Source organism: Cheilinus undulatus, linkage group 17 (assembly GCF_018320785.1).
Source record: "Cheilinus undulatus linkage group 17, ASM1832078v1, whole genome shotgun sequence".
Lineage (NCBI taxonomy): Eukaryota > Metazoa > Chordata > Actinopteri > Labriformes > Labridae > Cheilinus > Cheilinus undulatus.
Window position 1 is genome coordinate 11,015,322 of NC_054881.1, and position 118,743 is coordinate 11,134,064.

Here is a 118,743-nt window from a genome sequence, read left to right on the forward strand (position 1 = left end):
ACCTCATGTTCAGACACTTTCTGCAGAGTGTTTCTGAGATATGCAACATTCACATGACAGCATACACTATTTTTAGTGACTTATTTAGCTCTAAAGAGCTTTTTGTAAGCTTGTGACATCCATATGTATGAAACAAATACAGCTACAGCCAGGTGGTTATATCCTTTAAGTGTTATAGTGCAATGCAGACCACGAGGTCCAGTGACCTTTACCATAGACCTCCAAAACCTAATCAGCTCATCCTTGAGTCAGTGCATATTTCTGAAAAGTCTGAAGAAAATCCCTCAAAGCATTCTTGAGATATCACTATCACAAGAATGTCCCGTTGGTACGGCTGGATGGACAGTCTGAAAGCATAATGCCTTCTTCTTTAGCTATCACTGGAGCACACATAAAAACCTTTAATCTACAACAAAAAAGGAAATGTCTTAAGTACATGCAATGCACGTATGCTTATTTTTTGATGAAGTGTAATAAAGAAGCAATAATAAAGTAAAGGCAGTCTTGCTGTTGTAAAAGAATAAATAGCAATAGCCTGAGCTGCAGGTATAATGCTTTCAGGTTGATCATCCATTGTTGTTGAAATATTTCAAATGCTTTTAGGAATTTTTTTCAAACTTTGCACAAATGTCCCTTTTGAGTCAAGGATTACCTGAATACGCTTCAGAGGTTGTAGTTCATGGTCCCTGGGCCTCATGTTCATCCCTTACTTGTAAACTTGATATCTGAAGAACACTTAGATATGTTCTTCAAACTTTGCAGAAATATCCACTCTGGCTCAAGGATTTTGAGGTTGTAGAACAAAGACAACTTTGAGGTTTTCTTTTAACTTGGCACAAATGTGCACCTGGACTCAAGGATGGACTCTCATACTTTATTTGTGAACACAGTATCTCAAGAACACCATGGATTTACTTCAAACTTTCCACAAATGTCCACTCTGACTCAAGCAATGCATCTAGACTTCCAGAATACTCTCATCCTGGAAGTTGAAGGTCAAAGGTCACGGTCATTGGGCCTATTGTTGATCCCTTGTTTGTAAACATGATACATCAAGAAACCTTTAAGGGATTTACTTAAAAATTAATACAATTGCCCATGCTGACTCAAGGATAAACTTGGTACATTCTGAAGATTTAAGGTCCTTCTTCTTGACCCACCACTGTTCTTTCACTGCCCATTACTTGTGTACTTCACAGAAGCATATAACTGCCAGCAGTAGTTTTAGTCTTTTGAGAAAAGAGTATAAAAAGCACCATAGATTAAAAACAATGCACAGGCACAGGTGACCTAGTGGTTTAAGGGGCACCCGCAGACGTTCAAGGTTCGAGTGTGGCACCATGTCCTGAATGTCTCTCCCTAACTCTCTCTTCCCTGTTTCCAATTCTATCCACTGTCATCAATAAATAAATATCACTAAAGGTTTAAAAAGCTCAAAAATATATCTCTAAAACAAACTGAACAATACAGTAGTGCAGGCATGAGGAAGATTTAGTGCAAATATCTAACTGAAAAACTCAAACACATTGTGCTTTATAAACAGTAAATACTGAAGTACATTCTTCTTGTCTTTTAGTCAAAAAAGGCAGTATCATATTTTTGATGGATGTTTTTTTAAATGAAGCAGTTTTTTTGGGACGCAAAAACATTTTCAAGGTTCTTCACGGAGGGATAAAAGCAGTTAAAGCCATTTCACACTATCTGAACCACAGAAAAGCAGGAATTGAATGGTCAAAGCTGACAAAGTCAAGGGAAAGCTTCTGTTCTACTGACTGATACAGACAACACAACAGGTTGAAATTGCAGCAGAATCTCTATTTGAGTTAAAAGCCTCGGGGCAAAACAGACCCCAGACTTAACCCCCACCCAAACTCCCCCCCTGTGTAGCTTTTCTGCTTCATGTCTCCCCTTCAAAACCACTGGCTGCTCCCTTGTCATAGGTGGAACTATGTTGCTATGGTGTTCTGACCAATGGAGTGGCATTTCCAGGAACGCAGCCGGTCTCTGTCTCCCTCTCTCTTTCACACATACATACACACACAGACAGAGGCTCGGCGAGTAAAGCAGCCTGTTGAGCAGGAATCCAAATAACCCCCCCTGGTAACAACAGCAAGGCTTCGGTCTTTGTTTGTCCAGTGAACACCGGTCGGTCAGGAGGCTGCATACTTTATCCGAGCAAATATGCATCCCAGCACTACAGCTTCAGAGCACGACCTGAGGAGAGAAAAACAAAGACAACAAACTGAACCTCCTGCAGCTGGAGCATAAAAATGGCTACAACTACCCACTGTGAGGGACATCATTTTAGATTAAAGTTAGCAGACAGTGAAAGAAAAGATACAGTTAGAAAAAACAACTTTGCAGCTGGATGTCCAGACCATTTGGTTTGATTTTTGCTCTTTTTACAAAAAGGCAAGGGCAAACATGAAACAAATATTCTTAGATACAAAGATAAACTTAACATAAACATAAATATATTTATATCTATGCTGGACGAAAGACTATATAAAACATGGATGTAGTCAGAGTTACATCATCGGTTGGTTTCCAAGTTTTGAAGCCAGACAATGGTGAACACCATCTTGGAAATGTCTCAAACTATCTTCAATAGTAACACGAAAAAAGGTGAAGCTGAAATGGGCATTTAGCCTCCTTGTAAACTTCTAACATGTGCTTGCATGTGAGTCAACTCAACCGGCCTAATAAATTATCACCTCTAAACACAAATACAATCAAAATGGGTGACTTATTAAGAATTAAATACATCCCTAGCACAATGTGTGCCAGTCAAAAAAAAAATAGCTATTAATACTTTTTTGCACCATTTTCTCTCTGCTGTGAGCGTGGCATTTTAATATGGGTGTTAATGGGACATGCTTGATTTTCGGAGCAAGCCTCAAGTGGTCGCTCAAGGAACTGCACTTTTTTGCACTTTTGGACCAGCCTTTTTTCCCCAACACCAGAAGTTGTTGGTTGAGATGGACCAGGGTGACGTTTGTTAGCTTGATGTTGATACATAATGGCAATTGCCTTTCACAGGTTAATAAAATTAGCATTGTACTTTTGGTCATTATAACTAAAACAGTCTATTTCACTTGAAGCATCTTTACAGCCTACAGTGCTTCATTTGTGATTCAATTGCCTGTTGGCTGAATAAGTATAGTCCTACTGATACTGTACTTCTCACTCAGTAACAATTCTAAAGTGAGCAGAAGAGTGCCTTGGCTGTATATATATTTATGTATTTGCTAAGTGGTAAATGGATTAGAGCTTGCATAACATTTTCTAGTCATCTGACACCTCAGAGGGCTTTTTATACCATAGATCACACTTACTCATTCACTCCACATTCACATACTGATGCAAAAGGCTGATATGCAGAGAAACCATCACTATTAACTAATCCCATTCATACACATTAACATGCTGCCGGCGCAGCAGTAGGAGCAACATGGTGACTCGCCTGAGGACGCATCAGCATGTGACAGTAGGAACTGTGGATCGGACCCCTGGTAAAGAGACTGCTGACTATACCTCCTCAGCCACAGTCAACTCCAAAATTATGCCCATTCACAGATCTAGCATGTTTTTCGAGTGACTAATAGGTTCTGTTTCTACACTTGGTTCCACACAAGTGATCCCTGCTGGGATTCTTTAGGTCATATTTCTGTTAGATTATTGTTTTTTAAGGTTAGACACTTTTGCACCATGAGTGACGTTATCCACTGAGTTAATGAGCTAATGTCCACTGTTGGCTGTTTGAGGAGAGCTGTCGCGGAATTTTCCAAAAACATACAGAATCACATGGCAGCCAGGTCAGCGGCTGATTTAGCCCAGAGAACCCAAACAGAGATGTAGGTCAGCTGCTGAGGCGTCCCCCTGTCTGTGTCCTCGCTGTTTGATCTATGTTTGACCTCAAAGCCTGAGGGATCCTGATCACCCTCGTCTCAAGCTGTTAGTTCACTCAGGTAATGCTCAGATAATACGGTTTTTTACTAATGTTACAGGTGACAATCTTGGTAGACAGCAAGGCTGTCATAGTTTGAGTACAAACTCTAATTACATAAAAGCAGGGACACTTAAAAACATGACTGAGTAGAAAGGAGCCCTCTTGAAAGGCTCAGTCATTCACAATCAATGATAACGTGGGGTTCTCCTTTTTGTGAAAGACTGTGTGGTTTAATAGTTCAAAAATGTATACATAAATATATTCTGCCAATTTTTAGTCACTTTAACCTTTTTTTTTTGCAACTTTGAACCCATTTTTACTACATCTAAAATCTTATTTTAACACCTTTACTGCCCATTTTTGTCACTTTAACCCATTTTTGCTACTTATAGCCTATTTTTGCCACTTGAAACCCATTTTCCACTTTTAAAAACCATTTTCAAAACCTTTTCTGCCCATTTTTGCAGCTTCAAGACAATTTTGTCACTATCAATTAACACTGTATATTAATATCCTATTACATCACCTTTACACTCAGTATTGCCACTTAAAGCTCATTTTTGTCACTTATAAAACCCTTTTTTGCTACATTTGAAATCTTGTTTCAACATCTTTTCTGCCCATTTTTGTCTCTTTAACCCAATTTTTGCAACTTTAAAGCCAATTTTGCCACTTGAAGCAAATTTTTGCCATTTGAAACTAATTTTGCCACTGTTAAAAACCATTTTCAACACCTTTCCCGCCCAGTTTTGCAGCTTTAAACCAATTTGTCACTATCAATTAACATATTTATATCCCATTTCATTACCTTTCCACTCAGTTTTGCATCTAAAAGCTCATTTTCCTCAATTATAACCCATTTTTGCTACATTTAAAATCTTGTTATAATACCTTTTCTGCCAATTTTGGTCTTTTTAACCCAATTTTGCCACTTGAAGCAAATTTTTGATACTTTTAAAAACCATTTTCAACACCCTTTCTGCTCATTTTTGTCACTTAATACCCATTTTGTCACTTAATATCCCCTTTTGACACCCTTTTCGCTCATTTTTTGCCACTTAATGCTCATTTTTACCACTTTAACCACTTTTTTTGCACCTTTACACCCATATTTGTTTAATTTATAATATTGTTTCAACACCTTTCCACCCATTTTTGCAGCTTTAAACAAACTTTATCACTATCAACTAATATAGTAATATTCCAAGTTATCACCTTTCCCCTCAGTTTTGCTACTTATAACAAATTTTTGCTTCATTTAAACTCTTTTTTCAACACCTTTGCTGCCCATTTTGATCACTTTAATCCAATTTTTGCAACTTTACAGCCAATTTTGCCACTTGAAGCAAATTTTTTGCCACTTGAAAACGGTTTTTCCACTTTAAAACCATTTTCAACACCTTTTCCACTCATTTTTGTCACTTTTAATACCCCCTTTTAACACCTTGGCCTCTCATTTCTTGCCACTTAAAGCTAATTTTTTGCCACTTTAAACCCTTTTTCGCAACTTTAAACCTATATTTGTTACATTTAAAATCTTGTTTCAACACCTTTTCTGTCACTTGAAACCCATTTATCCACTTTTAAAAACTACTTTCAACACCTTTTCAGCCTATATTTGCCACTTTAAACCATTTCTTTTTCTTTTTTAAGAAAAGAGATTTACATCTTCAAGGAGGCTTTTTACTAAGGTATAAATAACACATTTATTTGTTGCTTCAGTAAAAGTTATTATTCAGGTAGAAACATAAAATATGGTTATAACAGCTCAGCTTTACAGTGGACCGTGAATTTCCTGACCTTCATGGTCCCTAAATTTAACTGGGCCAAAGAAAGCATTCCCCTTTTCCTCCCTTTATGGGTGGCCTTGAATAAAGTGGTAAACATAACACTGTCCCAACTTTTTTGGAACATGCTGCAAGCATCAAATTCAGAATGTGTGTATGAACATTGCAATGCATAGTGTTTGTGCTCTAGCTCAAAAATGATTTTTAAATCACTATTCTGTCTATTTTACAATGTCCCACCTTTTTTGGAATTCAGTTTTGTCACTGCAGTCTTTTTTAGTAATTAATTTCTCGACTGTGCAGACAATCTCCTGTCCCAGCACTGGTTCCCTTCAGGTGAGCTCTCCTGCTGTATTTTGATTGCTGACGGCGACTGGGCTGAATGGCAGATGTGCCAGCGGCAGCAGAAAGCCTTATCTCACCACAGCAGAGATTTCACTGGAGGCCTTCACAGAGGTTATACAGGACACAGGACTTTGTGGTTTGCACTGTTTGAATGCTGCATGCTGTTCTTATGTGTCTCAGCAGGCATCAAGTCAGACTGCACCGTCCTGTAATCGTAGAACAGCGTCTTATATAAATCTGGTCAGAGAATATACAGGAGAGAGGATGTTGTAAGATAGTAGAAGCTGTACAAACTCTCCCCACGAGGCCTTAGAAATTCTCTTTTACTTTATCTACACCTCGTCAGCCTCCCTCCTAGTCCTTCACACTCCGCCGGCCTTCAAACCCGCGTCAATACGACCCTCCCGCTGTATTGTTGAGACCATGTTCAAGTCCTTGAGCTCCTGTGTGTTCTGTCCCACTTGCTCTTCCCTCTCACCAACGCTGCTTTTGTTATGCTGCTACAATGAGGTCCATGAATCTTTAATAAAACAGAAGGCAGCCTTACCACTGGCAAAAACAGTAATCCTCAAATCAATAACCCATGGTACGAGGAGGAGCGCTGCAGAGAGGGGAAAAGTACCGCCAATAAGAGCAGCTTAGAGCTAAGCTTCGTCAAGGTCAGAGAGAGCCAAGTGTTCGACATCTGATGGGCGAAGGTATCGTAGATTTAAAGGTGTCATTAATTTTTAAGATCAGCTTTTGGCAGGTGTTAATTTTTAAAGGTTACACACTCCACAACATTTTTAGAGAATATATACATCCACACAGCTCCCTTCACTCCATTTACTCTCAATAATGAAAACATTTCAGCATTTTTTTCAACACTTATCTTGTTTTCTTGGAAAACCAAAGCTTTTCTCATGATAATGAGCTAATTTGTAAAGATCTTGAGAAAATGAATGAAAATATTAAGTTATAATGAGACATACACATTGACATCTAGAGAAAAGAGACAGAATCTAAAGACAACAGCCTAAATTCACTGAGGAAAATTAAGTCAAATAGAATGCATGGTCCCATGTCCTTTTTGAGCTTCCATACTTTGTGACTTTCTGCATAGAGTGCTATATTTCTTTGTTAACACTATTTTTTTAAGCATGAATCCGCCATGGGTCTTTATTAGGCATACTAGTGCATCTCAAAAATTTAAAAACTTACATCTATTCTACTCACTTTAAATTAAATCACAGCAAAATACTTTTTCTTTACTTACATGGGTGCCCATCCTACAACGTGAGCCAACCTGGCACCAAATTGTATGATTCTCTACAGTTTCATAGCTTTGCACAGTAATATTAATGGCAGCACAAACTTTAAAAATATTCAATCGATCAGACTCGTTTTCCTGGTAGTACTCTGACATCTAGTGGCTATATGTTACTACTACATTACATTTTAAGGCCAGTTTTTGCTTGGTGGGTATCAACAGAAGTAACCAAAACTGTCATTTTTGACCTTTTTAACTGGTACCCAACCTGGGGTGTGGGTTGGAGATGATCAACATTAGATTTGTGTTCATATTAAATTATTTCATGAGAGCTACCTGATAGAGCATACATGGGTCTTTTTGTAAGAACATGTAGACATATTTTGTTAGGGATTTAGTCATGAAAACACAAAATTGGTGGAAATTTCTGACAGCAAGGTATGGCTTGTGATCATGTTATTTAGTCCTGGGGAGCCGAGCTTTCTTTGACACATGTAGGATGTGTTGGGACTCCATGGAAAAAGGTTAAGAACCAGTTCTACAGCATTCATTTGTTAGAGAGTGTGTTATTAATTTTAGACTATTCCCTACAGTAGCCAAAAATGCACACTGGGAAATGTCGTGACTTGCCAAACTTTATTCGTAGATCAAAACAAAGCACAGCATTAAAACATTTCAACACTGTAATGACATTCACCCACTGTCTGAAGTGTGTGAGAAAACGATGCAGTCAAGCACTTTTGGCTTAAGATCATGCTCTGAATCCACGTTAGTCAATCTAGTCTGATTGGTCATGAAAACTAATCCACCTTTTTAATGATTTTACAACGCAACCACCAAGGTTGAGTTCATCATGCCAAAGCCTAGAAGCAGAAGTGAGTGAAAAGAAAGACACAGAACATCAGAGTTTGTGATGCATTCGATCATTTGTTAGATTAGGTGGTAGAGAGAGTGTTTAAGATGACTTGTCAGTCTGCAGCTTGTGATGCGGTGGAGCACCGGGTCCTCAGGCAGGACGCAGGTGAGATCAGCCCAGGTAGAGGGAGGGATGCGGGAGAGACGAGGGGAGGATGCCGGAGGTTGGGACAGGGGTCAGGGAATGAGGGGACCTTGTGGGGGGGGGGGGGGGGCTGTTTTCGAGGCTTTGTGTTCATTTCTTCTTGGGTTTTGCCTCCAGCGGTAGGCCAATATCCTTCCCGCGCAGCTTCAGCCCTGTTTGAAACACATGAGGAGCATGTCGGTCAGACAACTGGCACTAAGAGTGAATAAATACTATGTTTCAATTTAAGCAAAGTATTTCTCACCAATTGCTCTCTCTATCTTGCCCATGACTTGGTTGTTGGGGATTGCCTTCCCACACTCATAGTCGGCAATGACTTGAGGCTTCTCATTGATTTTCTGCAAGAAAACATTTGTCAGATTACTTTTATGTTCCAAACCAAAAGAAAGTCCACATACAGGAGCGTGTTTTAAATCATCTCCATCTTCTCATTTATGCATGCAACTCTTCTAAACATGAAGAGATGTAGGGGTAGTTAAAGGGAAGTCTACATGCCACTGTTAATGTTTTGTACTTAAAGGTATGAAAGCAAAATGTAAGCTGGTAAAATGTCTGTTTTTCTACATAAACAAAAACAGCAGTAATGCTGAATGTCACACACGGTGCAGGGTAATAAAAGCAGCATATACTCACAGTGGCCAGGTCTTTCTGGGTCAGGCCTTTATCCTGTCTGCCCTTCTGAATAACCTTTCCCACCTCCAGAGAAACCCTGTCATGGTGCAGCTCCTCTGTCTCACGGTCCAGTTTGGCCGTGTTTTTCGTCACAAGATGCTGTTTGTTCTGCCCAGCAGACCCTGGATGACAGTGTTAGAATGAGTCATCAAACAGTGCAGTGGACAGAATAACTCACAAGCATTACTCTCAATTACAGCATGTCATGTTGAATCTGTGGCATCTATCAAAATATGGGTGTGTTGTAGGTACACCAGGCTCTCTAACCCAATCTGGATAAACTCAGTTAGGAGGCCATTAAAACTGAAACTATATGAATACCTGATTTCATACCACTGGACTAAGACATCAGTCCAAGGCACTCATGGAAATTCTTATTTCTGACTGAAAAAAATTGCAGGCACACTCCTGCACACTGTCTATACTGCACAAATACATTCTTATAAAAATAAGAATAAAAAAATGTAAAATATTAAATTTACATTTCTTGGTTGTCTCGACTTCCTCCCCACGTCTCTGAGCAGCAGTGATAGCCTAAAAAAAAAAAAAACAGACATGTACAAATCTTAGATTTCAAAACAGATATCAGCTTTATTGACAGCAGATCACAGTATGGCCGGACTCATTTCACCAGTCTGTAGTTAATAAGTAACAAATCTGCTTATCTAAGTGGGACAAACATATCAAACAAAAAGAAAACATGAACAGCTCTGCTTCAGGACCCTGTACTAGCTGACACCGTCTATGAAAGATATTACAAGGCAGTATTTCTTATGTAAAGAAATAAAGCGAGTTATGAGTAGGGCTGCAACAATGAAGTCAGCCTATGGTTCAAAACCTGCCTAGTTTAGTTTGGTTCTTATGGCTCACCCATCTGAGAGTGTTTACATTTTTTTTCTTTTATTTCATTCTGAAGTGTTTTGGGTGAATTTTACAGGACCAGAAAGGACTTGTAGAGAAAATATATTCATTTAATGTTCAGTATGTACTGAGTGTCATGGGCTGCCCCTGCACTGTGTTCTGTTAGACACAACATTAATACAGAGCATGTCTTTAGGGACTATATCTTCAGTTTTTTGGGTGCTGATTCACAAAGTCTGGATGGATAAGTCTACTAGACCAGACTGTGGGATAATGTTACTATCTTAGGCCGGCTACATACGATTTTAAAACCGTGGGAGACCACAGACATGAGGACAATTTCAAAAGATATTCATCTTTAATCCGCTGAGCGCACAGGCTAGACGACTCAGCCAGACTGTCAGATCCCTGGAGGCCGCACACCTGCCGACGACCTCAGGTGATCACATGACTTTAGGGAAAAACAAACAAACACGGATGTCTGCAATATCCTGTTGCTGTCCCTCCACAGCAGGCTGTCCTGGCATGAGTTACAGATGCAGCACAAATCTTAAAACAAGAGAAAGACTCAGGATGAAATCCTGGCTGTAATGAAGCTGAGGATTGTGACGCTACCACGTCTGCTCGCTCTCATTGGTTGTTGTGGGTACTCCGTCAGAGGCATTACACCCTACAATCGAAACTATCAGACGTGTTTGATATTTAAAATTCCGAGGTTTGGGAGACTACGACTGATTTGGAGCAGTAAAATAATCATGTTGACACCACACACAAGGATTATTCAGACAAATTATCGGTTGCAACAGGCTCCACTTGGGACACACCCACAAGATTGTCGGGGAGGCAAATCTTGCCTCAAATCAGGTTTAAAATCCTGTAGTGTGTGGCCGCCCTTAAGTTGCTGACTGTCACAATAACAAATATGGCTACATACAGAACTATTCAAATCGAATGGGGATGTTATAAGGCACTTCTAAAAACGACAAGCTTCACAGTTTCAATATGTACGTGGAAAATGGCATCAAAACAAACTAAGTTATGGGGAAAATAAGTTATATAAAAAGTTTACATTTTGCCAGACCCTAAAACATATGCACTCTACGTATTACATGGGATGTAATATGTAATGATGAATTTTAAAAATTTATAAAAGTATAAGAAATTTAAAACAATTTGACAGAAACATTTATAGCTATACTACTTCACCAGCAGATTTTATCATTGTCACTTTGAAAAAAGTAAAATAAAATAAGGGATGCGTGATATTATTGGCTCAACATCAGTACTGGCAGATATTTAACTTAAAAAGGCAATTATTGTATGGGCAGATATCAAAATTTCCACTCATATCTGCAACGATATTTGGATTGTGTACATCAGCATTTATCGAACATAATTTTTAAGTTTGTGGCGTTTTGGGTTGGACCCAAGGGCTTTGTCAGCTGATGTCTCCTGCTTTGTTCATCCTTATTCTTTAAACTTATAAATGTGCTTTAAGAACTCGAGTTTCTGTGTTCATCCTTTTTAAGAATGTTCAAAGGACCAAAGTTTTAAGTCTGAATTACATATTTAGTAGGGCTGTTGAGATTAATCGCATTAATCAGGATCAATTCCGATCTGAAATTTGTGCACTATTGTTTTTAAACCGTGATTAATCACATGCTTCTTTCACCCTTTCAACACACTCCCTACTCCACACTCTACAGCCACAGTGATGTTTTTAAGTCCATGACTGCTCCTGAATATCTTATTTCACTTTAAAAACTCACAGACAGCTCAGTGAACAGGACCAAAGTCATCTGGACATTGTTATCAACATTACATTTTTTTTACTGTCCACTCATTTCCTTTTCAATCCATAACAAGTTCCTTTTTCAGTGGTTAAATTCATGTAATAATCTTTAATTTAACTGTTAAGCAGGTCTAGTCAAACAGGAAGTCAATTATCCTTAATTTAAGACAGTGTAAAAATCCAAAATTACACAAGAGCTATTAAAAATATAAAATAAAGGATTATTAAATGCAATAATATGTGATTAACTACAAAAATCTTGAAATTAATAATGATTAAAATCTTAATACTTGGATATTAGTGTCATTATCAGCATCAGCTAAAAAAAACTAATATTGTACATTCCTGAAACAATGTTTGGATTTCAACCATTACAAGTATGAACTATATTACTTAAGTCAAATACGGATAGGCTATACTGCACCACTGCAGTCAAACAATTTCTATTTCATCATACTCATTTTTAAATTGATCCAGTTTTCGTCACTTCAAGCATAGATCGTCACATTAAAAAGATCGTGATAAAATCGTTCAATGTTGTAATTATCGTATCATGAGCTGAGTGCATTGTTACATCCCTATACTGTAGTTGTTTACTTTCCTGATTCCGTCGCTGTAAAAAGGTTTAGGCGATAAAGTCTGAAGCACAACTGTCAATGATTGCCTTGTTTTTGTCTTGATATGATGAGATATACCAGTTAACATAAATGGTTTTATGGAGGAGCATGAGTCACCTGAGGCGAGCTAAAGTTGTCAAGATATCATTTTCAGGTTAGCTGGTTAGTGCTAGCTAACTGACGGCTATCTATCTAACCTCTGACTACCACAGCTGGGTAATAGTTTCTGGTTAAATCGGAAAGTCGGTTGGAACATCATGTTTTCCTAAATCTGCCCTATCCAACCACGAATGTTTACCGTTAGGCTAACCGTTTAGCTTGCCAAGTTACTCGAGTGAGTCATTTCTTTAGAAAACAGTAGCTTTACTTCCTAGTTGTCTAGCTGGCTGGTAGCTAGGCAGCACTGTTCATAGTTTAACTAAACATCGACGCATGGTTAATGTTTGTTGGACTATTTCACCGTTACGTCACTAACAACAGTTGTTTTCCTTATCTACTACGTACATAACATTTCAGTTGGGTGTTTCCAGACATCTTTAAAATGATTGAAATTACGAATACTGAAGAAAGTGCATGAAATAACGACGAAGTGAGCTGCCCATGCTAACCTGTTTGGACTTGGCCTGGGCAGCAGTCGGGCCCTTCTTCCTCAGCACAGTCACGGTGTCCCAGTCACTCTCTGCCATGATTTTAGGGGTCTTTTCTTCGATACCCGTAAAGTTGAATGTAGATACAAAAATAAGCTCAGCGCAGTGTGTTCAAAATGATCCCTTTAAACAGGGTAGTGCTACTTCAGCGTGTCAGGAGCTTCCTTCCAGAAATATCACCCACGCGTTCTGCCAAAGCTTTATTTAAACCCGTGATTAACAGTTACAAAATAGAGAGGAGCCAACAGCGCCCTCTGGAGGTGGAGCCCACTGACCTATATCCACACAGACAGCTTTAATGGATTCAACATGTGACACGAACACACGCATGCCTGGTTACTCAGTGTGAACACTTATTGCATCAGTCAAACGATTGTACAACTAAAGTTCCTAAACAAACAAATTCTTAATTTAATATAGTAGTTTAACTTTAGCCTACCAACGAGTTATTGTGTAAGCACATTTCTGCCAATAAATAGAAATAAGGCACAGGCTTGGCCTATAATATTAAAATGAGTGAAAGCTGCAGAATATTGGATGAAAAAAAATATGAAAGATATAAAAAAGTAAAAATGATCCCAACTTTGTTGGTTTGCTTTCAATACACAACTGTACTATTACATTTTTATTGTGTTTTTTTTTTTAATCATAGAGGGACCTTGTTCTTTAAAATCTTCATGTTGGTGTTTTTATGCCTTTGTAACAATGATAATCAACTGGAGGTCCGGGGGACGCATCAGGCCCCACACATCTTCCCATTTGGCCCCCAGAGGATTATCAAATTCCTAAAACTTGAGAGGGTAAAAATATGGCATGCTATAGTTTAGCTTTTTTCTTTAAGACTAAAGAAAACCTTCAACCTAGCAGCTTATCAGACAAGAAGCTCATTAGTATTTCTGTAATTTGGCATGTAAACAAATACGTATTATTATCTTGATTAAAGTTTCAATTCTTTGTAATAATTTTCTTTGAAAGTGCAATTTTCCTCCTCTGAATATCTTTAGTGATCTGTTTCCTGTGTTTTTGGCCAATCACAATACAGCATATTAGCATCAAACTCAGTGACAGACATCAAGAGGGCTCTAGAAATATGTACCTAAAATATCTCAATGGCCCCCTGGAGGCTGGCTTTTTACAAGAATATTTTAATTAAACAAGAATACAGATTTTATTTCACTTTATTTCAATGTCCGGCCCCCACAGCATCAGTCAAGAAAAAGCCAGCCCTTATGAAAATGGAGTTGATGACCCCTGCTTTATAAGATGGGACAGTATATAGAGTCAGAGACATGGGAAATTGAAAGTGGGAAATAACATGTGACAGAGGAGCCATGGGACTCATTTAAACCCGAGCCACTTGCTTTGAGAGCCACAGCCTCTGTACACAGGGCCCAGGGACATAACCTCTATATTACTTAACAACATTCACGAGATTAAGAGCCCTATTTTACTTTTAAACAGAGAAAAATAGTTTGATATGTGGTGTAAATCAAAACTATGGGTGTACTGTCTTACAAAGACTAGCTATAGTACAGAATCTTCATCATTATAAGTTACGTTATGAGTAGAGACTTAAAGAAACTTGAATTTCTCTTGGTATTACTAGAGTATGCATCTATCTAAATAAATGGTTTAATGCAACTGTAGAGGAGGACAGGGTTTGCTGTGCAATGATGATGAGATTGGTTTAGTTTTACTGTCAAGTTATGATGACTTAAGGGATGTACTTTTTATGAAATTGTCTTTCATTAAATGAACTTTTTTTGGTTGGATGATTTGAAAAACCTGTTTTGTTTCAGAAAAGTTTTTTTTTAATTATTATGAGACAGAATATACCTACAAATGGGGCAGAACTTACCATTTAACCTCCTGAGACCTGAGCTTTTGTTTGGAATGCATTTTTAGTCCCCCACTTATTTAGGATTTGTTGGACCTGGTAAGTTTAGAAGCTCAGTTTTGTCTTTGAACAGCAATGTCTGCAAATGTTTCTTTTCAAGATCCACACAAATTCCCTCAAATTTCAATGAAATTACCTCAAATTTCTGTAAAAATCCCTACACATATTTTAACATATCCAATGAAAAAGTACCCCAAAATCTATAAAAATATTCCCCAAATGTTTCAGTGAAACTTTATCATAAAACCTAAATATTTCAATTTTTTAAAAATCATGCAAATTCCCCAAAATTTCAAAGCCGATACCCCCTTAGCATTTCTTCTCAAATTCCAAAAAATGTCAAATATATTCCCTAAGATCCCATGAAAATGATGGAAAATGCTAAATTCCCAATCAGATTCACAAATTTACAGATACATTTCCCAAATATCATTGAAAACACTGAGAAAATTCAAAGCAAATTCCCCCCAAATAATTAAAATCAAATTCCCCACAAAATGCAAATAAATTTCCTGAATTTTCAAGGAAATGCCTGAAAATTTCCAAATTCCCCTAAAAATCCAAACAAATTTACTTATATGAAAATGACCCCCCAAAAGTTCCAGTGAAACTCTGCAAAATGTACAATCATATCCCCAAAATGTCCATGAAAATAATTTAAAATTTCCAACCAAATGCTCCAAAATATACAAACTCCTTAAAATATCCATAAAAAACCCTGAAAATATCATATCAGATTATCAAAACTTTCAAGCAAATTACTTGAACTTCACTGTACATTCCAGACAATTGTTTTAAAAAATTCTAATAGCAGAAATTATTGCTATGTTGTAGAAAAGCCACGATGTAATGTCCTCATATGTGCATGCAGGGTCTTTGGAGGTTAATACTGAGCTCTAAAAGGAAAATGCAACTTTGTAATTGCTTGGAATTAATTTATTTGCTGGACCACTGCTATAGTATTCCTGGTGTCAAATAAACCCACAAGGGTTGGGCATTTTTGGGGTGGATTTGGTTAGGGTATTTTAAATAAAGTACAATCAACCAACAGTCTATCAAACTTTTTTCAGTTTATCTATTTCTGTAGTTGGCAGAGTGATTGACATGGTTTGGACATCACTCACTACAGAGTATGTATCTTTTTAAACATGTAAAACTGGAATCGAATGAGATAATTTCACACTTACACAAAAACTGTATGTGCAACATTGGGCACTGACATTTGACAGCTTGATTTTTAATAAAATCTAGCTTGTTCCAAGACATTAAAACAAAGGAATTAAAAAAGTGTTATACACTGTGTGTCAAATTTAGTACTGTAACAGATGAAAAAGTTTAAAAAATAATAAATGTGCAAAGAGTTGGGTTTTGTAAAATATTTAGCATTTGTGACCTCGGTGATGTAGAATCCACAGTCTAGCAGGTCACCAGTTACAGGACATTTCAGAGGCAGCGTCACTGTTCCGTCGTGTTCGGATGGGGGACCAGCCAAACTCTGACTGGGCGTCCTCTGCCTGATGGAAACGTCCCAAGCGGTAGCCATGTTTGGAACTCTGTTTTCCCGCCCACGCTCGAGGTTTGGGGTTCATCTGAGGCAGAGACAGATATCAGACAAAGTAAAGACCGTCTATAGACGAGAATAAACGTTAGCTATGGCAGTAACTTTTCTCACCTGAACAAAAACTGTGGTGTTCATGTGAAGGGTCTCCACTCGCTCTGACAAGTGATTCAGCCACTCCAGATGGTCGCTGATGGACTGGCTTAGATCACCGTTGCTCTGTTTCAAAGTAAAAACAGAAGAGATCAAAGAAAATGTGTTTCACTAAAATATTTTTTTATTTAAGTTTGGCTTCTTTGGGTTACCCCAGACAAGTTGTCCCTCAGTTCAACAGCAGCGAGGCGAACGTGTTCCAGTTTGTCAATCTGCTCTTTCAGCCGGTCGTCGAGCTCCTGCATCATCATCAAGCCTTCATCAGGTCTGACACCACCCTTTGTACCCATCCTGGATAACAAAAGCACATTTTGATGGAAAGGAAAGTCTGTAATATGCTAGTTTATGAAATAAGAACAAATGATTTAGCATCAACGGAGAGCATTTTTATTCTTTCTTTAGATTTTATTTGTTCTGGTCATGTTAAAGTTCCCAGTTTTTCACAAATGCAGTGATTCACAACATCCTTTTGGCACTTATGCACAACCACCAGAGGGCAACATAGCCCTCTATTTGTATTGGGTGCAGCAGAAAAAGAGCTCTGCTGCAATTTTTTTATTCACTGTATACCTGTATATCTCCCAACATTTGAGATCTCTTAATGATCATAGGTGCAAATATTGTGACACACTAACTGGCATGGTATACCTGCTCAACTGCTGTTAATACTAATATTTAATCAGCGAATCACATGGCAGCAACCAATGCTTTTAGGCATAAGGACATGGTCAAGACAAGTGCTGAAGTTCAAACTGAGCTTTAGAGTGGGAAAAAAAGGATTCATGGTTGTTGTTGCCAGATTGGCTGGGCTTACTATTTCACAAATCTACAAATCTACTAGGGTTTTCACACACAGCCATGTCTAGGTTTACAGAGAGTAGTCAGAGAAAGACAAAGTACCCAGTGAGCGGCAGTTCTCTGGGCAAACAGTCTTATTGATGGTAGAGGTCAGAGGAGACATACCTTGGCAGAGGAACATACTAGGCACCATTGCTGCCTCATTCAAATGGTAGGGTCAGAATTAAGAGTAATTAACATGCAAGTCTGCCAAGCAACCAACCATGGCATGTTTTAAATCAGAAAAACAGTCAAAAAGTCCATCAATAATCAAGACATGTAGAATAGTAATGCCTATGTTATAAGAAATATGCAGTGTGGTTTTGATCTGGATTAGAGCAGAAATACTTCTATTCAGGCTTAAGACTGATTGAGAAATACATTGCAGACTGCAGCATAACAGTATGTTGAACCAATATGAAGATACTAGAGTTTTATTGCTCTATAATCCATCTCACTGGTTCCCAACATGGGGTCCATGACCCCCTTGGGTGGGCCACAAAAGATGTTAGGGGGGCGTGAAGCTTAGTCTGCTTGGATGTTGTCAAAATTGCATATGTACAAATCAACTTGAATTGTGATGATACCTTTATCAAATATTTTTTTAAAGAATTTTGGGCCTATTTTAAACTATTGAAATATGTTAATTTTCTCACAAATATATTTTTTTCCCATGTGGGCCTTGAGGGGCACTGTGTTTTGGTACAAGTATGGAAGCTCCAAGCAAAAAAGGGTTGGGAACTCTGATCTATCTGTTCTTATAAGCATCAGATGATTACATAGGTACTAAAATCAACTTAAACTTACACTTGAGACACAAGAAAGAAATGCTGTACTATCAGTTTTAGGTTGAGCCAATAAAGCAGTTTAAAAATCATAAAAATTTTGAAGAAAAATGGGAACAAAAACAAAATATTTTTTTCAAAGCCACATGAACAACACAGCCTCATTTATCAACAAAGTAATGACTGTAAATTGCTTTTAAAATAACTTTATCAGTTGACAAGTCCATTTTTATATTTATTGAGAAAGGTATTGTTTTAAACCACTAAATTTGAGGGGTTATTAACATTAAGCTTTTTAACGAAACAAAATACAAACTTAAAAAGATATTACAAGATATACATTTTTATTTAATGTTCGTATTTCCTTTAGTTCTTGTCATCGTGACACCTTTCTTATTATTTAAAGAACTAACGAACTATGCGGACGATTTGTTTTGTTTTGATGTCTAATGTCAATAAAGTTGGTTCAAGATTTAAAAAAAAAAAGTAAAATAGTTTTATGATTTAAATAAATGATCCTAAAAGGTTAGTCGGACTCAGGCAACATCACATTACCTTTAGACTCCTTAGCGCTTTAAAGGGCCTTTTACTGAGACTTTAATACCATATTTGACTCTCTTTTCTAGGCCGCATCATCTGTCTGTAGGTAGGTGCTTCAGTCAGAGACAGTGTTACGGTTGAAAGAGTGACCGTGTTAACTGGCGACTTTTAACCTAGATGTGCTTGTGTAGTGTAGTGTGTGTGGTGGTAACAACAGATGCTAAAGATGGAATGTGCCCCGGTGATGCTTTTTTACTTTTCCATATAAGATGTGAGTATTTTTTGCCGTGATGATGGGAGAATGAACAAGGAGGATTGCTGTAGCTTCAAGCGCAGACACGTTCGGCTTAAAGTCACAAGTTAAAACGGTCACTCGTTTAACCTAAACAGGGCTAAAGTCAGGGAAGGTCTAAAAAGAGTCACCAAAATACGTCTGCGGATGTATTTAGCTTACAACACGCATTTCTCGCCTATATAATATGAACACTTTGTGTGTTTAACCTCCATATTTAAGACAATATACCGATGCTCGAGTCTGAAGATTTGTAATGTTGGACATTACTCACGCGTGCAAACATCACCAAGACGTTCGAGCGACATCTTCGCAAAAGCGACACAAAGTACCACACAAAAGTTGAATTACCTTGTTTATCCGACGTAGAGGCACTTCGACTGCTAGCAGATAAAAGTAAATGAATCTTGCGGCGGAAAAACTGATTTCCCCACTCTGCAGTCAGGACGAGGAAACTTTTCCTCGTCCAGACAGGCTTCTTTTGTCCTGCAAAAATCTCTGGAATTTGGGACCTCTGACGTCACGTAGCCTGTCTTTACCTATGGTCTTTACAGGTGCGTTGTTTCTGTGGTATTACGGTAAAGTTTTGTAATAAGTGGCATAACTATCGACAGTTCATGCAATTTAAAAAAAAAACCTAACAGTTAAAAATCACTTCATATTTATGACATTAAACGTAAGAGTAGCATGTAGGCATAGTACAGAAGCCCTAAGAGGACATGTATACAAATATTTTATTTTAATTATTTTGAAATGGTAACAAATAAATTATTGTTATTGTGTTTTCCTCAGTTGATCACTGCATTTATATATTTTTATTCTGGGATATGAACTCTTATTTCCCTATGACACAGTATTTAATGATTCCCTTGAGAAGTTAATTGGTTGTCATTGAAAAAAAAGTGTTGTTAACCAGAAATAGCAAGATAAATAAGACAAAGTCTTGGCCAAAAACTGAGATGTACTCAGTATCAAAGAAAACAGGATAGAATTAAATGCAAGGTTTGTCTGCTTATGGCCTCCATATGTATATAGTGCTGTGAAAAAGTATTTGTCACCTTCCTGATTTGTTGCATATCTGTCACACTTAAATGTTTCAGATAATCAAACAGATTTTAATATTAGACAGAGATCACTCAAGTAAAAACAAAATGTAGTTCTGACATTTTTTCATTTATTAAAGGAAAAAAGCCACACAAACCCACCTGACCCTTTGTAAAAAAAGTGCCTCAAGATCAGATGAGAAACAAATTCACTGGCATCACTCTGGAGAGGGCAACAGCCATTTCTAAGGCTTTGGGACTCCAGTGAACTATGGTGAGAGCTGTTATCCACAAATGGGGAAAACTTGGAGAGATTGCAGCCAGAAAACTGACTTTTTCTCTTTGGCACTGAGCCAGGCAGATGCGCTCTGTTAATAAGATCAAGGAGAAGGATAATGGTGTGAGAGCTTTCCTCCAATCAGTTTGTAACATTTTTTAAATTTGAGAGGCTCGTGTTTCTCATGAGTAGGCGTGCCTTCAGCTCATTCAACACACACCCACACCATCCTGACAGAATTCACAGATTTTTCATGATTTTAAAGCTTAATTGTAAAAACTTGGAGATGTTTGACTGAAATTTGAACTAGGGGTTTCTAACACAGTGACCTGTTATATAGGTCCAGATTTATTTTCACTTTACAGGGTCTTTAAGGCATGCCTCAGCCCCACATCTTTGTCTTTTTCTGACATGAAGTTAGTTTAAAGCAGCATTTTCATTACCCCTACCACTGCAAATTGGCTTATTTCCAACATGCTTCGGTATGAGATTACAACAAAAAATCAGACTCAATTAAGGCTACCATGCAACTTTTTTGACTTTGTGTAGCCAAAATGATTTACAATTAAGCCTACAATGTTGGGCGTTGGTATGAAAGGCTTGACCTTGTGCTTTGAGCTCAACAAAGGATAAAGATCAGCTGGATAAAGCACTGGCTGGCTCCCATTATTGACAAAAAGTGTCAGCTCTTAGAAGTGGCTCACCCATGAATGACATGACTCTCTTTTCACTTGTCATTTTGAATTTAGTTTTTTATTTCAAACTATACCCCACAAGTCTAATTTGCTAAGTAGAATATCACCATGTCCTGTAAAAGAATGTTTACGGCAAAATGAGTGAGAAAAGCTGTTAAAAAGGCATCGCTAGCCTCTTAGCTTATCGTCTGTGGTGAGCTTGACATTTGTTTATGATATGCTTGTGACACATGAATGTAAAAGCATTTATTACTTCTGCTTTAACAAAGAGTCGATGCTTTTAATATGACAAAGTGAGAATACAGAATCGACAGTACATTTAAGAAATCACAACTGCTTTATTTCTTTTTCTTTCAATAAGCTCTTTTTTTTAACAAGGGAGAGTAATGACCAAATATCTGAAAGGATAAAGATCAGGTAGGATAAATAGAATGCTGGATCAGCTGTAGAAAGCACTGGTCCTCTGACAAAAAAATCAAATATGCATCTTAAAAGTACAAAAAAAACAAGTCAGGGCAACATTTTGGTGCAGGTACAATGGTTAAGCATCAAGATCTTTTGCAGTAAGGGATAAGATGCAAGAAAAAAAAAACACTCCAAGCCCGATAAACCTATCAACAAGTGAAAGCAGTCCATTCTGAGAACACAGTGACCTTTTCAACATTAAATCCTTTATAGTGCCACAATATCTAAAATGAAATGTGGGTTTAAGCCTCCCCTCGCTGACAAGGCTTGACTGACTGTACAGTTAAGTATGCATATACATATATACCAGTGAAACACTGTCGTAAAGAGAACATTTTGTAGTGTCATGGAGCTGTATGGTAAGCAGTAACATTTAACCAGTTATGACGTTGGCATTGTGAGCTTCAAAACGAGTGTCCGTTACAAAAAAAACAAACAAAATAAATGAGAATTCCAACAGCTTCACATTTTCAAATAGAACAAACACTTTAAAAAGTCCTTCGTAGACCACTGGAACTGCAGTGCTCACAAAAAAAGCATAAGCAAAGATTGGATTTTAATGCAGCAAGCAATGCTATAACGCCCCCCCCCCAGATTGTGATTATTAGCTCATAACAGAAAATAAAAGTTATTTGGACCCTGATTGTGATTATAGTTAGGCTGCATTTATTGCTAGTGCCACCTCAGAGACCAGAATAATCAAATGGTGTTGATTCCCCACTGTAGTGTTAGTGGGAATTAACGGAGTAAGAGTGAAAGTCTTTTAAGAGCCATAAAAAGAAAAAAGCAAAACCCCCTCTCCAGGCTGAGGGGCGTAAAAATCATCACTTACATCACATGTTCATCAACAGACAATTTGATTAATTACAACCCAAACAAAGCGATAAGAAAGCAAACATTTCAATCAGCTATTTTGTAAGGGATGGAGTCTTTTACAGCATCTCTGAATTAACCCATTCCCCCCTGTATATAACTTCACAATGAGCCCCGAAAAACAAAACAGTTGCCAGCTCGGTTGTTGGAAAGTCCAGGCAGTCGACGGCAGCACAACGAAGGCTGAGTTCAGGTGCAGTCTTTTGTGAAATGTTGCTGCCAAGTTTACACACGTTCAGCAGGTCTCATGCACACGCTGTGGAGTTTCCGTGGAAGCAACATGATTTTGGTAAAAACGTCCACCTTTTTTTTTTTTTTAAATGTTTCAATTTACACACAGAAGAGAGCGAGCGACAGAATGTAAAAGCAAAGAACAGAGCTTTAAGAAAAGAGATCGTTTCTACCAATCGAAGCCACAGTTCACGGGCTGGGTGCATTTCAATGGTGATGCACTTTCACCACACTGACATGCAATGATGTCCACAAATTGGATTTTTTCAATCTGGGTTGATAAAAGAAGTCCGTTACCAAGAGGAGGAAGTGGGTGATGACTCAGGGTTTTTATTTACCAGTAAAAATGCCAATGAAAAAAATGACAAAAAAGTGCCCCACTGCATTTCAAATTTGCTTAAAAATATTAAACAGACTTTTCTTCTCATTGTATCAAGTGTCTGCCTGGTCTTAAGGGCTACAGTCCATAAACAGGGAGTAAATACAGTTTGGCAAAATGGTGTGACAATGAACCATCTTTCTGAGTTGGCCACTCTCCTTTTACCCCCACCTCGTAGAGAAACACAAAATAACAGAAATATCTTCTCTCTCTTTACCAATCTCCCCTTAAAAGTGACTAATAATAAATTAAAGAGGACCTTGAAGAGATCTGCTTAAAAGACTGTGTCTATGTATATATTTATATATATTTATATATCTCTATACGTGGTGTGAAATAATAGTGTCCAGTTCTGACAGTTCAAGAGGAGTAATTCATTGCTGCCCCCTTTGCCTTGGTGCCTTGGTATGAGCCGAGTCCGAGCAGACTCAGACGTTGGTCAGGGGGCGTCGTGTCAGCAGGCTGGGTGGCGATGAGGATTTTTAAGGTCCATTGTTATGCCTTGCTCTCCTCTACTTTGACAGCCTGGGGTTTGATGGCTCCAGTGCGTGCTGGTTTGGCTTGCCCTGTGGAGGGCAGGGGCTCCTGGAGTTTGCTGGTCATGCCCCCGGGTGGCGTCTTGATCTCACCCACTGCCTTGCGCACGTCACGCAGGGTTTTGTTCTGCACAGAGAGGAGGAAGAGGAGTTTAGACATACAGCAGCAGCAGCCTGGTGAAGCATACTCAAATACAGTGGCATTTGTTTGGATGGTTCAAAGCTGATGCTGAGCAATCGGGAAAAAACAACAGCTGTGCTTAATCATCGTTGACTTTCCAGTGGGCAAAGGTTGACAGTTTAATTCATTCTTCCCTGAAGGCAGATTTGCAAGTGCACATTAACCATAAAATAGGGAATATAAGTTTATCCATCTGTAAGACGGTCTTTAAGTTTTCTTTTTATCATATTCTGCAGAGTCAGCAATAAGCACATTCAGTGCTGCAGTGTCTTTGTACAATCTGCTTTCACCAAGTAATCCTGCTAGCTACTGGTACGTCGTTAAGCACTCAGACCCCATTTAGACGATGCTTTAAAACTACACTATCCTTTTGGGCATTTGGATACCAAGAGGTAATTCAATGCTTTGTGTGGACATCATCCTTGCATACCAAAAACAATCCAATATTGAATTAACTGACAGCACACAGAGTAGTCTGGGATTCCTGATTGGATTGGTTTGGTGGTGTAGACTCAACACATACCAGCCCATAATAAAGATCGTCGCTACAGCTGACATTATCTGCTGTATTCCACTAGCATACAGAAAGCATGGCTTTATGTATGTCTACCCCGCCTCACTCAGACTGATGCAGTTTCACCTCTTCACTTGGAACCACTGTTCCTTTGTTTATTTAAAACAACAAAAATGGGAAAAGAAAAGAAGCAGGCTCCTGTCGCTCATAAAAAGAGCAAGTTTTTAGAACCTGCTCGTCCATGAATAACGCATCATGACTTCCTTTTGACTTGTATCGAGTTGCCCTTCCAAACTAACCAGTACCCTAGAAGATTTACTGCCTCGTGCCTCACTGTGTCCTTTAAAATCAAATCTATGACAACATGAGGGAGAAAAGCTGTTAAAAAGGCACTGCTAGCCCCTTAGCTCATGGCTAATTTGCCCCCATTCATTCTTATTGCCTGCAGCCTTGCTGTACACAACATTCAAGGATGCTGAGCCAAAGCAAGAGAGCCTTGAAAACTTTACATGGACTGTTTGGCTGAAGATGAACCATTAATGCCTAATATGGATGCACATAATCAAGCCATGTCACTTGGTATTCAAGTGCCTATGGTAATATTTGTGTTGATTTTTAAGGCCTTTGCACACTGAGTCAATTTTCTTGTTCACGTTAAAAAAGAAAATTGAGCTTATGTTGTTCTAATCATGTTTGCACACTGACGCTTAAATGTTCATCTGTCAATTTTTTTCAGAATAGCATTTTTATGGAGTTTGTGACCTATTTCAGATTATGGATAAAAAAAAAAAAAAGTATCTGAAAATAACGGACCCAGCATGTAAAGACCTTTAGACACAACAGTCCACCTTCATTTGCTTTAATAGCTGTTCTGCCACAAAAACAAACTTCTTATATAACACTCATTTTAACTTAAACGTTCTTACTGAAACATAACTGCCAATTAAAATTCAATGCATCAGCGTTCTACCATCCCAAAACATGAATAGCTGTATTCACATTTGTGTCCACAGAGGAATAAAAGCTTACTTCTGAAAAATGTGCAAAATAATAACAAAATTTAAATCCTATAAATGACACTACCCTGTAATAGAAGAGTTAGTCAATTTACAAAATATTATCAATGATTCTATTAATGCAATCCTAATATAAAGCAGAGAACAAAAGCATTTGTCAGGTACAACAATCAGTCTAACAGCAAAATACCAACAGTAAAAGATTCACACAGTGAGTAGTCAGTAATATAGAGAAAAAGAAAATGGATAAAATCAAATTACCTATATTTACAGTGGGTGGCTCACCTTCATGCCATCCTCTGGCCCTTTGACAGGGGGCTCGGGGGCAGAGGGAGGGGTGGAGTGGGGAGGGTCGCGGCCGGGGTTGGGGTAAGGGGGGGAGCGGATGATGACAGGCTTGTTGACCTGCATGACGGGTCTCTGGATGGGGTTGGGGAAAGGGCCGGTGGTGGGGGGGCGCATGTGCATCACCATGCTGCCCTGAGCAGGGGGGACCTGTGGGTCATGGTGGAGAAAGAGGAGGATGGGGGAAGATTGGAGGATTGGAAAATGACAAGAACACAAATCTTTAGCATGATATCGTTTAATATTTGAGGGGTTTAATGATATTTTCACATGCTTCCTGCATCCTGTAAAAGGGTTTAACCTGGCTTATATACGATATCCCAACATATGCGTCTAACAGACAAAACAGCTCTGCATGCACAATATCTAACTTTATTTAAAGATATATCTCCGGTATCTCCAAGGAATCATAAATATGCTTAGTCCTGAAAATTAGACCCCTAACAAGACAAGTAACTTAAGTTTCTCCTCCACTATTACTGCTATCATTCAACGATCAGATTCCTTGCCCCCGAGTTTGATTTGCTGGTCAGGGAGAAGAGGCATTGATGAATGTAGGGATGCTACAAAAGTTAAAGCAGAGAGTGCTGTGAGCTCAAGACAATAAAACACAGAAGCTTAGTGAATTTATAAGCTCATGGCAGCACAGAAAACACTAAAGTACATTGGTATAATATTGAAAATGCTGGCAGAAGACCTGTTCTAATGGACGTACTCCCTTCACAGTCTTTGGAGAACCAAAGATCAGAAACAACCTGATCAACTTTTGCACGATAAGAAAACTTGAAAACAGCTATACTTCAAAAATACGTACCTGTTGAGTGAAGTGTGTAGGCAGAGGACCTACAGGACCCCCAGGACCAGAGGGCTTTCCACTGGGGCTGGCAGACCCGGGCCTGATGAAGAAGGTAGAAGTTCAGACTATTTTAAAAACCATTTCTAGAAATGTGCATTTCTGATACTGGAATCTCGAAAACAAACACTGCAAAGCAGCATGTGGAGTTTTTTTTTTAAACAGTGATTTCTGTGATTCAAACCCACCTGTAGGACCCTCCAGATATGCCTGGGGAATGACTGGGCTTCTCAGAGAACTGGAAACCTTTCATTTCCATCTGCGAGCCCTGAAAATAAAGCGATAAAGTCACATTGTTAATATGGACTACTTGTAAATATAAGCATTGTTTTAGTTTAGAGGGAAAAAGCAATTACTTTTATCAATAGTTTTTGATTAATCGATACAGGATTAGCGAAGCCCACCTCTCTACTGCCGGTCATTACAGCAGGCTGGGAGCCGGGCGGCAGCATTCGGCGTGGAGCACCTACTGACAGGTTCTGCCCCTGCTGTAGCTGGATGGACTGAGGGAGGATGAGGTGTTGTTGAGCTGAACCGTAGCGGAGCTGAGAACCGGGTAGAGGCATGGTCACCTGTAAGAAATATGAACCATTAAAATAAATGTTTTTACAGGCCAAAGATGAACTGATTATACTCCAGTTCAGGTGCATGATTTAAGCTGAGGTCAGACTATTTGCATTTAGCACTATTGTAGCCTGATCTAACAGTCGTAAGGTTTCAGGACTCGTCAGCCCTGAATATCTGTTTTTTTAACCTTGTGTATGATGTTAGGGTTCAATGAGTTCAATTAGCAATTAACAGTTACAAACACTAGGAAAATTCACTTGTGTATGCATTGTTACAGAAAATACAACAAAGTGAAACATCAACGCAACCTATAAAGGGCTGCCAAAAAAATCATGCATTTCAATCCCAATCAGAGAAATAAAAATCAAAGCTTAAGGGACTGGACAGTGTTCAGGGTGTTGATGCTTGGCACACAGAGAGGAAAACAGCGTCTAAAGTAGGTGTGATCCTGAGCTTTCATTATCCACTGACCTGAATGAGCTGAGAGTCCATCAGCTGGGAGGAACCTATCCCAGGCCCCTGGTTCATCTGGCTGTCGTACACCAGCTGCTGGCTGCCGTTCATGGGCTGGTAGTGCGAGCCTGACTGCTGCTTGACCATGTCTGAGGGCTGCATGCCGGGGAAAGCCGAGTAGGGCCCTTTGATGGGGGCTCCACCAGACAGCACCATGGGGCTGGGCTGGGACAGGTTGGGGTGCATGTAGACCTGGGATCTGAAAGTGGAGGGACGGAGCAGGTCAGCAAGACGAATGGAAGGTGAAAATAATAAACCATAGTGAAAGATCCATGATGAATGGTAGCCTGAAACTAAAAAGAAAGCTTTGAGGTAGCAGTACCTAAAGGGCGGAATAGAGTTGAACATCTCCTGGGACTGAGACACCGGTAGACCTCCACGAAGCCCCAACTGAGCCTGAGCCTGAAGAGACGTGTGCAAGGAGATGGGGATCTGCTGGGCTGCAGCAGCCTGAATGAAGGGGTACGTGTAAGACAATGACATTTCTACTAATACACAATAAAGCTGGTGACTGCTTGAGTGTGTATATCTGTACCTGTTGGTATGTCTGCTGCTGGGTCATGGTGGGAGGAACGAGGCGGGGTTGGCTGGGAAAGACATGACCATCCAGGTACAACGGGGGGATGTGATTACCTATGGAAGAGACCGGAACAAACAGTCCTAAATTTAGTGTTCCTCACATATTGAGCAGTTCTCTAGCAGAGATAGTTAGATGTACTTTTACCTTGCATGGACATGGAGGGTGCAACTGAAGCCACAGGCATCTGAGGCATGGAGACTCCGCCAAAGGAGCTGTAGCTGACGCCGCTGGACGAGCCGACACTGCAGGGAGGCTGAGCACCAGAGGCTCCCCCACCGGGAGAGCCCTGCTCAGGGAGGGACTGAGAGTTCTCCCATGCTTTGCGGGCTGATTCCATCTGAGAAAACAAAACATTAATGTTGATATATTTGAATAGAAAAATTATACATCAATGCAGAATCTCTTTTTGTGTATAACTCAGTGCAGTCTGGGGTTAATTACCTTGAGTGTGAGGTCAGTACTTGGAAAGGAAATGGGGTTGAGGTTAATGCCTGGCTGCAAGTGGTTGGATCGCAGCATGGGAATGCTCTGATTAAGAGCCGTCTGTTTGGAAACAAAAAGCTCATGATTTATCAGATGCAAGCTGATATTTAAAAAACCAAAAGACAATCTTACATGAACCAATCTTCATTCAATCACTGAGTTCAGCAGTACGTCATACTGATCTCTTAGCTTATGATATTAGGCATGAAGACACAGTACAGCCACTCACATTGGTGGTTAATGCGTCCTGTAGCTTGTTGACAGGATTAGACACGGGCACAGGGGTGGAGCCAGGTGGAAGGCTGAAATCAGAGTCTTTGGCACTGACTCCAAATTCAATGGGAGGCACAGGCAGCACAGAGTCCACGTGGAGGTCCACACCATTCACCGGCGTGATGGGGCCACCTTCCAGTCGATCGACTCCCTCTGAGCCTTTGCGGTGCTTCAGGGAGCGTTCGTTTCCGATGGGCCCCGGTTTGTGCTGTTCCTTAGTCTGCTCGGGGCCAGCATCAGAGTCCTGGTGAGGAGGAAGACAGCCATTTGATTATGTGTCTGAAAGTGACCTGACTTTGTTTGCAGTTTGTAAATGGTAGAAAAGAATTTTCAGAAGAAAATGGTACATTTGTGATCATTCTTAACTCCAGATCAAGAGTGCAGATACAATATAAGCATAGATGTTTGTGATGAACAACTACATGCATGTTCATACCTCAGAGTTTGGCTCACTTCCAGTGTAAGACACTTGCTTAGTCCAAGAGTCTCCTCCTGAAGACTGAACTGAAAGAGCTAAAGATTAAAAAGATAAATGAACATCATTAGTAAAGATTTTTTTTAAGAATGACAAAATGTCTCTTTCCATTGAGAGCATTCCTATCAAACGAAATAATACAGTCTATGAGATTTATAGACCTTAAAATCAAGATTATAAATCACTGGTATTCAAGAAAAACTCTTTTTGGAGTCTCCAAGAAGGAAAACAGATTTAAACTGTCCTCCAGAGTGATGATTTCCATTGTAATCAGCATGTCGCTTCTCTGCAGCTGTGTAGCTCTTTTAGTACCATCTGTTTTCACCATGTGAAGTTTGCAGTCCTACTAGCTAATGGGATGTCAGTAGAGCTTTCAGCCAACAGGATGGCCCACTAGTCCCAGTAGCCACCTTTACTGGTAACTTTTGTATCAATTGACAAGTATTCAAATCAAACCAACACTCAACAAGGTTTATATACTTCATAATTCACCACCATTTTCTTCAAACCCAGGGTTATGACCTGATGGAGGAGGAAAGTCATTATAAGGTAGTTCTGCGTAATATGTGATGGTTGCGTATGCAAATGTGGAAATTACTGCATATCTTAGAATTTTTCAGGTTGCAGCGATTGCATGCAGCAAACTTTTTGGAATGTAAAGATACAAATCAAGACATTGTCTTGTACACTGGATTTTATGGTATGCCTTAACAAACACTTTAATATTAAAAATATTCATAAATGCATATGTCTCTTTGGTCTATCTACAGTGTACATGGACAGATATTAATGTATGTCCTTGGTCTATTTGAAACTCTAACTTCCACTCTAATAATGAATTATATCTCCTAAATGCCATCTTCATACACTGACGGCTTAACATCTCACTGAGGGTGGTTTATGCTGATTCTCGTTTGGATCAGCGTCCATTAAAACACTCTCCCTGTTTGGGGTGATTTTTGTCTTACTGTGCATGCCTACCCGATGTGATATTAAGTCTTTCTGCTTCAGTATTTCTGAAAAAGACCAAAACATGGCGGCAGCAAGAAAAAACTGTTGTAGAGAAAACTTTTTGTTGATAAAGTAAAAATAAAGATAGCATAAGGTATAGGCACGAGAGAGTAGAACATTCCAGTATTTATGCATGGGGAGGAGTTGAAAAAACTAGCAATGTGGCGTTTACAAAAAAGGGGCAGAGGAAGGACTTCTTCTTCTACAGCAGATTTGACGATAGTGCGCATGTCAGAGCAGTTTCATTCAGATCAGATGTATGATGCATGAGCACGCACATCTGAATCAGATCACCTGTTTTAGCATCCATGAGAACAGAGGAGTTTAAATCTCTATCAGAATGAATTTAATGAGATTGAGAAAGAAATGTTCATGTAACCACAGCTTTGTAACTTTGCATCCTAGGGTACACCTACGCTAGGGCCAGTAGCCCCATACCTCATTAAAGCACACTTGTCCCCCCTCCCTCCTGTCCCACACAGTCCTGCACAAACATCGCTCTAAACCAGGGGTGTCAAAACTATGGCCAGGCGGCCAAATGCAGCCCATTTTTGATTGGCCAGCAGCAAATTCTAAACATTACATGAAAGATGGCCCACATTTGAACATCGCGCTTGTGCTTGAGTGTATTGTACTTCTTGGTTTCAGCACAAGGCGGTGCTACCATGCTATTTCTGTAAAACATTTTGACGAAAGGAATTTATTGATTTGAGTTTTTTGCGACTAAATGAAGACAACACTGTAAATGGAAAACATACTGGCAACCAACATAACAACAACATTTTGATTTATAATGCCCTGATGTATTATGAAGGCTTATAGCAGTACCGATGATGTTTTAGGGGTAGAACCAGTAGTAGCCAGGGCTAACCAGGGCCCCCTGAAATCTGTCATTTAAGCATACCCAATCACTATGCATCATAAGATTGGTTTTACTAACTTTGTAATTCTCAGGATAAGGCATATGAAAGGGGTCCCAACATCCTTATATATTTGTGGCCCTCAGTGGAAAAAGTTTGGACTAAACACAACTGGGCCTGGGCATGAGTATAAATACATCATAACTTGTTATTACTTTAACAGTTTACAACCATGCTCTCAGAGAGTCTACACAATGGAGAGATACACCAACAGTATGACAGTAACTTTACTCCCTTAAAAGCTTATTTCAAGTTGTTTTGGTCAGATACAGATCTGTACCGCCAATGTTAAAATGACTGTCAAGAACAACAGTCGTATCAATTATGTCACATCCATGCTGTGCCTGTGCTTGTGCATGTTCATCAGAAATCCTACCGTGCCCAAAGATCACCTAGTCTATCTGCGCCAGGGCCAGGGAAGTGACCTGCCTAAATGTGGTACAGAGCACTCACTCCAGTAACACAAACTGGACTTAAGGGGTCAAGTGTGCTCGTTACAGTACAGATTGTAAAGTGTGAGTGCCCTCTTAGTTCCATAACAGAGCAATCTTGTTATTTTGCAGAGCCACATATAGTGTGCCATTTATAAAACAGCTCTAAAAGTGATTGAAAGGCAATGTTATGTGTCTAAATGAACTTTCTGTAGTATTAATTGTAAGTCATTGACAGAAAACTGGCTGTCTTTTACCTGAGCTGTTGGTCTCCCAGATTTCAGTTCCCAGGTTGTTAGAAGTAATCGCCTCCTCAGGTTGCTCGAGACTCATACTTCCCTGCTTTTTGGCAAAGCGCGGCGGTATCTTGGATGTGATAGTCCTGTTCTTCACTGGCACCTAATGAAGTCAACATTAAGAAACAGTTTCATGAAGTGTCCCTTTTTCAGCCTCATCTTCCTCACATCAGGACTGAGTGATTTAAACTTACTGCAGCTACTTGCTCCTTCCTTCTCCTCTCATCCTCTTGGGGGCGTCTTTGCTTTTTGGATAGGGCATCCTGGTACCCATCAGGAGTTGTAACTGGTCCACCTAAATCTCCCTCAACTAGAGAGAGGAGACAGTGGGTCAATGAAAATAATCTAATGTAGTACTGAACATTATCTGCATGTTTTAACAAAGACCCAACTGCCCATGTTTGTCTCAATCTTTAGATGGAAATCAGTTTGTGTTAGTGTTTTAATTTCTTTTCAAATGAAGGAAAGAAAATGACAAAGCTGAATCAGTGGACTCACTTGGGTAGCTGCTGAGCTCATACTGAGACAGAGGTTCGACTATGTCAGTCTTGACAGGTCCTTGCTTCAGCTCTTTGTCTAGTTTCTTCCCAGAGGGCTCAGCAGGCTCCCTCTCCTCTGGCTGCTCTATGCTGTAGACTGGGCCTGACTCATCTGGGCCTCTGCTGAAAACAGGAAGAGGAGGGAAACAAGCGGGTTACTTTGGTTGTTCCGAGCACTGCTACAATATTTAAGTCCCAAAACCACCAAGATACTATGAGTATTATTCTCAAACACAAGCTTCAGTAAAAAAGGTGATGTAGAAGGTGATGAAACTACACACATACAAAAATCTACCATCATTGTTGTAGTCCATGCATGGCCATTGACTGGAAACGTAACGCACATGGACGAAAAGTCTTAGCTTTAAGAGGGAACTCCATAGTCATTTAAATGGCAGCGAAGACACTTTTCAGAACTTTCTATTTTCAGGCATCCAAAGAGCTGACTTTCATGTCAACAAACAGCCAAAATCCAACAAAAGGTTTCCATTTTTGGAAGTAATATTTATCGTGTAAATGTGATCAAGTCTCAGACTCAGGAGGGGATGCCGAGGAGAATGTAAAAATACCTGAACTTCCTCCAACAAGTGCCGACATCTTTCAAACATTCATCCATTGAAAACTCTGCTTGCTCTTGTGTTGTCGGGGAGAACTGAAAACCTCTCTCTCCTGTCAGTATGTGAGCAGTCTGTTCTCAGGCATCTACAGAGACTGTTGTCTGAGTTATCTCACATCCTCCACTCTGAGTATAAGCTCTGACTGTCTGGCAGAAGACCGAGTCCAACAGTGCAAACTGAACAGCTTTAAAAACGTGTTTGTGCCCAGCTCAATCAGAATTGATGATTGATTGATTGATTGATTGATTGATTGAGCTAGGATTGGGCGGCATCCACTTTTTAACACCATCATACCCTCCCCGGGGTATACGGTGTTACCGCCAAAACCTGCACTCATCACATGGCACTATCTTAATGACAGTAACTGAAGTAATACCATGGCTATTTTTTAATACCCCGGTATATGGTATTACTGTCCATTCCTAGATTGAGCTGAATTTTTCCAAGAGTAATTTACCCTAGGGGGCAATATTGTAGAGCATATCATAATGATGTGTTACCCAATCCTGCTAGAACAAAGAGCCAAATTGTTGAAAAATACCTTTGCAAGAGCCACAATCTAAGTGATGGAAAGTGGCAAAAAGGGCCAAAGTGGCAATAAAAATAAGTTTAAGGTGTTAAAATTGGGTGAAAAGAGGCAAAATATGCATAAACTGGATAAAATGGATTGAAAAGTGGCAAAAATGGGGAGAAAAAGTGACAAAAAAGGGTGAGAAGTGACAAAAAATGAGTTACAGGTAGAAAAATGGTCAAAAGGCGGCAAAAATGGGGCAAAAAATGAGTTAAGTGTGACTAAAACAGGTAAAAAGCAGCAAAAAGGTGGGAAAACATGGGTGGCAAAAGTGGCATCTAATGGCAGAAGGCAACATAAATGGGTAAAAACTGGCAAAAAAAAAAAAAAGATAAGCAAAAAGATGAAAGTGGCAAAAACAGGATTAAAGTGGCAAAAATTGTAAGTGGGGGAAAAATTGAAAAAGGGGCAAAAAACTGCAAATAAGGGCAATGGAAATATACAGACAAAAAATAAAGGTTTACAATTAAAGCGTACTGTCTAAGTGCAGTAGTCTGGTAGTTGTTTTACATTTGGGGTTTCAATCAAAATGTTAATGGTATATATGTACTTCTACTGAGGTACCACTAGCACTGTTTTGTACCATCTAGCTGGTCCTATTGCAAGAGGACAGTGATGACCACAGCAGTGGTTTTTATAGTTTACCTCGTTAAATAGTATTCAGTTCAGGTGATTACCTAATCAGTACCTCATTATGTAGGATGAGGTGTGCTTGTGCTGAAATTCAACAGACACTGGAATGTAATGGCTGTCATACATGTAGAGATGCTGATTTCAGAAAAAATTGCAGTGGTCTATTAATTTTTTCCACAGCTGTATGTATTAAATAAGATATACACTGACATCAGCAGAAATTCTGCATCTTCCAATACAGACATCATGTTGATGATATTATGCCTTCATAATTTAATTGCATGAACATAAATTGATTGTGACCACCTATGCAATCCAATGCAATAGCACTGCAATCAATGTTTACAAAACTTCTAAATTTTCAGTTTTTGTTGACATCTTCAGTGCAGGATGTTGTTACATTCATGTACTCTGACTTTAAGTTTGTTGTATTAACTGCTTACCTCTTACAAGTCGTCCCTCCATTCTGCCAGGTGTCACTCCTATTAGAAGTGGATGTTGGTGGTTCAGGCGTGCGTACCATCTTACTGGCTTCCAGCAGAGACGGCTCTCCTTTCCTATTCTGCCGCTCCACCAGCGGTCTCTGGCTGGAGAAGCTCCTCTTGCAAAGCTCTCTCTTCTCACCAGAGCCCGGTTCACTGTGACCAGAGTCTGAGGGAATATCCCCGTGTCCCTGTGGAGCAGCGCCTCCACTTCCACTACGCTTCTCTCTCCAGTCGCCAAAGTCGCTGTTGTCGGATCCGGTCTCCCACTCCTCAGCCTGGCCATGCTGGCTGGACCGTCCGCCGGAGTAGTGCCCGCTGGGCCAGCTGTCCTCCCCACTGCCTTTGGAGCGACTAGGCCAGGGATTTGCAAAGTCGCCGTTAATGTACTCATCACTCGTCCACTGGTTTGAGCCGGGTTCGCGTTCTTGTCGTAGTCGTCTGAATCTGGGAGGTTTGTCTTGGCGGGGTGGACGGCGTCTTCGTAACATCTGCCTGTCGGGGTTGTCGTTGTCAAAATAATATTCTCCTTCCCGGTCCTCTGTGCCATTTTCCACAAAGGAGCCAGTGAATTTAGGGGCGTATTTTAGAGCTTCTCGCTCAACAGCAGGTCTGCGGGAGTATGCAGTCTCAGCTCCAGGACCATAACCGTTTTCTTGCATGGCGCCACCACTGCCACTAAACTGGGGTCCACGGCCCCTCCATGTAGAAATGTCCCTGGATCCGAAGCTTCGGTTGTAACTTCCAGTGGTGTTCAGTCTGGGAGGAAGCATGCGACCACCAAAGTTCCTGCTGGACTTGACTTTATCTCTTGAATCTTGGTTTGTCTGGTCATCTGTGTACACCTTGTTTGACCTCCAGGAGTCTCTGTCAGCTTTACGGACTTCGCCAGACTCTGTGTACCCTTCTCCATTTTCAGATCCCTTCTGGCGGCGTCTCTTGGGCAGTTCCTCATACTCCGAGGCTTCGCTTAAGGTCTCGCTGACATTTCGCCTTCTGGGCTTGCCCCTCTGGAATTCCTCCACCTTGACGATGTCCCTAGGTGTTGCTCGGCCTCTGCCTGCTCGCTGAGCTCCACTGCTGTTGTTGTTGTTGTTATAAGCTCCTCTGAGATTGTCTCCACCTCGGCCGCCACGGGTTCCACCTCGAGAGCTAAATTCCCTGAAGCCTCGGCTGCGACCTCTGCCTGTTCCTCTGACCGCACTGAAGGCCTGTTCCTCATCGATGAAGATCCAGTTATTCCTACGGGGCGCGTGAGGCTCCCTGTTTTCTTGGCTGTCTCTGGGTGACTGGCTCTTCCCGCTGTCCCATGTGTTCTCCTTTGGGGAGTCGTCACTGTGTGTGCTTAGAGGCCTCTCTGTTTTTGTGGGAGCTGGTGACTGACGCTGCCTCTCTTCTGGCTGTTTTTCAACTACAGGTGAGGCTGGCCGCCTGCTGCTGGCCGGCTGGTTGTCTTTCTTTAAGTCGTAAACATTAGTAAGGATTTCTTTCTCCAGGCGATAAGGGACTGTCTTCTCCTCAGGCTCAGGTTTCGGCTTCTCATTCTCTTTGTCTTCCACTTTGAGAGCCTTGAGAACTGGCTTCTTGATTGGTCCAGTTCTGCGGATCAACGTGCGCCCGCTGGTCTCAGATGGCTGGCTGACACTACTGCTGGAACTGGAGCTAGCTTCAGACCACTGACTTTGAGTATTACCGAGTCTATCATCTTGTTTCTGTCCTCCATCTCTCTTCCAGCCATCCTTTGGGCCGTCCAAGAGCTCGTCATGAGAATCAGGGCTGTCTTTTAGGTGCTTGTCTCTGGAGTCTTGTTTTGGATAATCACTGTCTGTATGATTCTGGGAGAGGTTTTGAGCAGTGGTCAGTAAGCCTTGGTCTCGGTGTCTGTGCTCTCTGTCCGAGCCTCTGCTCTGGTAAGCATTTTGGGGGAGATCGTCTTGGTTTAGGCACTCGCTGGCCCTGTCTTCATATGAGTCCTGCTGGGAGCCGGCCAAATCACTTCTGTGAAAAACAAGATGCAGAAAGATGAGGAATGACAAAAGACAGAAAGGTCGACCAACAGGGGCCTGGGTCATTTAGCAGGGTTTTACTCTATAGCTCCTGTCACATATGCACCCTAGGATATTTATAGAAAATCTAAGACAGCCTGTCCCTCAAATCTTCAAGAGTTTCTGTTTACATGTCCATAAAAATGGGATATTTTCCTGTCAGACAGGGAAAGACGAGCCAGAAAGAAGATGGCAGTAAAATTCTGAGAAGGCACGCAAAGTGACAGAGTCTGACATATTCATAGTACCACCAAACCAGTGGAGAAAACACTGGCAAGTAGGAGACATAATGAAGCAGTTTCATTACATGTGCAACGATTGCAACAGTTACATATTATAAACATCATCAATTTCACCTGCTCATTCACTCATGGTGAGTTATCCTCAGTATGTCCTCTAGCAGTTACAAATCAACTCACTTCAACTTTATGTGCAAATTTCACCAGAGTGCCAGCATAAATAGTTTCCCCCCATCTGCAAACAACCTATAGAAACTCAAAATTCTTAGTTGCATTATCTCCTATTCAGTTTACAGTTTATATATGGAACAAAAACTGACCTGTCATCCGGCTGCCCGCTGTCCGAGCTTTCGTGCTGTCTCTGATACGGTGGAGTAAAGCTGCGTAAGGGGTAACCATCTTGGTTCCACATTGGGTAAGGCTCAGTAGAAGGGGCTCTTCTCTCCTGATGCAGGCTGGGATGGCATCCCTCGTCAGAACTAGGACTGTTTAAGTGGTCTTGGTGCATCATGGGTTTCATCATTCCTGCTAAGAACATTCAGCGTTTAAGTTTTCAGGGGGACCAAAAACCCCGGAGACTTCCTAACTTTAGATGTGAAGGCTTGGGCTCATTTTCTTGTTTTTTTTTTCGCTCACCTGAAGAGTGGACAGCACCTGGGTAGTAGTCCACAGGAGATCGTCCTTGGGCCATGCGGGGATCCATGAAAGGTGGCATCATCATCCAGCGGGGATCAAACCCAAGGACATGTGGTGGGTAGTAGCCGCGCTGGCTGTGGCTTGAGCCAGACGAGGCAGGGTGACCTGACTGCTGCCAGTGCTGCATCTTGTACACTTGGTCCTAGAAAACATAAACAGTACATGAGGTTATGTACAGAACTTCCAGGCCTTTTTCCTATGTAAAAAAACTTCAAAGTGAAACCTAGGGTCACACTTAAGCATAAAAATTATCTTATTTTTGATTGTTTCAAAGTCCATATGGGAATGGGAGGAAGGCAGTCAGTCAAAGAAAACAGTTCATAAAAACACGTTTTTATTTATTTTATTGTGCATATTTATGGTGGGAATTGCAGGTATTCTCATGATAGGGTCCAAATATAACAGAAACATTTTGGGTATCTAGTTGTTTTTCCTGGATTGTGGGTGTTGCTGTATGACTTCAGCTCAGTTATAAATTCTGTGGAGTTGACGTCAAGGTCAGGTGTGTCTGACAGGAGAACCACTCTGAGTCAGGTCACGCTGAGGTGACCCGTTCTTTCCCTGTTCAAGTGTGTGATCCTTGAAGGGCTTAGGGTTTTGGAGAGCAAAGCACGAGTTGTATTTCACCACAAGTTGAAAGCTTATTCTCATGTTTTCCACATTATAGACATTGTTTATGTTGCTGACTCTGGACATTAATAAAGATTAACTTGTTTTAAGTGTAATCCCATCTGGATGCTTGTTGGCAATGACTACAAAACATAAGCAACGTTGGTTGCAACCTGACGCACAGGTGTGTCAGCCAGGTCACACAGGGATTAGGCATTTCATTAGCTTAGAAGTGGATCGATCTCAAACAAGATTATTATGTTTAAAAAAGTGATTCTGCAGTAGCTTAAGTGTTGTAAGACTTGATATAACAACACACCAAAATATCTGGTAAAGTTAAAATGTAAAAAGATAGATAAATCTATCTATTAACTGCAATTTGGTGCCAGTTTAGCTTTGTCCTTTACTTGTTTTAAAACTTTACTTGCACATAGCAAGGACTTTAAAAACATGGTTTCAATCAGTCAATTAATCAATCTTTGTTGCATCTCATTCTGCTGTAATTAACATACAGCACAGTTAAACAGATAAAGCGTGTTTTTTTCCTCTCCAAATTTGATGTCTGTAATAACAGCAACATAGTGCGAGGCTCGGCCTGTCTGGAACTTTTAACAAACACTGCTTGTGTATCGGATCAACTTGGTTTGTCTTTATTCCAGTGCTGCAGTGACTTAATCTTGTAACAGCTTAAATAACTGTTTCAAAGGTGTTTCAACTCGTGCCTTGTTTGTTTTAAGGCCATGATGAGTCAAAGAAGCAGGATATGGTGTTGAACGAAGTCAGAAGCAGCCATAATTAATGTGGCTTAGTAAACTTGCTGGTAACACTGCTAAAACCTGTCTCAGACTGGCGGCGTGTGTGCTGTGTGTGTGTGTGAATTCCCTCTGCTGGTGCTGGCAGCAGCAGCTTCACACACCTCAGCAGGAGAGAAATGAAACTTAAAACTACATGTGCAATTAAACAAGTATGCCATTACACCTGAATATGCATTCAATAAGTCATTACCTCTCTTAATTTTGTAGTACTGTGATATAATACCAATATCATAAAGGGCAAGAAAAAGACTTCGATATGAATTTTAGGCCATTAAAAAAAGATAACAATACAAAAAGGACTTTAAACATTTTATGTTGTTATTGGCATGTATTTTTCCTACTCTTTTAAAAGTTCTGTAACAATAAAAGCCTTTGTATGCTCCATCAATCTCTATAAGGTGAACTGTAATGTAGAAACCTCTAAACCCAGTGACATTAGCTTTGGGGAGAATAAACAAAGGACAATCCAATCAAAGGTAAAAAGGTTAAACCTCTTCACGTGGCTCCCTGCTGTTTGTGTTTGCAGGTTGATTACTGTTACCTTGAAAGCTCTTTTCTCACAAAGCAGCCACTAACACACGGCACATTAGTGTGGGATTAGGACTTTATGGGTTAGAAGGGCCATCAGCTGGCACTCACCTGCTGCTGCTGCTGCTGCTGCTGGTGCTGTGGCTGCTTTTGGAAGCGGGGTGGCATGGGTTTGGAGGGGTGACGTCCGCTGTAGTCTCCTGAGGGGGAAGAGGGCTCCTGGCTGTCATCCTCACTGCCACGGTAGTTAGAGAAGCTGGGCTCATCTCGGTAACTGTGGCCAGGGGAGTGGTCAGGGGGACAGTCGCCTCCATCTGGAAAGCATTAAAACAAGGTTAGATTTTGCTTTTATAACCTTTAAATAAACATGCAACTCTAAATGATGTTTTTTACCCTTTGTGCTGTATTGCCAGGTGTCATGATGGCCTTTACTTGGCTCCCTGTGGGGGGAAAGTGGAGCATCTTTGCCCTCTCCTTCTTTCTGTCCGTCCTCTGACCTTGACGTCTGCCTTTCAGTCTTTCCAAATTTCTCATCCAGCTTCTTCAGTTTTTCAGCACAGGCAGCCAGCCGCTCCTCCCGAGCACGCCTCTCTTCTTCCTCCCTGCGCCTGCGGGCCCTCTCGACAGCCTCAGACAGCTCAGGAGACACGTACTTTGCCCTGGCAGGACCCTGAGTCTGGCGCTGGTGATCGCCCTGGTCAGCTGGTGGCTCACCTTGATTTTTCTGCTGTGCCTAGAGACAGAGGGGATGCAGTTTAAGGAGACTTTTAAGGAGACTGGTAATTTAGGAAATGTGGGTTTTGTAGCCTCTCTTGTCTGATGTTTGACCTTTACCTGTTGAAATTAGTGAAGCTGTGTTGATTCTTTTCTAATTTAGCATTCACTCCCAAAAACGCATAAAGCTTTATTTATACTGTGTCCTTTGAGCAGTCTAAGTTACTAGAGGCATACAATGCATGATAATTACGATTATTTGAGTCTGATTCCCCCTCCTGACAAAACTAAGCAGAGTCCAGATTTAGAATAGCTAAAAAAATGTTTAAATGTTGGGCAAATTTGTATTACATTTAACTGCCAGTTCAAAAAAGGTGCTTTTTGACCACAGGAACTTTCCCTACAAACTACGGGCCTTTTGAGGAACAGTATGTTTTTCATCAGGAACCAGGATCTAAATTTAGTTCTGGAGTAGGCATTGTACCCTGGGCTAGGGCTAGGAACTGGGGGGGGGGCTTGGAGCTGTAGTGCTGAATGTGTTTGACTGTTAACTAGGTCAACATCTCTGCCAACGGCTCTTAGATGACCACCCAGATCTTCAGCAGTCTGATGGTTGACAAACACTTCTAGTCAGCAGAGCTGAAGTCTTTCAGGAGAGACAAAATAACTTCAACAATCTTAACCAAGTCTAACTGTTCCATTTAGATTGAGCTTTGAATAACCTGGATGACTGAGCACCTAAACAGAGGCGATGTCTGTGCCCCAACCCAGACCCTTCAACACAATACATCCAAATATAAATAAAAGGTGTGATTCATAAACAAATCTGATTAGAAAGATTACAATGAAGTTTCTAACAAGAAGTCTGACTATTGTATTTGGTTTGTTTACCCTCTGAGACCAGCATTGTCATGTACAACAAGATGAGACACTCTTACTTGTTTCCCTCCTGAAGCTAGCCATCGTGGCATTTCAATTACACTATCCATGCCTTCAAATTTCTAAGTAAAGAGGGGGTATTATACTTTTCCGATTTTTAAAACATAAATATAAAGTCACAATGTTGGGTGTCCATACTCCACGTACGCAAATTTTCAAACCGCAAGATTGACGTATGTGGCAGTTATCTTGGAATAAGAGTGTAAACTGATGAAAATGGTTCGTTGGGAATCTCTCCCAGATCTTCCCGAGACAAGATTTCGATGGAGCGAACTGATGAGGTCAATCGCAACAGGATCTCCTGACTGGTTCGTCCATGCTGCCAGCAAAGCGGAACAGACTGCCCCCACAAGGCCTTTTAGCCATTTAGCCATTTAGCCATTTAGCAACACAGTAAACACTTACCAAACAGATACGTCCTGCTCTATCCTTTGCTGCTGCTGGTTTTCTTCCCCCTCTCTCTTCAAACTATCAGGCTCAGACTCCGTGTCTAACATGTTCGGACGTATATCAAAATTCGTCATATTTTACTCAGTCGGACCGGTTCATTCAAAGTTTACAACTACTAGCATAGCAATATAGCCACATTGGAGGGGGCGGGCACAAAACATTGAGTCCTGCTGCTGGCCAGCCTCAGGAAAATTGGCCAATCAGAGGAAAGCAGGTGCGTGGGGTTAAAGAGACAGCAGCGAAAACGATGTGTTTCAGACGGAGGTTAAAATAAGGGTTTTTCAGGATGCCAGTGTGAGAAACATGCAGAGTTTTTTGAGCTGTAAACCATGTGAAGCTACTACGTGAGTATCAGAGAGATGGTGTAAAGCCTTGAAAAAAGGCATAATACCCCCACTTTAAAGCTTTTCTAGCAGGCAACGTGGCTGACTTTCAGGGGCATTTAAAGATTAAATCCACACCAGTAAATCTTTATCAATTTTTAATCACTTTTCAATAGTTTCTTTTGCTAGCTTTGAATGCTAACTGATATTCTGTGTCCCACAATGCTTTGTGTCGGGCTGACAACCAATGGCAGGCTGTTCTGTTGTCATATCATGCTTGGTCAAAGTGCACAGTATGTAAGCGGCCTTAATAGATCATAATGGTGGAAAAAGGCAGCCTTCTGTGGCCCTCTGTGTCACTGCAGACAGGAGCAGCTTTGAATAATGGCTCAATAGGGCCAATACAAAAAAGTGCAAGGATTCTTTTATTTGAACATGTCAATATTTTGAGGAATTTCTGTCACAGACTGATTATTTTTTTACTTTTTGATCCTCAAGAAAAAGAAGAACACACTTGTGCAAATAGTCTTTGAGTTTTAATTTCAGTCTAGCTTTTTCTTCTGTCTCTATAGTCACATAAAAAATTCAGATGACAATACTGCAGCAGATATACTCTTAAAGCCCAGGTTGTCTTGAAAAAAATTATCTTTAGAGCTTGGCTGTGCACCATAGGATTGATGTTTCACAAGCTTTTTCAGACAATAAGTCCAGGTGAAACAAAAACTTGAAGGGTCAAACGTGGCATTTAAATCTTGATTCACTATGCCTTCCTGAAACCTGGCATCAGGATGTCCGATTTGCATTATTTTCTCGGGATTTGAGATCCTGATAAAAACGCAGGCAAAAGAAGGCCACCGGAACCATTTAGTTCTGTGAAGAGAAGGAACTTAAAGTTCTGGGTACTTTTGGTCAAAAAGCAAGTTGGTGTTCAAGAAAAAAGATGGCCTTCTTATTAATGCACAGACATTTTGGGTAATAAGGTGAAAAATGAACCCTTTTACAAGCCTTAATTGTTCAGTTACAGTGTTAAAGTCAAGCTACCTTTCAGAAACTGTGTTTAGATGATGTTTCATAACTAAGAATTATGGAAATATTTAAAAACGGACTGTAAGGGTGAAAAGAAACTACATCTCCAGTCTGTTTGACAGCCACAAATAACTTACATACTATTCAAAATGCTCTAAGGGTACCATGTATTATTTGCTAGCTTTGCCCAACCATTCACACACAGGACCTTGAAGCCTCAAAGACTTGTTTTGTGAAATAATAAATATAAAAGTCACAAGTGTGAAACTCTACTTGTAGGGTCCTTTAAGATAATCTACTTTTCACATTAGAAACATGCCACACACAGAGGCATAACTCCTATTTCATGATGTCTTAAACATCTTTTTTTTACTCGCTGTGAAAAAGACTTGGCAAGTAAAAGGAGCGAGATATATCTCTATGGTTACTGCAAGGTCATCTCTCCAAATTCACAATGACAGTCTCACTCGAGGGCGTGTGAAGGCACACTGCTATTCATACGCTCTGTAGTGTTGCCTTCTCCTCTGTAGGCACAGAGGGATTAGAGAACAAGATGTTTTAACTGTGGATAACATCATAATGAGTTCATCTCTGATAAGTAATCTCAAAAGGGGAGGATCAAAGTGGAAAAACACTGCGTCGTGTGTGGTTACCAAGGTATCCGTAGAGAGATATCTGCCGTTGGTCTTCCTGGGAGGTTCGTGGTGGTGATGTTGGTAAGAATAACTCTCCTCGGGGCCCTCCTGGGGGTAAGACGCCTCACCTGAACTCAGGGAGGACTGGCAGTTCTCTCTCTCCCTCTCCCATTCAGTCCTAATGAGCAACACATCCAAATTTAACCAGGAAGGCTTCAAATCATCACAACATAAACTAAAACGTGAGGCCTATTTATAGCACAAATGAACAATGAGGAAACAAGTCTCACCACATCTTGCTTTTATCACTGGAGTGTTCTTCTTCATCATCACTAAACTTGAGCTTCTCGCTATAATCAACCTCCTCATGGAGTCCTGAAAACAAAACAACAGACTAACAGTCAGTGGTGGTGTTAAGGTACGAGACGTGAAATAATACTGCAGGGAGGGAACTCAACGTGTGCAGAGCTTTGAGTACAAGACAAATTGAATCAAATCAAGCCGTGTCATATCACTGGGAGCGTCTCATCGGTGTTCCTAAGGCAGCCACACTCTGATCATACCGTGTTGTGTTGAGATTTTTGGTCCCTTCATATGAAGACAAACCTATCAATGAATATGGAGGAAAACTGAAAGCTGAAAAGCCATTCCTGCTGTAATATCTCTAAAATATTTGAGTGACTGAATGAGAGCTGGTTAAAGAAGAAGTGGAGATTTTTCTTCTTTTATCATGAAGTTTTCTTCAGTTTCATTTAAGTCAAGTTTAAGGGCAAGGTAAAAAACCCGTGGAGTTCACGGCTGCTCTAAAAGTCGTGACAAACTTAACTTTGGATAAAAAAAAGGAAATGCAAGTTACACAAGCTCTCACTTCATGAGGAGTCCTCCTGTATGAGAGCAGACACTTAACATCGATTCACTGACTGCACGAAGGACGGAAATTTTCTTCAGAAGAGGATCAAGAAGAATTCAGTTATTTTAGCCCTTCTGAGTGGTTTAGAGATGGCATTCTGTCCTTCATATCCAGGTTTATTATAAAATAATGTTGATTGTTATGGTCTTCCTGTGAGCATAATCAAGTTAGAAATGCCTGTATTAAGAGACTGAGTGCTTTTGCAAAAAAATCTAAAATATGCACAAAATGAACCTTTCATTGAGGAAAGGTAAGTATGAGCTGGCACCACTAGTTTGTGATAATAAAGTGCAGCTTAATTTTTGCCAGGCAAATAATTTCCGTCCAATTAAATACAAATTATAATTCAATTTAGCTGACCAGTCTGAAGTAAAAGAAAAAAAAAACATTCTGTACACCACTGACCCTCAACTGCAGGCCCAGGGGCCAAACCAGGCCCACCACAGCTTTCCATATGGCCCCCAGAAGTTTATCAAAATCAGAAAATGTTTGGAAAATGTGTTATAGTATTTACAGTGTCTTTTCATTAAAAAAAAAAAAAAAAAAAAAAAAAAAAAAAACAGCTACTGAAGGAACCCAAAAATTAGAAGAGATTAAAACATTTTTTTCTAGATTGGCTTAATGCTTGAACAGTTTCACAAAAATTGCCCATCAGCAATCATATGTAAATAAGATGCATGACAAACACCCAACTCATTGATTAAAGCTGCTGGTTGCAGTATCAACCCACCAATTCAGGTGTTTTGAGAATGTTTTTTTCATGTGTTTTCACAAATCAGGATTTGACACATTTGAGTCAAACCCAGTGATGAACAACTTGACAGCTCTAAAATATGTGGCAAAAATATCTCAATTGCCCCCTTGTGGCTGGCTGCAGTATAGGCAAGAGGGACTGAATTCACTGCTAATGGCTAAAAATAAGGCACACTTAAAAGAAAATTAAAAATATTTAAATAAATCTTGTTTGCTTATTTAGAAATCTTGCCCACACACTGCCAAGAAAAAATTTGGCCCTTGTGCAGATTTAGTTTGTGATCCCTGCTGTAAACCAACATCATGCTGCATGAGGAAAATAATTTTACACTGTAATGGTGTGTTAGCACTGCTAGCACCACCAGCCTTCAACCCTCTCTGCCGGCCGAGAGAGTATAATCTGACACTGAACCTGAACAACTTTATCCCCATTTTCACAGTCAATATAGTGCCAAACTGCACTGTTCTTACAACAGTTAGCGCTTGTTTACATTGGACTACAGCCCTTCTTGATGCTGCTCCCACTGGGTTTCTGATTATTACATGCCACTTCTGCAGCGCTTGCACTCCACTCCCTCCTGCATCCCCAACATGTGTCCAATTTCACCCACATCTCATGGATTCTCACAATCCATGTTAAATATTGAGAACAACAGTGTGTTTAATTAAAGGAATGTCAAATGTGTTCACTGAAGCACCACCTTGACAAAGTTTCCGCCTTGAATGAAGGAGAAAACAACCGAAACACTCACGTCCTCATCATGCTAAACAGTGCCACATATGGATAAAAGAGCAGCTGAAGACCTCAGGCTGCTTTAACTCTAGGCATGGCTTAGTATTAGCACAGTCAAAGTAAAATTTGCCAACCTTATTTACACATTTATTTTAAAGTCAGACAGAGGTGGAATTGTTTCCTGATCTCTGGACAGTTTGTGCATCACAAAATTGAAGCAGCCTTCCATCAGCTTTCACAGACAGTAGGCCAATCTTTACGTATTTATGCCATGCTGTCCCCAAACTTGTCATCCAATGTGTAATGCAAACAGGCCAGTTCACTTGGAAAGTGTGTTTATTCCCTAAATAACTGCATAATGGCTCAGCGTCTCTGTACGCAGGTGTATATGTGCGGTGACAGGCCAACAACACAATAAGGGGAGCATTAAAGCTGTTTGGGTGCACACAGTTTTATGTGGAGATTTAACAAAGCATCACAGTTTGGCTGTTGAAAATCAGTTGAAAATAACCGATACACATGATTTTAAACCATAGTAATAGCATTTACCAGCATTAGCACTAGCCCATTTAGTGTTTTGTAGCTGAAGAGATGCTGGTATGGAAAATTCCGCCATATGCTTTTCAAACTGATGTCCAGGCATCTTATTCTCACTTTTCAAGCCTTCTAAACTTTCCATGTAAAAATGTGAACTACACTAGGAAGTCAGCAGGAGTATTCATCTAGCACTAGCATCCAGAGAGTAACACGAACCCTTTGTTGTGAACCCTTTCGAGTAAGCCAGACAAAGCAAATCAACATCAGAGACAAAAGGCCCATAGTGAGAACAGAGCTTAAAAAAAAACATCTGGTAGGGTTGTCCTAACACCATCATTTTAAACTTTGATAGAGTTCTGCTAAAAATCAATTATTAAACCTTTTTAATACCACTGCAGTTAAAACAGAAGCCCTAAGCAGCAAAATATTGGTAATTTCTTGTTTTTCAATTACCCCAGATTGCAATCAAACTGGTGTAGACTGTCTAAATTGCAAACATATATCAGCAATGCTGGGATATTCCTCTTTGTCTTTCATTCTTGTAAAGCTTTGGTTAAAATACTACTGAAGGTCTGGTATCCTGTGGTATCGGAAATTAGATCTAGCCAGATCCTAAAAGTCATCAAATATACCTAAATGTCTGAATACATATTTGCAAACTCAAAAGAGGTGATCTATAAGCATTAAGCTGCCAAAATGTCATCACTAAAAGAGCTATAAACTGGCTGTGTTTGGAGCTTTACAGATAAAAAATTCCCATAAAGCTGAACAAACAGCAAATGGTTGTATCAAAGAAACAATTTTTCCCTCCAACTCAATTTTATGATTACATTTTTAACTAATGCAAAACAAAGTCTAAAAATCGGAGCAGCTATCTGTTGTTCAGAATTCAACAACACATAACCAAAGTCCTACTATCCAAGTCACTGACTCATAATACAAACAATGAATAATCAGACAGTTGCCTAAAGAAGAAGACAGAGGCAGTAAAGTCAGCTTGAGGGATACTCACCAGCCCATCCATCCTCACAGTCATTGTCAAGATCATCCAGATCCTTCAAGTCCTCTGGATTGATGATGGCTGGGCGCTGCGGTCTGTCACCAGGCCTGCGAATAGGCTGAGAAGAAAGTCGAGGTGGAGCACGGACAAAGCGGTTCTCTCTTTTTACATCACCACTGCAAAAAAAAAAAAAAAAAAAAAAAAAAAAAAAAGTAAAAAGATAAATAAATTTCACAGGTGTTGCAAACTTCTTGGTTAAAATCTTTTTTTTAGTAGAAGGACTTACTTGACTAGTTCAGGTTTGGTGTAGCTCTGTCTAAAAGTGGGTTTGCTGTCAAATCGGGCGGGGGCTGCGACTGTGGTAGGAACATTTTCTGTACCTGGGGCTTCGCGTGTCTCTTTGGAACACATCTGAAAACAGCACAAAGATACAATGAGTTTCTCTGAAGGAATATGAGTCACTAGAAAGATCAGAGCCAATCCAGGCTCTGAGTTTGTAGAGTGAAATGTCTGATAGAGCTGCAACAAGCTCTAAGTTGACTGATCACAGCAATAAAATACTGAGTTGTCTAGCCATTTTTCAAGCCTTTGCTGGACCTACAGTCTTAAATGTAAAATAATCTGTTTTAAAACAGTGTAAGATAACATTTTAAAGACATTAGCTTGGGATTTATGAACTAGTGATCAACATTTTAAAACAAGGATAAATTGAAAAACCATTGAGCCACAAATAAAAAAAAATTCAAGGTTCTAAGTGGAGTTTTTGGTTTGTGATCATTTTGACCACCCATGATGACACATTGTCTTCTTTTTGGTGTAGTCTTGTGTAGTTGTGGGTGTTAAACCGGTGTCAGAACGTTATCCGTAGAATTTCTGCAATGGTATGGAATTTCTGTCATCACCAGTTTAAAAGCTCATATTGTTTTGTGGTGCATAAACGATGCCACCATTTGTGTTACAAAGAGATTTGTTACAGACAGCAGCTCAGTCAGGGTCCAGTCCCCAACATGTTCAGCTCTGACACTAAAGACCAGCCAGATCACGAGCTAAATGTCAGCTCTTTGTATCTGTGTAGGTAAAGGTGAGGCACCGAAACAAAGTAAATATGTGTTCTCTCCTCTAGAAATTTGATGTCTGTAATAACAGCAACATGAAGCGAGTGCTTGTTTTGCACACCATCTCCATCAGCCTATCTGCTGCTACAGACTACGCTCAAGTTTCTTGGTCTTTAGCCCAATGCTGCAGCATCTGGTATTACAATGGCTAACTGATGATTTTCTTGTTTAAAGTCCATCAAGATTAAAAGAAGTGGGCTGAAGTGAGGTCCGAGAAGCAGCTGTAGACTCTGAAACAGCGTATATTTTCTGGGACTGCTGCTAAAGCTAAGTTAAATCAATGATAAGTATGGTACCACCAACAAATCCCTCAGAATAAAAGTCCATAGTCGTGGTTTTCCTAGAGTTGTGTTGATTCAGACCCCCAGCAAACGAGGAGTTAAACTTAAAACTTAAGGTTCAGTTGTAAAGAAGAGTACACAGAGAGGCTTATAATACATTTTTCCGTGATTTTAGTATGCAATAACATTGGTTTCAGGGGGAGAGGGGGTTGCAACCCCTGAATATGCATTTAAATGCTTTATCTTTTAAAATCTTGTAATACAGCAAGATAATACGGTTACTGCAAAGGGTAAAAAACAATGTGATATATTTATGCAATATTACCCAGGCCTACTTTTACTGTGTAAGATGTGTTTTCTTATATAAAAAAAAAAATCTTATCTTGTTTACCTTTAACACAGAAACATTAAACTCATAGTGAATCCTTGCCTCCTTTGCTACCTATCCTAGAGTGTTTTCATTTGCTCCTATAGGCCATATAGCGGAATCAGTATGAATACAGGAGCTTGAAGGGTGAAAATAAAATAACTTTTTTAAGCCTTTTAAAAGCAATGGCCAGAAGGCGATACACAGTACTTACAAAAGCAGGCAACATGTCATGGTAGACAGCAGTGGAGGTGTGGTGAAGCTGGTACTGCAGGGCAGTGGGGACGGTTGTTCTGCGGACAGGCTGGGCGGGTCGCAGGGAAGGCTCCTTGGGGTCAAGGACCGGAGACTGAGCCGTCACTACGCTAGAGGAGGTTGTACCGGTGGCGGAGGGAGGGTGAGAAGAGGCTGGAGGGGTGCCGCTCTCACCCAGGGCAGTGATCTTACCCTCAGGATCTGCTGGCAGGCCGAGGGTCAGGGACGAGGGCTGAAGGTTCCTGCCACCACCTTCCCTCCAGCTCGTCACATCTGAGGGGAAAGAGAGGTTTCAGGATTATAAAATCCAAATAGAATGATTTTTACTGTCAAAATATTTTACTTTAGGGAACATCATGGTGTTTTAATAAAATCAGCACTCTCGGTTTCTTATAAACAGCCCGTCTGCCACAGCTTAAGTTGTCCTAAAATTTAAAAACATGACAGCTTTCCTCCTCTCTGCCACTACGGGCAATGAGTCATCTGTTGTGAGGTTCTGCTTGCTTTAAAAAATGAACAGTGCATACATAAATCTCCATTTTCTCAAAGTCTGTATGCTGTGAAACTTTTGACATATTGTTTAGGCTCTATTAAACATCACAAATATGATCTTTTTCTATTTTAACTACTTTTTATTCAATGTGCCAACTTTATAGGAAGTTGGGACATTGAGGGGTTGCAAAAGCCTTGTTAATTATTCTCTTCCTCTTATTGCTGTAAATTTCTTCTTCAAGTATACAAAAGAGCTCATCATGTGTTTCACAAGTAACATTCAGCCTCCAGACAAAAAAAACCCTGCCGCCAATTTAATAATTTGTTTCCAGTGGACTTTATCGTTGCATTTGTTAGCCTGCCAAGTCCAGCGAGCTGAGACTTACTCTGGGGGCGGAGGCTTGGTCCGGGCCCATACGACGGATCGAAGCCGCTTCTTTCCTTGCCAGCCCTGTCCTGTTCTCCAGCTGCCTTCAGCGCGGGAAATTCCTCGTGAGAGAAGGGCTGAAGTCGGTTTGAGGCCCTTGAACCTAAAATTGACATTGAAGGGAGATGAAAAAAAACAGGCATTAGTCTGACTTGCAAACAGAAGAGTGTTTAACTGATGTGCAAAGGCATGAAGAGGTCACAGAGTATTGTTCATCAGTAGCATGTAATTTGATTTTAAACACATCTCATGCTCAATTGCAGAGCTTAGATGACTCACCATCTTGCTCTACTGCCTTTCCATTTAGCTGGGCCCATTGCTTTGGTCCACCTGTGTTTGTGTTCTGTAGGAATTAAGAAAACCAAGGTCACAGTCTGATACCTGCATTACATCTCTGACCTGCATACCGACTGACAGTAAGAGTTTTGTTAGTGTTTACAGTTGAGCATCATAACTCAGAAACGTCTCCTGTGTTTAGCATCCCTAACAGATCATACATCCATGTGGAAGACAGATTTGTTTGTCAGATGTACTGCTTAATTTGCTTCTAACACAACCTGGGACCAACTAACAGCGTGTCTAAAACAGCATACAGCGTGAACAGCAGAATCATCTGGATTCTATCTGGTTTTAGTAAGAGGGCACAACCAGCCTATGAGAAATGTTACAGCAACATGACACCTATGCCTCTTTTCTATTTTCCTTCCTGTTGCTCACATTAGAAATGGATGAGAAACATGGTTCAGTCAGGAACACTCTTGTCATACAGTTTCAGAACTGCTCAGAGGATGCTCCCTGGGTTAGTCGAGAAGCATGTTTGACAATACATGAAGTGCACAGCTAGAACCCCCCATAGAGATAGATACATTATAGACAATGCATACTGAATACAATCAAATTAGTTCAAAAGCAATTAATCTATAGTAGCATGAATTCTCAATATGAGGGCATAACAAGCTTTCTGCTATAAAGGAGGAGGCTGGGGTGGAGGAGGCTAATCTTTGCCAGCAGCCTGGTGCATCAGCATTAATGCAAGCAGGAATTAGTGAGAAGTACATCATATTTAAATACACCGCTGTGTTGAGAGAAAAAGCTGTGATTGGCTGTGGCAGCTGGCTGTCAGCTGATCACAGCTGGGCATATTACTACCGAGTCCTGCATGAACCAACGCTGAGCTTTATTAGATCAACAAGGTGCTAGGGATGTTTCAGTTGAGTTAGTGCTGCAGTGATATACGCCTTATGATTTAGGGTCAGTCCATTTAACCCTATCCAAACATTTTGCACATTTACATCTAAGGTAGGCTGTTAAATGGCAGATAGGGTGAAATGCCAGGGCTGCATGGCCCTTCAGAGAATATCATCGATGCAGTGATATGTGGTGATCACGTCCTGTTGGATGCACAATGAGAGCGTGAGATAGTAAAGAAAAAAAATATCAACTACATCATTTCGTACTTGTATTATACAAGATCTGTTTAGATAAAGTCATGGAATTACCATTGGCAAAATTTTTAAGCTTTTTTTACACTTCCTCCGATATGGTACATCTATGTTGTTGTTGTTACATTCATTAGTATTGTAAGGTGCGAAAGCTTTAAAAAATCTAGTACTGACAACCCTATCAGGGTTAGCAATCAGGTTTTTGCCATTGTGGCTGGTGGATTTAAAAATCTAGCAGCCATCTTTTTTTACCTGCTATTTTAACAATCAATATTATTTAATAAGGAATGATATAATAATCAAGGCTTATAGTAGTTCAAATTTAAGGCTATTCAATAATTGAAAATTTTCAACAGAATTTTACTGCATTATGAGTGTCAGACTTGCAAAAATTTAAATATGTTGTGCACAACTTCTGAGACAGTCTGGCTGCAGACTTTAGCTCTCAGACAGCTCCTCTTACAGATCGTTACTGTGAGACAACTCTGTCAGACTGTAAGTGCTATTATTTGCTGCTACAACAGTGTTTGTTTTTTGTTTTTAATCTAACTTTATTTACAAAGTCAGTTAGCAGTTATCTTTACCAATGCAAGCTTTAGCAAGTGTAGCTAAAGCTAACAGCTAAACTAATGTAGCTACACAGCTTACGTAGCCAACATTAGGTTCGTAGCTTTGTTAGTATAGATATTTATGAGCTTCGTGATCTCTAGCTTTAGTAATGTTAGCTACGTATCTACATGATATGTGTAGCTCTGTTATCAATGTAGCTTATGCTACATAAGAAAACTTTTGTGGAGGATAAGCTTTTTTCCTGTAAGGATATGATCACAAAAGTATTCCTTTCTGTTTCTTTATTTACCTGCCCCAGTGGCTTGAAGGTTGAGCAAATTCATCTGACACAGCTCAAAAATACCAGCTTTTGGGCTGATGGTGGGTGCTTATTTCCCACCCTGAACTTTTAACTTCTTTCTTTTCTTTGTTTGAGCATTCAGGTCATATACCAGTAAAGAAAGCTGAATCATGATCAACCACCTACTGGAGTTGTATGGAAGATAAAGTCTAGTATTTTGTCAACTCTTTATTTAACCGATGCTATCATTTAGAACATGACTGTTTGAAAATGTTTACTGAATGAGCTCTGCACTAAATCCCCAGCTTTCTACAAGGGAGCTGGTTGATTATAGGAGAGAAGATCCAGCAAAATCCTTGTGATACTGAGCAATAAATGAAAATTTCCAGACCACAACCATAGCTGCGCATACACACCTCCTGGTTGGCTACCGGTGAGGGCTTCTGAAGATTGGAGACAGATTTCTGTAAAGCCAGCTGCGGCTGCAACTCCGGCAGCTGTGGTATTGATGCAATAGAACTGCAGAAAAGAAAAGGGGGAAAAAGAGTGAGCGTTAGCACAGTTACACTGACGTGATACCTTCATACAGAGGACTGAGCCTGTGAGCAGGTGTAAATACAATAACTCTCTGTAATCACAGGGTAACAGCTTTATAACAGCTGAGTGCTATAAAGCTCAAAGCTGTGTTTTACACTCTATGATGCTGCTTTACAAACAAGAAAAAGTCAGATTAAATCTGCTGTCTGTCCCTACAAATGCACCTCTTCTTTGCACTCAGCGTGTTTAAAATGTTTTCTTTTGATGCTTGCCATCGTTCATCTGTGTGACTAAAAACTTCAAACTAGAAAGGCTGTCAAAGGACTGGCATAAAATACCAGAAAATCATTCCATCAAAGCATCTTTATCTGCAGTTTGAAACTGATCAGACAAGAGGGAAGCCCCCCCATACCTCTTTTGATCGGGTTGTTCCTGCTTGTTCGCCCATCCTGTACCGTCTTTAGGCACAATAATCACGTTGGGATCGTTTCCTTTGTTTTCAGACTTCAAGCTCGGCAGGTGAGCAGGTGGGGGCATGCGCCGGGCTGTGGCCACTTTTCCAAGACTCTGTAAGCCATGTCGCGGAACTACTAGGGGGGAGAGCACAAAGATAAAGCAAACAGTGACAGTAAAACAGATGAAAATTGAAGAGAATCTAAATCAATCTTACCTGTGTTTTTCTGAGTTTCTATTGATTTTCCCTTGTACTTGTCAAATAGGCTGAGTGAGGAATACTTGCTTTTCCCATCCTTGGACTTGGTTATTTGCCCCAAACGATCGGACATTGCGATGTAATGTCATCGAGTATGGAAATTTTTCTTTGCGCCTCTTCCCAGTGCCTTCAGATTCTGTAAAAAGAAGAAAAATTCTTAGGTTTAGACTTTAACCTAGAAAATAGAGGATACTTAACTACGCCCTTACATGGTGAAGTACTATCTAGAATTGTCAACAATGAATCTTTTAGAGGCCCAGCTTCCCTGAAATGTGCTGTAATATGATTGTTCAGCCACCCCAGTCCCCACTGGCCTTCAGTCACTCCTCCAGGGCCAATCAGGCTTGAGCACAGTTACCTCTAATGTTGCAATAGGACACATTTATAACCTTGTTTACAATACGTGCCTTCTCAGAGCCAGCACAATGGAGAACAACACAAAGAATGTGACAGCATCTTTACTCACTTTGGGGCTTATTTTGAGTAATTTATTGTCAGATACAGCCATTCAATGCAGCTGGATGTCTACATGCAAGATGATTCAATGCACCAATTCACATCAATTATACTGTCCATGTTGCATAAAAGTGCTTGAACCCATGCGTGAGCAACCCCCTGTTCCATCAGAGTCACGGCCAAGGAAGTGTACCGTGCCTGAGCACAGTGCAGCACACTCACACCAGACAAACAGCCTCAATTTCAGCAATTAGGTGTGCTTGGACATGGTAAAGACAGCCTAGTGTGAATGAACCCTTTAAGTCTTTATGGCAGTTAGGGATGCAAAGATAGATTAGTTTAACTCCCAAATCAGCCAATATCAAGCCTTTTAACAGACATCAGCATGGGCATGTCAGTAGCAGATATTCATCTGTTGTATCTTGTCAATTTAATGCAGAAATTTAGCAAACCTAGAGGAGAAATTTATTCTTAGGCAGAAGACGTGACCTGTTGGACAAACTCTTATCTGTTTTTATGGTAAAAAATAAAGGAAAATGCTGGCATTGTGGGAATCTTGCACTAAAGAGAGACACTGAAACAAACATAACGAAAGACGGTTGGCTGAAACCTTATCTTTATTTTGTCTTATCAGCACCGGCCCTGATTTTCAAAGTTGATGCAGTTAAAGTCGAAAATTCAAATTTAAAAAGCTAAGCTTGCACAGCCGATACATTAAATGTCTTTGTTTGACTTTGCAGTCTGTTTTTGCTCACAAAAATGAAAATGTAAATTTGTGATAAATTTCATGTATTGTTTAATTTATATTAAGCAAGGAAATCCAATAGCAACCAGATAAGGCAGGTCAACAGCATTTTACTTTTCATTTAATCAGGACTCAATGGGGACTCAAATAACTGATCAAAAATATGTTTTATCTGTCACTGACCAGAAAGCCATAAATGAAAAAAAAAAGTCATAGTCATAAATATAAATCTAAATTTCTATAGTGACCCATAATCAACCCAAATTGATTTGCACAATGCTAACTCCTGTGTTGGCCTTCATAAATACTTGATCCCTGCAGCACTCTGTAGTGCTGTTAGGTCCCTAAAAAAACATTTAAAAAATTATTTTAAAAAATAAATCAAAGGGAAAAATACTATGCACGTATCTACAAGTTCTAATGTCATAATCAGACAAAAATTCACTACTGACTAAGCGGCATTAAGGAGCAAAGATGTGATCAAAGATTGTTTTTACATGGTTTTATTACATAGATTCAAGAGATAAAGCTACCTTTGCTGTCAGGGCTGTGAAGACTCTTTTAGTCACAACTGTCAAAGAGCTGGAAAGATAAGAAATTCTTTCATAAAACACTGTTGGATTTTTACCAGACATTATATCAAGATTTTGCTGAGACAACTAATTATCTGCTTACTGACAATGAATTTGAGCTGGTAGAATGATATAAAGAGGAGACGAGCAAACTGTTCTGAAAATGCTCGTTTTTCTAGTCCCAGTGGTGACATGTATTTTTATTTTGGTTTCACAGACTGTTTATCACTAATTAGCTACAGCTGGTAAAATCTGCCTGTGAAGGTTGTCATGCTACAAGAGAAACCGAAGCTTGCCTGCTAAAAATAACCAGTGTTTTGCATACGTGACCAACCATCACCCGTTGTTTGTTCTCGGTGTGGAGCACTGATGGGTGCAACCTAGCAGGCTGTGACAATTAGGCATGAATCTGCAACAGGGAGGAGAAGATAAGGCTTTCTGTTCTGTTTGCCTTTCAGCCTCCATGCATTCAAAAAACTGTACCACCTTCTACAAGGGTCAAGCAATACCAATTCAAAGAAGTTATACAAAATGATACGATATGGACTCAAGCATTTAAATCCAACATTCAACTTGTACATATCAAAAAGACAGCAAAGTTTGATTCATGGTGGTGCAAATAAAGTTGAGACTGCTCTTATTGTCTCTGTGAAGTTTAATCTAAATACAAAAACTGGCAATTAATTTCCCTCACAGGTGCAGAATGCATACATTGGTGGTAAGAAGGGTGCAGTGCACAGTTTTGTTAATGTGAACACATGCAAATTAAGAAACCCTTGCAATAAAAATAATTGCAGTTGCTTCCAGCATCACTCAAAATGAGTTAAAATAACTGCAAAGAAAAATACCTAAATTACAACACAAAAATGTTAAATGGAAAGCTCTGATTTTTTGTGTTTACAACTCCTGTGGAACATGAGATTTTTGTTAATTAAACATTTTGACCCAAGTGCAACACGTCCAGTAAGTGCACCCAGGGGCCAATAATGGCATCCTTATTAACATTTTTCACACTGATCCATATAAATGACAAAAATTTTGCGGTATAAGGTATGGGCCTGTAACCTTGCAAAGTAGATGGATTGGCCAGATTCCATATCGTTCATCAGACCAGTCCATTTTGCCAAACTCCAATCTGAAATAATAATGCCAGGTCTGAGAAAAGACCTGACCAATCAGTGTCATTTAAAGAGAACGAGGCAGTAGCTATGGGCGGTGTTTAGTTGTGCTGGTGGCAATGACTGCCACCAGTGCAGATGTAGCAATAGTATGGTGGCAGTTATATCAGAACTGGACCACATTTCTTTACTTAAAAAGAGCAAAGAACCACACTAAAAGCTTGTCATAGCTGAAAAGGTTTTTTTTTCTCTTCTCCTGACCTGCTTCAGCATGAGTTTGCGATTTTTACAGGTGGGGTTTAGTTATGTTGTAAGCAAGTGTCAATGACTACACCCAGTGAAGCAATCAGCTCGAATGCAGCTTTTTGGGCAGTTTATAATCAGATCTGGACAAGTTTTCTTTATTGAAAGAGAAGCAAAGAACTACACTGAAAGCCTTTTTTGGCAAAGAAGATGCTTTTACTCTTCTCCATACAGCCTTAGCATGAGTTTTATCCACCAACAAGCTTCACTGTTCATAAACTATGACAGCACTTGTCTGCAGGGCTCATGTTACTCACAAGAGATGTGCACGCTAACCACCTTATTTTGTCTTGTCACTCTGATTGGACCATAATAAATATGATAGCACACAGTCTTTACTAAACCACCCCTTACACTCATCCTTCGCTTCACATAGTTTGTCCATGTCTTATCTGTTTTTGGTAAAGTGTCCTTGGGTTTCTTGAAAGGCGCTATATAAATTCAAGATATAATTATTATTATTATGATAGAAAATTCATCCAATCGCCCTGAAGGATTTTATGACAAGCCCCGTCTTTCCCAAACACTTTGTATGGGAGGTTTCCTGGATGAATCTGAAATACATCCATGCAATGATACAGTATCAAAGATGAAAGAATATCTGGTGTGTCAGGTTCATGGGTTTGGCTATGAGGGCAATACTGGATAAGGAAACCTGGTTTCTGATCAACTGCCTGATGGATTCAAAATCTATTTATAGGGTGCTTGAACACTCTAAAATAAATTTGGAATGGCATAACGCTCACCATCAGATATCTCAAATATTTTGACTGGGACAATGGGCTAATTCTGTACCTTTTCCAGGCATGACATTTACACCCATGCTACAGGTCGCCTTTACTTTGAATGTCACAAGGTTATGAGGGGATGTAGTATCCCCTTTCTTTGCCATCTATCTTCAGAGGTAGTAGCAGAGGTGAGAATGGGATCAGCTGAACCAGCAGGGGAGTGCAAAGCTGTTTTAGTGTGCATGTCTGACTGGGTGTGTATGTTAACATACTACTGTGCCATGCTCTCTTGTACTCCCACAACGCTGTAATGCAATGTGAATTAAAAGAGGGAAACATGAAATAACCTACTTTCACAGAATCAACATGAATGTCTCAAGGCGGAATGACATCAAGGCTGTCACTGAAATGCACTGTGAAAATACCTTGTGTATGGCAAGATACAACTAAGTTATTTTTAAGTAATCTGACAAAACCATGTTTTTAAATAAGTACAAACAAAAAATATTAAACAATTTCACCAAAACAAAATTGTGAATGACTAACAGAGTTGTTATTAACAGGACGCTAACGTCATGATTGTTGCCATGCCATTCCTGGTTGAAACTCCATTTCCATCTATTCTTCTCTAGCGGTTAAGGAAATTGACACACATGTTTTAGTAAGAAACAGGACGTTTGCTATGTGACTAGTAATCATAGCTCTACTTTTAACAAAATATTGAAAATAAATACCTACATAAACTTATTTTATTAGCTTGAACACTTGTTGTCACTACGATAAATGTGAATGAATGAATGAATGTTTATGCAAATAATTATTTTGGAATTGAAAATAAAATTACCCCGAGGAGCAACAAAACTTGAGTTGCAAAAAGTTGTGCAAGTCTTTAAGCACAGCAACGATGTGAAAATAAATGGTGCTAAAAAGCTACACAACTGCAAAGAAATTGCAAACTGTGGACTTTGCTGAGTGAAATGGTAACTGTCATGCAAAAAGGCGGTTTTACCTTTGTCCCCTCGAGAGCTATCAAAAACAGACAGCGGCTCACATCCCAGGGCAATTTAAAATCTGGATTTTACAGTACTTGCTGACATTTGAAGACACTGAAAGTACATTTCTTTATCCATGTTTCTTGGTGGTTGAACAAGTGCAAAAAATTCCCACAATTTCTACCTCTACTGATTCAGCCGATATATACAGTGCATGTGTCCGCCGCCTCTTTTCTTCTTCTTTGTAATAATCGCAGTAAATCAACTGCTGCTCTGTATTTACCTGCTCCAAATAATGCAGTGTGTTTGAGTTACCATGTTTTCCTGTAGACAAACAAGCAGAGTATGACAGAACCAGAAACTGACAATATAACTTGCATATAAATCGCCACACTGATTAGCGTTCTGATGGAGTATGGTGGAATATTGCTGAGCAATGCAGATGCATTGACACCCAACTATGTGCAACAGTGTTGGCCACTATGATTAAACACAGAAGACCACACTTAAAGCCTGGTAAACACTATGATTCTGGGCTGTCCCTGATGAAAGTTGACCAACCGTGGCAATATCTTTGGTCATGGCTTGAAAACTGTAGTCCTACATCACACCGTTGTCATGGTCTTGCAACCAAAGATAGCCTGTGACAAAATTCTGACAGTGTCAGAAATTTAGGATGACCATCCCACAATGTGACTGCTGCTACGATCTACATCAACTAACCAACCAATAAGGAATGTAGCAAGAAATTACCATAAAAGTGACACTGGCGCTAACAAACAAGTTAGCATTACAACAGGGACAATGCCAAAACACAGAAGTTTGTGAGATTCCAACAGGGAGGAAGATGTTGAGCTCAGATGTTTGTCTAACAGTTAGAACAGCATTGACGATGCTTTGCTTCGTTATTTACCACAGCACTGGCCGCGTAGATGCATGACACACACTGTCATAGTCTGCGATTCAGTGCCGTTTGGTGGGAGCTGTCATCGTACAGATTGCACACATCAGACTTGATGTCATATGACATTCATGTCTCACAGTGTGGCCTTCCAGAAAAGTATAAGATTGCAAAAAACAACCAGACAAATGCCAGACATGAAATACCTTAACAAGAGATTTTACCACACCAAGGCCAGCCACACACTCCAGATTTTAAATCCATTTTCAGGCCAGATTCTCATCTCCCGATGATCGTGGGGGCATACCCCAAGTGAGTCTTGTCATAAACGATTATTTACCTGAATAAATCCTAAATTTGTGGTGTCAACAGGATTATTTTACTTTGTGTCTGCGCCTCCCAAACCTCGAATTATAAATATCAACCAAGTTTGATGTGTAAGATTCAAGGTTGTAATGCTGAAATACCTACAACGACCAGTTAGACTGCAGACCAGGTAGCATCCCCAGCAAGATGTCACAGACTTTCACCGCTCACAAACATCAACACCACCGCACCTTCATTCAGCCAGGATTATATTCTGTTTCTAATTTTTACTGCAACTCTTTTGCATGTCAGGACAACTTTTTGTGAAGGGACAGCAAGCCAAGGATAGCGTTAGTCATCCATGTTTACCTTTAATTCTTAAGTCACGTTTTATCACACCATTCTGTGAAATCTCATGTGAGGTCAGACAGTCTGGCTGATTTAGCTAGTGTGCAACAAGCGGCAACCTCCGGTCCTGAAAAATGAAGCAATGCGGAAGTGCAAAAAATTGCTATACCGCGAGTGTCCACTTGAGGCTGGCTGCAGGAACACTAGAAGTCCCGTCTGGACACATGTCAAACAGCCGATTTTTACACTAGAAATAAAATGATTTACAGCCTGGTTCAAAACACCCAACATATCTCATTCGCTAGTGTGTTATTGTGCTCCCACTGTACGGGGATTAATGTTATTGTACCATGATTGTTTGGATTATATTTAGGATGAAAGCTGATTGGCACGTCTCATTTGATTGACAGATAGCTCGGCAGGGAGAGGCTCCGTTTCTGTCAACCAGAATGCTAGCTAGCAGGCTGACAGGAAGTCGCGCTTAGTGGGCGGGCTGATAGGTTGATCCAAAGTTTTTTATATATTATTACAATATGGAAGCCTCCACGGATTGGCTTCAAGAGCTGTTTGAGTCCGCCCATTGTAAGCATACAAATGACATCACACGGGGTTTGTCCAATTCTTTCTACAGTCTATGGTGTGCACTCAGAGGATAATAAAACTAAAAATTGTTTAAAACAGTCTGTGGTCTCCCATGTCTTTAAAACGGTTTAAATTTTTAAAAACCATCTAGTGTGTGGGCAGCCTAAGGGGATTGAAAGCAATGAAAATAAATGTCTTTTTAATAAACTTCACAGACAATTGGAAACATAGTGGAAACTCTGACTTTAGCATAAGAACCCTTCAGGATTTAGCTTCTTTTTAACCATGAATTGTCCAATTTATTAGTTCAGAAAGCTCCCTCTGAAGTGTCTCACAGTACATGAAGAGCTTTTCTGTCACACACTGAAACATCACTACGGACAAATTCCCTTCAAGTACCTCGAGTTTCTTTATAACCATCCCTTTTACGAACAATAATACAATATCTAACATGTTATTGTGAGCAAAAAAAATGCATTTCTAATTGTAAGAAATTGTTGGCATTGATAAATTATCCCAATCAAAATGCACACTTTAGAGTTTAAGGATGAAAAAAGAAACAAACTTCATTCCTTTGTACACTTTTTTGCCTCCTAAAATATAACAAATCAAGAAGAACAAAGAAAAAGGCATTAGTTTACAGAGCTCTGTTGGTCCTGCCTATAACGTACACATAAAATCCCACTAATTTATTCGTACACAAGGTTGATATAGTTCACATGGGCTGATATTTACAGATCTAAGCAGAAATTATCCCTGCCAACAATTGCCCACACCAACATCATGCCGACGATATTGTGCATCCCTGGCTTGGTTACTTTTAAATACCACGTGCTTTCAAATTATATATATTCTCCATTATTTTACTGACTTATAGCATCTAAAAAGTGCCAAAACTTTCAATGAAACAACAAATTATCACTCAAATTTTAGCCTACACCTAACAGGAGAGGCAAGAGAAAGCACAGTCAACATTGCAGATACAATTTGACAATGTACTGTACTAAAAAGTACTTCCAAAGTACTTGTACAATTTAGACAGTTTGCAGGAATTAGCTTGCAATTTCTGGTGATTAAAAACACTAAGACACACAATATTTGTTGCAGCATTCTTACATTTTGTTGCCTTGAAATTGAAACAGGTATCAATATAGGTTCAAATTGATTTGTATCATAAGAAAGTTTAAAAATATAGTACTGTGACAGATAACTCCACTGTCTAACAGCTAACAGTACTCATAATTCACAATTATTCAGTAATTCAAAACAAAAATGTGAAGAGATGTGGAAAGAAGAAAGGAAAACATGGCACTGACAAATGGTACATGTATTATTGAATCAAACTGCATTAATTTTCAGTATGTTTAACACACGCTTCAACACAGAACACTACTAATGGTTTTTAACCGTTTTTTACAACTAATATCGGTGTAAATAAATCTCGACAAAAGGCCAAATACCAGACATCCATAGCATAACGGAGGCCGCTTGTTTAAAGCTCTGCATTGGCGTTTTAAAAGGACTGAAATGGAAAATATCGGTCATATAGGGTGGACTGGTTCAAGTATTAAGGAAGATAATGCAAGGATAGTTCTCCCTCCTTAAGTACGGAGCCCTACTTAATTAAATCAAGGATAACCAAATTATAAAGTTAGACATAGCTGGGTTCACGTCGGATGTTGAAGCTAACGCTATGACAGCTAGCAGCATCCACACTTTGATTTCCACATTACTGCACGTCGATTTAATAAAATAATCAATTTGTGACAAGCTTGGTGCTGAAATAAACACACGAGTTCCATCTTTAACATAAATTATTGCTCCAAACTGCAGTTTTACTGCTCCAAGGTTAGTTTCAGATGCCGTGAACTCCTTGTAAGCTAATGCTAAATGTAGCACATGAAACTGACACCAGACAGATCGCTGCACGAAAACAAAAACAAAGTCTAACCACGAATTCACTCTCAAGAATTCAAAATATTGTATTATTACGTCTTAAATGTTGTCCGGAGCTCCTACGTGTCTGTTAAAACGTGTAGTAATGACACAGAAGTCAGAAAGGACCCGAGGTGTAGTTGCTGAACATCATAAGCAAAAAATGCTAGCTTGTGGCTAAAGAAAATGGCTATGTAAACATCAAGTGTAAGTGGCGAAGGCCCCGAGGAGCTGTGCATCGTTATTATAACCTAATACACGGCTGTGAAGACACTTCTGAATGCGTGTTCTTCTTTTATATTCAAGCAGAAATAAGAAAACACAACCATTTGCTCTCGCTTAGCAGTAGCTAGCCTCGACAGTGGAAACTAGCGAGACGGCGATCCCGTTTAACTTCCAGTCCAGTGTTCAAAACAACCTTGACAGGCCTGGGGGTGTACATGGCAGCGGTGGTTGTCATTTTTATACGCATTATTTACTTCGGAAAAGCTTTACAAATCACCCAAGACTCGTGCCAGCATTTCCAACCTTTCTTGGCTTTCAGTACGGTCAGACGACAGGGATGGGAATGTAGGACAAGGCGATTAAAAATGGCTGCTGCTCAGAACAAAGCAACAATAAAACTAGGCAGCGGAGAACACAAGCAAAAACAGAAGATTTAGCACAACTATCCGCGTGTATAACTCACCGATTCAAAGACTTAGAGTATCTTCTGGTCAGTGACAGTGATATATTTCCACAGAATGCTGTCTAATCAAAGGATGGATTGCGATTGTAAAGCCCAATCTTCATAGGTTGAACCGATAGCACTGTTGTTGCTGGGGTCCTACCCGGCCTGAAAATGAACAGGGCTGTGTGTAGGCTGGATCCGCTCGCCTGAGAGCGTCATACGTCATCCCATCACGTCCACGGAGAGAGGGAGCATGCGTCCTCTGCTGGCTGACTTCACCAACCCCAAAGAATTTATTTATTTAGCAATAAAATGTGTTTTATAGTATTTGTTTTTTCCAAAGGCGGACTCAGGATGTTTGAGGGCCAGGGGTGAGAATTATAAAAAGGGCACCTGCCGTATGGAGGGCACCAGCGCACTAAAGTCGTCATACATCTATAATGAAATAATCCTGAGTAAGATTAAACATTTTTATTACCATTTTACCAATGTCAACACACACACTAAATCAACATCTGGAAAAAAAGTTTTGCCCACTTAGAGCTGCACCTGCTCTTTGTCATGCTTTACCCACTTGAGGGGCATCTTAAAGGGAACTTTATCATGTTTTGCCCAATAAGATGGCACCTGACCCACACTTTGTCCATTTTTATTCACTAAAAGGGGGCCCTAGAAGGCATTATGCAAATTTTCCCATTAGGAAGGCACATTAAAGGGCACCTTGTTAATTAATTTGTTCAACTAAGAGTTTACCTTACAGGGCACTTTGTCAAATTTTGGCACCAAAGCAGGCGCTTTGCCAAATTTAACCCACTGACAGGGCACGTTTAAGGGCACTTAGTCATATTTACTCACTTTAAGGAGACTGAAGAGGGCTTTGTACAAATTTCCCCGACTTGGCACCAAAGAGGGGAGGGACTTGGACCAAATTTCATCCACTGACAGGGCACCTAAAGAGCACTTTATTTTTGTCCACTTGGATGGTGCCTCAAAGGGCACTTTGTCATTTTATGCCACTTAGACAGCAACTTACCATCCAATTTTTCAAAGTTTGCCTGCTTGGTGGGCACCTTGAAGGGCACTTTAAAAATGAAATCCACTTGGAAGGCACTCTTAAGGGCACTTGGTCAAATTCCTTTCATTTGAACAGCACCTTAAAGGGCACTTTGTCAAGTTTTGTCCACTTAAACAACAAAAAAGCAGACCTCTTGTAAAATTTTATTGCCTTAGATGATACCTTGAATGGGCACTTTGTCAAATTTTGCCCAACCACAGGGCAACAAAGTGGACACTTTGTCAAATGTTTTTCATTTACATAGTACTTCTGAGGGCATTTTGTGCCCACTCGAAGGGCACATTTCAAATTTTGCCAACTTAGATGACAGTTTACAGTGTATTTGTCAAATTGTCAAATTTGGCATTTTGTCATTTTTTTTCCACTTAAAGTGAACCTCAAAGGGTATTTAGTGTACACTTGGTGGGAGCCTTAAAGAGCACTTTGTCAAATCTCCCCAAGTCTGATCGCCATCTGCGGTTTAATTTCGCCAACTTGGTGTGCACGTTGAAGGGCACATTAAAGGGCACTTTGTCAAATTTTTCTCAGTGAAATGGTGAAAAAATGGGCATTTTGTCAACTTTTTTTTCCAAATTAGATCGTACAAAAGTGAGTACTTTGTCCAATTTTTCCAAATTAAATGGTGAAAAATGGGCATTTTGTCCAATTTTGCCAAATCAAATGATGAAAAGCGGGCACTTTGTCCAATTTTGTCCAATTAAATGTCAAAAAGTAGGCACTTAGTCAACTTTTTTAAAAATTAAATAGTAAAAAAGTGGGCACTTTGTCCAATTTTGCCCAATTAAATCGGGAAAGGTGGGTACTTTGTCCAATTTTGCCCAATTAAATTGTGAAAACATTGGTAATTTGTCCAATTTTGCTAAATTAGATGGTGAAAAAGTGGGAACTTTGTCCAATTTTGCCTAATCAGATGGTGAAAAAGTGGGCCCTTCATCCAATTTTGCCCAATTAGATGGAGACAAAGTGAGCACCTTGTCACATTTTGCCACAGGTCTCATGATACGACACATAGTCTGCATTTTGATCCTTTCTGTGGCACCAAAAATCAACGTCAGTGACAGATGACTAAAGGTGACGATGTCAGAAGCTTGACAGTGCTTGTTCATGTTCAGCCACAGATGGCTGGAGTACTGACATGCTGCCTTCACTAGAGGGAGCAACTGTCTCACTCTTTAAATCACTCAGCCACTGTATACATTTTTCTTGTTAGTCATTTTGATGCAGAAAGTCTTTTCATTAGCATGCAGTGTTTTAAAGAGCATGCATTTCTTCCTAATGCAGACCATTTTTAAAAAAAAAATAGAAACCAGAGTAAATGTTTTGCATTAAACAAGCTCAGAGTCTCACTCCCACAGAGGTCAGGTCAGGTTTTCTCAGTCTTTTGTAATGTGCATGACACAAACAGAGCATAAAGACACAACAGCATGCAGTGTGGTGTCTGTTGAGTCAGTGCATGAGGAGCCTGCAGAAACAGGCCTGCAGGCGCTATCAGCTCTTAGTCACAGGGATATTTTAGGTACATGCTTTGCAGGGCTGTTGTGGCCTTGATTTTGGCGCAAATTCAAACAAGAGGAAAGATGTTATTTGGTGACTTTGCCTTTAAGCAAATCGCCCTACTGTGTCCTTTGACTTTTACTGAGTTCTAAGATTCAAGCAATGGCTGCAGAGTGAGGAAAGCAGGACAAAATCAACTTTTAATTCAACATGAGGGTCAGTTTATGAGATATATGTGTGTTGTAATATTTTGGGGCTTAATAACCATCACATGACCTCTAAATGTTGATAACGACTGAGTATAGGAGGGTCATTTAAAGATAATAATCTCTTACTATCGCACCCTCTCAGCCAAGAAAAAATAGATATAGGCAGTTTCAGTTCCTGCTGCACATTGTTGCATCAGTTTTGTTTCCTGTCAGACTTTCTGTGGTGAGAGAAGAGTAACAGGAAATATATGTCAAAGGCAGTGAAGACACTCTACCTTAAATGGTAGAAATATTCCTGCAATGATGTTCCAACTATTTTGCTCTGTCCATGTCTTAAATGTTTGTGTGTCAAAAAATGTATATATATGAATGCATTTGAGTCCTAATACTGTCTGAAAAAGGCAACCAACCTGCAAAGGCTGAAACCCTCCAGAAAATTTGGAAACATGAGATGTGTTGCACAGGTGTGTAAAATCAAGCACCTAGCCATGTCTTCTACATTTGCAAACTTTTTTTGATACTAAATGTGTCGCTCTGAAGAGCTCAGTGACTTCACATGCCGTGCTGCAATGGAAGCCACCTTTGCAGTAAAAGAGTTTGTGAAATGTCATCCCTGCTGGATATCCCACAGTCAGCCGTGAGTGATAAGAAAGTGGAAGCGTTTAGGAACAACAGCAACGAAGCGGAAGACCATGTAAAATCAGAAAGCTGGGCCAACAACTGCTAAGGAGCATGGCGCCTAGAAGTCACAAACGCTCTGCTGATTCCATAGCTGGAGAGATCCGAACTTCCACTTCATAGAAGCCATAAAAAGTCTGGACATTTTGGACAGTACTGTCCTTCCAGCATGCTTGAGGTTCTTCTAACTGCGCAAGGACATGTGATAGCATGTAAATGAGAAAATACAGCATAGAAAGTTGATCATCAATGCTAATTTTTTTCATTCATAAAATTGGAACAGAAAAGACCTATGCACAATTTTTTTAAATGTATGCAAATTTCCTTAGCCCCTCAGCAGAGAGAGCCTGCGCCCCCCCAGAGATCTTTGGCGTCGCCTCTAGGAAGGCCCATCCTCCACCCTTAGGGGTCCACAATCATGCTGCACGATTTCATCACCTGCTATTTTTGCCACATGATATCATTGCAGTCATTTAGTGTGAAAAGCATCATTTTTAAGCTTTCTTTCAGTTTTTGTTTGATGTCAGTAGGCCAAGTAAAACAGGAAATATGATCATTTTAATTTGATATAAACATTAATTTTACCCATAGAGGAGAGTGTACCATACTGTACAGGACTGACACTGGAATTTTTTTCATAATTGCATTTTTTTTTTTTTGTAATTTCTTTTAAAAAATAACAATATATTGTTTTAAATAACAATTTAAGAAACATTTTTTGAGGTCCTATATCTAATTGGATTAAGAGTTTGGACTGTTAAATTTTAATATTCCTCATTTTAAAACAAACCCCTTTTCTAGTTTGATTGCCTGACCACATAATATTTCATCACACACACTTCTGTTTTATTTTGCTGACAGGGTTTTGCGCCATGTGATGCCTCATACAGTGCAATCATGTGATATCTAAACAAGTTCTTGTGTAGCCTGACTTTTAAACAGGAAGTGGAACTTTCAGTGGGATTAATCTGTCATAATCTCTGTTGTTTATGCACTGTCTAGTTGGACTCCTTAGTAGTTTTTACACCTCAGGTCACACATACACATTCACACACTGATGGCGAATGCATTCATACACTGTCATAAACCACCGATGCAGAAGCTGGAGAGATTTGGGTTGTCTCGCCCCATCACACATCGACATGTGACTCCACCCTCAGGTTGTGAGATACTCTAGCACTAAACCATAGCCACTGCTGATGATGGCATGGTCTTCCTTTAAGCTGTAGAGTCAGATTTAAATGAATAATACCTACAAATCATGTCTTATAGCACGGCACAGGTGCACGCTAACACATAAGGAGTCACTATTTACATGGGTGCTGGCGGTCTAGGGCGGTTAGTTTGTGTCTTGACCTGTTTCTTCTCTCCTGGGTGTCGAATATCTTTATCCTTGATTTCTGTGTCTCTGTCTGCTTAAAGACACAACTCACAAAATTAAGTCTAAAATCTAAAAAATGAACTGTTGTTTATTCGGAGTGTAAAAAAACATGAATTTTTAACCCTGACATAAAACAAAGACATCAGAGGTTTACTGACAGCCCAACTCATTTTATTATTGAGATGAAACAACAAAACACGAGCTCAGGTCCTTAAAGGTTGAGATGACGTGTAAAATATAAATTACAAAAACATATTTGATTTGCATAACATGGAAACCGTGAAACATATTTATTCAAAAACTGCACAAAACAATTGATCAGCTGTTGAGACTGCATAATTTTATCACAAACCCAATTCCAAAAAAGCTGGGTCATTGTGTAAAATGTAAACAAAAATGGAATGAAACATTTTTCAAATCTAATCAACCCATAATTTCTTCAGAAAAGAACATAAACAACATATCAGGTGTTGAAACAGACATTTTACCATTTCATGAAATATATTAGCTCATTTTGAATATGATGGCAGTAACACATCTAAAAGAAATAGAGACAGGGCCACAGAAGGCTGGAAAAGTAAGTGGTACTAATGAAAAACAGATAGTGAAGCAAATTGGCAACAGGCCAGTGACATGACAGGGTATAAAAGGGGAAATTTAGAGAGGAAAGTCTCTCAGAAGTAAAGATGGGCAGAGGTTCACCAATATGCCAAAAACTATCTTTAAAATTGTGAAACAATTCTGTTCCTCAATTTAAAATGGCAAAGACTTTGAATATCCCATCATCTACAGTACAAAATATCTTTAAAGATTTAGACAATCTGGAGAAATCTCTGTGTACGAGGGACAAGACTGAAGGTCAGTATTGTATGCTCATGATCTTCAAGCCCTCAGGCAGCTCTGCATTAAAAACAGGCAGGATTCTGTACTAGAAATCACTGCACAGGCTCAGGAACATTTCCAGAAATCACTGTCTGTCAACACAGTTCACTCTGCCATCCACAAATGCAATTCAAAGCTGTATCATGCAAAGAAGAAGCCATATGTAAACATGATCGAGAATAACCACCATCTTCTCTGGACCAAAGCTCCTTTAAAACGGACTGAGACAAGATGGAAAACTGTTCTGTGGTCAAATGAATAAAAATTTTAAATTCTTTTTGGAAACCATGGAGGCTTTGTCCTGTGGACTAAAGAGAAGAGGGACCATCCAGCTTGTTATCAGTGCCTGCATCTCTGATGGTTTGGGGTTACATTCGTGCCTATGGCATGGACGGCTTACACATCAGAAAAGACACTTTCAATGCTGATAAGTTTAAACAAATTTTCAACAAACAGATGAGGCAATGTCTCTTACAGGGACAGCATCACAACAGCATGGCTTCACATTAGAAGAGTTTGGGTGCTGAACTGGCCTGCCTGCAGGACATGCCTTTTACCAGTAGAAAACATCTGGAGCATAAGAAATGGAAAAATCCAGTTGAAAAGCTTCAATCCTACCTCAGGCAAGAATGGGACAACATTCCTCTCCAAAAACTCCAGCAACTGGTCTCATCCCTTCCCAGATGTTTACAGACTGTTGTTAAAAGAGGAGGGGATGCCACACAACGATAAACATGGCCCTGTCCATACTTTTTTGAGCTGTGTTGCTGCCATCAAATTCAAAATGAGCAAATATTTTAATGAAATGCTAAAATGTCTGTTTCGAAGTGTGAAATGTTATTTATGTTCCATGCATTCTGTTTGTTTATATTTTAAACAGCGCCCAAACTTTTTTGGTATTATGTTGTATTCTGGAAAACATTTCTTACATTTCATATACTGCTTCGGTGTAATTGTCAAATTATGGGGGTTCAATGTTTTGCAAATCACCACATTCTGTTTGCATTTACATTTTCTGCAATGTCCCAACTTTTTAGGGAATTGGATTATGAAAACATAATGTACAGGTCCCAGTTCAAAATAAAACAATGTTCACAAACTTTATTTACACACCAATCAAATGCACATAAATAATACTGCAAAGGTTTCAATTAAAGCTTCATTAAAAAACAAAACAAAAACAATGTATGTAACATTTCTGGACTCACAAACTCTTCCCTTATTTTACGGGGCACAGACCGAATGCATATTATTTTTCAACCATAAGCATCTGTACAGCTAATGTACAGACTACAGCAGCCTGAAAAAAGCTTATTTAAGAAAAAAATTGCACTTAAAAGGAAAGAGTCATGTATGATCCCACGAGGAAAATGTTAATTTCACAGGCAGCCAGCATTTCAGCAGCATTTAACAAAAGTCATCTTCATAAAGATAAAAAATGAGCATTAACCCTTCAGAAACATACAGTTTTAGTCATGCCAGGAGGTAAAAATAAATGTGAATACTCTAGAGTTACATCCATTGTTACAGTCCGAGGCATCAAACTCAAATGATTTTAGCATTTTTGATTCAAAGCATAAAAATTCAAAATAATAAGAAAAACTCAGAAAAAAAGGGAAATGATAATAGAGAAAGAGGAAATGAAAGGAAACAGGATGGTGAAGAGGGAGAGGCACGTAGGAAACTGAAGAGAAAGAATCAGAAATCAGCACAAAAAAACTTAAAATAAAAAAAATCTTCCAATTTACATTTCTATCACATAGTTGTCAGTTTTGAAGCTAGTTTCTCCTTCAGCACTGAAATTAAAGCTCTTGTGAGGAACTTTAGGACAAGCAGAACGTAGTATGTCTTTGCTAAACTGGTCATATTCATGCGTATGTAGTGTTTTCAGCTCTCTTTAACCAGTCTAATTTCTTATGCATAGTGAAAAATGAAAGAAAGGGTTTTTCTTCAGTGTGCTTGTATGACCCACAATTTCCACACACTCCATCTGAGCAGCATCCCGTTCACGCTGCCCATGCTGCTCTGAACAAATCATAGCCTTTGTGTTTCTACAGCATTGGTTCCCAACCTTGGGTCTGGGACCCCCCCAGGGGGGGCGCCAAAGATTTTAAAGGGGCAAGGCTTTGTCTGTTCTAAAAAAAAAATTAGATTTGCAAATATTGACAAAAACCATGATAAAGCAATTATTAAGTTGTTTATGCAAATGTCTTTTGATAAGAAAAGCATGCATAGGCCTTTTTTAGGGTTTTATCAATGAAACTATTAAAATCTACATTGATTTTTGACGGCAGTATTTTACTTTTTCTTCTCTCTTTGGTACGGGGGGGGCTCCGCTTTTCTTAGGTACATGTGTGGGGGGCACCAAGGAAAAATGGTTGGGAAACACTATTTGACTGCATGTGCTGTGATCTGCCTCCAGAGCGTGCCAGAAGCGCGACTCCACACTGCTCTACTCAAGGTGCGCGCAAAGTCTATTTTTATCTGAAACCAGCACGCATCAATCTGTGGGCAAAAAGCAGATGGACCCAAAAAGGAAGTGAAGCATAGAATAAACAAAGACTCCAGTACACTTCAAAATAAAACACGAGGAACAGACAACTCTTTGTTTTAAGTCATGAGGCACCTGGCTAAAGATATTAGACTTCCAGACTTTCTGTAAACGTACCCTGCACCTATAAGGCCTGTCCTAATGACATTTTTAGTCTTAACTATCCAAAGGAAATACGAGACATAATCAGCAACAAGGTCTTATTTCAAACTAGCAGCCAGTTAGCTGGGATCCATGTAAACATGTTACTCTAACTGAAATCATACAAAATCCAGTTTCCAAAAGCTGGAAAAAACACACCTAGATAAAGCTGTTTGAGACTGATTAACTCTTGCATGTATTCACCATCAGACTACACAAATCCAGCCAGATTTTGGCCCGACTGCAACATTGCAGCTCACAGTCAATCACCCTGCGACCACAACTCAACAACACAAGCATGTCAGATTTGTATTTCAGTACCCATCCCTAAACCTATCATGCTGTTTGTTCTCTTTATTCCTGCATGAACTAACCACGTGAGGGCACATGCTGTCATTTGCAAAACTGTGTTACGGGCATAATGCTGCGGATAAAGACCTTGTGGAAATTGTAGGTGACACAATGGGTTAGGTCAGAGTGGGAATCAGTTTCATAACCTGCTACAAAATCTTCCCAGGAGCATTAAACAGCAGTAAAAGTGTGTGTTAGTAGATTGAAGTGGATATAGAAGGATATAAGAACCTTTTTAGAGACCCCCTTGTCTTCAATGTTACATGCAAGTCAGCAGCCCACTCCAATTTTTAATGCTTTGTTCAGATCCTATAATGAGAACTTTGCACTGCTGCAAAAATATCTTTACAAGACCTTTAAATACAGTAACAAAGTTAGTGTATAAAGTTTGCTTCGAGATCTCTTACAGCCTTATATAAAAAGCTCAGGAAAAAGGGCTCCAGCTGAGCGTGCTGATGGAAATGAGAGTCTGACACGTGCTCGACGAGAGCCACATTGTCTCCATCAAGCTGAAGTGGAGCATGCCCAGTGCAAACCCACACACCATGTCAGTTAGGTGGTGTTTTCCCAGCAGCACCCGGGACATTCCCACCAAGAAGGCCCACAGCACCAGCAGGATGCGGAGCGGCACGGCCAGGACCAGGTGGGACAGCAGGAACTTGGACACCATGGCGGCTCGGCTGGCGTGGGCGGCAGGGAAGGAGTAGGTGTCCATGGCGACACAGTCCATGAAGCCTGGCGTCATTTCCCAGGGTCCTCTGCGCTTTACAAGTCTCTGGACTCCGGCCACAGTCATGACGTCAAGAATGAGGGCTGCTCGGGAAAGAAGAAGGTGGGTTATAGAAACAACTGCACTGAAATGTCTTTATCAATAAAAAAAAGGACTACTCCTATGTTTTATGTATTTTTAGTTGAGTTTTGAAATATCCTCAAGTATTTCTAACAGCTTTGAAAACCATAAAAACTCAAATATTTATATTTGTAACAGGACGTGTCTTGTTATAGTGGCTCTGACGACAAAGTCACCATGCCACACGAAAGACTGCTACATAATGCAGTGGAAACTGCTACTGGAAGTTGCCCCTCTGTTGCTGTATTTCATTCATTTATGGCTACAGTCTCTGTGTATCTGCTCTACCAACTGAGCTAAACTGGCACCCTCTCGTGCACTGCATACTTGTGATCTAGTGGTTGCAAGTTCAATCTGCCAAGTTCACACCCAGAGGCATGATGGGGACAGCATCATGCATTGGGGTTTGTTTTTTTCTTCAGCTCGACCTTGGGTTTTAGTTAAGGTGGAGTCTATTTTAACCAGTTCAAAATACCAGTCAGTTTTGACACAAAAACTTGGTATCTGCTTAAAAGCTTAAGATTAAGGGCCATGTTTTACCTTTATGCATTAAAACGGCCCAAAGTATACTTTCAAATCCACAAGAGAGTTTTGGGATGTCCCAGCTGGAGTTCAGACCTGAATCCTGCTAAAAATCTGTTGGGTGACCTGAAGAGGACTGTGCATTGGAAATGCCCTTGTAATCTGACAGAGTCTGAGCATTTCATAAAAGAAAAGTGGGCAACTTCTGCCAAATTGAACCAAGAAAGATTTTTAATATAAAAATCCTAAGCGGGATGCAGATGGCCTAGAAGTATACGTGCAGCCCAGGTTGAAGTCTGGCCAGTGGCTCCTTTCCTGCATATCTCTCACTTGTTATCTCATCGCTGTTTATGACTGTATCCATCGTCCTCCTCTCTAAATAAAGGCATAAAAAGCCCAAAAATTATAGCTGGGCAATTAATCGAAAAATGATCAAAACCGACATTTACAGCCTCTTACTGATATAAAACCTTAATTATTTCAGTTTTTGCCTTTGTAATTCTCTCTCTACTAATTTACCAACTAGGAATGTACGATATTAGATTTTTGCCGAATTCTGATACACCGATATTTACAGATTCATTTAAGCCGATACCGATATTGATACTGATACTGATATTGATATTTAAATGTGCTTTTCAGACAAGAAATTTCAGTCCTTTTGGACACACTTTAAGGTTTGAGGATGACCAAGGAAACAAACTTTAGTCCTTAAAAAAGCACTTTAAAGTTTAAAGAATGAGGACAAATAATGAAAAAGACCTCAACTGCCATTGGTCTGTTGGTTCAGCCTAAAACTCCACTAATTAATTTTAGATATGGACAAAAATTACAGTCGATATATGCAGAAATACATAGGCAAAATATCAGATGTAAATATCGGCAGAAATTTTGATATCTGCAGATACCAATATTTGCCCTTTAAGCTAATATAAAAAGTTAAATTAATCCTGATTTTGATTTTCGCCAAAATCGCCCAGCCCTATCGACAAAAAGTTGTAATCCTGAATGCATAGACCAGATGACTTGACCAGACTGTGAAACTACACACCTGTCATTTTAAGACACAAATTTGTGGAGATTCCACAGACATGAGATCTCACAGAAATGTGTGATAAAATGTGACTTTAGAGATGAAGGAATATCAACCATTTAAAAAGCTTGAAAACATACCAGGCATGTTTGAGATGTACAACTCCACAGCTTTGACTCATTCTGGTGTAGTAAAATAACTGTACTGGCACCACACACTTTAGGATTTTTTGGACAAAAATTCGGCTGCAACAAGACACGAATATCATAACTGATGAGGGGTAAATCAGGCCCAGAATGGGGCTAAAAATCATCCAGTGTATATCCAGCCTTATGGTGCATTTCCCCCAAGCTGTCCAGTTTAGTTTATTTTAGTATGGTAGGCAGTTATTTGCATTTGCTCAGTCAAAAGTTAGGAAAGATACCAGAATAACTAACCTGTACTGTCCTTTTTCTGATAGGGTGCTAAGCATACCTATATGACCTTTACAGGTCCAGCTGGACTCACTGCAGTCCACTGATTGGTTGAAAGATTTGTTATTTCCTGTTAAACAGCTGTAGTAATGGACAATCACAAAGTGCACCATATTTGAATATCCTGGGGCTTTACACCCAAGCCGGTCAAGTAAGGGTACGGTTGATTTTGGAAACTCAAGTACCATACCATACTAACTTAGACTAAACCTAACCGGACTGCTTGGTGGAAATGCACCTTTAGGAGCATGTTTTTGGTGTGTAGGAAGAAGCAAGAGAAGCTTTATGCCTGTGTCCAGCCTTACAGACTCCTCTGCAGTATTGTGGATTTAAAGTCTTGTGTAGTACACTGCAGACAACCTTACTGATAACAGTATAAGATAATAGACAAGAGCAACAAACTCCCAAGCTTGAAGTATCTAGACTTTTCATATGTCATTGTTTCTCTTTGCATCACGAAGAAAACAACTGTGGTTCCCATGTAAACAGATATCTTGGTGACCAAGAATAACCAATATGGCATACAATACTGGTAGCACTTGCTTTGAGTCACATACCAGACATTTACAGATGCCTTTTATAGCTCTTTCCAAAAATATACCACCCAGTGCCATCTGTAACTACTGTTCAAGTCTGCCTTGTTGCACACAGTCAATCAGCCCTCACACTCATAGATTTCAGACATCTAGGCCATTTAGCCCTAACACAAATTCCAGTCACACACTCTCTATCACAAGATGTTCATTAGCTCTGCTGTGGTCTTCAGGGGCCCATAGTCACCTCTGGTAGTGTTAAAAAGCCAAGCAATGACACATCAAATTCTCAGCTCTACTGCAGAGCCCATCTGTGATGGTGGGGGTACTTTTTGTGGGACTAAATTCTGGTTTCACTTTCTTTTCACTCTAGTTTTGGACAGTAAAATCCAACTTTTTATTGTTCTTAGTTGTGTTGGAACAGTTAGCACAGTGCAGGTAAAGCCTGAAGACAGCTGCTGAGTCAGCACACTGTTATTGATCACGCTAAAACTGTTCAGAGAAGCTCAACACTCGCCATGTGGGGGGTCAGGTCCTGGGTACTGACTTACTGTTCAAGGGGAAACTGCTATATTGAGGATGCAAAGTCCAGCCCTAAGATGTGTGCGACAGGTGTGGGTAGATAATTGATGCAGCTGCAGCAGATTAACTTGCATTGTGAGGAGATCCTATCATGCCCATTGTTTTCACAATACAATAAAACATTTATGCTTCTGCTTCAGAGGTCTCAATTCTGGGGGGGGGGGGCTGATTTTCTAATTACTAGTAAGTCCACCAATTTAATTGCAATCTTGCCCTAAAGTTTTAGGTCCTTCATAAAGGTTAACTCGGCATGCCAAACAGACTGTTTCATGTGTTCATTGCATAGATATATGTCACATCCATCTGAGAAACCTCCCATAGAAAGTGTTTGGGAAGGGCAAGACTTTTCAAAAAGGTCTCGAAAGGTGATTGGACGAGCGTTCTGTCACATTCATGATGGACCAATTAGAGCCACAAGACAAAATGAGGAAGTAGACATGCACAGCTCCAGAGCTTACCTGAGCTAAACAGGCTAGTGTTGCTGTAGTGTTTGAACAAAGGAGCTCATCTGTAGATAAAATTTATGCCAAAGCCTATCGAGAGATGTGCAAAAACATCGTCTCTGCTGAGAGATGCTTTTGGTGTGGTTGTTTACTCTTGTTTTAGTAAAGATGCATGGTCAAGGTCTAATCAAACGGCTGCTTTTCTACAGCTACGTCCAAGCTAACTGCTGTACCAGCAGCTGCCAGCTTACAGTACAACTCAAACCCACCTGCTGTGATCAAAAACTAATGCAGAAGCAAGTTGGGAGAAGAGCAAAACCATCTTCTCCACCATGAAAAGCTTTAAGTTTGGCTCTTTGTTCTTCTTTTAATAAAATAATGTGGTCCACTTCCGTTAAAATGCCTCTGTAGCTACAACCGAGCTAATGGCTACACTGGCGGCAGCCATTGCTATCGGTTCACAGCCGTGTTAATTTTGTAGACTAAAACTATAACTGAAAAAGCTGGCCGTCTACCTTTAAATAGACGAGACTAAGGCCCTGTCCACACAGAGACAAATTCAGGAGTATACGCAAAAGTTTTTTGTCGTATCAGTGTTTCATCTACATAGAAACTCGACTAGAGCTCGAAAACACTACTTTTTGGAACCTAATCCTAGAGTGAACAAATCTGTAAATGCTTACCTTCTCATCTCTGTGTGGACAGCCAACCAAATCTTATTTGAAACAATTACATCACACATTGCATAGCCAACTTGAGCCACATGCGCGGGTCCAGCCAAAACAACAATGGCAGAATATAGGGTTGTGTTTGTGCTGCAGAAGCTACTGAGCTTATTGTGGCTTTTACACCAAAATCTGATGCTTTGTGTCTGTGTACGGCACAAGAGCTTTATACACACGCTCTGTAATCTTCTCTCTTTTATTGTGCATTTCCGTGGCAGCCACTAACAGGCTTGGCATATATACTACAGCGATTTCAGTGGTTCCATGCTTCAACGGACATTTCCTGAAACGATCCCGTGTTTACTGAAAACTTTTTTAAAATGAAACGGAAATATATGGTTTTCGTCTCTGTGTGGATAAGGCCTAAGACTTGCTAAAAACAGATCTTTGGAGATAAAAAACTGTAGAGAAAAGTAAGTTTCGTTTTTGTGAAGGAGACCAGAACTAGGTTAAAATGTCAGTGCTGGACGGATGGACATTCAAAATGTCCGTGATATGTTTCAGCTGTGCTTATAAGATATTTTTGTGTTTTTTATCAGTTAATTTCAAATAAATTAAAGCCCTGATATTGCATTATCTGAGTGTTTTACATAAATTAATCTTACAAATTGGAAGATTAATTCACTACTAAGAAAATAAATGTTTTGACTAAAGAAAAGCCTAAACTGTAAGGACTAAAACTGGCCTAAAATGTTCTTCAGGTTTTGTTGACTAAACTTCACATAAACTATAAAGGCTAGAAACTACTAAAATGTGGCTAAAACTAAATAAAACTTAAATCCAAGACATTTTAATCCAAGTTTGAAGCTTAACAAAGCACCACACTTTCTTAACTCTACCATGCAACCAGGCAGCAATGTTTTATCCACCAAAAGAACAAGCGACATGGCAATGAAGGGGCATTCCAGATATTCCAAAAAGAAATGTTGTGTTGTTTAGGATAACCGATCCCCTGTTTGCAAAACCAGCCTGGAAAAAGGTTGTAGCTACTGAACCAAACACGTCAAGCTTGATGCAGCATCTGCAGGATCACCTATGGTAATATGCAATGAGTGAAACCAGGATTACTCCTCAGATTGTTATCATACCCTCAAAATCTCATTGTATCCTCAGTTAGGAATGGTGAATGGAGATTGTATATTTAGTCTTCTTTTTGCACTGTTTGGTCTTAGATCATTGGTTCCTTCTGTTTTTTTTTTTTGTTTTTTTTTGCAGTTTGGGGTTTGTATATTGGCTTTTTGTCTGAAATGGTAGCCATTTATGCAAAATAACATGCTATTATGTACAGTGACAATGAATCAAAAGAGCCAAGTTTTGAGGAGGAGGATTAAATAAGGGTATAAAGCTAAAATAAGTCCCTGTAGAGCATAAAAGGAACTATGGAGTCAGGTCATTGTTTCCCTAGGGAGACATCCAAATAAGCAACTACTTTCACACTCACATAGCAGTGGAGTGGTGGTGTTCTTCTTCTAAGAGAAAGTGGAGAAATCCATACAGGTAAGCCTCTTGAAATACACAGTGTTGTATGCTGAGTTATCTTCATGCTACAGTGAGCGTGCTGAAAAATTAATCAAAGACAACAGCTGTGTGAGCACGGCCTCGAACCATGCCTGTTTGTTACTACGAACCCCTGAGGTATCAAATACAGTACAGAGAGCTGGGCGTTTCACACAAGGCTTTGCCTCAGCTATCCTTGTACAGTGGTGATAGACATAAATAAATATTGTTGCAATAATATTTTTGTTTTGCACACAAATGACAAGAAATGGCTTTAAAGTAGATCTGTGGAAACTGGTGTTACACATTTAAAAATGTGCTAAAAAAAATCAACATGTAGTCGTCACTCATCAATGCAGTTGGAATGGGGCGTGCTGATGGTCGAGTGGTTTAAGGCACGCACCATGTACGCGGGCGGCCCGGGTTCAAATCGGCTTGTGGCCCTTTGCCGCATGTCTCTCCCCTCTCTCATTTCTGTTTCCGAGTTTATCCACTGTCCTCCGCAATCTAATAAAGGCATGAAAAGGCCCAAAAATAAATCTTAAAAGAAAAAAAATACAGTTGAAATGACTCAAAATTCCTCATGATAATGAGTATATTCTGCTTGTTTTTCTCAAGATCAACTTGTGATTGATACAATCTTGAGACAACAATGACAGTCTTCCCACAGGACCTTCTGGAAACGTTTGAAATCAACCCATTATCACAGAAAAACTAGCATTGTTATCCTGAAGATAAACAGCTACAGATCGCAAGAAAGAAAGACATCTACTTGTCATCCTGGAAAAACATAGTGAAATAAATCATATGGATACATGTCCTCTTGCGTTTTTTACATTTCACCAAATATTATGTGAAAAAGGGTGTATCTTCACTGTTCTGAAAGAGCCTTCTTCATGCAAAGGTTAATTAAAGTTCAAACATCATCGTGGTATTTCAGCACTATTTTATGCCTGAAGCATCAACCAGATGTCTGTATCGCTCCTTTCTGAATGAATGAATTGTGCATGAAGTGAAGTAAACATGGACTCCTTGTAAAGTGAGCAAGTTTCTTTAATCCCTGCTAAAAACTCTTGTTATCATCTTTCTTGGTAATGCTGGCAGATGGGAGCAAAGCAGGATTTTGGTTGATAAGGTAACCACACTGTTAACTCTGATTTCAGTACTTTGAACATGTTTGTCTTCTTACCAGGGTAGATATCCATGGTATCTTATGATGGACTTGCTCCTGAGATCTAGGGAAGTCAAGATGCACTACATGGACAAAAGTATTCGGCCACCTGACCATTACACAGCCCATGTGGGGGTATGTGCCCATTCATTCTGTAGAGCATTTATGAGTTAAGGCACTGATGGATGAGACAGCCTGGCTCACAATTTCCATTCCAGTTCATCCCAACAGTGTTCAATAGTCAAGTTCTTCCACTCCAAACCCATCAAACCATATCTTTATAGTCCTTGCTTTGTGCACTGATGCACAGTCATGCTGCAGTAGAAAAGGGCCTTCCCAAAACTGTTGCCATGAAGTTGGAAGCACAGCATTGTCCAAAATGTCTGGTATGCTGAAGAATTAAGACTGGCCTCACTGGAGATAAGGGGCCTAGCTCAAACCCTGAAAATAGCCCCATACCATCATCTCTCCACCAAACTCCACAGTTGGCACAATGCAGTCAGGCATCCGCCAAACCCAGACTCGCCAATCTGACTGCTAACCAGAGAAGTGGGATTCACCACTCAACTGTTGGTGTGCTTTACACCACTCCATCTGACACTTGGCATTAGACTTGGTGATGTGAGGCTTGCGTGCAGCTGCTTGGCCATGAAACCCATCCCATGAAGCCCCCACTGCACAGTTTATGTGCTTACATTAATATCAGTGGAAATTCAGAACTCTTCAGCCATGGAATCAGAAGAGCATTGATGACGCACCATGAACCTTAGCAGTCGTTTACGTCGCTCCGTGATTTCACATGGTCTTTTAGTTGCTGGTGTTCCTAAACACTTCCACATTCTAATAATATTACATACAGATGGCTGTGGAATAACCAGCTGGGATGAGATTTCTCTGACAGTCTTATTGCAAATGTTTCCAAATGGACACTACATTGCTAGGTGTTGATTTTATACGCCTGTGGCAACAGGTCTGATTGAAACACATGAATTCAATAATTAACAGGTGTGGCCAAATACTTTTGTCCATATAGAGTTACTCTGGAGTTTGTCGATGTATCATGTCAAAGTCTATCAAGAGGCACCTTCATAAATGTAAATACAGAGGCTTTACAACAAAGTGTAAACCACTGAGAACACTCCAGACAGATTAGACCACACCAGGAAACATCTAAAAAAGCCTCCCCAGGTCTAGAATCAGATTCTTTGGACTGATGAAACCAATGTAAACATGTAACAGCATAATAAGAAGAGACAAGAATAAAGAAGCAAAAGAACTGCTCATGATCCAAAGCATACCCCATCAACTGTCAAACATGGAGGGGGCAGTGTTCTGGCATGGGCAGATGGAACACGCCCACTGGTGTTTATTGGTGATTTGACAACTGACAGAAGTAGAAAGATAAATTCTGAAGCATATAGTGCAATATTCTGCTCACATTCAGCCAAATGCTGCTGAACTGACAGGACAGCTCTTAACACTGCAGATGGACAGTGGCCCAAGAAATACTGTGAAAGCAACCCAAAAGCTTCTAAAGGCAAAGGAATGGAATATCACCTGATCTGAACTCCAGAGAGAATGCTTTACTGAACTCACTGAACCCACAAACAAGCAACTGAATGTAATTTCAGTAAAAGACTGGCAAAGCCTCTCTAGGTAGGAAACTCAGACTTTAGCAATACCCATGGGCTCCAGACTTTAGGCAGTCATTGACTGCTCAAGACTTATTAAAATATTAAAAACCATGATCATATTCAGTCATGTGTCATAGTTCTAGCCATGTAAGGCACTAAAGATTCATCTCAGAGCCTGACGTGACACAACCTGGGGCTGGAGACGAGGGACGAGAGCAAGAGTCAGGTTCCACACATGCTCCACTGTTACTTTCTTTAGTCCTGGCCCAGAGACAGCCGATGATTTCAGGTCCTTTGAACATCCACAGCATGACCAGGGGATCATGGCAACCTACTACTACCCTACTACCTACCTGAAAGGTACGCTAGGCCGTGCTTATTCGCCACATCCACCCCTTACTCCAGCCTTAAGATGTGGACTTTATTTTTTCATGACATTATTTCCCAATGCCCTTGGTAATATGCCAGGACACCCAAAGCATGACCTGGGTTGTGTCAATCCTCCTTCCTGCCCAATGGTGCCCTCAGGTAGGCTTACTCACCATTACATGCTTTACCTCAGCTTTAATTTTTGGGCTCTGCATTTGACTCTATTAATTAGTCCAAATACTTTCCAACCCCTGATAATGGAGGTACTCTGAATAAAAAGGCTGTAATTCCAAAAGGATAACTGCCATATTTTTGTGAAACCCCTTCAATCAAAGCTAAAAGTCTACACTTTAGTCACATCTTGACTGTTTTATTTCAAATCAATTGTGTCGGTAAATAGAAGCAAAATGATAGAAAATATGTTGCTGTCCAAATACTTACAGAACTAAATGTAAGATCATGCCAAGTTATATGACGTTAACTGCCTCTTATGTCCGCCCAGCATCCATTTTCTTCCACTTATCCTGGGTTGGGTCACGGTGGCAGCAGGCTAAGCAAGTCTATCTAGACATTCCTCTTCCCGGAAACATTTTCCAGCTTTTCCTGGGGGATTCAGAGGCAACCCAGACCAGATGAGACATATAATCCCTCCTACGAGTCCTAGGTCTACCCAGGGGTCTCCTTCCATTTGGGCGCGCCCTGAAAACCTCTACAGGGAGGCAACCGGGAGGCATCCTGATTAGAAGCCTGAACCACCTCAACCGGCTCCTTTCGAGGCAAAGGAGCAGTGGTTCTACTTTCGAGATCTCTCCAGATGTCTAAGCTTCACACTGTAAGGCTGAGCCCAGACAGCCTCCTGAGGAATCTCACTTTGACAGCTTGTACCCACGATCTCATTCTTTCAGTCATTACCCTGAGTTCAGGACCCTAGGTGAGGATTGGAACGAAGATCGACCGGTAAATTGAGAGTTCTGCCTTGCAGCTCAGCTCCCTCTTCGCCATGACAGCATGGTACAACGTCTGCAACACTACCGAAGCTGCACCAATCCACCTGTCAGTTTGTTGTCCATCCCCCTCACTTGTGAACAAGACCCCAAGATACTTGGACTCCTTCACTTGGGAGCAATCCACTGTCTTCCAGTAAAGAACCATGGCCTCAGACTTAGAGGTGCTGACCCACATCCCTCATGCCTCTTAGGTCCATCCATCCATTTTCTATACCACTTTTCCCGTTGGGAGTCCTGGGGGTCTGGAGCCTATCCCAGCTGTCATTGGGCGCGAGGCGGGGTACACCCTGGACTGGTCACCAGTCAATCGCAGGGGCTGACATATAGAGACAGACAACCAGGCATGCTCACATTCATACCTACAGCAATTTTAGAGTGATCAATTAACTTAACGGTTTTGGTGGTGGGTGGAGGTAGAGAACTGGAGAGAACCCACACATGCATGGGGAGAACATACAAGCTCAGCACAGAAAGGCCCTGACCGGGAAGCGAACAAGGGACATCTTGCTGTGAGGCAACAGTGCTAGCGCCGCCGTGCAGCCCTGCCTCTTATGTGAACCAAACAAACAACCAGCTTATTGAAACTCTAGGTCATCATATCAGGTTGATATCCTGCTCCCTGGGACCACTTTGACCCCCTCGGAAGTAGTAGTTTTGTGAGAGCTTCTGCATGGGTGAAAATGGGTAGTAAGAGCAAGCATGTAGGGGGTTGGCTCTGTGAAGCTCAAGCTAACTGTTAAGCCTTCCAGAAGTTATGTAGACATAACTTGGTGAAACACCAGGCTCTTGCTAGATTCATGGTTTGGTTGAGGGGTGTGTTAAGGCCCTGTGTTAGGAGCGGTGGTAAAGGCATTGTCATCTGAGGCTTGCATGAACAGAGTACGGATCAGCTGAACTTGGCTAAGTAGTTTGGGTTGCGGTGGTTTTGTGTGACTTATCAAGATGGCAAAAGCATGGGGATGAATGCATGTGTGCAGTGATCCTTGATGAGCACTTCTCCTTTTCATTAGGGCACAAGTATCTTGTGTTTATTTTGAATTCCTTTCTGAATGAATAAAAAGTGCATGATACAACGTCGGCACAGATTCTTTGAAAAGTGTATTGTCCGACTTTCACAGATGTTGAAGACAAACAGAAGACTGCACTTGATAAGCAAGGGAACATCCTCTGCGCAGTCAAGGTCTGATGTTGAGTCTCAGACATGCTCAGCAGTCCTTTAAACAGCACAGTTCATTGTGTGAATATACTTTATTTACAGAATACTATATGGGAAATGTTTCTGCACTGCACAGCTCATATGCTAATGGTGTTGGACTGAATTAAACCAGGCCTGACAGGCCAGTCTGGACTGATTAGTTTTCCTTTAGAGGAAAACCAAACAGAATTTCAGTCTACATTAACTTTAAATCTCCTTCCACCATTCACTATGGCAGTAGAGTTCCTCCAGACAGACCTAAATAGGCTACAAATGAACAAGGATTGACAAATAATGACCAAGACTTTGGGGCGGAACAATGTAGCTAACACAATACAGCAGTGTCCTAAATCTAGAGATTTACCAGCCACCAGTCAGAGCTCTTTGTAGCTATGGCCAAGAGATTTAAACACTTTTTGTTGGATAATCTGGGTCTAAAATTTGCAAGCTTGTGCATTTGTTCCAGCCCAGAGGGCTGTCTATCAATGAGTCTGGTTCTGTTCAAGATTCTGTTTAGAGCTTTTCCTTGACCTTCAGGCAAAGATCTCAGTCATGGAGGACTACTGTAAGGTATCTTTGAATAATATTACCACAACTGTATTATCCCTCAAAAATATGCATTTCTGTAAAAAAACATTATCTTCACAAAAAAGTTGTTCTAAAGAAACACAACTCTTAAAATATCCAAAGAAATCTCCCCAAAAATATCTGGGAAATATCTGGGGATGTTAAGTCATGAATGTTTAAGAAAACATCTGCTACTGAACTTGAAGGCGCAATATTTTGGTGCTGCGGGAACGGAAATGTTGTAAATTGTAAAACTTTTGTATTTGTCGGTTCAAGCCAGTAGCCTACTTTTTACCTTGCAGTACCATCTATTGTATTAATTCAACAAAAAATAGAATTGTATCACGCCTCTAAATGATACTATCACTGTAAATTACCAATCAATGCTATCATATATACAAAGCTTTAAAATGAAAGATTTTCTTTCTTATTCATAGCAAAAGCTGCCATAAGCAGAAGTGAGCGGGAAGCATAAATGAGTGCTATTTAATAGAGGTGGACCAATTATCAGCTTGGCTGATTATCAGGGTTGATATTTGGCCTTTCGCAATCATCGGTATTGGCATCTCAACTTATCAGTGATAAAATTAAATAATTAAAAATGCTCTGAGTCTCTGTACGTTTTGAATTATCAAGCGTGACTTTGTGCAATTTTTCTTTAAATCACATTCAAGTCCAATCAAGTTTTCTTTTAAAAGGTTTTTTGCAGTCACAGATCCTGAATGCTACATGAGGGGCAGGAAGTGTGGGCCAGTCATTAGGAATGAATTGGAATGGAGGAAAGTTATTACTTTAAAGCTCTAAATAAAAAATAAAAAAAGTGTTTTTTCCCCACAGGTTAACTGATTTACCGGGCGTGGCGATCAATATCACAAATGATTAAGTCCTGCAAACCTTCTAGCATCTAGTGTCGTCTAGTCAGATGAAGGGAGATGAGAGTTGTACTGATCTAAGAGGCTAACTGAGCCCCTTTAACATATAGAATTTTCTCATGTCACAATCAGGCTTTTAATTGAAATGGTGATGTACCATCAAGCGAATAAACCTTGTGGGTAGGGATACACGATAGTAGGGTTTTTGTTGATATCAGATATGCCAATATTTACAAAATAATTTAATTCAGTGCTGATATTGATACCGATATTTGAATGTAGTTCAGCCCTAAATTTTAGTCCACAATTTAAAGTTTGAGAATGATCAAATTAACAAATTTTTTGATTCGTTAAAACAAACTTTAAAGTGTAAAGAGCCTTGATAAACAAAGAAAGAGACTTCAGCTGAAGTTGGTCTGTTGGTCCAGCCTAAAACTTTACAACCTTATTTGTCGGTATAACCAATGTCTACAACTGATATAAGCAGATTTTTATTGGCAAAATATTGGTTGCCAATATTGGCAGGAATGTTCATATCTGCCGATATCATTCTGATAATATTGTGCGTCCTTACTTGTGGGATGAGCGACCGAGTAATGAAACAAGCCTGTTCTACAAAGCGACCGTTTAATGTGAGCAAAGGTAGCTTACTCCCGTTTGAGTGCCAGTTTCCTTTCCTCCATTATTTAATCCACATTAAAAGGCCAACCCAGTACAAAATGAAGAGCCATTTGGAAGCCAAACAACCAGCTCTGACATGTTGGACATAGTCGTAAACAGCTGAAAACATGGCTTTTTTGGTTGCGTTTCTCCATGCAGAAGTCACTCCTTGCCCCCCAACAGACGTTCTCTACTACTGCATGACATCGTCTGCATAGGAGCTGTATTCAGTATTTAAGACAATTATTATTTGTTCGAGAGGATGTCACAATAACTGGAAGAAAGACTCTAGAGCAGGGGTCATCAAGTACATTTGCACAAGGGTCAGATTTAGCCTTGACAGAGACTCTGGGGGGCGGGCTTTCAAATAAACCAAAATTAAATAAATGCTTTGGCGTAATTAACATATGACTGTCTTAGTATTTGTATTTTATTTCAAAATGCAGAACATTTTACCCACAGAGTGGGCTGAGCCCCCAAAAATCCCAGAGAATGGGCCCTCCCCAATTGTGATTTAGCACCAATATTAACTCATTTAAGACACTCTTTAACCTCTTTTCACTAGTTCATTTGGAAATTTCTGCAACATTTTTGCCACTCTTAACCCATTTTTGCTACTTAAAAATTATTTTTTGCCAATTCTTGCCCATTTTGTAACTCTTTAGCCCCCTTTGCCACTTTCCTGCCACTTATTGCCCCTTCCAACCCATTTTCACTCTTCTGCCTGGCTATTTTTTGCTATGTTTTTGCCACTTTTAAACCATTTTTGACACTTTTCCATTCTTTAACCACTTTTCCTGCATGTTTATCCCCTTTGTGCCATTTTCATTTATTTTTGCCACTGTTTAACCCCTTTTCATTATTTTTTGCACCATTTTTGCCATTTTAACCAATACTTTAAAGCTTTTTGCCCCTTTTTTCCTCCTTTACCGATTTTGCCACATTTTAACCTCTTCTTACCACTTTGCCTGCCATTTTTTTCTCCTTTTGTGCCATTCCCAAACCCATTTTCATCACAATCTGGCCATTTTTGCAGCATTTCCACCAGTCTTAACCCATTTATTTAAATATATGTATTTTTCAAATATTTACTTATAATGGTTGATAAGTGAATTTTTGTAAAAACAGATCAAATGTTAAGTCATTTGAAAGTTTTTTTGTATTATTTGTTTTTGGGGTGGATTTAACAGCTGCAGAAATTTAAAGTCAACCCTTAAAACCACAACATTTTATTTTCTTCCTTTTTCAAATTCAGTGATCTTCTGGGGGCCGGATAGGAAGCTTTGGGGGGCCTGATATGGCCCTTGGTTCGCCAGTTGATGATCATTGCTCTAGAGCGTGGTGATTGGCAGGTGAGTAGCATCGCTATTCCAAGATATCATTAGACGAAATTGCAAGAAAACTGGAAGTTACTCATTATTTGGGGAAAACTGAGCTAAGTTAATTGCATGGATATGTTCACCTCATGCTACCGTATTAAAGTAATTATAAGATATGTTTTAATCATTTGATTGATGATCATAGTGCGATTGTCCTACCCAACCCTTCTCCTGAACTTTCACTTAACAGCTGGTGAATTTAAGTTTTTCTTTCGTAATATCTTGACTTATTTATCACAATATTTCAGCACTTACTCGTGATATCTCAATAACTTCTCTTGATCTTGACAACATGACTGAAATTTCCATCAAACACTGAAGTAAAATAACATGTGTAGATGCATGTCCTCTCAGGGCTTCCGTAGATTTAGGTATTGAAGTGCTAAGTGTTTGAGTGATTGCTAAGTGTGGTGTGACATTTACCAAGCAGCAGGTTGACCAGGACTTCTTGCCCTGCCAGGGTGTTACTCCTCGTGAGACACACTATGGTGCCAATGATCCACGTGATCCCGTGCCCTGTGAGCGCGAGCAGGGCCACCATGGAGCGGCAGCCACCCCACGAGGACGACGTGGAAGCACACACCCCCATGCGCTTGGACAGACAGATGTCAATGGCGAGCAGGGAGTTCATCGCTATCCCCTTGAATGAAGGGTTCAGCTGCATGCAGTCCTCCTCGGGCATCTTGCCGGATTCCCTCCGGTCCTTGCTGCCGCTGTCGGCGGCTTCCTCGCTCGGCTGGCTGGTCTGGTGCTTCATTTGACCCGGTCGTCTCGCGCTTCCTCGGGTCTCAGAGGAGCTCGAACCGCCGGAGCTGGAGCCGGCGCGGGGAGGCTGATGGTTCAGGGACATGAACTCAGGTCTGCTCAGGACGCTGTTCCTCTCCCGAGCCCTGGATCTTACATTATAACCAGAGGGCATGTTTGGATCGGGCCAAGTTCTCCTCTGGAAGATGATTCAAGTGGTGCTTAACCACCGCGACAGTGAAATGTCCCAGGATAAACCCCCCTTCTCCTGTCCTCCCCCTCCTCTGGCCTTAATAGATATATTTAGACCCGCTGGAATGCGCGATGGCCATCCTGTTTAGACCCTGAGCCGCTGGATTGAATGGCATCAGCCTCGGCCAATCCGGTGAAATGAGATCTGCAGCATGGAGATAAAATAACAACATGATGTTATGCAAAAGCATGGCACAAGTACAGGGGCTTTACTGCGCGTGCTGATGTGATAACCGAGCTAGAAAAGGTGAAAGAAATGCGAAACGTACGGCGTTACCTTACCAGAAGAAGGATGAACCCGAATTTTCCATACAGACCAAATTCTCCATAACACCAGGGCAGTAAAAGAAACGATTCCGGTGAACAGATGCAGGTAAAACCACGAACAGCTACCAGTCAGCTACCATCGTCAACAAAGGGTGAAGACAGCGCAGCTCATCCAGTGCAGCACTGACTTCTTCCGGATTTGACGTAATGTACGCACGAGCCTGATTCCAGCTCTCGCGTGGAGCGGAGTTCTCCAAGGTGCTTAAACAGGCAGAGGCAGGACAGAGGAGACAAAAGGGAAGATTTACAAAGTTTTCTTACTGTTTGTAAATAGTCGAAGGCTAAAAAAACGCTATATCTTCAAAGAAACACTTTTCATTTGACACATGAACCAGTGCAGAAGCACCAAGATTTTATACGGAAGCCCAAAACGGACATGCAGACACATCTATTTTCTCTGTCTGTTTCCCATGACAGCACGTGAATTTCAGTGGTTTCATTTAGAATTCATCTTGTATTTTAAAATATAAGAATAGTACAGAGCACTAGACATGACATCAGGGCTGGACTGGCTATATGGCATACTGGGCAAATGCCCAATGGGTTGACGCACTGTGGGGCCGGTATGATCTATTCTGTTCTTTTTTCTTTTTTTTTTTTTTTTTTGGCTAGGCACCTACCCATAGAGCAAGGGCAGTGGCCCATTGGCTGTTTACTTTATGACAGTTTACTGGCACAATCATGTGTCCTTAAGGTCCATTTAACGCCCTCCCCTCCCCACTCTGCTCCAGATTAGACAGTGAAACTAAAGTGTCTGGAGGGAAAGAAACAAATCACGAAAACAGTTGGATTATGATTCGATTTTAATGGTTAAATAATTGTCAAATTAGAAGAAAAAACTGTTGAGATGCGCAAAACTTGTAAAGACTCTGCAGTCCATGCAGTAGAAAGTCTGATGCTGCTGCCTGTGGAGGAGGAGAGGCAGGTGTGTGACCAGTACATCATGAGCATGAGGAGCACGAAAGCAATGGGTGAGTGAGCTCTGTGAGCTCTTTTAACAACAGTCTGTTTATGTTTGGGAAGTAAAGAGACCAGTTACTGGAGTTTTGAGAGAGGAATGTTGTCCCATTCTTGTCTGATGTAGGACTCTAGCTGCTCAACAGTCCTGGGTCTTTTTCATTTTTCTTTTTATGATGCACCAAATGTTTTCCACTGGTGAATAGTTTGAACTGTAGGCAGGTCAGGTCAGTATCTGGACTCTTCTCCTGTGAAGCCATGCTGTTGTGAAGGAAAATGGTATGTGGTTTAGCATTGTTTTCCTGAAATATGCAAGGTCTTCCCTGAAAGAGATGTCTGGATGGGAACAGATGTTGCTCTAAAACCTCTATATACTTTTCAGCATTGATAGTTCCTTTCCAGATGTGTAAGCTGCCCACACCTGCAATTATGCAACTTATACATACCATCAGAGATGCAGGCTTTTGAACTGTGGCTGATAACAAGCTGGATGGTTCTTTTTCTTCTTTTCAGTCTGTAATTTAAAATTTTGATTAATCTGACCACAGAACAGTTTTCCATTGTGCCTCAGTGTATTTTAATTGAGCTTTGGCCCAGACCAGACAGCAGCATTCCTGGATTGTGTTCACATATGGCTTCATGTTTACATAATAAAGCTTTAACCTGCATTTGTGGATAGCACGGTGAACTGTGTTGACAGAGGGATTTCTGGAAGTGTTCCTGAGCCCATGCTGTGATTTCCAGTACAGAGTCATGCCTGTTTTTAGTACAATCGAGCATCCAATATTGACCTTTGACTTGCCCCTTGAGTACCTTACCAACCCTCAACCTTGAGGGTTGAGTAACACTGGACTAAATGAATTGGTCAACAGACTGAAATCTGTAGCAATCAAATAGAGTAAAATACAATACTGCTCCCTTAAAAATGTCCAAATAGTATAGTACAGCGCTGTGAAATAATGCAAGTAAATTTAATTTAACCATGGTAAAAATGTTGTTCACAAATGGGGAAATTATGTTAGAAAAAAATAAAATACATTAAAATGCATAGATATTTGTAAAAAAAAAAAAAAAAAAGACTCAACATACACTATATTGCCAAAAGTATTCACTCACCTGCCTTGACTGGCATATGAACTTAACTGACATCCCATTCTTAATCCATAGGGTTTAATTTGATGTCAGTCCACCCTTTGCAGCTGTAACAGCTTCAACTCTTCTAGGAAGGCTTTCCACAAGTTTAGGAGTGTGTTTATGGGAATTTCAGACCATTCTTCCAGAAGTACATTTGTGAGGTCGCACGCTGATGTTGGACAAAAAGGCCTGGCTCTCAGTCTCTGCTCTTATTCACCCCAAAGGTGTTCTATCGGTTTGGGGTCAGGACTCTGTGCAGACCAGTCAACTTCATCCACACCAAACTCTCTCATCCATGTCTTTATGGACCTTGCTTTGTGCACTGGTGCACAGTCATGCTGGAACAGGAAGGGGCCATCCCCAAACTGTTCCCACAAAGTTGGGAGCATGGAATTGTCCAAAATCTCTTGGTATGCTGAAGCATTCAGAGTTCCTTTCACTGGAACTAAGGGGCCAAGCCCAGCTCCTGAAAAACACCCCCACACCATAACCCCCCCTCCACTAAACTTTACACTTGGCACAATGCAGTCAGACAAGTACCGTTCTCCTGGCAACCACCAAACCCAGACTTATCCATCAGTTGACTGTGGATATTTAGGATCGAGGAAATTTCACCACTGGACTTGTTGCACAGGTGGCATCGCTATGTCTGTTAAAGCCCTTCGTAAACATGTGTTTTTAAAGGTGCTCATAGATCATATTGTATTGTATAGTATCATATTGTATCATATTGTATAGTATTGTATCATTTAAGTTGTATGATACTGTGTAGCATCACATTATATGGTATCATCATTTTGTATTTATCATATTATATCACAATCAAACCATACTGTATTGTATCACTAAGTCATTAGGAGTTGTAGCAAATCATCCTGAACTGAATCACAACATAGCATATAATATGATGTGGTATAAAATTGTAGCAAATTGTTGAGTATCATGTCGTATTTGGAATTCTCTACCAGCGAAGTTCAGTAAACAGTATTTCCCCCCCCCTTTTATGATATTAATAATTAAATGACAACAATAAAAATAATAATGTATTCTTCTTCTTCTTCTACTACTTCTTCTTCTTATTATTATTATTATTGTTATTATTATCGTTGTTGTTATTGGTATTATTATTATTATCATTATTATTATTATTGTTGTTGTTGTTATTATTATTATTATTTTTATTATTATTACTATAATTATTATTATCATCATCATCATTACTGTTATTAATTATTATTATTTAAGTTATCATTATTACTATTATTATTACCATCATCATCATAATTATCATCATTATTATTATTATTATTATCATTATTTTTGTTGTTGTTGCTTTTTTTATTATTCTCATTATTGTTATTAATTTAAAATTATTATTACTATTATTATTATTATTATTATTATTATTACTGTTATTATTATTATTGTTATCATCATCATCAATATTATTATTATTAATATAATAATAATAATAATAATAATAATAATAATAATAATAATGATGATGATGATATTATTTTTGATATTATTTGAGTGGTAGTGCGTGTGGAAGAACAAATATTATATTTTTTTAGTGTTTTAAAGGGAATGTCAATGGAAAAAATATCTTCAAATTTAATCTTTAAAGATGCTTTCAACATTGAAGATGACTTTAGTTGAACTGTTAAAATATTGTTTGTTTGTTTTTATTGCTCCCTCACAACACAAACAAAGAAACAAACAATAAGTAAAATTTCAAAAACTCATCTCAGTTCGTTGTTTCGTATAATAGTGAGGTTTTGATATTAATCTTATCATTTAATGTGATCTATCTGGTTTTCTGCATATCTTCACCAAAAACCACATCGCCTACATTTCCCAGCATGCCCGCGTCCCGGAGCGGAAGTGTCGTTCCAAAGATACTTATAAAGCTGCTTCTCAGGCAGCTGAGAGACACCAGTGCGTAGCGGGGTGAACCTGCCGTGGCAGCGATGGGACGAGCTCGGAGAAATGACAGCAGGAGCAGGAATTTAGGCTGAACGGCCACCGAGCACGGACGGCACCGAGGACTGTCTGCCCAACTATGTGACAGCTGACGTCCCCCCCACTTACCCGGAGACGTTGTCATGTTTTTTTATTTCTTTTCGTATACTAAGAAATGGATCTAGTGAAATGGGTGCTGAAGTTGACCCGGCGGTGTCCTCTGGATGTTGCGGCGCTGCTCCCTCTCAAACTCGACTAGTGGACATGCTACCTCTCTCTGCGGGACGGTGAGATACGGTCGCAGCTGTAGCGGAGAAATAACGGGAGCCGGCGTGCTGGAGATAACGGAATTACCTCTCTGACCGAACAACTGTGAGCTGCTGTTCACTCTGAATTTTCTCCAGGATCTCTCGCCCTGCTGAGGAGACTTTCCTCTCAATTGTTTTCTAGGTAGACTTCTATTTTGCATGTTGTTTTTTTGTCGGCTAAAAATAGACCACAATTCATGCAATTGCACTGCATGAGCCTTTAATCCGCACATTCAGTGTAACGCTCTTAAATCGTCAAATTACACTTTTTATTGTGAGGAATTGGGGCCACAGCGGATTAAACGGACATTAGGCTGCTGCACGCTGGGTGAGCGTCACATCGGAGCTGCCATTTGGCGATTTTAACTGTCCGTGTGCGCTGTCCAGTGCGATTTTTACGCTCATTTTTGTCCACAGCTGGATTTAGAGCTGTTGCTAAATAATCCTGGGGTATTTTTAATCACACAACGCAGAATTTGACGCCAAAATGTAACACTATAGCTGCTTCTCTTAATTATTCATCTCATAATTACCCTGAACTTTTACGCACACCTTTCCAGTGGATACACTTGTCCAAAGCGTCAAGTCGTTTGTGATATTTCGCATTTAGGAGGCTGTTACTTTTAACTTGACAGCATGGAAACCTCATGGCACGGATAAGGAATTTTATTATTCCTGCGCATGTTTGATGAAGTTGCTTTTACGCACCGGAAAGCATGCGCTCTACAGATGTAAAGCTTCTCTAGGCCTGTCTTTTTCTCCCTTTGTTCCAGTAATTTTTGATCAAAGATGCATGACTTTTTAAAGAGACAGTCTGCTATAAATAAACACCTTTCATTCTTGTTTTTCTGGACGCTTTGATGTGCTTTCATCTGAGGTAATTTTCTTGCTGTTTCCATGCGTCTTTCTTCTCCTCCAGACCTCTGGACGTTGTTGTGGATTGTGTTGCTATTTAATGCAATGGGCTGTATCCAGAGTATCAGGTGTAAGCCTAAGAGTTTCCGAGACAGTATCATCGTCCTGGAGGTGAACAGTTCCATCGATCCAAACCCCACCAGCATCGACGAGTCATCCAGCGTGGTCCTGCGCTACCGGACGCCGCACTTCAGAGCGTGTGCCCGGGTCTTGGTGCCGCCAGTGGCCGGCAAAGAGACATGGACGATCGGCTGGATTCAAGCTTGTAACCACATGGAGTTCTACAACACTTATGGAAACAAAGGGATGTGAGTATCATGGGCATTTGCTCTCTGGGATTTTAGGGAGACTTACTGTCAGCAGGGGTGGTTTTAGTCATTTGGAGGACCCAGGCAAAGACCAGTATCCTCCTTGTCATACTTATTTGAGATGAGTAGGACATGATAAGTTTAAAAGGTCAGCCTTCTCTTTAAACAGGAATAAGTTTTGACAAAAAAATTAAGTCAGCAAACCTCCAGAAGGTCATGTTTTTGCAGGAAATACAGAATCTATTTTAGAGTAGATGTTTTGGCTCCATGTGGACCAGTTGGTAAGTTGTTGGGGTCTTCAGTCAGTCAGAAATGTGCTGGTCATCGAGAAAGGTATGGAGGGGTCATTTTAATGACGGATCACAAGTCCAAGTTGATGCCAAGCATCAACAACATTTCCACTAAAAGTTCAGAATTTCTTCACAATCTTCCTTTACAAGTCCTAGAAACTTTCCCAGATTCCCAAAGAATTTACCCAAACTTTCTGCAAAAATTCTTAAACACAATTGTAAAGTATCCTATAAAAAATACCCCAACATCTCTTTATAATATTCTCCAAAATGTCTCAGTGAAACTTCATCATAAAGCCTAAACATTCCAATAAAAATCACAAAAAATCTATGTAAGATTCTGGAAAATTTTAAACAAACTTTCTGTAAACATTTTTCAACATATTTGTAATGTATTCCATAAAAGTAACTCAATTTTTTTTTTCAAATGTTCCCCAAATGTCTCAGTTAAACTTCATCATAAAGCCTAAAGATTCCAATAAATATGTCAGCAAAAATTTCATGTAAAATCTTGAAAATTTCAAGCTATTTCCCCAAACTTTCTGTGAAGATTCTTTAATATATATCCCATAGAAAATATCCCCAAATTTCTTTAATCATTCCCTTTTTTTCCAGTGAAAGTTCATCATAATGCCTGAACATTCAAATAAAAAATCCCCAACAATTCCATGTAATATCCTGGAAACTGCAAGCAAATCCCTCAAAATTTTAAAGGCAATTCCCCCAAAGAATTTACCTAAATTTTCAGTGAAAATACTTAAACACAATTGTAAAATATCCTATAAAAAATACCCCAACTTCTTTATAATATTCTCCAAAATGTCTTAGTGAAACTTCTTCATAGAGCCTAAATGTTCCAATAAAAAAAATAAATAAAAAATCTGTGTAAAATCCGGGAAAATTTCAAGCAAACTTTCTGTGAACATTTTTCAACATATTTGTAATGTATTCCATAAAAAGTAACCCAGATTTTTTTCAAATATTCTCCAAACGTCTCAGTTAAACTTCATTATAAAGCCAACAGATTCCATTAAAAATGTCAACAAAAATTTCATGTTAAATCTTGAAAATTTCAAGCTAGCTCCCAAACTTTCTGTGAAGACTTTTTAATATATATTCCATAAAAAGTACCCCAAAATTCCTTTAATCATTCTTATTTTTTCAGTGAAACTTTATCATAATGCCTGTACATTCAAATAAAAAGTCCCCAACAATTCCATGTAATATCCCATAAATTTGCAAGCAAATCCCTCAAAATTTTAAAGCAAATTTCCCCAAAAAATCTTATAAGAATCCCAAAAATGTAGAAATACATTTACCAAATTACAATGAAAATGTCTTTCAAATTCCAGCAAACATCCAAACAAGTTTGCTGTAATTTCCATTAAAATTCTTGAAAGTTTTAAAGAACACCCCTCCTCCCAAAACTCTCAATTTTCGAAAAATGTAGAAATACATTTCCCAAGTTGCCATGAAAGTACCTTAAAGTTACAAAGCAAATTCCCCTCAAAAACAAACAAAAAAATCCCTAAAATTAAAACTGCATTTCCCAAATTTCAATAAAAATGCCTCAAAAGAAATCTTCAAACATCCAAACAAATTTGCTGAAATCTCCCTGAAATTTAGAAATAAATTATCAACATTTCAATAAAATACATTAAAGATACAAAGGAAATCACCACAAAAAATCAACTAAAATTCATGAAAATTACCATTACATTTCCAAAATTTCAGTGAAATTGGCTCAAAAATTTTCAAACAGATTCCTCCAAACATCCAAACATAATTACAGATTTCCATGGGTATGCAAAAAAATCAAAAGGAAACTGCCCTCAGAAGCTCCAATGAAACTCAAATCAACCAAATCATATAGAATGAAATCCCCAAAAATAAAGATACCTGAAAATGTCCAAGCAAATTCTATAAAAGATTCCCTAAAATGTCTATTAAAATTCCTCTAATTTGCAATGCAGGTTTCCCAATATTTCAAACAAACAACATAAAAGTCAAAGGTCATTCTGGACAATAATCTCTAAAGTTCTAAAAGCAGAATGTTGTTGGAAAACCAAAATTTGACGTCTTTATATGTACACGCAGGGTATCTGGAGGATAAGAACCCCGTTTTGTTAAAGCAGTCAAAGCAAATGAACAAAATATCTTAAAGCATCTCTCGTAAAGGGCATACCCAAACCTTAAACATAAATAACCAAGTGCCTAACAGTACTTCAGCAGCTCATAGCTCAAACACACCTCTTTTAAATATTTCAGCATGCCTCTAGGCCAGGTGTAACTGCTAAATTATAAACATTTTGAGCTCAAACTGGTGCAACATTCATTCCTCTGTCACAAATTCTAACATTTTATTGACTATATGCCACATTAACACACTCTGGTTGATCAGTTCATTGTTGGGTGTGTCTTCAGGGATCTAACTATAAATCTGCTGATAGAAAGACATTTTGGGTCTTTATGCAGGGTTTGGGCCTTGCTGTGGGAGCCAGTGGTCCTCCTAGGCACTTTTTGGACTATTAGAATATATATTTTTTGCTTTTTCTCTCTCTTGACCCTTAATTGTTTAGCTATCGTTATTTGATGTGCATCTATAATGACTTGAAATCCCTTGGACTAAGTGGCTACTTTTGCCTGATGCTAAAACTGCCTATGTCCTTTGTTTGAGTTATATGCCCCCAGTATGAGGTAATTTCATCTTTTCAATCATAAAAAGCTGTAAGTAAACTCATGCATGCTCTAAATTGCACAAATACATTGGCAGAGCTAAAAACCTCCCAATGCATAGTTGCAAAACTTAGTGTGCAGGAGTTTATTTGCAGTTTTTGCTGGATTCATTCCTTTCTTACCGACATGTAATGCAAAATAGGTGTCTTTTTTTAAAGCTTCAGTACAGCATTGCTTTAAAACAAAGTATGGAAGACCAAAAGTGAAAGTTAGTAATTATTTAGCTGAACATCTAGAGATTTCAGCATACAAAAGCACCAGAATTGTGCCAAGTTTTATTTTCTATTTGCTTAGAAATGACCAAAATGATGCCCAAAAAGTTGCTGATGATCTTCTCTTGATTGGCTTCAGCTCTTCTTTTATATACTGGTACACTTTTATATCACTTGTGTCAGCCTTTTTCTCTTTGATTAACACATAAGACAGTTTAGAAGAAGTGCTTTCTACCAGAATAGAGAAGTATATATGAAGCATAAAGATTCGAGAAGTGAAATTAAGAAGCATATTTAAGTCTTGCAGGAAAACTTCAGAACCAACAAGGAACCCTGACATTGAAGCACATATTTTGAAACCTCAACTGAGGGTATTTCAGTGCATTCGCAGCGGCTGGGTTGTGAAACTGTTCGTCTTCCTGTTTTTGTGATGCAAATACAGCCAAAGTTATTCTCCAAGTAGTGAAACTTTATGTATGGCTGCATCTTGGTTGCACGGCAGCAGTGCAATCATACGTGGCATTTACATTTGCATCGAGCGGGACGGGTAAAAGATTTCTTCAAAAGTAAAATAAATGGACTTATCTGTGTTTGCGCTTTAATATTCAATCAGCAACTGGGTTATCTGCAGTATGAAGGTTTGTGGCTGTGTGCCTGCGGCCTACAAAGCACTTCAGACCCTGACAGATATGAGAATAGGACGCCATGATGGAAAATAATTGCTCTGACCTTTAAAATATCCACTTGTGGAGATATTTGCCACAGCTGTAATAAACAAGAGAAACGTGAGGTAATTCAGCTTAAAGTAATTACTTTAAAGATACAGGCTGATAAGAGGTCTATAGAGTGTAACTGTGAGATAGACTTGTTAAATGTGAGAGTAATTGTCATTCTGTATTCTGTGGTGGGAAACCACAGGTTGAAGTGTACCCAGAATACCTTTATCTGTAGACACTGCAGCTGAGGATGTGTGAGGGCTGCATGCCTAAGATTAGAGGCACCGTCCCCTCCCTGACACCCCCACCCCCAGTACGGCCGTGTGTGTTTGTGAGAGTGCGAGAAAGACCGTGAAACACCGCTCAATTAGTCTCTGAGAGTCCAGATGGATCGATGCCTTTTGTAAACTGCACATACAGTGATCCGCTCTTTTATCCAAGCTGCACATGCTCACTGTGTTATGAAATATTTACTGATTTATTGAGCTGAGGCTTAAATGCTGCGCTCTTTTGTCAAGTTATTTTTAGTCTGTTATAGTTGGCTATATACAAAAAGACAAGCATACTCCAAAAAACTCACATTTTTATATACATATAGCAGTGTTTCCTGATTTTGAAGCCAAAAAAATTGTACAAAAATGCCAGCTTTTGAGCATGGCAGGTCTCTTAGTACTGAAAATTTGTCAAGTTGTACAACATTGTTTTAGAGCAGTGGTTCTCAACTGGTGGGTCAGGACTCAAAAGAGGGTCACAGAGCGCTTTTCAGTGGGTCACAAATGTGTGCCTGGACAAAAAAATGTGCCAAAAAGTCTATGAAACTCTTTAAAACATGCTTTTTTGGTCCTATTTCTTTGATGTCTTAGGCTAAAATGTCTTAGGCCCTGTCCACATGGAGACGAAAACTATATATTGCCTTTTCATTTTGAAAAAGTTTAAGCCTGGATTGTTTCAGGAAATATCCGCATACGCATGAAACCACTGGAAATGACTGAAAATGTTGCAGTGCACATGCCAAGCCTGTACGTGGCACTGTAACGCTGCCACAGAAATGCACCAATAGAGAAGAAGAACATCACAGAAAACTGACACAAACTTTCTACTAGTTGCCCTTCTGGTTGTTCTCCACGTTGGACTTAAAAACATATGGTGTGTGCATTTTGCGGTGGTGGTAAAGGAGCATCAGATTTTGCTGTAAAAGCCATAACAAGCTCAGTAGCTTCTGCAGCACAAACACTCATTCATTCACTCAATCGTTTCAAGAAAGATGCAGGTAGCCTTCCACACAGAGACGAAATGGTAGTCATTTACGGATTTATGCACCCTGGGACCCGTTTTCAAAAATTATTGTTTACTGTCACCCGAAAAGCCCCGTCCATACGAAGATGAAGTCAGGCGTATACGCGAAAGTTTTTTGTCGGATCGGCATTTCATCCACACGAAGCGGCATTTTGGGTGACTGTAAATGATACTTTTTGAAAACGGGTCCCAAAGTGCATAAATCCATAAACGACTACCATTTCGTCTCTCCATCTTTCTTGAAACCATTACATCACACATAGCGTATCTCCCTTGAGGCGCCTGCATGCGTCCGACCAAAACATTAATGGCGGACTACAGGGTTGTGTTTGTGCTTCAAAAGCTACTAAGCTTGTTTTGGCTTTTACAGCAAAATTTGAAGCTCTTTTACCACCACCGCGAAACGCATACACCATATGTTCTTAAATCCAACATTGAGAACAATCAGAAGGACAACTAGAAGAAAGTTTGTGTCAGTTTTCTGTGATCTTCTTCTTTTTTCTTTGGTGCATTTCCTTGGCAGCGTTACAGCACCACGTACAGGCTCGGCATATGCACTACAGCGTTTTTCAGTCGTTTCAGTGGTTCCTGAAATGACTCCGTCTTTATGGAAAACTTTTTCAAAATGAAACGGCAATATATTGTTTTCTTCTCCTTGTGGACGGAGCCTTAGACTGTCCACTTTAACATAACAGACCTGTAAGCTGGTAGGGGCAGATGTATTGTTTCGTACATAAACGAAGAAAAAAATTAGCCTTTAGTCTTACAGTGTGTCCACGCTGTTAGATACTCAAGCCTCAAACTTTAGTTTCCCTCAGTAAAAAGCATGCCTTTATTTTAAAGGTTGAGACATGGAAGTGTGGTGCTCTGTATTAATAAGCCTCTGATCATACAGTTTTGCCTCAGTGTTAACACAAATCAACACAGCATTTCGATCAGTGATATTAATGCATCATACTTTGCAGAACTAGATGACAAGCTCTGAGCAAGGAAAGCAAAAGAAAATCTACCTGATGGATCTTCCAAGTAGTTCCTAGTTTATCTTCCTCATTCCTTGTCCCTCGTTGTCTGTGTGAGCAACAGGACAGAAAAAATGAAAATGAGGCATCAGGGTAAAAGTAAGGCATCGCATTGCATCACTTTCAATCTGTTTTGACAATAATATAGAAAACTTTTGTCGATACTGGCGCTCCCTGTAGACCAAGTTGACGTTTTGCCAATCTTGTCCTGTATTTACCAAGTAATATTTTTGAAGAAAATCTAATCCTGCTGTAATTTAACAAGTGCACTGCTTACCAAAAGTCGTTTTGCGAAAATGTGGAAAAAAAGGCAGTGTGCCGTTAAATCACTGCATCCAACTCCAGCCCTGTGGCGGTGGTTTATTCAGAGGTTTAAAATGATCATATGGAAATCCTCTTTCCTGTCTCTGTGGGTCTCGTTTAATTTAGTAGGCCGTAAAGAGGCGCTGATATCAGATTGAAGGCCATTTCATAAGCAGATAAAAACTCCTCACAGGAGCTTTAAAGGACATTTATAGATCTGTGCTTTAAGGTAACAGTGAAAATTAATCAAGATTGAAAGAAAGGAACTTCAGTGTGCCCAAATTTGCAACCTACAAATTAAAAAAAAAGGTTGTCTGAAACATGGTACATATGGATAAGGCACACTAACAAAGAAAAGAGTGACCACAAGCTTGGATCTCGTCAACATGGCTGTAACTGATACCTATATGTATATTTATATATAGCTCTATATATAGGGGTGTCGGAATGCACCCTCCCACCTTCACAGCGGTGTTTGCAGAGGCAAATCCCCCGTTCATGCAGCGCTTTCATTAATTTTTCAACCCCTGTAGCTCATGCACTCAAAAAATGTACTTTTATTTGTTCATATATTAAAGTCATAAAACTTGACAAGCACAGCCAAGGCCACAATTCTCTGCGTTCATTTTTTAAACCCCTCTTAGGATGCGAGAGACGAGCCTGCTCTCGCTGCTCAGATTCTCATACTAAGTAGTTTCTTTGATGGCAATAAAGCTTCTGCGTGCTGTAATTGGACAGAACAGCTGAGGACGGTAATGAGGATGATTTCTCAGTTGGCTTTCTATGATGTGTTTGGGATTCTGGACACATTCATCCGCTCTTCTCTGGTCTGCTGTCCTCGCCTTGTAGAAGATGCAGTTTTGTAGGTTTGGCATGTATGCATGAAGACATGGAGACTTCTTATGCTTCTCTAAAGACACATTGAAGAATAAAAACTGGGGGAAAAGGTGGAGCTGAAATGTAACATTCAGCAGTTGTAAGAGTAAAACCATTTGTTCCTCAAATGTGTAGCTATTCACCACATTGTGACCACCTCCCTTTCATTTCATTATCAGTGTGGAAAGTGAAAATGCTGTAGAGTCATAACCATTCTGTCCCAGGCTGTAGATCCTACAAAGGTATAAAATTTGGACAATTTTTATGAATTCAATGCCTCTGTGTTGAATAGAAACTGAAAAGATGCTAGATTTCTAAAATCTGTAGGGACCTCAGGTCATATTTCAAGCTAAAGTTAGCATTCAGCTAATCTCTACTTCACATTCTTCTGCCAGGCTAACATTTCCTTTAGCTAGACCACATTTTAGCATAAAACAACAGCTACACCAAGCTAAATATAGCATAAAGTATGTCTAAGCTAACATGATGCTACACAATATCAACAGCCAGTGTTTTTTAGTACTGCAGCACCAACAACCTTGGTTTTAGGGTGCTTCTTGCTGGTTTCCGTAGTTGCTAGCTTACAAAAAAACTGGCTATTTTTCCCAATATCCTCAGAGCCAGTATCATTATTGTTTTTCAATTGTGCTGTTAGCTTAATATTTTCAGTCTTATCAAAGAAATATTGTCAACAATTCATTTAAACAGCATATAGCAATTCTGTTATTGCATTAGCGTCAGCCTTAGCCTTAGAAACTTGACCCTCAAGAAGACAAGTCACTTGGTCTCTCCTCTGCTGTTGCTGTTTACAAAGCTAGTATGTTATATTTTGATTGGTCACTAAGAGTAGTGACAATGACGAACACAGCGCTGTTCTAAAAGTTCAACTAATTTTTAAAGCTGGACCTCATTGGTTATGTACTGAAAATGAGCGCTACCAGCGGTTAAAATGACAGCTCTGGCCACAGGAACTAAAAAACATATCTAGACAAAAATACAGCAAGCTAACTAGCTGAAAGCTAACACCCCCCCCCCACCCCCACCCCCCCCCCACCCCATATAGTCCTTATCCTTTCAGATTTTTGATGGTTTAGTTGCTGGTCAACTGGAAAACAGAACAAGTTTCCTATTAGGTTTTTAAAATCAGCAAACCTCGACTAAACAGTGGCATACAGCAGTTTTTTAAGCTAATGGGCTTCCTGCAGTCAGTAGGTTTACATGACGATAAACGTTAGTCCATTGTGTTGGCCCGGCTGAAACTGGACTTTTTAAATCCCTGCAAAGTAAGATCCAGAATTCTGTGTAACACACACGATGTGTTGGAATCAGGTTGCTGTAAACATGTAAAAACACTTAGATCTACATGTGACTAAATTTTGAATTTAGACCATTAGAAAGTTTTTCACCTTTTTCGTAGCTTGGTTTAACTTGGGCAGGGCAAATGTGGCACAATGGGATTTACTCCATCCCCGGTAAAACTACAGCAATGTATCTGGAGCTGATGTCACTGCCTTCATTGAAAATAAGCAGCTAGCTTAATAGTATATTTTTGTTCATTGTGAGGTAAATTTGCGATATTTACCAGCCACGGTGAGAACCAGGCAGCTGTGCTCTCGCCATAGTTCACTGTAAGGTCAGGGGGGAGGCTAATTGCTGGAGTGCTTGTCTATTTTTCACTTAAACCAGGTACAGCAGGAACAAAATCTGCAGTTGTGAAAACACTCATACTTGTTAGTAAACGGTGTTGTAAGCAGTCCTGAATGTCACCTGTCTCTTTAAAAACTGTCATATCCATGAACAAGCCCATTTTATCTTTTGAGCTGCACAGTAGATGTGGAACAGGGAAGAGGGTCAGTGTTGGCGTCTCAAAAATACTAGATGGGGTGGACTCCAATGTCCACATGGAACACAACTGATGTCCCCCAGTTAATGGCGTAAGCGGTTGTTGGGGTTGCTCCTAGTGACGTTCCTAGGCAAAATTTACTTAATGCATTTAGGCTTAGTTGACTAGGCTAAGGTAAAGAACAAAAACACCACACTCATAATGTAGCCCTACATGTCTTCTGTCAGAATAGGGTAAATAACATAATGTTGGTTTGCAGGAAACTGTTAATGTTAGCAGTGCCTCTGAGCAGGTTAACATGAACATTCTTGTGCCGAATGTTGTCACTCAATAATCTAGTCATTTGTTTGTATAACCTGACACTCTACATGCAACTTTATCCCACATTTCCTGGATTAAAATAATGCTAAAATGCACTGCTCCTACAAGATACTACAGACAATAGACAGACACTATCAGTGCTATCAGCTCATCATTGTTAACACCAGGTTGAAGAACATTATGGCAGCATGGCAGAAGTCATTAACCACAGCTACAGTCGCTGCTATTAGCAGAAAGATGCATTACAGTTTGGACAAAGTGTTTGTGGGCTTGCGTGAAATATTCATGTCCAGTATAAAAATGTACTTAAAATGTACTAACATGTAACCATGCTAGCCTGAAATCTTACTAAGTCAAATTTCTCTGTCTTTGTGGATGTATGGTGAATCGTTTGTCCTAGAATAAAAGCTTAGTCATATTTCCTGATTCATTTAGTGATAAAAATGGCTTCAAAGGCAGTAATTTAAACAATTACAGCCTCAGACTCACGCACTTAAAGGTAATGACATTGAAGCATGCTGTAATTGGTTAAATAACTCCCTTGGAAGCCAGTTTCATCACTTCCACTCCACTACAGAGCTGACCTAATCTCCACCATCTGTGAAATTAAGCATCCTGTGAGCATCATTATAATATCCCCATCAACAGATGCAAGGACATGCAAATGAATGATGTAGCAAAGTGGCATAAACAGGAAATGAGCTGTCACTGTACTACTAAAATATTTTCATGTGCAGACTAGTGTTGCCAACCTCAGTCCTTCTTTAAACCCACAGATAAAGTCTGGTCAGCCCTTGAAATCACATTTCATTCAAAGCTTTGACAAAAAGAAGATGCCTTTACATCTGCAAAGTTGATGCAATATTCAGATTATGATGTAAAAAGTAAATTTCTGCTGGATGTAATGAGAGCTTCTCTCAGAAATGGTTCCTTTGCCCTTTAGTTCTAATGGAAAGTTGGTGAATTTGACCTAGATTATATTGGTTCTTTTTATTCTTTGCTTTACAGCCCAGAGTTTTAAAGTGCACAGCACATGGCTGATAATAACTTCATATTTCATGTAAAAAGTCAGCAGGAAATAGTTTTCAGCCATTTTTGATGAACTCATCACTACATTTTGTTGCAAAAAAGTTCACAAATTCTGTGCAAAAATTTTATTGTATTTCATACTACTTTTGCTAAGTGATTAGCAATGTACATTTTAGTTATCTGTTTAAATACACAGTAGTAAATTCTGCCACCAGGGGGCTCTCAATCAAAACTATAACAAAAGACGTTGAGTGGTTAGTCAAGCAGCACGCTTCGACTTTGGCTAGAAACCCCCATAAGGATAGATACATTTATGACAATGTCTATTGAATACAATAGAACTAGTTCAAAAGCAATAAATCCACAGTAGTATGAATCTGAATATGAGGGTGCAATAAGCTTAATGCTATAAAGGAGGAGGCTGGGGTGGAGGAGGTTAAGCTTTGCAGGCAGCAGCAGAGTGGTGCATCAGCATTAATGCTAGCAGGGGTTAGGTAGCAGTACGTCATATTGTGTTGAGAGGAAGTGATGTGGTTGGCTGTGGGAGCTGGGAGGTGATAGGATTGGCTGGCCATCAGTTGATCACGCCGGACGTATGACTACCATGTCCTGCATGAACTAACGCTGGCTTCATTAATTAGGAGGAAAAGCAACTTTCAGTGTCACAGGGAGCTGTACAGTACCATTCTATTTGTTGAGCCATGTTCTGAACTCACTGTTGGGTTAAAATAGTTTTTCGCAGGATGGTCGGTCCAGGAAGTTTACACCTGTACTGGACTGGTGCTCGATATTGGTTGATACCAAACACTCTGGTATCAGAATCGGTATCAGGAAGGTAAAAATGGTATTGGAACATCTGAAAAAAATCATGGTCCATCACAAGTTAGCAGCACATAATATGAATGAGGCACAGAAACGGAACAGCTGCTTCCTGTTGCAGTTCATGCTTCCTTATGTAGCAGGCTTTGACATAATATGGTGGCAAGACACCATTAGAACAGTAAAACTTCAAAATATCCTCCAGCTTTGAAAAGACATTTGTGGTCATTTAAATATTTAGTTAGACAATATTTATAACTCATCACATGGAAGTAGCCATTTTTATTTATGTAAAAAACATTAAATCCATAGTAGCATGAGTCTGAATATGAGGGTGCAACAAGCTTTATGCTATAAAGGGGGAAGCTGGGGTGGAGGAGGTTAAGCTTTGCAGGCAGCAGGAGCATGGTGGATCAAAGTTAATGCAAGCAGGGATTAGTGAGAAGTATGTCATATTTAAATATATGGAAGTAGTCATTTTTATTTATGTCAAATTTTCAGTGCAAAAGTTGAATAAATAAAGGTTGATTCTTTTAAAGGAACATATGCCTATAAATGTTAGTCAACAGTTTATATGAGCAGTTTCTTACCAGATCTTGCATCTTTTCTGCAACTCAGTTTTGAAGAGTTGCATTTCACTAGTCAGTATAGGATGTTTTAAACTAAAAATCATAGTTCCTTCTTTTCCAAAAATTCTTGAGCTCCCTGACAATGTTTCCCAGTTTGCCTGTGGGCTACAAGTCCCGCTAGTCAGGCATCACTGTGCCAGAGTACATGCAACATTTACAAGCACTGACAAGCTCAGGCGTCACAATGCAAAGCAGTTTTTTTTTTTTTTTTTTTTTTTTTTTTTAAGTGACTTATTTTCAAAATCACTGCAGTTTGTCACAAACACTCACACCACTTACTGCAGACCATTTGGCTGTGACAGAGCTGGCTGTGAAGACACAAACAGGAAGTGAGCCGGGTCTCTGTGATGCTTTCACCGCTCATGATCAAAGTTTCCCAGCTGCCTGATGACGCCTTATTGTAGCTTTGTGCAGTCTAATATGCTTGATGTGCTTTTGCTTCAGCCACACTGCTGAGTCCTGCTACATGATGTTCTAATCAGATGTTCATCAGCCATTCTGTGTCATGTTATTTAAGCATTACTTATATGGTTTATCAGCATTCTGCAGGAGAATTTTGCTGCACACAACCAGGTCTTAGTTTTCCTGTCAAACAAACAAGCATTCAGGGAATTTAACCTGGTCATAAATGATAAATAAAATAATTTTCTCCCTAAGAATCTGAAGCAGGGGTTCGCTGTATTAAGGTTTTGGTGTTGGAGTTGTCTGAGGTCATCACAAAATGGAAATTTGCTGTAAATTGTTTTGGGCCAGCTGAGAGGATTAAGTGATTTTTACAAACAGAAATGGACACATGGCCGCACAGACACAGTCGCACGCACGCGGGCCAGCTATTATCATGCCCGACATGCTAATCTCCCCCCTCCTGGGTGAATACATAAATCACAATGTGAAGCCAGGCCAAGCAGGCAGTTAGTCATGTGGCTGGTGATCACACTGCTATCTCCCCAGTCCTGCTGATTCTCAGTAACAGGGAATGAAAGGTAATCCTGTTCCTACTGTGCGTGGAAAATCAATAACTGGACACACCAGAGGTACCGGGTCACTGAAGTTTTAGTGTCGCCTGCTGTGTGTGTCACAATATTTTACTGCTGTATTGTATTTTTTGCAGGCAGTTTGAAAATAGGCGGAAAGATCCAACTGTGTTCCCTCTGTGAAAGGAAGCCTTGCTTCACTATTGAGATGCTAATTCTCCTTACAGAGGGGATTAGACAGGAGAGCTGTTTTACATGAGGAATCTTTTGAGTTGGTGTACTGCACCAGAAATGAACCCAAAGGAAATTTATGATGGGATACAATGCTGGTCTTATACTGAGTGACAGCGAGATCGAGAAGTGGCTTGTGTGATGCCACAAGTGGTGCAGGGCCATGCCGCAGGAAGAGCTGAGATTTACTATAAACTTTTTGGCTTATGTCATGGTTGATTTCTTACACTAGTGCCTCCATGTTGTATATGGCTATTAATGCATGCTCTACAGGTGTATTGAAAGTGTTTCCTTTTTATTTTTTTGCATTTCTTTGATGACGCTAATTTCATATCCTTGCCTTGTTTGCTTGATAACAGAATGGCTGTAGCAATAAACTCCTGACCAAATTTTTAAGACCAGTTGAAAAACTGCAAGAATTTCCATTTTGCACTGTTGGATCTTAAGAAGGCTCTAAGTAGAGCTTCAGAATGCAAAAAGAAAAAATGTGAGTGAGACAAAAAAGATAGAAGCAATTTATTGAAAACAACAATTACATTGAAATAGGCTGTTCATCAGCTGATCAAAAGTTTAACACCATAGCTCAAAAAAAAAAAAAAAAAAACCCGAAAACCCCCTTAAAACAGAAATAAAAGTTTAAAAAAAGGACTTAGTAATGAGTAGCTCCACCCTTCTTATTGATTACTTCCAAAATTCGTTTCGGCATGCTTGATGCGAGTGTTTCCAGGAGGCTTGTGGAAACATTGCTCCAAGTGGTAAAGATGGATTCACGAAGGGCATCCACTGTCTGGAACTGATGTCCATTTTTGTCCACTTCCCTTGCCATCCACCCCCAAACTCAGTTATTACCACACAGACGAGGGCCCTCAGTCATGAGGGATTCCCGCTGCAACATCTCCACACAGCCAGCCGCCGTTTGACGCCCCTGCACAACCTGAAGCTTCATTGTTCCATTAAAGGAAAAAGTAGCCCAGATCATGATGGCGCCCCCTCCACTGTGCTGCGTAGAAAACAGCTCAAGTGGGATCTCCTTATGCCAGTAACGCTGGAAGCCATCAGGACTGTCAAGGTGAAATTTTTTCTCATCAGAGAATAAAACTTTATTCCACCTGTCCAATGTTTGGTTCTCGCTTGCAAAGTCCAAATGGGCAACTTTGTGGCGTTGAAGGACACGAGGCCTTTGAAGACATTTTTAAAAAAAATTTTTAAGCCCTTCCCTCGCAGATGCCGCCTGATGGTTATTGGGCTGCAGTCGGCACAAGTAACAGCATTAACTTGGGTTGAGGATCGTCCTCGTGTCTTTCAGACAGCTAATCAGGTCCTTCGGCTCAGCACCGATGAATTTTTTTGGGTCTACCACTTGACTTTTTGTTCCGTAACCCTCAGGATCTTTTAAGAAACTCAAAATGACCGTCCAACCTCAGCAGCGATGGCGTGTTGCGAGAGGCCTTGCTTGTGCAGCTCCACAATCCGACCACGTTCAAAGACAGAACGCTTTTTTGCCTTTTCCATCAGGAGGTCATGACTGTGTAAATATCTGACAGAAAAATTACACTGAATCCACATTTTTGCGCAGATTTTGGCTTTTAAAGGCTGTGGTCTTAAACTTTTGATCAGCTGATCTAAAGGTTTTCAATGTTGTTTTTGTCTCACTCTCATTTCTTCTTTTTGCATTTTGAAGCTCTACTTAGAACCTTCTCCAACAGTGCAAAATGTAAATTCTTGCAATTTTTCAACTGGTCTTAAAATTTTGATCAGTAGTGTATTTATCCCAGCTAACTTGGTTAGCCTAGTCCCCTTGCAAAAAGAGCGAAGTTATAATTTACTTTAGCTTGTTGGAAATAAGCTTCATCTTTATGCAAGTCCTCATGTGTCTCTTTTCTATTTCCAGGTCAAGTTGGGAGCTCCCCGACCTCCGTGATGGGAAAATCCAGGCCATCAGTGACTCAGACGGGGTCAACTACCCTTGGTACGGCAACACCACGGAGACCTGCACTGTTGTAGGCCCCACCAAGAAGGACAGCAAGTTTACCGTTAGCATGAATGACAATTTCTACCCCAGCGTGACATGGGGCGTGCCCGTCAGCGACAGCAATGTGCCTCAGCTTAGCAGCATCCGCCGCGACCAGAGCTTTACGACCTGGCTGGTGGCGATCAACCAGGCCACATCGGAGACGCTCGTCCTGCAGACAATTCGCTGGAGGATGCGGCTTCACATAAAAGTAGACCCTGAGAAACCTCTGGGGGAAAGGGCTGTTCTAAATGAGCCCGTAGCCCAGGAACAGCCTCAGATCCTAGGCAAAAATGAGCCCATCCCTACAAACGCCATGGTCAAGCCTAACGCCAATGACGCCCAGGTGCTGATGTGGCGGCCAAAGAATGGTGACCCCGTGGTGGTCATCCCACCCAAATACTGACCTGTTTCACTGACCAGACTGGCCTTGGATACCTTAACAGTATCATCTTTTATTTGTTGTCTTTCTTTTGTTCCTGCTCATCACCAGCTCTCACTGCTTTACCTTTTTCCCTCCTTTTTGCCTCAAAATATTTCTTTTCAAAATCGACTGAAGAAAGAAAAAAATGGGCTGAAACAAAGAAACCACCTCTGAGAAGAACAGCTGGAAAAGCTTCAAGTCATGGGCTCTAACTGGAGCGAACAAACTGCAACCATTCTACCTTCAAACTGGGTCGGATTGCACTGTGCTAAATGACATCATTGCAAAAATGAAAAACTAGAGAATTTCTTTGTTTTGTTTTTTTTAATTTCAGTTTTATATATTTGGGCCACATGGGCCAGTTCTTTTAAGGGTTTGTGAGTGTGGATTTAAGTATTTACATGTCCATGACTGTGTCTGCACATGTGGGCATGCACAAACCTTGTGTATGAATACCAGTTGTGTTTTTATTTATAGGCTGGGAGAGAGTGCATTGAATTCTATTGTTGTTTTGTCCTGTGATATACATGACAAATTGTACTGGTTGAGATTTTAGTACTTTTTTAAAAACATGCAAGACATTCAATCCATGCTGCCTTAAGTTTACATCGCTTTCCACTGCAAACGTATTAGCCTTAAACCAAGTGCAATGCAGTATTTTGCTCATTTCTCCCTTCTCTTCCACACAGTTGGTGCTGGTTATGTGTGGGTTTAGGACAGGAATGACACCACAGAGGAAGACACAGGTGTGAAGTTGAGCTCTTAGGTTCAGTTGCATATGACGTATGTACTGTCTAATGTGTAGGCATTGTGGTTCGTAGTGTTTCAAGTGCTTTATGCAGCAGAAGAGAACATCAGCAAAGCCAAACTTAGTCAACGGCAATCAGTATAACAAAATGCAATAACAAATACAGCATGAAGCACTCAAAATTACTCCTTTGTACCTCATTTCTTTATTTGCATTCACTCTGAAGGCAGTTGTAGTGTCAGCATCTGAAAACCTGACTTCCTTTCAGTTAAACATCTCATCTCAGGGCCCTATTTTCATTTCCTCCCTTCTTTTTGCATCCATCCTGTCAAGTCTCGTCTTCTTTGCTGCTGTGAATAACTGAGCATTTAAAATACGTAAGCAATTAATACTTTGATTATCATCCATTCACAGAGTAAATGGCTTAGCATATTTGCCCAATGTGTTCGTCAATCTTTGCCATATTCTGTTTGTTTTCCTTGCCTTCATTTTAAATCAATATCGCCCTACTTCTCCATAAATATTAATACATCTGTGTGCGTGTCAGCCCCACGTCCTTGAGCATTTGTAATCTTCATCTTCACCAGTGTTTCTCCCCTCCCTCCCACCTTCCCCTCTCTCTTTTCACTCCGTGTTATTTGTATCTGTTGTCGAGGCTGAAAAGCAGAGCAGAGGAGGCATGCAAGTTTGATCCCGACTGCTCGGTTGGCATATAGATGACCCACTTCCCGGCTTTGCCAGTTGTAGCTCTCTCTCGCTGCAGAAATGTGGGGCTTGTCTCGCCTTCTTACACCAAAAGCAAATATAAGACACAAACACGCATAAATAAACAGCTCTGCTCGGCTAAACAGCAGCGATAAATGAGATGACGACTCTTAAGCTGCTCATCCGTGAGAGGAGCTGCAAACTTTTTAAACAGAGGAGAGAAAAGAGGGAACTGACACCAAAGTGTTTTATCTCCCAATCATGGGAAGCTAAAATTAGGGTAATAAGTTATTTATGTATAAATTCTTTTCAGAAATTTCCTTTTATTGGCTCCTATTGTGTTTTACCATGCAGCAAACATCTTCCAAGCTCAGCATCCTGCTAAGTTTCTGCATTTTAGCTGCAATCAAAGGAAACATCTGCACTTAAGTTTAACCTGAGCATGTATTGCTGCTGTTTCAGTGTAGCATCTTCCCGCTTTAAGCTGGACTCCATAGACAGGCCTTTTCTTTACATAATAGAACATTTTTGTCACAATTCATTTTTTACTGTTTTGATTTGAGTGATTTTCTTTACACAGAAAGTTAAGGAAATATGCTAGTTTGCTTTCCAGCATAGATTTTAATGCCTGTATGCTAAATATGCAGCTACAGCCAGCGGTTAGCATAGCCTAGCATGACTGGAAGAAGGTGGAAACAACCATGTCCTCAAATGAAAGAAAACATCTACCAGTGCCTCTAAAGCTCTTTAAATTACTGTTTAATAACTTTGTTTTAAAGCCATACCGGTAGTGAAGAGCTGAAGCAGCAACTGTTTGATCCAGATGATGTGCTTGCTGTCTTTTAGCTAAGCTAGGCTATGCTAACCACTCTTCAGTTGTATCACTATCTTCTGAACTCTTCGAGGTTATATCAATTTTTTTAGCAAGTAAATGAACTTTTCTGAAAGATATTCTGTCATTTATTTGACTTTTTTTCCTCTTTATACCACAGCTTAAGTAAGTTGCACATGTTATGCTCCTGTTAAACAGTGTGACCTAGCTAGCTTGGCTTTGTAGTCAAAGATAGTTGTAAGACTATTGGTGGAAAGTTGCTAAAATTAGATCTGCAGTGACCTGAGACTGTATTAAGCATGGACATACTCTCAGTGATGTCACCCATAGGTACCTGAAGAGGAGTTTTGAAGCCAAATAATGGTGGTCACCATGTTTGAAATAGGACTTTAACCCAACTTTCAATCAATCTAAAATCAGGCTAAGAGATGAGGCTGAGGCAGGCTTCAAAGCTCAGTTCAGTTCAGACCAAAGACTTGCAATGCAACAAGAACATTTTTGTTGCAGTGAACAGTTGCAACTATGGCAACTGAGCCGTTACAGCTCGAATATAGAGCACCGTATTAGTTAATATGAGAAATTTAAGGTTAAACAAGACTAAGATGGCAAAGCTTTTGTGTTTATATGTGCTGTCAAATTGTGCTACCATGCTGGCAACCACTCATACACAGCATTTGGGAAAGGGCAGAGCCTTTGAAAAAAACTTGGAGGGAGATTGGACGAATTTTCTGTCTGTCACATCTTTACGGGCCAATCAGAGCAACAAAACATGTGACGTAGCCGCCAGCGAGCTGCGCCCCTACCAAAAGAGTAAACTCCATTAGAGCTGCATAACGTGAATCATGGCGACTGTAGACATGTCAGTACACAACTTTGTCGTTTTTGAAAAGAAAACAACTCCCTGCTGTTCTTTGTTCTTCTTTTAACAAAGAAATGTCTTCAAGTTCTGATAAGACTGGCGCTTCAGCAGCATCCATGCTAATGTCTTCCGCCATAATTGCACCAGCCTCTTGTTGCTGCTCGCTTATGTCACGACTCCCCTGCACCTGAAATACTGCCCCTCATAGCTGATTGGTCCTGTCACTTTCTAACTTGGCCCAGAAGGTTCAGACTGGAGCTTTGTGAGATGGATTTGCCAGTGAGAAACACAGAAACGGGCATATCTATCTGAATGGAGTCATTGCTTTGGAAATCATGCACCACCTCTTCCAGTTCCAGCGGTGTGAACTGAGGCTTTAGAAAGTTGCAGTGTGGCCTCTCCCAAGCAGTTGAGATTTGCAACTTGTCTTTTGAATCTTTGGTCTAAACTGGGCCTAAGCCTCTTGGCAAACAGCCATCATGTGCTGGCCTGTCCTCAGATCCACTACACTAGCCTGACTATAATCAAAACAGATGAGTTATGATAAAGATCTATCCCCATACAGCTTTGAATAAAGAATAATTCCAAACCATTTTCGAACCAAGTGGTCAACATTTCGGCTTTAAAATGGGTGTTTTAATATGGGATTCAATAGGGATTCATTGGCGTTTGCAGACAGCCTCAAGTGGCTTCATTTCACTCAAATCAGCTGTGCCCTTAATTGTGCAAATGTGTGCTTAACTTTTCCTGATGTGATGAATATGGATTAGATATTAAATATTCAACCTCCTAAGAGTTTTCGCTAATATAGAAATCGGGTATTCAGATGGCCATTTTTGCGCTAGGCTGTCAACATATTGTCAATATATTATCTGGGGTCTAATGGCAGTATATAGTCTTCTGGAGTCAGCTTCAAGTGGGGAGAAACAGCAGTTTTTTTGCATTTCTGCATTAATCAGCATCATTTCTCTGCTCTGTAGGTTGCTGCTGGGTGTGCACATGACTAAATTAGACAATCCTGTCTGGCTGTGAAACCACAGTTGGTTCCAGCGTGGCTTTGTGGTGCAAGGAGAAGGAGTTAAAAGGCTATTGGGGGACCGCTGTCATAATTAGATCTGCTGTGACACACTTACATGCCCTAGATGGCCCCGACTGAGCTGAGGCGTGCTGTGTAACCCAAGGGCTCGCCAGAGTCAGGGGTGATGTTTAAGTGAGGTCAAATAGCAAAAGTCAGGGCCAGTGTTTGTGTGAGGTGGAGGGCATTAAAGTCCTGAAACGTACTCTGAGACTATATGAAAGTGACAAAAACTTTAATCTATTTAGACGTTAAAGCCAGAAATAAAATTGACATTTTTCCAAGCACAACTTGGATGTCAACCGCAAAGAAAGCTGTGGTTCATGTTTTGAACTCTGTGACCCTGCACTGATCGTAGTACGAGGCTATTTTGGCCTTGCAGACTGCCTCGTAGTGCCTTGAGATGACCTGTGGACGCTCATAGTACTCAAGCCGGACTCAAAATAATGTCATTAAACCTCGGCATGCGGAGGGAGCTGCTTGCACATTGTGTGTGCGTTCATGTGAGCATGTGTGTTCAATCCCATTTGAGGGATTTAGGCACAACAGGGAGTTTCACTGATGTGTTTCGACTGTTGTTGAGTCATGATTCTCTCTCTCTCGCTCGTACACAGTGTATTGAAGGTAACGTCCTTGTCAGAGCGCAGGGACAGTGCTTCCCCCTCATACACAGAAACATGCCAGGGGGAAGGAGCAGGCCTGGCGTGGTATCTGATTGTCACAGCAGTGTCACATTGGCAGTGTGAACTCGTTTATCAGCCCCGCACGTGGCTCGTCTGAACACATGCACATGCTACAAAGCCATATGCACAAACACATGCTTTGGAAGGTTGTCATCATTTCAATACTTGACACGTTTTCAATACCATGGGTTTTTTTGGGGCCTTTTAATGCCTTTATTTCAGTGACAGGACAGTGGATATAGTGGGCAATCGGGGAGAGAGGGAGTTGGGGATGAATAGCATCTGTGCATGATGTGCATCGACATAATCTCGAGGCTACCTATATTCTGATCCCATGAGTTTCACAGTGATACAATCTGTTATTTTATTCATCAGTAGCATCCAAAAATAAAGAAACATTAGAAAGGGACATCTACTCATGGAGTCAGATACATAGAAGAGGAATGAGTCCATCAGATATTGCAGACACTTGCTAAATTGCACAAAAAAGGACAATATTTTGGGCATTGAACATTGCCATTGACTTTTGTTTTCAGGTTGTCCATCAGTCTGTCAAAAATTTGAAAACTCTTTAACAAATTTTTGTCAGACTTTGCAGATATGTTCCTCCTGACTCAACGATGAACTGAATAAGTTTTGGTTGCCATCAATCATTGGGACACATGATCATCCTTTGCTTTCCAGGTCATTCTTGTGAGCACAGTTTCTGAAGAATACAAGTGATTTTCTTTAGACTTAGCACAGACGTTCATCCTGACTCAAGGTTGAACTGATTATGTTTTGAAGGCTTTTGCTTGTAAAAGCAGTATGCAAATATTCTGAAAAAGTTGAACATCAAAGCAAAGAGATGCAGACTACATTAGTTACCAGGCTGTGTTGGATTTGGCATGCTAGTTTGTACCCTTTCACTGGCAGTAACTAGGTGTAACAGGTTGTCTGAACATCCTTTCATACATCAGTTTTGGCCATACTTGTGATTGGGATATCCTGAGGATGCTTTAAGGTATTTTCTGCAAACTTTGTACAAATGTTCATTCTGACTGACGGATGAACTGATTATATTCTGAAGGTCACAGGTCAAGATCATTGAGTTTATGTTGATCCCTTACATTTCAGGCCATTTTATGAACATAAAGGAAATGCAGAAGTTTCTACTAAGACTAGAGGATGAATTGATAAGAGTTTTAAAGTCAAAGGTCATGGTGCTGATGTTCATCCCTTGCTTGAGAACATGAAAATCTAAAGAATGCTTTGAGGGACTGTCCTCAGACTTTGCACGTGTGTTCACTTTCACTTTCGGGTGAACTCATTAGATTTTGGAGATCCAATGTCTACGGTAAAGGTTATGAGACCTCAAGGTCAGCCCTCGCCTTTACCTATGCACCTACCAGCTTTTTTTCTTGATCCTCCACTTTACATTAATGATTCAAAAATTGGAAACTTAGTGGAGGCACATAACTGCCAGGTGGTAGTAGAAGGAGACAATCAAAATCAAGAAATTTCCATTCACCTCATTGGTAGCACGTGAACCCTGATGGATGTTTGGTGGATGTCTTCCCAACTCCTCTCCCCTTTCTTACTGTGTCTTTTTGGTTGTCCTGTGAAATAAAGGCAAAAAGACCCTAAATAATCTTTAAAAATCCTGAAATTTCTCAGTAGGGTGCCAGGGATTTCATTTTTATTGATTTTTACTACAACCATAATAAAGTTGGAAATTCTAGTTTCATGACAACTCTAGTTTACACAGATTTAAACAGTAAACTATACTTTTATGTTTGTTTTTGTGGTTGTTTGAAAGTGAAACAGTAATATTGAGCTCATTGATTCGGTGCCTGTCGAGTATCTGGAGTATTTCATGTTCTACTTTAGGAAAAAGGGCACTAATTGTATTCTTTATGTGTGTTCATCTTCTTTAAATGTGCTAATTATTTGTATTTAAGTTAAGACAAAGAAAAGCTTTTAAATAATATATGCGCTTCCTGAATTAAGCCACAGAAAAACAAAGTAACACTTTGTTATCTTGCTGTATGGAAGGCCAAAAGTGCCAAAATTGGATGAAGCCAAAAACCTATGCAGTAGGACATTGTTAGTGACTCTCAGCACCAAATACCTGGCCTGTTTTAGTTTATTTAGACCTTCTTAACAGTTTGGAATATAGGTAGGATTAGATAGAAAATGCGAAAGGGTCATTGTTGTTGTTTTTTCTGCTTGAACGGTGGTGCCAAGCGCATTGACGCGTCCTCTCCTAAACCCACACCATCACAGTTCTTCTGAGGGCTGCTATTGTTTCTTTGGATCTTTATGTTGTTGTTTATCCCCTAAGAAGCCATCAGTGAATCATCATCCCTTTATTTAAACCAATAACACATCCCAAAGTTCACACTCAGGACCGCCTGCCTTCATTTCCCTGCTTTTATCCCATAAAAAAGTTAGTTTCTCTTTCTCTGTTCTTATACTTCCAATGTTAAATTAACACGACCCCATGGTTTAAATAAAAAAATCAACCCTAAATGTAGCACAAAAGATAATATGAGTGCGTATCTCATGTTGTTTGGTTTGTTTTCTGGATTCAAGCACTGAAATAGTTGAAGCAGTTTTTGTGTTCTTTTGTTCAGCTTTGACTTTTACACCAATACTTGAAAATGGGTCAGTCCTGGCAAATATTTAAAACTGTGAAAATGCACAACACTGGGGAAAATAAAACATATAAAAATGTCTTTTTCATGAATGAATAAAATGTGCAAATACTACTGGTTGTCTTTCTTTGTGTCTTTTTCATGGGTGCCTTTTTAACTTGGTCTGATGCTGGCTCGTGTGCATGGAGGAAGAAAACAAATATGGCATATTGGGATAGTGGGATGCCAGTACCAACCAAGCAGCCATGTTTTTTTTTTTCATTCAAAAATATATATCGACAAAATTGAAGACGAATCAGCTTAGTTCCTGCATTAACAATGCATTCTAGACTATTGGAGACCAAGTGACAGCATTTCAGTATGTGCATC

The 118,743-nt window shown here is 40.0% G+C and overlaps 4 protein-coding genes across 8 annotated transcripts; 1 reads left to right on the plus strand and 3 right to left on the minus strand.

Moving 5' to 3' along the window:
• Positions 1-7,952: 7,952 nt before the first annotated feature.
• On the minus strand, positions 7,953-13,190 carry edf1 (endothelial differentiation-related factor 1). The gene is made up of 5 exons (XM_041811227.1): positions 12,941-13,190; positions 9,545-9,596; positions 9,024-9,184; positions 8,635-8,728; positions 7,953-8,542 (listed from the first exon to the last, which is right to left on the minus strand). Exons 1-5 carry the CDS (start codon positions 13,016-13,018, stop codon positions 8,481-8,483), a joined length of 447 nt encoding a protein of 148 aa, XP_041667161.1. The 5' UTR covers positions 13,019-13,190; the 3' UTR covers positions 7,953-8,480.
• An 8,125-nt stretch (positions 13,191-21,315) lies between these two features.
• prrc2b (proline-rich coiled-coil 2B) lies at positions 21,316-64,112 on the minus strand. Of its 2 annotated transcripts, none has more exons than XM_041810127.1 (31): positions 63,945-64,112; positions 54,229-54,406; positions 53,971-54,148; positions 53,438-53,540; positions 51,009-51,072; positions 50,689-50,832; positions 49,770-50,083; positions 48,079-48,203; positions 47,805-47,968; positions 44,150-44,234; positions 43,878-44,037; positions 40,166-40,505; positions 39,884-40,086; positions 37,761-37,962; positions 37,445-37,652; positions 34,802-36,838; positions 32,497-32,660; positions 32,193-32,308; positions 31,960-32,101; positions 29,302-29,378; positions 28,822-29,109; positions 28,551-28,652; positions 28,254-28,446; positions 28,065-28,162; positions 27,852-27,979; positions 27,488-27,728; positions 26,854-27,021; positions 26,638-26,717; positions 26,411-26,492; positions 25,537-25,746; positions 21,316-23,667 (listed from the first exon to the last, which is right to left on the minus strand). In XM_041810127.1, exons 2-31 carry the CDS (start codon positions 54,341-54,343, stop codon positions 23,500-23,502), a joined length of 6,699 nt encoding a protein of 2,232 aa, XP_041666061.1. In that variant the 5' UTR covers positions 54,344-54,406; positions 63,945-64,112; the 3' UTR covers positions 21,316-23,499. The 2 variants fall into 2 exon arrangements, with proteins under 2 accessions (XP_041666061.1, XP_041666060.1); XM_041810126.1 differs by having other exon boundaries at positions 26,806-27,021.
• A 4,800-nt stretch (positions 64,113-68,912) lies between these two features.
• Positions 68,913-89,630, minus strand: LOC121524683 (inactive phospholipid phosphatase 7). 2 transcript variants are annotated; one of them, XM_041810143.1, is made up of 3 exons: positions 89,479-89,630; positions 88,624-89,341; positions 68,913-73,501 (listed from the first exon to the last, which is right to left on the minus strand). In XM_041810143.1, exons 2-3 carry the CDS (start codon positions 89,117-89,119, stop codon positions 73,113-73,115), a joined length of 885 nt encoding a protein of 294 aa, XP_041666077.1. In that variant the 5' UTR covers positions 89,120-89,341; positions 89,479-89,630; the 3' UTR covers positions 68,913-73,112. The 2 variants fall into 2 exon arrangements, with proteins under 2 accessions (XP_041666077.1, XP_041666078.1); XM_041810144.1 differs by having other exon boundaries at positions 89,474-89,630.
• Positions 89,631-93,564: 3,934 nt separating this feature from the next.
• Positions 93,565-113,899, plus strand: fam78ab (family with sequence similarity 78 member Ab). 3 transcript variants are annotated; one of them, XM_041811029.1, is made up of 3 exons: positions 93,565-94,026; positions 94,804-95,107; positions 110,293-113,899. In XM_041811029.1, the coding sequence occupies exons 2-3, from the start codon at positions 94,845-94,847 to the stop codon at positions 110,816-110,818; spliced, it is 789 nt and encodes a 262-aa protein (XP_041666963.1). In that variant the 5' UTR covers positions 93,565-94,026; positions 94,804-94,844; the 3' UTR covers positions 110,819-113,899. The 3 variants fall into 3 exon arrangements, with proteins under 3 accessions (XP_041666963.1, XP_041666964.1, XP_041666962.1); XM_041811030.1 differs by having other exon boundaries at positions 93,565-93,948; XM_041811028.1 differs by having other exon boundaries at positions 93,565-95,107.
• Positions 113,900-118,743: the final 4,844 nt, after the last annotated feature.

What these genes read in the sequence shown, in the direction of transcription:
- edf1 (XM_041811227.1), bottom strand. Translation starts at nt 13,018, where the DNA reads ATGGCAGAGAGTGACTGGGACACCGTGACTGTGCTGAGGAAGAAGGGC. An exon ending in CCCAGGCCAAGTCCAAACAG is followed by an intron (nt 9,597 to 12,940) that starts GTTAGCATGGGC and finishes TTTTTTTTTTAG; the next exon opens with GCTATCACTGCTGCTCAGAG. An exon ending in CAAGATAGAGAGAGCAATTG is followed by an intron (nt 8,543 to 8,634) that starts GTGAGAAATACT and finishes TGTTTCAAACAG; the next exon opens with GGCTGAAGCTGCGCGGGAAG.
- prrc2b (XM_041810126.1), bottom strand. Translation starts at nt 54,343, where the DNA reads ATGTCCGATCGTTTGGGGCAAATAACCAAGTCCAAGGATGGGAAAAGC. An exon ending in GAACAACCCGATCAAAAGAG is followed by an intron (nt 53,541 to 53,970) that starts GTATGGGGGGGC and finishes TCTTTTCTGCAG; the next exon opens with TTCTATTGCATCAATACCAC. An exon ending in GGCCAGAGGATGGCATGAAG is followed by an intron (nt 23,668 to 25,536) that starts GTGAGCCACCCA and finishes CTCTCTGTGCAG; the next exon opens with AACAAAACCCTGCGTGACGT.
- LOC121524683 (XM_041810143.1), bottom strand. Translation starts at nt 89,119, where the DNA reads ATGCCCTCTGGTTATAATGTAAGATCCAGGGCTCGGGAGAGGAACAGC. An exon ending in CCTGGTCAACCTGCTGCTTG is followed by an intron (nt 73,502 to 88,623) that starts GTAAATGTCACA and finishes TTTCCCGAGCAG; the next exon opens with CCCTCATTCTTGACGTCATG.
- fam78ab (XM_041811028.1), top strand. Translation starts at nt 94,782, where the DNA reads ATGCGTCTTTCTTCTCCTCCAGACCTCTGGACGTTGTTGTGGATTGTG. An exon ending in ACTTATGGAAACAAAGGGAT is followed by an intron (nt 95,108 to 110,292) that starts GTGAGTATCATG and finishes TTCTATTTCCAG; the next exon opens with GTCAAGTTGGGAGCTCCCCG.